Raw genomic sequence first — 144179 nt, 5'->3', positions numbered from 1 at the left:
AGGCCAGCCCACAAGCCAGGCAGTCTTGGGTGCCTAACACATTCTTAATGGTTCAATATGGTTCCTAAACCTAATTTAAGTGGTGACTCCATTAGTCCACCCTTGGTCAAACCACAAACCTCGTAGTTTGGCTATATACCTCACCTAACCCTTTACTATGATAATTCCTAAATCAAATAGTTTTACAGAGAAAACAATTATTAAATTGATTGCATAGATATATAATATGACTATAACCAAAATATTTGTATAATGATATATGTATAACTACTACTTATTGGATATTTTGGAGGGACACCAAGTAATGGATAAGAATGTGAGTTTGATAGTTGATAAGTTTAGCATCAGTGTAAATGTCATTAAAATTAAAAGTTTTGTTGGTCTCACTGAACTCTTGTTAAATCTTTACGAACTTTTCACTTGAAGGATTGGATGATGTGTGTGATAATGACAAATGATGAATGGTATTGTATAAACTTAAATAATATGTATGCTCAGAAACTTGGAGGACCTTGGCAGCTCATCATCAAAGTTGCTAGAGCTAGAGTGAAGAGATTCAATAGATCTAGGTTTGCCTATGAAGCAAAAACATGGAAGGAGATATCATAATGTAGGGAATATCAAGTTGTACAACAAAATTATTTCCAGTTACCATCCAGGAATCAATGCTTGAGGCAACTATCAAAGCTAGGGACTTGGGTTACAACCATTTTTTGTTCCTCTGTGATAGTAGGAGATCTGTTCAAGTCACCAACAGGAGATGTACTCCCAGCTGGCAGGATAGGATATTATTGGCAGATTGGTCCCATTTAGCACAAAATGTTATAACCTAACTCAATGTATGACCCAAGGATTGTAATTAGTAATGTCAATAACCTAGCTAAATTGGATACTATAATTTCAATCCAATGATGTATGGTTAACTAGACCTTTTTGTAAACTTGATCTTTCTTGAAATGGTATAAAAAAAAATTCTCCTCTTCCAAAACATAATGGCAAACCAATTCTTTGCAACGAAAGCATCAGCCAATGAGGTATAGAGAAACAGAGAAAAAAGAGATTATATTTCTTTCGAAAATATATAAGTTATTTTAATAATTAATCTGTACAACATGTCTTAAGTTAGTAAATATGTCAATTATAATTATATATTACACATACGTTCAATTAGTATTTTATTTTATATATTAAGAAAACCCTATTTTATCATATGAAACAAAAATTGTGGGGGGCCAAAGACCGATGATGAAGATCAAGGGTCGAAAGTAGATGTTAGTGGGGATGAGGGCCGAGAACCCGAGGACGAAGGTTGCATGGAAAAGTACAAAGAGTAGACTGGTGATGTATAGCTGAGAAATAAAGTATCTGGTTTGGGGGTAGGCAGCCTGTGGACTCCGCATTGAATGCTCTGCACCTAGTTTCCTGGACGCATTAAATGATGAACAACAGCTTTATCAGCTGCATTGATGTGGAGGTGACTTGAACAGTGCAAATCACAGCTAGGCAGTTTCTTTCTACCACATTCTACAAGCAATCGTACAAGTGTCAACGAAAGAAAGGGGTTAGGTGGGAGATAGATGGTTGAGATGTAAGGAGGAAGGAGTATATATATGGATGAAAGAGGCTAGTGTGGGGGGGGGGGGGGGAACACGACTCTAAGAATTGAATGAATAGGAATATTGGAGTGTAATGGATTCCTTCTCGGGAAAGCCTGTAGAATAGTGTTTCCTTCTCTTTTTATTTAGAATGGAATCCTCGGGACAAAGCTGTCCTTCGTTTTTTTGTTCCCTGTCCACAAATTCTTTGTTTTGGGCCTTGGGTGATTGGATCTACTTTATGTTCTAAGTGGGCTCTAATTCCTAATGAGATTTTTGGTCCTTACAAAAATATTATAAAAAAATTAATGTTTTTATTTTTATTTTTATAATAAACATGTAAAACATTTATATAATGTCTCCTGCATCATACTTGTACACAATTATATTGATTTAACTTCAATCCTTTTATCGAAATTATATTTGTTTATTTTATTAATGTGTTTCATTATATACAAAAATGAAATGATCAAATATTTTTAGGTTCATGTTTTACTATATATATATATATATCATACTTTTATTATAATCTTTAATTAGTCTCTTGTCTTTTAATATTTTAATATATATATATATATATATATATCGGTTCAAAACTTTGTTTAAATTCTTGACGAAGAAAATAAAATGAAATTTTGGGTTAAGTGATATATATATCATACTTTTATTATAATCTTTAATTAGTCTCTTGTCTTTTAATATTTTAATATACTTCAAATAGTACTGCCATAGGCAATATGTATGTATGTATGTATATTAATTTAAATAAACAAAAAAATATTTTTAACTTATTATAATATAAGACAATAAATACTTTTTGTTTATTTATATTTATTTATGTGACTGAAGCAATATATGAATAGTTGAAAACCTAGGCCATTATTTTTTATGCAATTTTTTTTTTTTTTTTGGTGTTAATTTTTTGAGCAAAAGTGATAGTTTTAAGTGGGACTGCCTTTATCTATCCAATCAATGCTTCTGATTACAAGGTTGAGGTTCTTGGGAGCAAGGGTATTAACAGATTGCCTCCACTTTTTCCTTTGTTTGTTAAGGGCCGTAACCTCTATAAGATGAGAATTTTCAGACAAGTAACTTGTTAATGGAATGACAATACTATTGTCCACCTTTTTAGCATTGGAGTAATGAATCAAAAAGAATGAAAGTGCTGGCTGAGAAGCATAAACGAGGTACATCAGCAAGACTTGTGAGAGAAATGAAGAAAAGGAAGAAGACATTGTCTTCTAATGGAGGTATGGGATGACGGGATTAAAGGAGGTAGAATTTCTGGAGTTTCCTACTTTTAGAATATTCGAATTCTTATTCACATTTATTTCTGATGATTATTAGGTTCAAAACATCAGAAACAATTCCATCATACAAGATCATCTCAATCAAGAAAAGGAGAAGCATTTTGATAGACATAGAAAAGCTGAATTTTATTCAACCTAAATTTTAGATTTTTTTTTCTCTTAATTTATTTAGTTTTTTATATTTTAGGAGGGAGATATAAAACGATAACAAAAATACAAATTTACTCTTACTTTTAAGGGAGGTAGGTAATAGGATAAAAACAAAGTTTGCAGGTGAGTAAAGTGTCAATTTTAAACTACAGATAAATAAAGTATTTTTTAAGCAAACCACAGGTAGACAAAGTGTAATATGTTCTAATTTTTTCAATCTTTTTGATGTTGGTTGAAGCAAAGGACCAAGTCTTGCTGTTCTCTCATCAATGAAAAGTGAAAACATTGGTTGAAGCAAAGCACCAAGTATTTTGCTCTTCTCTCATTCTCAACCTCTAGCTCTCTGTGGCGGGAAGGCTTTGACATGGCTGAAGATATCGCCTTCATCCTCTGGGACAAATTCTTGAACTCTCTTGAGGAGGCAGAGTCAGAATTATCTACTGGCTTCCCTTTCATTTCCTCCTTTAGAAAAATCAGAAAAGAAATGAAGAAGGAAATTCTGGCAAGTGTATGCTCGCTCAGTGTCAACAACACCCTGAAATGGCTTTATGAGCTCAATGACTTATTGGCCGAGTGCTGAATTTTTGCACTGAAAAAGAGCAAGTGGCGAAACAAGAAATTGTTACACTTCATCGCTCTTTTTCTGGACCTAATATTTTTCAGGAAAATGAGGAAGCGATTGAACACTGTCAATGCTGAGTTTGTAAACTTTTTACGAGAGAAACGAAATGAAGAAAAAACGGTCAGAATTGATTACAAAAATTTCATCACAGTTCAAGATACGTATCCTGAAATTAATGATACGGATCAAAACATTGGGTTTCAAGAGCAGGCGGACAAGCTTAAGAGCATGCTCCTGAATCACAGGTCAGTCATGAACGCTTTTAAGATATAGATTGGCTTAGCATATGGCTGGTGACAATATTATTAAGGTAGAGCCAACATTAACCACAGAGGTTTGCTGGTCCATATTTGTATCCAATATTAGAAGATTATGCGTGCAAATAAAATCAGATCATCTGGATCATCCTACAATATTGAACAAAGATAAAGATAATCAATGGGCCATATTGGTTGACACTACATGTCAAAATCCCACGGCCATGCGCATGATAAGGATAAAAAATCCTGAAAGTTCGGATTTGTGTTAAACACAAGAATTTGTTTAGATCCCAAATTAAAAGATTACGGTTAGATTGCTTTTACTCTAACTTATCCAAGTGCGGAAACAAGAGTAAATGAAGCGTAAACAACCGATAATACTCTAGTGCATAAACATGAACAACAAACAATAAAAATAAAGCATAAGAGTAAGGAAAGAGATATGTAAATACAAGATAACACGCCAATGTGTTATCGAAGAGGAAACCGAAGAACTCGGCGAAAAACCTCTATGCCGCCGTCCAAGCGGTAAATTGTTCCACTAGACAATAAGTCGGGATACACGAATAGCAAAAGACCCTCCAAGCATAATCTACCCAATGTACCTAAGCCCTCCAAGCTCCTACTCCAACAAGGCTTTTCAGAACCGTGTCTTGTCTAGCTTTCCGGATCCCACAATACGCCCAATTGCTTCTGCCAAGCCTCACTGGCTTTTTTTGGCAAATCTCCAAAACTTCCTAAGCTCCAAAACACTCTCTACACTCTAAAAAGGTATGGGTTGTGTTTGGGTACAAATCTCCTCTCAAGATATGGCTATAGGAGAGGGAAGGAAAAGAGGCTACAATGATTTCTCACTAAGGATAAGTAGCTCTCTCTCTAAAAGATGGGTGTCTGTGTGTTGTAGAAAACCTATTTAGGGTTTTTCTCTCTGAAATGACCTCATTTTCACATTTGTGGATAATGAGGGTATATATAGTATAGGTGAAGGGTAAGAAAGTCACACTTAAAAATCCTCCAGGCAGAGAGTTTCGCGGGTATCTCATGGGAAGGCCTTACCCGCAAAACACTCGCAAAAACCTCCAGGCTGGCACGACTCTTCAGCTTCCAGCATGTGCTTCTCATGTGCCCTTTTCGCGGGATACTCTTCTCGCGATCTACTCGTGAACCAATCGCAAAAATGCACTGATTCTTCATTTCAAACTTGATTCTTCATCAACTTAATACTAAACTCAAAACAATAAAATCCCACAAAATACAAGGAACAAAATTAAAGCAATTACATCACTTTTTGTCATGGAATAAAGCCAACATAAAACATAATTGTAAGTCACAACTTTACAAATCCAAACTTGAAGAAGCTGAGGGATGAAATCAAGGAGGACTACAGGGCCACCCTTTAGTTAAGGCGGTCGCAGAAATCATCCACCAACAATTGTGAGTACTTTTCTTCTCAGCTTTTATTTTTATTTTTTTAATCATTAGTTTATGCTCTCTCCACTTTTCCTTTCAATAATTATGGGCTCCATCTCTCATAAGAAAAAACAAAATAAGTGTGCATATATTTTTTAATTCAAAAGATTTGGATTTCTCAATGTAAAAACTATCTCCAAATATAAGAACGAAATTATTAGTACATATGTTTTATCCACATTTATATTTTCATAAAATTTAGACTTTTTTTAGGGAATCATAAAATTTAGTCCTTTTAGAGTTCATAAATCACAATATTACATGAAAATTTCTCATGTTACACCACCAAAGTATGATATTTTGAGAACTCTATAATTTCATTACATGATCTATATCTTCTTAACACACATGTCAAATTTCATGTCAATAAGATGTTATTATTCAATTCTTAAATTTATCTTATGCATAATCTTATAATACAAATGCCAGTATATGACATGAGAATAGAAGAAAACAAATGTGCGTACTTGTATGAATACAAGTATACATACTTGTTCGGGCATCCCTAGTCAAACCATAAACTGCGTAGTTTAGCCAGATACTTCAACTAACCCTTTACTATGATAATCCCTAAATCAAATAGTTTTACAGGAAAAAAAATTCTTAAATTGATTGTATAAATATATAATATGACTATAGCCAAAATATATATTTGTACAACAATATGTGTACAACTATTACTTATTGGATATTTTGGAGTGACAACAAGTAGAAGATAAGAATGTGAGTTTGATAATTGATAAGTTTAGCATTAGTGTAGATGCCATTAAAATTAAACGTTTTGTCGACCTCACTGGACTCTTGTTAAATCTTTACAAACTTTTTACTTGATGGTATTGGATGATATGTGTGTGAGAATTATGAATGATGAATGACGAATAGTATTTTATAAACTTAAATAATTTTTTTTTTATATGTTTGAAATAAATGTTTATGTTTATGTTTATGTACATGTTTATGCTTAATTTATTTTTGTTAAATTCATTAACGAATTTCAAACAACATTAATAAACTATAAATAATTAAATCTAATTTGAAAGTTTTGTAGCATGATTTACCTGTAAAAGATTTTAAATTTTTTAGAGTATAAATTGAACTTTATTTTTAATAATATTTGCAATAGTTTTTTCTAAAAACTCTAATGCATGTGAGAGAGAGAGAGAGAGAGAGAGAGAGATTTGAAGATAATATATATATATATATATATATATATATATATATATTATACTATTCTAGATTGATCTATAAGGTTGATGTCAAGGCATAAACTACAAATGCCTGCATATGGCACGAAAATAGACGAGACATTATGAAGATAACATTTCTATAAGATAAATAATAATATATCAAACCGAAATTTAATACGGCTGAAAATAAAGGTATTGTAACATTTTGTTGTGTTCCTAGACTATTTTTTGGTTTAGTCAAATTTGGTGAGCAAAAATTCACTATTTTACGCACAATTTTCTTCTATTAGTTTTTTGTTTGTTGTTGTTGTTGTTTTTTTTTTTTTAATTCATAGTTTAAAATGGTTAAACCATAGTGGTTGCCCATTCTTGAATATGAGGCAAGTATTCCAAATCTGCTGGAGCAACCGTTGTTGAACTTAACTGCGTAGTTTAGCCAATTACTTCACCTAACCCTTTATTATGGCAATCCCTAAATCAAATAGATTTATAGGGAAAAAATTATTAATTGATGTATAAATATATAATATGACTATAACCAAAATATTTGTAAAATGATATTTGTATAACAATTACTTATTGGATATTTTGGAGGGACAACAAATAGAGGATAAAAATGTAAGTTTGATAGTTGATAAGTTTAACATCAATGTAGATGAAATTAAAATTAGAAGTTTTGTTGGACTAGCTAGACTCTTGTTAAATCTTTACAAACTTTTTACTTAATGGTAATGGATGGTGTGTGCGAGAATAATAAATGATGAACGGCATTGTATAAACTTAATTAATGTTTTTTATATGTTTAAAATTAATATTTATGTTTATGTACATGTTTATGCTTATTTTTGTTTTGTTAAATTCATTAACAAATTATAAAAAACACTAATAAATTCTAAATAATTAAATCCAAGTTGATATATAGTTTTGACAGTTATGCATTCCATGTGCCAATAAGGACTAAATTGAGAATATTTTCAAAAATGTATGGACCAAAATAGAAGCTCTAAAAAAGTGGAGACTAAAATGAAAATTGGACAAAAATGTAGGGTCAAAAATGTATTTTTGCCAATTATTTTCTCTTTATTGTTATGTTGGTGATTCTCACCCTAACTGAATTTCCATCCACACCTTAGAGGCCTTCAATGGTACCAGATCCCATGACTTGTAAGAAAAAAAAGCACATCACCACCACCATCTTCACCACCACCACCACCACCCATCCTCTACCACCAATTCATCCACAATCAACCATACCATTAATTTTTTGAACATGAATTTTTAAACCATTAAAAAGACAAATTTTAAGAATGATTATTTTTGTTTCGTATTACAATTTTCATCAACAAATTGCATATCCTAAAGAACCACCATTGTGAGTGGGGTTTGGTGGAGTGCCTTTTACCATTGATATTTATCAAGGAAACAAAGATTTCATATTGCACAAGAAATTTTGGGAAAATATTGAGAACTTCAAAGTCAAACTGAAAATATGTCTGAAGATGTAGAGACTGAGATCGTAGAACAAGTACAAGAAGAAAAGAAAAAATCAAATTTTGGATTGAATTAGACCTCAAAGAGTCTGACAAAACTTCCTAGAAATTTAAGATTACATCATATTGGAGTAAGATATCAAAGTTTAAAGATTAAAATGTTGGAGAAGTTTCAAGTTTTGGTGAATATTGTTTATACTAAGAGAAGACAAACGGATTCTAAACCAATTTGTGCAAAACGGATTCTAAACCTACTTCAGATCTAAGATCCAATCCAATCTATTGTTATCCAGAATCCTCCAAACATTCTGTAAGCTTGTAAGGCCTCAACCCAAACTACATAGACCATTTAGAAAGGCCATTAAAAACCTTTACCCAACTCCAATCACAAGCCCGAAATTCAACCCAATTGGAAGTCCCATTTGAAGACCAACTCAAAATAAAACTCCTAACTCGAATCTATACCTAAAACGTGACACTAACCTAAGATCCGAAAGTGAGTTGGGCCTAACTAACGATAAAATGACTTTCTGTTATTTGAATGATTAGTCATATAGTTTGATTTATATAAGTATGATTTTATTTTAATGGTTGTTGTGTTTATATTTTCAAGACAATATTTGTAACTTTATTGTACTTGGTTTGCTTATCTATATTACTATTTAAGAGGCTTTTCTTGATTAGATTTTTTTTTTGTTCAAAAATGTCCGTAAATCCCTATGTTTTAAGTAGAGACAAAACTAAAGGACAATCCGGTAAAAATACAACTTTAACTCCCACTAAAATATTGTCTAAAAAATAAGGTCACTCTACTGTTGATTTTCAAATTATTTTATTTACTTATAAATTAGATTCTCAAAATAAAAAATTATATATATATATAAAATAAAAACACAGGTTTTTTTTTTAAATTAAAAAAAAAAAGACACATCGCACACGCTTCGTGCGCGTGTGATGAGGCTAGAATTATATTAGAGAGTTTGGTGTGTTTATAAATGGTAGCTTGTTATCAAATTGTAATACACTTCTTGGAATTTTATATTTAATTTATAATGACCATTAAAATCTGTTTGATTCTTCCAGTATTGAAATATTCAATGGCATTAATTATTGATCATGGAAGTGTCATTATATTATAGGTAAATTGCTACTTGCCATATGACATTATTTGTCTCCATTATTCTAAATAGACAAGATATTGCGTCATTTGTCATCAGTGTGTTTATCCACAAGTTGTAGGATCCAATTTTAATATTATATTATAGATAGATAGATTGATTGATTAATTGATTGATTAGGCATGGAAATCCCATTTGAGCATTGCATTGATAATAAGCAACTAATACCCAATTAATGGCGTGACAATTTTAGGCCAAAAAAAAAAAGATTTTATAACCTCTATTAGGGGTGTCAATTCGGGTTAGTGTGTCGAGTTCGTGTCGTGTCAAGGTAGGGGTATTCGACTAAATGACTCAACCCTAACCCGACCCATTTAATAATCGTGTCATAATCCTTCAACCCTAACTTGACCTGTTAATAAAGTGTGTTGACTTGACCTAACCTAACCCATTTGACACGATTAATAAATGAGTCGTGTTAGGTTGACATAAATGTAACACAACCCATTTCAATCTACATAATATTAAATATAACATCCATCTAGAAATAATTTTTTTTTTACATCCCAAAAGTAGTGCATACACTTCAAGTCTTCAACCCAGATTCAAAATAATATAGTTCAACAAAATATAATATTCATCTAGAAATAAGTTCTTTGCTCTCTAAAAGAAGTGCATACACTTCAACCCAAATTCAAAATAACATAGTTTAACAGAAATGAAATAACATAGTTCAACAAAAATATAATATCCTTAGAACTCGCCAAATGCCAAGTATCAATATTGAAAGAATTGAAGCAAACAGTAAACTAATTCTGACTATGACTATGATTATCATCCATAAATTCTTTGTTGATGTCCAAATTCATAACATCTTCCACAAGCTCATCCAATTTCATTTGTGCAAGTTCTATGCCCAAAAAAAAAAAATATATATATATATATATATATATATATATATATATATATATATATATATATATATATATATATATATATATATATATATATATATATATATAAGTATTAGTAGTTACAAAATATGATCTTGCTTCAATAGTTTTAAAAGCAATACCCATCAAATCTAGTTTATAAACTATCTCAATAAACCCACTTGCAAGATATGCAGACGATGTCCAACACTAATATAAACACCAAAAAAAAAAAAAACACACGGCACAAGACAAAAGCTACAATCATGGCCTTAATTAACAATTAATATATCTCATATATTAATAACAGCATATGGGTTCAAAGTTATAGAACAAAAATATTATGCAAAAAAAATTACTACAAAATTTTGAAACACCAAGAAAACGGTTTTCTTTAATTCTAAAACTCACTAAACACATGAGAGAGAGAGAGAGAGAGAGAGAGAGAGAGAGAGAGAGAGAGAGAGAGAGAGAGAGCAATAACCGGTTTGAGACTTTGAGTTTGAGAATTGGGCATGAGTTTATAAGATATTAGAGTAAGTAGTAAAGTTGAAATAGAAAAATAAAATTAGATATTTTTAAGATGGTTTAGAGATTTAGGGTTTGTAGGGTTTAGAGATCTAGGATTTGTAAAGTTTCAATTTCCAATTATATCCCTTATAAGTTTTTGTAATTACTCACTTTTCTTTTTAAAAAATATATGTTTTATAGGTATTTGACAAATCTAAAATAAAATGAATATTTATTTATAATACGAGTTTAATAGATTGTGTTAAGTAAATCATTTCGGGTTGACACAAATAAATTGGCGTGTCAAACGAGTCTATTGCGGGTTACGCGAGTTGACTTGCTTATGACACGTTTCTTATCGTGTCAATTTCAGGTTGACCCATTTATGACCCAAACCCATTAAGGCCCAACCCTAACCCACAAAAACCCATGTCGTATTCGCGGATTGGATTGAACATTGACACCCCTAACCTCTATGATATATATTCGTTGGCTGCATTTTTTTTAGTCCTCTCAATGTTTATACATTTCTTGGCTGCATTTTTTTTTACTAAACTTATTAGTATCACATACCCAATTTATGTGTGTATTCATGTTATCTTTGCTTTCCCTTCTCTCCCTGTTCGTCGCTTTTGTTCAAGGCACACAAGCAATTTTGGCTGAAAGATATTAGGGAACGTTTGGTAAATCGAATGAGGATTACAACAAGAATGGTAATCTTAATTACTGGGAATAAAATGTGTTATAATTTAATGAGTAAAACTATTTATATGATTGATTGTGAGTTGTAACATTAGAATAAAACTAAAGATCTGTTTTATAAAATATCTTACTTATTAAATTATATTTCCAAGAAAATAATATTCTTTAAAATTGAGAGAGAGATGAGTTCTTTTTTATGATTTTTTTTATTTTAGTAATTGTTATGTGTTGATCAAAAGTTTGTTTATTTGGAAATATATAAAATTTAGAAATTATTACACTTACTAAAGAATATAGCCATTATTATAACCCTTTAGAGAGTTACTACTCATTTTAAAGAATAACTATTCATAAAGAATTATTATTCTATATAATAAAAATATAACTAAACTACCAAGGAATAGAGAAAGAGATAGAACAATAAAATAATCATTCTAAGGAAAATTTATAATTTATTTTAATAATTAACTGGTACAACACATGTCTCGTGTTAGTAAAAGCATGTATTATATCATCTATTACACATACGACAATTTTTTTTTTTAAATCGCATTTATTGTACAAAAAAAAATAAATAGAAATACATGATTTCTATAGTAAACAAGTAAAACATTTATAATATTTCCCATTGCATACTTGTACACAATTACTTTCACTTGATTTAACCTCAACACTTTTATAGAAACTATAATTGTTTATTATTTTATTAATGTGTTTCATTATATACAACAATGAAACATTCAAAATCAATATTTTTAGTTTCATGTTATGGGGATCAATCAAGTAGAACCCATCCTTGGTTGTCATTCACATATTAATCACACCCAAGGAAAACCACAACAGAATGACAATGTATGAGCAAGACCCTTCATTAAGAATGATGGGATTCGCCAAAAAGAACTCGTCCATGGACGACGTGTTATAGACGACTAAACACATGGACAACCAAATTGTACTTGGTAAATTCTGCTAGAAATTCTCCAAAGGTTCTACATAAGCAAAACATGACACGTTGCTTGGTACATGGAAGGAATTCCATACACTTTGTTCTAAATACCCCATTTTCTTCATTAACCACCAACATCACCCACGATGGTGATAGATCTCAAACAAATAGACCCATGTCAAATTCTCTTTAAAAGGGACAAGTCCTATTTACCAAAGGTAAGTTCTAACCATTCATTATTTTGTTTCCTTGTGTCCTTGAGAGAAAATTTGGTCAAGTCACACTGGTCATCTTTGACAATCTTTTCTTTCTTTTCAAGATCAACAGCCATTACTGTAGCCCGAAGTGTTTCAGCCTATTGATTTTCGTGCTTCATCACTATATATATTTAAAATTTTCATATTCTATTATAATCTTTAATATTTTAATTTTTTTTATATACTTTGAATTATTAAATATTAAACCATTACACTTACTAAAGAATAGCTATTACAACCATTTTAGAGAGTTATTCCTCATTTTAAAGAATATTTATTCATAAGGGATTATTATTCCTTTATAATAAAAACATAACCAAACTACCAAGGAATAGAGAAAGAGATAGAACATTAAAATCATCTTTCTAAGGAAAATTTATAATTTATTTTAATAATTAATTTGTACAACACATGTCTCGTGTTAGTAAATGCGTGTATTATATCATCTATTCCACACGACAATTTAAAAAAAAAAAAAAACAATCTCATTTATTGTACAAAAACAATTATAAGAATACATGATTTCTATAATAAACATGTAAAACATTTATTTAATATTTCCAATAGCATACTTGCACACAATTACTTTCACTTTATTTAACTTTAACACTTTTATAGAAAGTATAATTGTTTATTATTTTATTAATGTGTTTCATTATATACAACAAAAATGAAACGTTCAAAAAAAATAGTTTTAGTTTCATGTTATGCTATATATATTTAAAATTTTCATATTTTTGTTATAATCTTTAATCTTTTAATTTTTTTTATATACTTTGAATGATTAGATATTGTTGCCATATACAACACGTTTGCATGTTTATTAATTTTAACAAAACAAAAAATATTTTTAACTTATAATATTAGACAATAAATACTCTTTGTTATATAAATATTAGAAGAACTTTTTATATATTTGGCCTGAAAACACAACAAAAAATTGAAAAATAATATATACTAAATATGTTAAATGCTTAATTAGTTATTTTTTATAACATCACATTAAATTATATTAATATAACATAAGTACGAAACAAAATTACAATATATAAAATGAAATTATTGAACATATATAGTCATTATTTTAGTCCTGAATTTTCATTGAAAATAGTAATATATATGTACGTATGTCTATTTACATTTTTTTTCATTCTCTTTTTCATACCATATTTTTACAGCGACTTTATTTTATTTTCTTTACTTTTTAAATTATTCTTGAATTAAATAAAACAAATTTGTATTGCATACTCATAAATATTCTATTCCATATATTACTAACACACACATATATATAGATGCTAATTATATAAGAATATTTTTAGTAGTATGTATATAAGTCAATAAAATGTGATGTCATATTGAAGGTCTGACGATTGTGGTTAATGTAATTGTCTGTTAATGTTATCTCACTCTCACTTTTCCACAAAACACAAATACAAAGAAGTGATGCTATGGATGCTATATAATTTACAAACTGATGTGTCACAAATAAAAAAGAAATAATATAAATATTTATTTACTAGTTGTTCAAGTGATACCAATCATGCATATTTATTGTACGCCACATCAGTTTGTAACTTTTTGCAATGAAGTTTTTAGTAATTTTAACATTTTTTAAACTAAAAACATATTATAGGGTCCATTATTTTAACTAGTAAAATTTCTTATTTTTGTTTAAAAAATATATGTTCGAATTATATATATATAGAGATACACACATACTAGCCTATATTGCATCAACTATTCTTTTTATGTATTTCTATATACAAAATGGTTATTTAAAATATACACTAATTCTAGTTTAGAAGAGTGTTTCAAGTTTGAACACCTAAAGAGAGCTAAAGAAAATCTTTTTAGAATATAAACTTGTGTAAAATAAGAAAAGGCATACAAGCATGTGAGCAAGAAAACATAAAAAAGAATGAATATTAAGTAAATTACCTCTTCTTATGCCTCAAAGAGAAAGAGAGGGAGAGGAAGAGAAGACATTTATTTATGTTTTGTTTTGACAACTAGTTGGCAATTCATAAAAAATAAAGATATGTTGTAGTGCCTAAATTTATGGATTAGAAGTTATAGTAACAGATTTATAGTAGTAGGGTTTTTTTTTTAATCTAAAATAAATAAACAAGAAGAGATTTGAAAATAAAACAACAAAAAAAAATATTAGGAGTAAGGAAACAAGAAACTCAAAAAAAAACAAAGAAAAAAAACGATTAAGAAGAAAAAAAACCGTCTAAAAGAAGCTGTTTTATATTTAAAATTTGAATTTTAGAGAGAAATATGGGGAGGGAGAAATGTGGACGGAGGAAACTGTTTTTTTTTTTAACTTATTTAAAATTTTGGATTTTTTAAATTAGTAATTTTATATGTTTAACTAAATTATTTAAACTTTCTAAACTGATGAATTTAAGGGTATTTTGGAACCTCAAATGATGAAACTCAAACATAAGAATCTTGTTATTAGTAGTACAGGTATATAAAATAAATAAATTGATGTCTTATTTTTGGATGTATAAAACACATTGCTGTGTCATAAAGATAAAGATCCATCACGAAGTGACTATCATGCATATTTCAAATTTAAAAACCAAGAAAAAGCAGGGAAAAATAATAGAAGAAGCGGAAAACAGTCGAACACTGCTTGAAGCAAAGAACCAAGTCTTGACTGTTCTCTCATATTTTAGGAAATATATATTTTGTGTAAAATATAAGACTCATAAATTGAAATGCTGTGGGAAAAAAAAGAAAAAGAGATAAACACTAAATCTGTGATTGGGACTAGTTGAAAACTTGGGCCACTATAGAAGCTTAAAAAGGAAAAGTTTGGTAAGTGCCGTGAAGTTTTTACCATTTGCTTTCCTAAAGGATTTTTTTTTCATGTCAAGGTAGGCTTCTAAAGCTTTTAGGTACCCATATTCTATGAGAAGCCAGGGGCAATTGCTCCTCTGGATCCCCCTTGGCTCCGCCACCCCAATAAAGATAATGAATACTATACAATTCAAACCTTGAAAGGGGTGGACAAAGGTTTAAAATTAAGCCTGAGAAATTCTATAGATTCCTTTTCTATCTCAATTTTTTTTATGGGGAACTGATTATTCTATATTGTTGGTATTGGTTGAAAAAAAGCACCAAGTCTTTCTATGCTCTCAATTCTCATCAATGAAAAGTTATGTAAAGTTGAATTTATTCAACTATATATTGGTTTTATTCCGTATCAAATTTGCTTGTAATTCAATATTTAGAAACCCTGTATTTAGGTAGGAATAATGTAAGGTTCGTGTGTGAGAAAGTGTGAGAAATTGATCAAGTGTATGCATCAAGAGGCAACTCACAACTGGATCTCGCAACTTACTTGCGAGTGGTGACTTGCTAGAATGTAGCACACATGTGGAGCATGCAGGAAGTTGAAGGGTCAGGACAGCTGAATCACTACATGAAAAAAGTACAGTTTAGGATTTCTGTTATCTGACAATTGGAACTCGCAACTCATCCCAATCGCAAGTGACTCGCCAGTGCATTATCTTTTGCTGAAAACTGATTATTCATATTCCATCTCATACGCTCCTATAAATACCTCTATACCTACAAAATGTAGTGAGTTTCCAGAGAAAATTTTGAGAGAATAACCCCAGAGAAAAACAAGATTGATTCATCCACTATCTTATACATTTGATTCTCCAAATTTCTCTACACTCACCCTCTCCATTGTCATACATATGAGAGGATCTTAAGCCAAATCCTTACCTCACCAAATTCAGAATAGTGAGAAGGTTCTTGGTGTTTGGGAAGCAATTCAAAAGAGAACTAATTCATATTGGTTGATGCAATGGGCTAGTTGCGGAATCCGGTAAGCTAAAGAAGACACAATTAGGCGTAACCTTGTTGGAGCAAGAATCTTGGAAGACTTAGGTGCATCGAGTAGATTAGGCTTGGAGGGTCTATTACTATTCATGTATCCCAACTGAATTTCTAGTGGATCATTTACTGCTTGGAGGGTGGTGGAGAGATTTTTCGCCGAGTTCTTCAATTTTCTCTTCAATAACACATGCTAGTGTTATCTTGTGTTTGCATCTCTCTTCACTTATTCTTTAACCATTAATTGCTACTGTGTTTGTGATTAATTATGTGTTAAAGTAGCTTGCCAAATTGGGTATTACTTATATTTGATATTTTGTTCATATATTGTTTGAATATAAGCTTGTATTGGAAAATTTGAATTTGGGGGTCTAAACATTCACAAGTGTTTTACACACTAAATGAGCTTTCAAGTTAAAACATTGGTTGAAGCAAAGCACCAAGTATTTGCTCTTCTCTTATTCTCAATGGCTTGCTCTCTGTGACATAAGGTTTAGACATGGTTGAAGATATCGCCTTCGTCCTCTAGAACAAATTCGTGAACTCTCTTAAGGAGGCAGAGTCAGAATTATCTATTGGCTTCCCTCTCATTTCTTACACCCTCAAATGGCTATACGACCTCAATGACTTATTGGCCAAGTACCCAATTTTCACAAGGAATAAGAGCAAGCAACACAACAAGAATTTGTTACACTTCATCGCTCTTCTTCAAGACAAAATATTTTAAAGGAAGATGAAGAAGCGGTTGAACATTGTCTGCTACAATCTTAGCAAAATTTTAATTCCAGATGTTATAATTCAAAAATTTCAATTATACGTCTCCTGACATTAATGACATGGAAGAAATCATTGGGTTTGAAGGGCAAGCGGGCAAGCTTGAGAGCATGCTCCTGAATCAAAGCCTTGGATTTACAACAATCGGGATTGTTGGAATGGGTGGCATGGGAAAATCCATGCTAGTGAAAAAGGTGTTCAACAACCCCAGAATGCAGATAGAGCTTCTGAAAAGGGTTTGAATTTGCTTATTGAATATTTTCGAGTGACAACAAGGATAAAAATGTGGATTGATAGTTGATAAGTTCAATGTAGATGCTATTAAAATTAAAAGTTTTGTCTGCATCGCTAAACTCTTGTAAAATCTTTATGACATTTTTACTTGATGGTATTGGATGATGTGAGTGAGAATGATGAATGTTGAATACTATTGTATAAACTTAATTAATTGTCTACATAAATTTAAAATACAAGTTTATATTTATGTACATGTTTATGCTTAATTTTTTTTAGTTATATTCATTAACGAATTACAAATAATTAAATCCAAGTTGATTGTTTTATAGCTTGATGTTGCCTGTAAGATATTTTAAACTCTTTAGAGTATAAATTGAACTTTATTTGTTGTAATATTTGTATTTATGAGAGAGGGATATATATATATATATATATATATATATATATATATATATATATATATATATAGATATTACTCTTCTAAATTGATTTATAGCTCCGTTTGTTTCAATGGAAAACCTTGTGTAAAGATAGTTTTCCTTATTTTCCAATGTTTGGTAGCATAAAAAAATATGAGTCAAAGGAAAACTATCTTGGGTCAATATAAAAAGTATGGCTTATTTTTAGAAATTATTTTCCATTAAATTTTTTTAGAAAACAACTCTATCTCACAGCAAGCTAAATAAGGGAAGTTAAGAGGTTGTTTTTCAACTTATTTAAAGTTACTACCAAACATTGGAAAATAAGATAGTTTTATAGAAAATGTTTTTTAGAAAATGACTCATTTTCTAGAAAACATCATTATTGAAACAAACAGAGCTAAGATTGATGTCAAGACCTACACCACAAATGCCTGCATATGCCTCAAGAATAGATGAGAACAAATGTGTGTACTTGTATGAAGACAAGGAATTCTAATATATTTGGACGTCTTTAGTTAATATATATACCAAGTTCATTAATGCTTCACCTAACCCTTAACTATGACAATCCCTACATCAAATTGTTTTACAGGGAAAAAAATATTAAATTTATTTAATAAATATATAATATGACTATAGCCAAAATATTTGTACAATAATGTGTATAACTATTCTCATACCAAAACTATTTAGAAGTCTTGTTAGTTTTGACAACTTTGTGTTGTATTCTGGTCTATAGTCTCTTCTTCAAAATTAATCATATTAGTCATATATTATTAAAGATTTTTTTAAAAAAAATTTCAATTCTAAAAAAAACATTGTTTTTATTTCATTTTCAAAGAAAAACATGTTTTTGCACATATACTAAAATTAAACATATTAATTCACTTTAGCTCTCACACGCAATATTGTTCAATCTAATTTGAATTTTCCAATGATAAATGGAACGTTTAGGTTTATGTGTATGTTTATATAGAGATTTATGTTTACGTTTATGTTTATAGGTAATTCTTCTAATTTTACAATGATAATATTGAAATGTATAGCGAAACTCCATTTATTAAAATATAAAATAACATCAAATTTGTTACTCTAAATGCATAATAGTACACAATACAAAATTGTTAACAGTATTAGATATATTCAACTGAACCACAACAAAAAGGAAAATTAGATTATTTTATATATATCAAGACTCCTCATTCATTCAGAACGTTAAATTATATTCTATGTATTGTTGTGTTCGTGATCCCAGTGGCGGCGCCACGTTACGCTCAGGGGGTTCTGGGGAACACCCTGACCTGAAAAAAAAAAATTTATATATAATAATTAAATTTTTCTTATTTTTTTACCCTTAAAAAAAATTAGGAACACCCTCAAATTAAAAAAAAAAAAAAATTTATTTTTTCTACTTTCAAGCAAAAAAAAAAAAGCCCAAAAAAATTTGAACTAAAATCTGAAAAAAAATAATAATAATAATTTGTAACAGAGCAAAACAACAGACGGTAAGCCCAATAGATTACAAAGGAAGCAAACTCACGGATTCTCAAAAAAAAAAAAAAAAAAACCCAATACAAAGCAAATCCCTAAATCAAAAACCTCAAATCAGAAATCACTAAGGCTAAAGCAAACCTAAAAGCAGAGCAACGCCTCCCCTTAGATCGGTCCAGTCGTAGTCCAGAACACATTGTCACCCCTCATCGAAGATCAGTACAGTCGCAATCCAGAGCACATCGTCACCCCTCATCAAAGATCAGGCCAGAGCACATCATTGCTCGCTCGCCCCTCATTGAAGATCGCTCGTCAGTGACGGTCACTGCCTTAGCCTCAGCCTTCAAGCCTCCCTACTCCGGTGCTCCCTCAAGGTATTTCTCTCTCTCTTTTTCTCTCTAACTCTCTCTCAGTCTCTCAGTCTCTCTCTCTTTACTAGAATCACTGAAATAAAAACTATGAAATGAAATTAATGAATGAGTCTCTCTCTCTCTCTCTCTCTCTCTCTTCATTCTTTAAGAGTCACTTTCTCTCTCTTGAACTATGAATCTGTGATTGGCTGGCCGAATCTTTACTCTTTAGCTTTATTAATATTTTGTTTTTTGCCTTTTTTTGACTTTTTGAATTTGGCTTTATCTTATCCGTTGGTGTTGGTGTGGTTGGTGTTGGTGTGGTGTTGGTGTTGGTGAGATATTAATTGTCTTTTAGTATAATGTGTATTGTGAATTGTGAATTGTGAAATTTTCTAATTGGTAGCTGGCTCTTGTGATTGGGGGCATTAGGCATGAGGCTTGTACTAAATCACTCTTTTTTAGACTTGGACTTAAGCTATAGGGCTTATATATTTTTGTGCTGCACAATTTATTAACTTTTTTTTTTTTTGGTAGTAATAGTGTGATATTCCAAGTATCAAACAACCATACCACCGCACACCCTTGGTGTGATGGTCACTCCACAAGTATAAGTGCTTGTTGGGTGTGGGGGCAAGGGCCGGGGTTCAAGTCTCCAAGAGGGAGCTTCACACACATATATACTTAGATTAAGCTAGAGTAGAATTCTATCTTGTATTAAAAAAGTAAAAAATAAAAAAGTATCAAACAACCATAGTAATTAGTTGAACTAATTAATTTTGTTTGTTTGGGATATTAATTAACCAATAATTAATTGGGAAAAGCAACTAATAAACAATAATTAATAATTTAATTAACCAATACATTATAAAAAACAAACAAATTGAATTATGTTAGACTAAACAACAATTAATAATTTTATAATTAATGAAACAATAATATAACAAATTATAGTTTATGAAAGACAAACGAATTAATGAAACAACTAAACAACAATACATTTGGGAAAAATTTCTGGAGCCGCTATTGGGAAAAATTATACTTTTTAAGGAACACTTTGGAAAAAATTCTTAGAGCCACCATTAGGTGATCATTACACGGGATTACAATCCACACTATTGGGACCTTCAATGGTGCCAGAATCTATGACTCATAATAATAATAAATAAATAAATAAATAAACACACGACCACTATCATCATCATCACCACCACCACCACCACCACCACCACCACCACCAACACCCTCCTCTACTACCAACTTATCCACAGTCAACCATTCCATTAATTTGTTGAACGTGAATTTTCAAACCATTAGAAGACAAATTTTAAGACTGCTTACATATATTTTGTATTATAATTATCATCAACAAATCAGATATCAGTCCTAAAGAACCACCATTGTTAATTATAATTACCAACTCATCCACAGTCAACCATTGCATTAATTTGTTGAACGTGATTTTTCAAACCATTAGAAGATGAATTTTAAGATTGGTTACATCTATTTCGTATTATAATTATCATCAACAAATTGCATATATTGATATTTATCGAGTACACAAAGAACAAGAAAAAAAGATTGGATTGAATTAGACCCCAAAGAATCTGACAAGATTTACTTGATAATTAAGATTACATCATATTGGAGAAAGATATCAGGGTCTAAAGGTTAAAACGATGGAGAAGTTTCAAGTCTTGATGAATATTTTCTGCAAAAATCGAAAACAGGGAAGAAAACAAGCAAAAAACATAATGAAAAAACTAACGAATCAACCCAGGAACCCACCAACACTGTCTTGCAAACCCTGGAGAAGCCAAACATGTCGTTCTGAAATGAAGTCATTTTATCTGAATCAAACAACATTGTTTTTTTATAATAAGAGAAGACAAATCGAGTTGGTTCATAATGACGATGTCAAATGGTTTCTAAACCTACCTTAGATCCGAGATTTAATCCAACCCAAGGTTGCCCAAAATCTTCCAAACAGCTTGTAAGCAAGTCTATAAGGCCTCAACCCAAACTTCCCAGTCCACTTAGAAAGGCTATTAAAAACCTTAGCCCCACTCCAATCACAAGCCCAAAATACAACCCAATTGGAAGTCCCATTTGGATCCCAGCTCAAGATAAAATTCTTAACCCGATTCTGGACCTTAAATGTGAGGCTCACCTAAGATTCAAAAACGAGTTGGGCCTAACTTGAGATAAAACGAATTTCTGCCATTTGAATGATTAGTCATATAGTTTGTTTTATATATTTTGCTCAATGTAAGCGTGTTTTTATTTTAAAGTTTGGTGTGTTTATATTTTTAGGAAAATATTTGTAACTTTATTGTGGTTGATTTGCTTATATATTATTAATGAGTTTAGTGTGTTTATAAATTGTAGTTTTTTTTTTTTTTTGAAAGAGGGTTTCAACCTATGACATCTGTTATTGATGATAGATTTTTATCATCAGACCAAGACACTAGTTGATTTATTGTGTAAACGGGAATTGAATCACAAATCTCTTATTCAACCATCAAAGACTATACCAGCTGAGCTAACTAGAACCCGTTTATAAATTGTAGTTTGTTATTGGATTGTAATACATTTCTTAGAATTTTATATTTAATTTAAGAAAAATGTTAACCAATGTCCTTAGATCATTGGCTTAGGAGCTATTTTTAGAAATATTTTATTAGGAGAATAATAAAGCAATAAATTTTGTTGACAACTTTTTATATTTCCCATGAAAATGACATCAAATCTTTCATATTATGGTAACATGACCCAAAATGCTTAAGCCCAATGAGTATAAGCTCAACTATGTTATATTAACTATTCATTATTCTCATTAGTATCCAATATGGGATCTCGCTACTTAACCAATCATTTTACTCATACTTGAGTATTCAAACACAAAAACTAGAGAACAAGTTAATTATTCTTCCATTTATATCTAATATGGGTTACATTGCTTTATTTATATAGCTCATGCCTTATTCCCAATAGCCACATATGGCACATTCCCATTGGCTCTCTAATTAAGCATGTGATATATAGAATATGATTAATGTGTTGTATATGCATTAACCCTAACTCAATCTAAATAACAACTAATTCTATGACTAACTTTAAGAATCAATCCAAACTTGAGGTCCATGTTCAATTGATCTCATGAGGCCAATCTAGGTTTTCACACTTGCGTGATAGTTAGGATGACTATCCTTTGAAATTTGGAAAGCATTGGACATCATAGTGTCGATCAGAACTTCATACTGCAACTAGATTGTCTCTAAAGTCATTCTAATTGTCAATTGGTAGTCTATTCCAATGTGATGGTTTTGCTTCTTTTTATTTATTTATTTATTTATTTTTTTTATTCTAACAAAATGAAAGCCTAAATATATGTAACATAGTAGCTTTAATATAATGTAACATAGAATCAATCAATGGGCTGCCTGACACTTCTTTGCAAAATTAATGCAGAATCTCATAGTAATCTTGCGAAGATCTGCAACTTGCTATATGAATACTCAATTGAAACAACGAGTGACTGATTATTTCCCATAAATGTTTATACATGATAAAACTCTCTATACATGTCCATATTTTTTGAACCTGGATTGGTAGGAACTAGATTATTTCCCATTTGAATGTGTGCATCAAAACATAATGTAGCTAATAATTGAACACAGTTTATGCTTCTATGTAAAAGTTTTGTACATTATCTAAATATCTGGACCATGCATGCACGTGCGCATAAATCTGGTTTGATACCAAAATTCGTTTTTCTATTCCCATGGATTCATTTCATTATGCTGAGCACCAAACTTGAAAATTGGAATATCATCTTACTTTCAAAAATTCAGATAACTAGAATACGCTGGATATAAATAATGCAGCAGAGAAGTGGCAACTTTTGGAGGGTTGATTTTTTCCAAAAAATTTGTAAGCTTGATGCCAAACTCTCATCTTCCGGAGAATCCAAAAAAATAATGGAAACTCTAGTGAGCAATAAAACTTAAACGTATTAGTTATTGCTGATTTAACTCATTTACGTGGAGAATTGATTGACTTTAATAGAGTACTGGTTCACCTTAACTATTCTTGTTCTCTAAAGATTTAGCTTTCTAGAACCACCTCTTGTTTGATCCCTTCAAGGTCTTTAATTAGTTTTGTATCAATTCTCCTCTTCCAAAACACAATGGCAAACCAATTCTTTGCAAAGAAAGTATCAGCCAAAGAGACAGAGAGAAAGAGAAAACAAAGAGCTTATACTTCTTTGGAAATTATATCAGTTATTTTAATAATTAATCGGTACAACACGTCTAGAGTTAGTAAATACATCTATTATAATTGTAAGGACTAAATTTGGACCCTCAGCCCACTAGAAATGGATGATGGCCCAACGAGCCCAAAACAATATATTTGTTAGATAGTGGATCTTACAGGTAAGACTTAGCAAATCATGTATGGGCCACAAGAGATTGGATTCGCGCTAGAAAGATAAGAAAACACAATTTGAAGGGAATAATACTCCTCGGTCAAGTCCAAGGATGAAGTGTTCTTATATTCACTTAAGTTTCTTTAAGTACAAGATGTTCTCTTTGTTTTGTCTTTTTTTCTTAGTGATTACATACCCCATTTCTCATAGGGGTCTTTTCTTTATATAGTCATATTCCTTTTCACTCCCAGCCTTCCATTTGTTGATTGTATAAGTAATCTTCTTGATACTTGTCCCACCAGAACCCTCTTGGAACCTTTGTGTGTAGTAGTAAGGCTCAATATCACTGTTCAGGCATTATTTCCACGTAAATGCAGTCAGTTGATTAGGTGCTAAACATTTAATGTAGTGGTAGTAGCTTTCTTCTCAGATATTTCTTGGTTCACTATGGACTCTTTATCTGAAGCTTATCCTTAGAAGCATGGTACCCTCTTGCACGATATTCTCTAGGCAACTAGGCTCCAATCCCACACAATGTATCCTAAGGAAGTTTGGATCCTCGAGAGACAACCTTTGTTTGTCATTACTTGTCCTTGTCCTCGTCCCTTTGCCCTACAAGCTTATCTTACTATTCAACCCTCCTCAGGCTACCCTACATTCTCGGACATGGCCAACAGCCCAATACTCCTACCTGGCTCATTTCTCCCCACAATAATCATGTATTACACATACTTACAATTTTATTTTTATTTTTTATATTTAAAAAAAAAAAACTCTTTTATCATATGAAACAAAAATTTTATAAAAAAATACATTTTTTTTAATATAATAAACATATAAAACATTTATATAATGTCTCTTGCATCAGACTTGTACACAATTACTTTCAATTGATTCAACTTGAATCCTTTTATCGAAATGATAATTTTTTATTTTATTAACGTGTTTCATTATATACAACAATGAAATGATCAAATATTTTTAGTTTCATGTTTTACTATATATATCATACTTTTATTATAATCTTTAATTAATCTCTTGTCTCTGAATATTTTAATATACTTCAAATGATTAGATAGTATTGCCATAAACAATACGTATGTATGTATATTAATTTAAATAAACAAAATAATATTTTTAACTTATTACAATATAAGACAATTGAAAGCTTGATATCCTAAATAACTAGAGCTTGTTTAGATCCCCAATTTTAATTATGGTTTGATTAATTTTAAGCATAACACACTTAATGCGAAATATACGTGATTCAAATTAATCAATTGAACCATTCAATTATTGCATGGATGAACAAATAAGTGCAATGCTAAGATTCAAAGGACAGTGGATAAAAGAATAGCAAACCTAAGATAACACGGAGATATGTTATCGAAGAGGAAACCAAAGAACTTGGCGAAAAACCTCTCTGCAACTCTCCAAGCAAAAATGATCTACTAGTGAATAAGTTGGAGTACAACGATACCAAAAAGACCCCCCCAAGCCTAATTTATCCAAAGCACTTGAGCCCTCCAAGCTCCAGCTACCAACAGACTTTTCATAGTTTTGTTTTTACTAGCTTTCCGGATCCTGCAATACCACTCGATTGCATCTGCCAAGCCTCATTGGCTTATTTTAGCAAATACCCAATGCTTTCCAAACTTAAAAATACTATCTACACTCTGAATAAGTGTGGATTGTGTTTCGGTTCAAATCTCCTCTCAAGATATAACGATGTGGGTTGTAGAAACCTTTTTAGAGTTTTCCTCTGAATAGCCTCCTTCCAATTTTGTGGCTAATGAGAGTATATATATAGTATGAGTGAAGAGTATAAGAGTCACACTTAAAATCTCAGCTGCCAGTGCATCTCACGGGTTATCTTGTGACTTGACCAACTCGCGAGATGAGCTGGGAAACACACTGGCTCTTCAACCTCCGGTATGTGCTTTTCATGTGACCTTCAACTATCTTATCAAATCTTCACCACTTAAGACTAGACTCATTACAATTTAATCCCACAAATACAAGAAAATAAATTAATGAAAATACAACACTCTTTGTCATGAAATAAAGCTAATATAAATGTCATGTAAAAAACCATTACTTAACAATAATAAATGCTTTTTGTTTATAGACATTTTTTATGTAAGTAACTAAAGGAATATATGATTAGTTGAAAACCTGGGCCACTATAAATTATAAAAGCTTAAAAAAGGAAAAGTGATAGTATAAAGTTTTTTTTTTTTTTTTTTTTTAATTATAGCAAAAGTGATAGTATTAAGTTTGGTAAGTGCCATGAAGTTTTCTCCATTTTTTTTTTTAAAGTTGTCATGGCTGTTTTTCTAAAGTGGGACTGCCTTTTTGTGTTTTTTCCTATGCCAGGGTGGGCTTCTGAAGCCTTTAGGTACCCATATACTAGAATAGTAGAATGTATATAGGACTTTTTAGGAGGAGGCTGGCTCCGCAGCCCCTGATAAAGATAATGATACATTGTCATGAAGTGAATATATAGTGGATACTATGCATTTCAAATCTTGAAAGGGGTGGAGGGGGGACAGTGATTTAAAACTAAACCAAAGAATTCTATGGATTCCTTTTCTACCTCAATTTCCTATGAGGAAATGGTAATTTATTCAATCTTTTCGGTGTTGGTTGAAGCAAAGCACTAAGTCTTGCTGATCTCTCATCAATGAAAACTGAAAACAATGGTTGAAGCAAAGCACCAAGTATTTTGCTCTTCTCTCATCCTTAACAACATGCTTTCTGTGGCGGGAATGCTTAGACATGGCTGAAGATATCGCCTTCGTTCTCTGGGACAAATTCTTGAACTCTCTACTGGCTTCCCTCTCATTTCCTACTTCAAAGAAATCAAAATACGAATGGAGAACATAAGTCTTGCAAGTTTATGTCAAAACCCCACACCCATTTTTTTTAAAAAAATAAAAAATAAACCCCACACCCATGACAAGGTATGAAAATCCAAACTTGGAGAAGCTGAGGGATGAAATCATGGGGGACTACTGTTAGGGCTTCCCTTTAATTAGCTGCTAAAGCACTCGCAGAGTTCATCCATGAACAGCTGTGAGTACTTTTCTTCTCAGTTTTGTTTTTTTTTTTTTTTTTCATCATTAGTTTCTGCTCTCTCCACTCTACTTCTCAATAATTATGGGCTCAATCTCTCATAAGGAAAAACAAAATAAGTGTGCATATATTTTCTTAATTCAAAAGATTTGGATTTCTCAATGTAAAAATTATCTCCAAATATAAGAACAAGATTATTAATACACATGTTTTATCCGCATTTGTATTTTCATAAAATTTAGTCTTTAGAGTTCATAAATAACAATATTACATGAAAAATTCTCATGTTACACCACCAAAGGATGATATTTTGAGAATTCTATTATTTCGTTATATGATCTTTATCTTTTTAACATGCATGTCAAATTTTATGCCGATAGGATATTATTTACTTTTTAATTCTTAAATTCATCTTATGCTTAATTTTATAATACAAATGCGTGCATATAGCATGGACATAGATGTGAAAAATGTGCGAACTTGTATGAGACAAGTATATTGAACTTGTTCAGGCATCCCTGGTCAAACCATAAACCGCGTAGTTTAGCTAGATACTTCACCTACCCTTTACTATGACAATCCCTAAATCAAATTGTTTTACGGGGAAAAATTATTAAATTGATTGTATAAATATATTATATGACTATAACCAAAATATTTGTACAATGATATGTGTATAATTATTACTTATTGGATATTTTAGAGGGACGGCAAGTAAAGGATAATAATGTGAGTTTGATAGTTGATAAGTTTAGCATTAGTGTCGATGCCATTAAAATTAAAAGTTTTGTCGGCCTCGCTTAACTCTTGTTAAATCTTTATAAGCTTTTTACTTGATGGTATTGGATGATGTGTGCAAGAATGATGAATGATGAATGGCATTGTATAAACCTAATTAATATATTTTTTATATGTTTAAAATAAATGTTTATGTTTATGAACATGTTTATGCTTAATTTGTTTTTGTTAAATTCTTTAACAAATTACAAAGAGCATTGATAAATTATAAATAATTAAATCCAAGTTGATAGTTTTGTAGCATGATTTGCCCATAAAATATTTTAAATTCTTTAGAGAATAAATTGAATTTAGTTTTTGTAATATTTGCATTTTTTTTTCTGAAAACTCTAATGCATGCGTGAGAGAGAGAGAGAGAGAGAGAGATATTTGAAGATAATATATATATATATATATATATTACTCTTCCAAATTGATCTATAAGGTTGATGTCAAGGCTTACACCACAAATGCCTGCATATGGCATGAGAGTAGATAATGTGTGTACTTCTTTGAAGACAAGGAAACCATACTTGCTGGGGCACTTAAGGTTAAACCATAAATAGCACAGATTGGACATTACCTCACCAACCCTTTATTATGACAATCCCTAAATGAATTAGTTTTATAGGGAAAAAAATTATCAAATTGATTGTATAAATATATAATATGACTAAAGCCAAATATTTGTACAACGATATGTGTATAACAACTACTTATTGTATATTTTGGAGAATCAACAAGTAGAGGATAAGAATGTGAATTTGATAGTTGATAAGTTTAGCATCAATGTAGCTGCCATAAAAATTAAAATTTTTGTTGGCCTCGCTGAACTCTTGTTGAAATTTTACAAGCTTTTCACTTGAAGGTATTGGATGATGTGTGTGAGAATGACAAATGATGAATGTATTGTATAAACTTAATTAATAGTTTTTTTATATGTTTGAAATAAATGTTTATGTACATGTTTATGCTTAATTTATTTTTGTCAAATTCATTAACGAATTTCAAACAACATTAATAAATTATAAATAATTAAAACCAAGTTGATAGTTTTGGAGCATCATTTACCTGTCAAAGATTTTAAATTCTTGAGTATAAATTGAACTTTATTTTTTGTAATATTTGAATTTTTTTTTTTGAAAACTCTAATGCATGCGTAAGAGAGAGAGAGAGAGAGAGAGAGAGAGAGAGAGAGAGAGTAGACGAGAATTGATCTATAAGGTTGATGTCAAGGTTTACATCACAAATGTCTGCATATGGCATGAGAATAGATGACAACAAATGTGTGTACTTGTATGTAGACAAGGACTAAACTTGTTCTGGCATCCCTGGTCAAACCATGAACCGCGTAGTTTAACTAGATACTTCACCTAACCCTTTACTATGACAATCCATACATCAAATTGTTTTATAAGGGAAAATATTATTAAATTGATTGTATAAATATATATTATGACTATAGCCAAAATATTTGTACAATGATAAGTGTATAACAATTGCTTATCGGATATTTTGGAGGGACAATGAGTAGAGGATAAGAATGTGAGTTTATAGTTGATAAGTTTAGCATCAGTGTAGATTCTATTAAAATTAAAAATTTTGTTGACCTCGTTGAACTCTTGTTAAATCTTTACAATCTTTTTACTTGATGGTATTTGATGATGTGTGCGAGAATGATGAATGATGAGATGGTCTGAAGGTGATTTCAAATATTTGCCTCTAAGTATTGTCCCTTTGTGCTTAGATATAAAACGATTCCCTTAAAACTTCAACTTTCATAATGTATCTATTTGCTATGGGCTCTAGACTGCTTGACTACATTGTACTATGTTACTGTGCCATCCCTATGCTTAATTAGAGGCATATTCTTGTTTCTAGTAGAGACTTTTATTTTTTATTTTAATTGAAGTTGTGTGCTATTGTTGCTAAACTGCCTTCTAAGAATAGAATCATCTTGCACTAACAAATTACAGATTCATGGGTTCTCGCATTTGTACAACAATGTGTACAACTCTTGCTTATTGGATATTTAGGAGGGACAACAAGTTGAGGATAAGAATGTGAGTTTGATAGTTGATAAGTTTACCATTTGTGTAGATGCCATCAAAAGTAAAATTTTTGTCGGCCTCGTTGAACTCTTGTTAAATCTTTACAACCTTTTTACTTGATGGTATTGGATGATGTGTGCGAGAATGATGAATGGTATTGTATAAACTTAAATTAATATTTTTTTATATGTTTATGTTAGGGTCATATTTTGTATGTAATTGGCTAATCCTTTAACAAAACGCACTTTACTCGTAAATTGGGTAGATCTAAATTAGGTTTGATACATATCAAGTGTTTGTATTAAAGACATGAAGATAGATCCAATAAAAATGTGAAGAAAAGTTGTTTTACTGAATCTCGACAGATAGCTCGACAGAAGGCTACTATCGAGACTTAATTGGAAGCTCGACACTAGCTCGATCTATCGAGCTTTACAAATTCAGAAATTTCAGATCTAAATTTTGGTCCATGTTGATGTATTTGTTTAGGGTTTCTTTTCTCAAAACCCTCAATATATATATAAGGCTTATTTTAAGAGTCGTCACACACTGATACAGTGACCAAGAGTTTATTTTTCTCCGTGAGAAGCTACTGTGTTTGTACACCATAGGGTTTTGTAACCAAGTGCTTCCTGATCTTCATTGTTGATGAAGTGAAGAACTTTTTTTTCAACAACAACTATTCAAGTTGCTGGAGTTAGTCACATAATAAGATCCGTGCAAAGGAGTTAGTCACAGATTGAAGATTTGTACAACAAAGGAAAGAAGGCTACTACAAGATCAAGTCGAATTGGGTATTGGAGCAAAGGTTCAACTGTAGGTTAGTATTTTGGGATAGGCCAGGGTAGTGGTAAGATTTCTCATACTTGTAACCGCTTGATTATTGATTAGTAGATTTTTGGGATCGGTGACCTTAAATTCACCCGGTAGAATTTTTGCCTTGCAAAAAGTTTTCCTCATTTGTCAACAAATCACTGTGTCAATTTAATTTCTGCTACATTTAATTTATTTGGTGATTTATTGGTGCCTCTACGATTTGCATGTAATTTGGCCTAATTAATCAACTTGGGTAATTGAATTAATTAACCGGGGTCAACTATCTTAACCCAACAAGTGGTATCAGAGGGGGGCACACTCTGATTAGGTTTTAATCTTTAATATGTGATCCATGGACCCCCGTTATCATGGATACAAATTACATGAACAAGTCTTTTTATAATGCCTCTTGTGGTACTAACAATGATGTGTTTCAGTCTCTCAGGACACGTAAGTCTGAATTTTATTTGAGATTGATATCTGTGTTAATTGAAAAGGGCTTGCATATGGATATGTTGAAGAATTCAACTTAGGTGAAAGAACTATTGATTCTCGAGAAATGCAAAAGAAGAGTAGACTGTCTCAAAGGGTGCACACATCGGGCTGCAAGCAAAAGAAAGGTGAAGGCATGATTAAATTTGTCCACCAGAGGTCATAAAGAAAGAACTCTGCCATATAACTTGATTGGTAAGCATGAGGTGTGCTTTATGATGTATATTGCTCTTAAGGTGATGAATACATGTCTATGGTATCTAGACAATGGATTTACAAGACATATGACTGGGAACCGTTCTATCTTCAAAACTTTTGAGCCAAAAAAGGGTGGCAATGTTACATTTGGGGGTGGAAGCAAATCTTAGATAAAGGGGAAAGGAATTATTTCCTTACATGGATTACCTAACATTGCAAATGTGCTATATGTTGAAGGATTGAGAGTAAATTTATTGAGCATAAGTCAAATTTGTGATCAAGACTTTATGGTGCTATTTTCCAGAGGAAGATGTCTATTACTTAATGAACTAGGTGAATAGCTTATTAGTGGAGTCCGTACTTTGGATAATTGCTACGGCTTGGTTCCAAATGTTGAGATAGTTTGCAATAGTATTCGGATGCCTAATGAAGAATTATGGCATCAAAGGATGGGACATGCAAGCTATAAACAACTATCTATCATATCTAAGAAGGAAGTAGTGTTGGGCATTCCTAAGATGGCTAAAGTCGATAATACCATGTGTGGACCATGTCAACTCGAAAAGCAGACAAGAACTCATCATCAAGCAACATTAACCACTACCACATCAAGACCTCTTAAACTCTTTCACATTCATCTCATGGGTCTTACTAGAACAGAATCTTTAGGGGGCAAGAGATATATCATGGTTGTGGTAGATGACTTTACTGGATTTACATGGGCAATTTTACTTAGGTCCAATTCTAAAGCACCTCAACAAATAGAAATCTTTTGCAAAAGATTGTAGAATGAAAAGGGAGTATGCATAAATCATCTTTGGAGTGATCATGGAAAAGAGTTTGAGAACTCTCAGTTTGAGCAATTTTGCATTGAAGTTGGGATAGCTCAAGAATTCTCAGCTCTAATTACTCCTCAAAAAAATGGAGTAGTAGAACGGAAGAATCGAGTCATCCAATAGATGGCCAAGGCTATAATGCACAACAAGGATTTTGCAAAAAACTTGTGGTGAGAAGTTGTGAACACTGTCTGTCACACTGTAAACAGGGTGTACTTCAGACTAGAAACAAAGAAAACTCCCTATGAACTATGGAAAGGGAAAAAGGCAAATGTAAATATTTCAAAATATTTAGTAGCACTTGCTTCATCTTGAAAGATAGAGAAAATGTGGGAAAGTTTGACACTCGAAGTGATGAAGGTGTCTTTCTTGGTTACTCATCCTCCAGCAAGACTTACAGGGTTTTGAACAAAAGGACAGGTAAAGTCATGGAAACTGTGAATGTCGTGATTGATGAAACCTCAATTACCCCTACACAAAAGGAGGCTGATCAACTACCAAAATCCGTTCTCCAATCAGCTCCTATAAGCGATAAAGTTGAAGACGATCCTTCTCCTCCTCGTACTCCAAATGTTGATCAATCATCTGATAGTAGTCATGTTGAGATTACTCAAGAACCAACCACTCCTCCTCCACCAGTTGGTCTCATCGAAAGGGAACCTTTATCTCGAGTTAGATTGAACCATCCTCAATAAGCAATTGTTGGAAATATGAATAAACGAAACTTGAGAAAATGTACAATTGATAAATATGTGACTAATTTTGTGTCTTATTCATGCTATATGTCTCAGGTTGAACCTACAAAGGTAGAGGAAGCACTTCAAGATGAAAGCTGGGTTGAAGTTATGCATGATAAGCTCCATCAGTTTCAGCGGAATGATGTCAGGACTCTTGTACCAAGACCAGAAGGGGTGAATGTCATTGGCACAAAATGGGTCTTTTGTAATAAGACTAATAAGGAAGGAAATGTCATCAGAAATAAAGTCAGACTTGTTGCTTAAGGATACACTCAAGTTGAAGGGGTTGATTTTGAAGAGATGTTTGCACCAGTGGCTCGTATTGAATCCATCTAGATACTTCTTGCTCTAGCTTGTCATCTAAAGTTCAAATTGTACCAAATGGATGTCAAGCATACTTTCCTAAATGGTTTTCTTAAGGAGGAAGTCTATGTGTCACAACCAAAGGGATTTGTTGATCCACATTATCCCAACCATATGCTCTATTTGAAGAAGGAATTATATGGCCTAAAGCAAGCACCAATGGCATGGTATGATAGCCTCACAGACTACTTGGTGGAAATTGGATTCTCAAGGGGACAAGCAGATTGAACCTTGTTCATCAAGAAGGTAGATGGAGAGTTGGTTGTAGCTCAAGTATATGTCGACGACATCATCTTTGGATCTACAAAAGACGATCTAGCATTTTCCTTTTCTAGTATGATGTAGACTGAATTTGAGATGAGCACAATTGGAGAGTTGAATTACTTTTTGGCCTTCAAATTCGGCAAAATGACTCAAGTATCTTCATCTCTCAATCTAAATATGCTAATAATCTTGTAAAGAAATTTGGATTAGATTCTACTAGCTTAGTTAGAACTCCCATGAGCCCAAATGTTAAACTCACTATTGACTTGTTAGGAAAAAGTGTGGATCCCACTCTTTATAGAAGCATGATAGGTAGTTTTCTTTACATTACTGCTAGTAGACTTGACATTAGCTACGGTGTGGGGGTTTGTGCTCGTTATCAAGCCACCCCAAAAGAGTCTCATGTTACTACTGTCATGCGTATCATAAAATATGTTAAATCTACCAATAACTATGGTGTCTGGTGTGAGAAACCTCGCATGAAGCGTGCCCCTCAAAAAAGAGAGAGATTTTTGGAGTGCTTTTTAGGGCACCTCTCTTTTTGGGTAAGTAGTGTGGAGTCGCCACTTATTTTTTATGTACAAAAAATAAGAAAAACTAATTAAAAATACAATACATGACTGAATTGCTCCGTTTCATCGATTGCATAAAAAAAATACAAATTTGAAAAATTTTGAACTTTACATGACTTTTGTCCTAGTTACAATCTACCCAAAATAAAAATAAAGATAAAGCTAAATCTACTTAACCAAAAATCTAAATCTAGAGGCTAGGTTACAGAATGAGAAGGTGTTAGGCACCCATTCTGCCCAGACAGAGTCTGGTTTTCTAGACTCTTGCGACCAATGTACCATTTTATGTATGTCATGAAGGATATGTTAAACATGTGAAATAAACTAAACCACACAAAACCATTTATGAATGTATCCTCTTTTATTTAAAATTCAGGTCTGTTTTAATGGTTAGGAAAAAAACCGATTTTGATTTATAAAAAATCAAATATGTTTTGTATATGTGAAAAGAATGACTTTTTTAAGAGAAAATTCAGATCTATTTTTGTATGAGTGAAAAGAATAATTTTTGAAGAGAAAATTCAGATATATTTTTGTATGTGTAAAAAGAATTATTTTTGAAGAGAAAATTTAGATTTATTTTTGTAGAGATTAAAAAAATGGTTTTGAGTTTTGTAAAAGATCAAAGATGTTTTTTAAGAGAAAAAAATGGTTTTTTATGTAACAGAAAAATCAGATCTATTTTTATAATTAAAAAATATATGTTTTTTTTTTAAATTTATGTAGAGGATCTCATTCACAAAATAATTTCATGCTACATGACTCAAACAAAACAAACAACAAAACAACAATTCATAATCTCTTTCTTTATTTCAAAAATCCGCATGCATTAAAAAATCAGATTTGTATCTAAAAAATATACAAAATCCATTTTTATTTTAAGAAAAATTCAGATCTACATCTGAGGAAGATGTAGATCCATTTTGTTTTTAAAAAAAATTCAGATCTACATCTAAGAAGATATAGATCCATTTTATTTTGAAGAAAAACTAGTTTAGTACATGCAGATTTCTAAAACTAAGAAATAGATTATAGTCACAATAAAAGCATCAAGAACATGTTTTGATAATCTAAATTAACAGATTAGAACATGAATATTTGAAACAAGAAAGCATGCATCATCATGATTAGAGAAACATAAAAACAAAAGGGTTAGAAAGCAATCTCTTACATGAGCACTTTTTGTTCTTGAGAGGATGTTTTAGGGTTCAAAGAAACTTATTTAGTTCTCTTTGAAAACTAAAAAACCTAATTCTTGTAGCAAATCTTAGAGAGGATCAAAGAATATCAGCAATCTTTAAGGCTCAAGACATATGCCTCTCAGAGCGTAAAAAAAAAAGAGGTGCTGAATTATGAGACCCAGACTCTATTTATAGAGGTCAGAAATCTCTAAAAAATAGGCACAGACGATTAGGATGTGAATCCTGATTTATCCTTTTGCGAAAAGGTCGAAAATGGTGTGTCTTATCCTCACCCGAATGCCGTTGGGCCAAAGCCCAACAAGGTGCAATTCGGCACTCCAAAAGTGCCGAATTGGCTCTTGGATGCCGAACGCACTTTCATGTTCGAGTGCCATTTGGACTCTCTTTCTAGGGTTTTTTGACCGGTCTTTGTATCTAGACGTGTTTTCATCCTCCGTCCATGATTTTTTTAAATCTTTTTTCTAGATAATTCAGGCTTTTTAAGAACAATTATCTTGAACAAATATCTTGTCTATAAATCCCTCAAAATAAATCCTGATAAAGTTCAGATTATCCACAATTTTATTATTATCCAATCATCCCTTTTATTCCTATGCATGCAGCCCTATCTTAAACACTAATTATCAACCAATCACAAAATTATTTAATTAATTTTAATTGTTTGACCAATTAGAATTAATTTAAATTAATTGTGTATGATCGACTCTTCCTAGACACAATGCATATGGACCATACAAACTTGATCATGCGATATCTTTCGATCCGATGGTTCGATTTAAAAACCGGACACATTGTTGTGACCATTAGAATCTCAAGATCATTGTTATGAAATGAAATGAATGAATTGGTTCATGCAATGCAAGAACAAATGGATGCATGTGATGCAAGAACAAAATGATGCATGTGATGCAAAAATGTTTTTTTTTTTTTTGCACGTGGATGGTCACTCCAGTCATCTTCCTTAATTAAATCATGGGTGCAAAATCGAGTGTCTACAAAATGCCCCTCATTGATAGAGCTTGGAAAGCGAATGTCAATGTAAAATAAAGACATTGATTTTAGCGACCATGATTTAATTGTGGTTGGATTTTCAAAGATTACCCAACCCTTGGACCTAAAACTTTGGAACATAGAACTAGCTAGTGGTTGATAAATTTTGAAATGATTCTTGACAATTGATATGACTGAAAGACTTTTTTTTTCATTCTAATCTTGATAATGGAGTTGCCTGCGATAAACTGACTTGATCTTGACAAAGGTAATGTCTGCGACCAACTAGCTTGGTCTTCACGAAGGAGTGTCTGCAATCAACTGGCTTGATCTTGACAAAAAGGGGCATCTGCGATCAACTGGCTTGATCTTGACGAAGGTAATGTCTATGACCAACTAGCTTGAAAGGAGCGTCTGTGACCAATTGGCTTGATCTTGACAAAAGGGATGTCTGCGATCAACTGGCTTGATCTTGACTATAAGGGGTGTCGGCGACCAACTGGCTTGGTCTTGACTAAAAGGGCGTCTGCCAACTAGCTTGATCTTGACAAAAAGGGGTGTTTGCGATCAACTGGCTTGGTCTTGACAAAAAGGAGTCTGTGATCAACTGGCTTGATCTTGACTAAAAGGGGTGTTTACAACCAACTGACTTGATCTTGACAAAAAGGGGTGTTTGTGACTACCTGGCTTGGTCTTAACTGAAGGTAATTTCTGCAATCAACTGGCTCGATCTTGACAAAAAGGGGTGTCTGCGATCAACTAGCTTGATCTTGACTAAAAGGGGTGTCTGCAACCAACTGGCTTAATCTTGGCAAAAGGGAGTATCTGTGATCAACTGGCATGATCTTGGCAAAAGGGAGTCTGTGACCAACTGACTAGATCTTGACTAAAAGGTGTGTCTATGACCAACTTGCTTGATCTTGACAAAAAGGGGTGTCAAGGGCTTCTCATCCTTGAAACCAAGTTGTTACTTGCAAAAATCAAAATTTGGAATCAGTCTCTAACTAGTAAGGGCTTTGTGTTCCCACTACTTTTTGAGATGTGATTCCTTTCTTGATTTGAACTTTATCAAAAAAAAAGCTTTGATTAAAAAAAATTTATTTTTGGAAAAGGTTTGATTTTTGAAACTTTAAAGTTTTGAAATTGCCATTTAAAATTTTTGAGACTTTGAAAGTTTGAGATTTTGATTTGAAGTTTTGAGATTTGGAATTTTGAAAATTAAGACTTGAAATTTTGATCATGAAATCTGGGGTTTGAATTTTTTTTTTTTTTATCTTTGAAATTTGGAGGTCTGGATTTAGAAAAAGATTTGGTATTGAAAAATGTGAGTTTTTTTTTTTTTTTTTTTTTCATGATTTGGAGATGAAAATTTTGAGAACTTGAACTTTAAAACATATTTGGAAAACTTTAAAAAAAAAAATTTGGGGTTGACTAAGTTGACTTAGCTTTGGCTGAGTTCAAAGTGTGGGGGCCGAATTTTGGCCCCCACTTTCCTTTGTCTCCCTCTTTTTCTTTTTTGTTTCATCCTTCTCCACCTTTCTTCCTCCATTGTCACTATTCACTCTCTTCTTCCCCTTGGATTTTCTTCTTTATCTCACCATTTCTTCTCACAAAAAATACTTTTCTAAGCTTCTCAAGCTTCCCTCATCCATCTCCATCAATATCTTTTTAGATCCTTGTATTTGGAGCATTTTCATCACATACCTATTTTGGTGAAAACCCATTTCTCAAATCCATTTTTCTTTACATCAAGATGGCTTCTTCTTCCAAAGGACCTTCTTTTCTTACTTTTCATGGCAAGAAATATGAACCAACATTTGGTTTGCATGAAGAGGATGAAATTCTTCAAGACCCTAGGACCCATGCTCCATATTGTCATGTAGACACCAATGTGAGTTTTTCTTTGGTTCCTATGCTTGGAAAAAAAATTTGTATGTTTCATTGAAAGTTTCATGGTGAGATATTGTCATTTGGTTGTTTGAAATTTGGGGCATTGCTTGATCGGTTGTGTTGGAAAATGTTGGGTTTGGAGCATTCTTGAAGTATTTTTTTTTATCATGGTTCAATTTGGACAATGTTGGTGGCTTATGGAATTTTGACAATGTAGGTAGATATTGTTGGATGAATTTTGATTTGGATTTTAGGAGTGTTGGCATTGTGAAAACTTTATGGGAAGCTTATGTGAATGTGTTCATGATAGATATGGAGAAAGTCTATTGGCATGTGTAAACTTTGTTTTATGGACATGGCAAAATCTTGTGAGTAAATTTGTGGTATGAAAAATTTTTCTTGGGCATGGAAAAATTTCATGGGTATTAAATTTTGAAGACTTTGTTGGGCATGTGATGTTGGTTCTTGAAAATTTTTTGTGATTATGATTTTGGCCATGTAGGAATTCACTTTGTGCATGAGTTTGTGGAATTTTTGCTATTTTGAAAATGTATGAACCTTTCTTTTTTTATGGCTATGAAAAAGATTTGGATATGTGAAGAATTTTGATTGTGATGTGGTTTTGGTCATGGAAATTGATGAGCTGAACTTGTGTGTTGCAGATCCTTAAAAGTATAGGCAGTCTCCAAATGTTGAAAAGTGCATGGGCAGTGTTGTCTCCTAGTATCAAAAATATTATCAATGAAGAAGGCTTTGGCACTTTCTTTGAAACCTTGTTGAATCATGAGACGCATGAATACAAAGATTTTCAATTACTTCTTACCTTGGCAGAACGCTTCTAGGATACTACTTGTACCTTCCACTTTCCTCGTATTAGGGAGGTAATGTTGACGTATTATGATTTCTTTGTTATCACTGGTCTGAGATTGGGTGGCGAAAGAATTCTTGTCAATGATTCCTTTACTCCAGCTGAACTTAAAAACTTCTAGGTATAGTGCCTTCTAGAATGAGGAGTAACAATATCCCCTTGTCTTGGCTATGTGAAAATATTCCTCATTGTGAGATTTGGACAAAAGGTGCTCATATGTTCATGTAGGGGTGGCAATTCGTGTTCGTGTGTCGGGTTCGTGTCGTGTCAAGTCATGAGTATTCGACTACATAGGTCAACACTAACCCGACCTGTTTATTAAACGGGTCAAGATTTCTCAACCCTAACACGACCCATTTATTAAACGGGTCAATCGTGTCGACCTGTTTATCAGATTTTATCAAAATGAAAAATAAAAATTAATGAAAAAACAAACAAATAAATATTTTTAATATAAAATTCAGAACTAACGAGTAACTGCATCACAAATAATCATTCAAAATTAAAGCATATCCCAATATCACAAATAATCAATCACAATATGTCAAAGAAAATAAATCACAACAACTAATAAGTTTATATACCTAGAGTTTGAAGGGTATATTGGTAAAATATCATTTAATTAAACGGGTCAGACGGGTCAAACAGGTTCTATGTGTTCAACACTAACCCAACCCATTTATTAAACGGGTTAGTCGTGTCAACCCGAATATGACACGAACCCGTTAAGCCTCAACCCATAACCTGCTAATTTCGTGTCGTGTCGTGTCGGGTTTGCGGGTCATGTCAAATTTTGCCACCCCTATGTTCATGCTTCTTTTTGTAGGAACTTTCTTGTGTCCAGATTTAGGCAGTACTATGAATTTGCGTTATTTAAAAAGTTTGAAAAGAGTTGGACAGATCTAAAATTATGTTTGGGGCGACATTGCCTATGCTACTCTGATGCACTTCATGACCCAACTCTCTAGGCGGAGTCTTTCAAGTTTTGGAAAATTATTTTGGCTTTGTGGTAATGGTGTTGTGGCAATTTTCAGGTTTGGATGTATGAGTATTTTGGAGTGGGTCATGAAACATGGGAGGAAGTTACTGGCATTTTTCCTAGATTTCTCCATTGGTTGCCTCAGTATCGGTCGTCAGCGACCTCCAGGCGTTCTTTGGAAATTTGGCATGTGGTGATTGACAATTTGATTGTTGATGACGTGAGTCCTTCTTCTTCTTCACCTCTTCATTTTTTGTTCGGGATCTTTAGTGCTTGATTATGGTTTGATTTTTTTCATTATGGGTTTCCTTGAGATTTTTCATATGTCTTTAGATCCTTGGGCCAGATGTGAGGGGTGTGTAGAGTGTGAATGGGCTTTGGAGCTGAATGGTTGTCAAGCATTGTTTGAATGTGGGCATGAAAAGTATTGGTATCTTGGTGATCAAGTGTTGCCCCAAGTTCATCATGTATATAACAATTCTAGTTCCTCTTTGTCCCTCTATTCGGTTAGCTGACTTTCTGACTGATGAAGAGATTGCTCAGGCTCGTGTGGGCTTTGTTTTTTCAAGAACAGTAGGATCTTATTCTGAATTTATTAAAAATCGTCTGCAAGGTTGCTTGGCTGGCCAAACGGTACTTCTTTTCCTTTAAAGTGAAATCTTCATTTTGCAAGTTCTTTCCATATTTCTTCTTGGTGACACAATTTGCATGTTGGATTTTCAGCCTCCACCTTCTGAAGGAGAGGAAGAGGGAGATGAAGAGGAAGAGGAAGAAATCCCTTCCCCTTATCATGCTGGTAGTTCTTCTAGTTCATTTGCGGAGACTTATCTTCATTTTCTGGCATGGCAATATGATGTGATGAATCCTGATGGAACGTATAGTTCCATGCCCTTGAATAGGCCAGAGCACATGCTGAATGTTCCTTGGCCTGATCCGATTTGTTTTTGAATTTTCTGTTCTTTGTTCTTATGTCTTCTTAGCTTATTGAATGGTTCATGATTTGGCGGATTTGTGCTTCAGGTTGATGTGGATCTAGTGGAGGAAAGCATGCAGATGATTGGAGGCTTGCAGTCATTGGCTCGTATTCAATCCTCCCAATATGTGCTCAATGATGCAAGTTGGGTATGCCATATCATTTTTTGAGTATCTCTTGCTTGAACTGTGCTTAATGGTGGAATTAACACCTAATTCTGCTGACTTTTTAGGCGCATAGAATGGAAGCTACTGATGCTACCAGAAGAACTTTGGAGGAAAGGATCAGGAGTCTTGAACTTGAAAATCATCAATACGATCCTTGCTTTTTCTTGAGTCAAGAAGGAAGTAGTGTAGGTGGTTCCTCTAGAGGTGGATTAAGGAGATCCTTAGGCAGGCGGACTCGAAGTCCCAATGATGTATGACTTTTATTTTTCCTGCAAAACAAAAGGAAGAATTCCTTAGACAATCTTGTATTAATTTCCATGTTAAGTGCTTTGTCCTTGGCATCACCTTGGATCATGTAGAAACTTCAACTAAGATAATTTTAGAATTCACCTGATGAGGTCTTGTAGTATCAGTTTAACCTTATCTTGATTAGCTCTATCGGAGTCCCAATGGATTTATGATTTTTTTTTTTTTTGAAATCTTAGTGATGAAAATTTCTCCTTTTTCTTCTTTTTTCTTTTTAGAAAAATGATGATGGCGCCCCCCCTCTTTTTTTTTTTTTTTAAGATCAATGAGCCATGGGCGAATGCCCCTAGTTTAACAAAAAAGGAATGCATGAATTTTGGAAATCTTAATGATGATTTTTTTATTTGAAAACATGATGATGATATTTTTTCTTGAAAATTGCATGAGGCGTTGGCGAATTCCCCTAATTTGGAACATAAATTCATGAGTCTTAAAAAAAAAAAAAAAAAAAAACTTGATTTGATCAATTTTTTGAAAACAACGATGCAAGTGATGATTTTTGAAAATAAGTGAGTTAAACACGTCAGAGTGTCTCGGTTTGACTTAAAAAAATCTTTTTGAGTGTCAAACGTTCTAAAAAAAAGTCCAAGAACGTGAAATTGCATGGGATTGCATGGGTGTACAATAGAGAGGCTGCGTGCCACTTAGTACGTGAGGAGTGCCATTCAACACTTTTGGAGTGCCGTTCGGACTTCTAGAGTGCCGAATGGCACTAGGCCACGTCATGATGTTCCCACCATGGTGGGCCAACTCTTTATGATTTTCCAATGCATGTTTTGCATTTTCACATTTTTTGAAAAATGTTTACTTCATTTGTATCATGAACACTCTCCTAGTCAGCTACAAACTCTATGAAACCAATTTCAAACCTGATCAAGAATTGATGTAGCTTGTATAAATGGATTTTCCTGCAACAATTCTTTGCATAAAGGTTAGCAAAACACAATAATCACAAGCAAAAGTCATCCATGGCTAACAATCAAAATTTTTCTCATCCAACAATTCATGATATCAACAGATGGGTTTGTAGCTTCGATTTCAGCACCAAAACCAATTTTACAGCCTTCAAACTAGAGGGAATTAAGGCTTTGAGGAATGTCAAGATCAAGTGGGAGTTTCTTCGTGTTGCTGTGAAATTCTGGGATTTGGAAGACCATGTGTTTCAGTTTAACACTTTTAAAATCTATCCGATAATTGAAGAGTTTTCCGCTATTCTGGGCTATGATCCAAGTAGGAAATCTGTTGTAGTTTCTTGTGATTCCCGGCATAAGGAATCTTTGTCTAATGCTCTCGGTCTTCCTACTTCCATTACTAATAGTATGATTGAAGGCCATATGGTGAATCTCATGCAATTATCTTTCGGTTGATTGACAAACGCACTTATGGGGTGGCCAACAATATGCAAAAAAACTTTGGTTTGGCCTTATGCTTTGTGGGATAATTTTTATTTTGCTCTGGGGGGCATGGTTTTGTGGATGCTCGAGCCATAAGTGTTGTAAGCCAAATTAAGGATGGTGACAACCCTGTTTCTTTAATCTTGGCAGAAACCCTTCTTGGATTGGATGATGTATTTGATGGTGGAGAACCTCAAAACTTCTTAGGGAGTCCTTTAACTTTGCATATATGGCTGATGGAGCGACTAGACCTGATTGCTAAACCTACCATCGGTAATTATGGGCCTAGCAGTTTTCTTAGTAGGGCTGTAATCAAAATTGAGTGCTAAACTGAGAGTGATTGGGTGAATTTTTTGGACAAGAAATCTAGTACTTCAATTCAAGGGGACTATTATTAGTGGAAGGGCCCACCCCTTTACTGCGGTCTCCAGGATCAGATCACATCTTCCTTGTTGGGTTGCGGGGGGCAACTTTCTACAAGACAAATAGACTCTTAAGGCAATTTAAATATGAACAAGGAATGCTTGGTGGCAAAAGAAGAAGACCTTTCTTTCCTATGGACACAAATCCTACTACTGTAAAGAACATGCTCTTGGGTTTAGAGATGGCTGACTGGATGGACCAATCTTTTGTCAAAGTTCATTTTCAGAGGATGACTATAGAATATTCTACTTGGTTGATAGATAAGATTGTTGACAAGGAAGCTGAGAGGGTTGCTATAAGAGAACAATTTCTCAGAGATAGCCGGGAAAGACTCGATGAAGACAACTATGAATTCAAAAGAAGAGACAAGGATAACAAAGCACCTAACACAAAAGAAATTAATGATCAGAAGAAAAAGAAAAGACTGAAGACAAAGTGACATTCTTATTTTTTTGGCTTTGAGCATGTTTATTTAGAAATTGATGTAAAAACTCTTATTTAGGAATTATTTAGGGTTTACAGGTTAAGGATTCTGTCTTACGATGTAGGCTTTTGGGGTTTGGCTTTTTAATGGTTTGCTTAGGGTTTAGGTTTTTGTGTAATGATATGGTTTAATGGAATGGTTGAATTTTTGGTAATTTTGGTTAATGGGCAAATGGTGGGTTTTAGGAAATTTTGACCAGACCAATGCATGGTTGCCTACGTGCCCCCTTTGATAGAAGGATCATGTCATCACGTAGTTCATTGATTTTTATTTGCCTTAATTTTTGCCTAGGTTTCTCTTTAAGGTTTTCAACCTAGTAGGCTCTCTCACTCCTTTTTTTTTTCACTCTGCTTTTGCGTAGGTCGCCCTCTCGGGTTTTCAACCTACATTTTCTTTTCTTCTCTTTTTCTTTTTCTTTTTTATTGCTCTAATTTTTTCCTAGACCGTCCTTTCAGGTTTTCAACCTAACGAGCTTTTTTCTTTTTTTTTTTTTTTTTTTTTATGGCTTGGTTTGCAACTACCACTTTAGACATGGTACTTCTTCAATTGATCCATGTTGGTTGGCTCAGTGAAAGGATTTGCATCTAAGTCCATCAACCTTATTGTTCCTCCAGAGTATATCTGCTTGATAATGTATGGGCCCGCCCAATTTTGTTTGAACTTTCCATTGGCATCTTGAACCGAGGCTCGAATTTCTTTCAACACTAAATCTCCCAACTTCGAATCCCTTGTTCTTACTTTCTTATCAAAATCTTTCCTAAGTCTCCATTGGTATCCTTGAATGTGATACAAGGCTTTGAGTCTTTTCTCATCCAGCATGCATAATTGGTCATATCTACTTTGCAACCAATTTGCCTCGGGGATTTCATTTTCAAGTACATGTCCTTAGTGATCAGACACCCATTTCAATGGGAAGGGCTACTTCCATACCATACACTAATGAATAAACAATGGCTCCCGTGGAAGATCGAATTGATGTTCTGTACCCCAAGAGTGCATAAGGTAATTATAGATGCCAATCCTTGTAATTCTTTGTGCATTCATATTTGGCCCATAACTTGATTCATGAACCTCAATTATTTTTATGCCTCCTTAGCTGTTACACAAAGGAGATGAATTCCATCGAATGATCTTCTGTAAAGCCTTTCACCACAAATAATGTAATTAGTGGATAATCTTCAGATGGTCAGTTGGTCATTTTTGTCTACAGATGACGAGTATATCCCATCTTTGAGGTACTGTAGGATGTCTAAATACCATTCACCTTCCCTATTCTTTCCCTCATCTTCTTCTATTGTCACATAGTAGGTGGGTTCTTCTTTCTGTTCCAACACTATCGATCTAGCTTCATCTTCTTTCGGCTCATCCATCATGGATGCCATCATCTCTACAATTGCCTTGATTTTGTCAGGATCAACTTCTATTCCTCTTTGGCTTACCATAAACCCTAACAGTTTTCCGGATGTAACTCTGAAAGTGCACTTCCTGGGATTCAATCGTAACTTGTAGAACCAGATTCTTTCAAAGAACTTCCTCAAAGCTGCTATATGCCCTTCATGGTCTTTGGACTTCACTACCATGTCATCAACATAAACTTCTACTTCTTTATGGATCAGATCATGCAACAAGTTGGCGGCTGCACGTTGGTAAGTAGCACCAGCATTTTTAAAACCAAATGGCATGACCTTGTAGCAGTATGTCCCCCATGGTGTAATGAAGGAGGTTTTTTCCATATCTTTTAGAGCCATCTTGATCTAGTTATACTCTGAAAATTCATCCATAAACGATAGCAGAGCATGACCCACTATGTTGTCAATGTGAGGCAAAGGGAAATCATCTTTTGGGCTAGCCTTATTCAGATCTTGAAAATCTACACACATTCTTTGGTATTGGGAGTCCACTTTGGCTTCATTCTTCTCAACTTCTACTTGACCAGCTTTATAGTTGGATCTGTTGGAATGTAGTACTGTACTCTATCTATATCAACCCCAGGCATGTCTTCATGACTAGGCAAAGACCTCCATGAACTCTGTGACTAATGCATCTTTCTCTAAAGTGGTTAGGGTATTACCCACTTGGATTATTTTGGGCTCATCCTCAGTTCTTAGGTTAATGGGTTGGGTTCTTCTTTTATAGGTTCTAGGTATCCATGTTTAATTCCTTATTATTAAAAGTTTCTTTACCAATTTCAAAAATAAAAACATTCAAAACCAGTAAATAAGCAGAATCAGAAATCATATTAAAAGGAAAAGAGTTCTCAACAGACTCAACTAAAGCAGACTCAATTGGAAAACTATCACAAACAGACTTAATAGGAATAGAAATACTAGCAGAAAGAGACTCAATAGGAATAGAAATAATGTTCATGGCCAGGGTGACTAGCTCAGCGGTCTTGAACCTCTTAGCAAAGGTGACTGACTTGATGGTCTTGATCTTCCTCATGGAGTCCTCCATGGGGTGGGCAGCTCCCTCCCATGCCCTTTAACTTGGTCGTGGCTTCCACAATGGCAGGTGGTTCCTAATAAGCTCCTTCTTCCCTTTGCATCAGTACTGCGGGATCTACATCCATATAATCTGCAGCTTCTTCTTCAATCTTCATGTCTGTAGGCTTATCGATCACAAAAGCATCCAGGCGTTCTATGCTTTCCATCCATTCATCAAATAGGTCGTGCTTGCCTCTGTTGCCCAAGTCAGTGGGTTGAGGGAGATGCTCTAGCTCGCCTCCTTCTTCCCTCTCATCACTACATTCAGCATTCCTTGTCATGATTCTAAGACTATGGACCATCAGCTTATGGTCTAGGGTGGCCATCCTAGCATCTATGTCATCTTCCTCTTCAGTATTGGGTGAACTTGGTTTTGAATCAAAATACGACCCCAATTCTGGAACTTCTCTTCCATGCTTGTCACACCTTGGGCCAGACCTTGAGGTGACATTAGTGATATCACTCCAATTTGAAAGGTGCCCATAGGGATATTCTTCATGGTACATTCGATTGGCTTGTGCATTCTCCTTTCTTGCATTCTCTAACACATTCATTAGTCTATACTAATCACTATCAGCATCGCTCCACCTGTTAGCCTTGACATCGTCTTCAATGTCTTGATCATAATAGTCCACATCACTATCATATTCCTCCTAGAATAGGTCTGCATCTTCATCTTCTCTATCACTAAGGGGTTCATCCCAATCATCACCACTGTATGGGCTATCATAACTTCGGCTGTTGTTGTCTCCATTATCGATGCTGCTGTCATCATCATCATGTCCACCATTACTGCCACTACTGTCACTACTGCTGTCACTCTTGTCGTCACATTCATCTTCATCATCATTAGGGGCTACTCCCCTTTCCTCATCTTTGTTACGAGCTCTTAGTTCATATGGACTCTTCAATGCATGCTGACTAGCCTCCCAATATTCTTCATCTTCTATGTTGCAAATATGATCTCTAAAAAGCGTAGTCATGGTGTCAGGATCCATGTAATTAGCCCAGTTAATAGGAACCCAAGTTATGTCCTCTTTCTTTAACTCTGGAGCCTTGTTACGGCAATCAAGTAGTATCTCAAATCCAGGTACCATGTTTTTTGTCATAGGATCAAATCTCGGTTCAGGGAATCCCCAATAATGTTGACTCTCTTTGATTTTTACAAACTTCCCATTCAATGTAGGAGTGTAGGGTTTCAGTAGTTCTAGAGGACAAGAGAGTCCTTTTGCTTTGGCTTTAGCTCGGGCCGTCTTACTAACTTCCACCTCTAGCAAATCATCATTAGTGGGCTTGTAGCTTAGCCCAAAAGGTGGTGTGGCAATAGGGATTGTTAAATCTTGAACAATTGGCTTCTTCACAGTTTTCCCCAAATTCATCCCCAAAAGGTAGTTTATTCTTCTCATCATTGCTACCACATTGTTGTTACTATAAGGAAAAAAGTTCATTGGAATCTTCTCAACTTCTCTCTTTCTCATTTCAGAAATTGGTCTTTCAATCTCGAAGCCATCCAAGGTCAATGGCTCTTTCTCAAAATCGATACCATAAACAGGTTTAGGCACAGCCAATGTATCCCCATAGATGATCATAATAGCTCTTTCATGAAGAAACCGAACCTTTTGATACAGGGAAGAAGGTACGGCCTCTGTCATGAATCTAGGGTCACCTGAGGAGCATGTTAAAGCATGAGGCTATGTTAAAAACCTGAAAATTCACCTTTTTAACCATTGGCCCTATGGTAAGCTCTAATGTTATGGTCCCAAGACCTCTCTTCTACTGTTGTCATATGCCCTCACATGTTGATTAGTAGGCACAAAATCTTTAATATTGAGGCCCAAGTAGCTTGTAGTCTTCAAAGGACACACATTCAAAGCGCTTCCATCATTTATCAAAACCATTGGTATCCTCTTCCCCATGAAATCTACAGTGATATGCAAAGGGTCATTGTGGTGCTTCCCCTTCTTGGTTAGATCCTTGTCAGAATAAAAGATGGTGAGTTCCCTATTTATGGACCCAATCATAGCATTCAGATCTTGGGAGGTTGTGGTTGTAGGGACTTGGATTTAGTTGAGCAGGTCTACTAGGTTTTGGTGGTGTTTGTACGAGGCCATGAGTAAACCCCATAAAAATATGTTGGCTTGTGTCTTCTGTAGTTGCTTGAGGACTTCATTTTCCTCAGTAGGTGTTTGTTGGGTAGATCTATTCAAGGCCTCCACAAGGTTTTCAGTCTCTAAATGTGGGGGTTTGAAGTCTCTCCCCCCTCCCTTGTGATATGGGCAATTTTTGTTGGATCATTGAGGTCAGTGTCTTGGTGTTTGAAGTGTCTCCCTCCATTTGTGCATGTTTGGTTGTTTATTTGGGGTTTGAAGTGTCTCCCTCCGTTTATGGGTGCTTGGTTATTTATCTGGGGTTTGAAGTGTCTCCCCCCATTTGTGGGTGTTTGGTAATCCTTGGGTTCTGATTCATCATTCCATATGTCATATCCTGTGGTGGTGGTAGATGTCCTATCTATTAATTCTTCTCATGTCATCATGAAGCATTCAGGTAGGGCATAGATCAGGCCGGATGGATCCTCCTTATTCTCCTCTTCAATCATTAAGCAAGTAATCCTTGGTCCTTTCCCAAAATTGTGATTAGGTAAAGGATTATTAGTGATGCTAAGCCTTGTAGGTGACGCAATCACTTTGTTGTCTATTAGGTCTTGAATTGCATGACGAAGGGCAAAACAACAGTTAGTGTCATGACCTGGGCCTTGGTGGTAAACACATCTTTTATTACACATCAAACTACAAAGGCAAAGGATTTGGAATTGGTCTTGGGTCTAAGGGTTTCAATAATCCTTTAGCTTTCATCTTGTCATACACTTGGCTTATGGGCATATACAACTCATAAAATTCTCTCCTAGGTCTAGGCCCTTGGGATACTTGCATAGGTGCAATTAATTGGTAAGGATCATTTTTATGGATGTTGGAAATTTCTACAGACTTAGATCCTACATTCTTTTTAAACCTTGGTGGGTCATCAGTATTTATGGTTCCATTGTTTAAGGCATCCTTAATTTAGGTTCTAGCAGCAATTAGAGCTTTAAAATTGGGAAAATATTGTGCAAACAAATATTTATGATACACAGGTAACAAATTCTTTACAACCATTACTAGTTGTTCTTCCTTACTTGACCTATTCATCATCTGTGCAGCCTTAGCTCTCCACTTGGTAATGAAAGTGGAGAAGGATTCCTTCGGCTTTGATTGGTAGTCTCGAGATCTCTTCTTGTGATGTCCACTTCCGTATTGTACTTGTATTGCTTGTGAAACTCTCAGCTAATGTCCTCCCAACTTCTTGCTCTTGCATCATCTAGATTAAGGAACCATCTAAGAGCGGCTCCGATCAGTGTGCTTTGGAACATATGAGCAAGTACTTCTTAGTCGCGCCTAAGAGCTGCATAGCCCTCATATACATCTTTAGATGGGACTTTGGTCAACTGGTCCCATCAAATTTGTCAAGGGTTGGCATCTTGAACTAGGGTGGCAATCTTGCATTAGGGAACAGTGAGAGGGAATCATAGTCCATAAGGTCCTCCATTTTACGAGCTTTTCTAATCATCTCCTTCATCTTATTCATCCTTTCATTGATCTTTTTCTTACTTTCTATGGCTGGTTAATCATGATCAGTCTTGTCCTCCTCTTGATTACTCTTCAAATTCTAAAATTGTTGCATCATACGGTTCACATCTTCCCTTGGCTGAATTTGACTAGCTACCATAGTGTTAAGTAGCTCTTGGGTGTTCATGGGTTCTTCTGGGTTTGGGTGTTCTCCTTCCCCTGCCATAATGTGGGAAGCATCAAACTTCTGGTGGCTTGAACTACCTAGGAGGTCGAAGATGGAGTTGTGATGTTGCAGCAATAGAGTTTCTTCTATGCTTGACGGCTTCAGTATGGTGATGGGAGTGACGAGCTTGGAACTAGAGCTATTGGCTTGACTGTCAGGCTTGGATTCTCTTTGTAGCCTTCATTCAGATCTTGACCAAATTCTCCCCTAATGACAGACTTGGTTGGGTTAATCAAAGCTAAGACCCCATCCACATTCATCATTCAACCAAAACGAACACACATAACATGCAATGCAATTTTAACCGAGACCAACCTAGGGATAGGTTCTAAGTTATTACGTTGTGGGGTGGGTTTGTTATTTCATTGTTTCCCATAGCTAGGAAGTTATACCTCCCAACTTGTAAGGTAATGAACATTGTGTTGGTCCAAACGGCATGGTTTGTCCTTTACAGTCAACAGGAAATGATCCAGTGACTTGGGCTATGAGTTGGTGAGTTCACCATTGGGTACCTGAATCTAATGAAGACCGATGATCCATCATTACTACTACCACAAAATTGTTGAGAAGGGGTGCATACATATTGTTTGGATGGCACACACAATGACAGTTAGGGAAATATTTTAAAAGGCCAAGAATGTATTGACCCCTTGTGATGAATTAATTGAATAATTAGACAGGTTTATTAATTAATCAAATTAACATGCAAAACAAGTGGCAGCACAAACAAATTACCAACTAAGTAAAATGCAGTGGAAATTAAAGTTGACACGGTGATTTGTTTACGAATGGGAAAAACCTCCAAGACAAAAACCCCATCTGGTGATTTTAAGGTCACCACTTCCCGAGAATTCACTATTATCATAACAAGCGGTTACAAGTAAAGGAATCCTAGTACCTTATACCAACTTACAATTGAACCCTTACCCCAATACCCAATTGGACTTATTCTGTAGTGACAATCTCTCCTTTTAATGCACAGCTCACAGTATGTGACTAACCAATAGATGCACGGATCCTAGTATGCGACTTAATCACCAACTTGAGAAGGATGTTGGTTGCAAAGTTCTTCAGTTCATCACATGATGAAGATCATGAAGCTCATTGGTCACAAAACCCTATGGTGTGCAAACACAGCAGCTTCTTCAAGAGAAAGATGAATTAGGGCATATGTCTTCGGTTCACAATATGTTTGTGAAGAACTTTTGCGTTGATGTGCATCCACTGTGACGACCCTTAAAACAATCCTTATATATGTTTAGAGTTGTGAAAAAAGAAAGCCCAAACATCTATTCACGGATTGGAATGAAAATCAGAGCTGAAAATCTATTTTTCATAAATCTCGATAGATGCCCTATCTGTCGAGTAGTTGTCAAGTATCGGGCTAAAACAGCTTTTTAAACCTCGATAGATACTAACTGTCGAGCTAGCTGTTAAGATTTAAAGACCAACATTTCTTCACTTGTTTCTTGGACAGACTTGCATGGCCTTAACACTTGAACTTGAAACCTTGTTCCCTGATGTATTAAACATATCCTAGATCTACCTAAATACAAGTAAAGTGCGTTTTGTCAAAGGATTAACCGATACATGATGACATATGTTCCTAACATGAAACACATATGTCCTAACAATCTCCCTCTTTTGCAATCCGTGAAAAAAGCACAACTAACAAATGAACATATGAGAGAAGTCATAAATCACTCAACTCATACTCACTTGTTAAATACAATAAAATCTCTCCTAACACAAACTCTTGAAAAACTTTGCAAGAAAAGAGTTCATGGCAAGAAAGACTTTGACAACCTGTATTTCTGAAACACTTTAAACAAAACTCATCACGGCATCTTAATGTGAAACAGAAATAAAATATTGCATACAATATATAAGAAGCATGTGCATAAAGAGAGAAAAGGAACAACACATGAAGAGATAGGTGAAAATGTAATAACAACCTCAATATATATATATATATATATATATCATCAATAAGTACAAGGTTTGCTATCACAAAGTGGTCAACAAGACCAAAGGTATATGAACAATGTATCTAAAAGATAAAGAAAATAAAAGATACATAAGTCCTCACTACTTCCCTCAAACTATAGACACTCCCCCTAACCAAAATCTCTTATGCTAACTCTCCCCCTAAATACATGACTACTCTCATACCCAAAACTACTCATCCTTTTTGTCACAAATGACAAAGGTAAGCCTAAATACATGACTACTCTCATACCCAAAACTACTCCCCCTTTTTGTCACATGGAAGACTCAACGACCCCACCAAGGTAAGCTTATCGTAGTGCAATACGACGGACACAAGCGTTCACCTAACACAACTCATTGCTGAAAGTGTCAAGGTGAGCATCCATGTGCTAAAGCTGCACCATAATCACCTCAAGAGTTACACCATCCGCGGAAGAAGAAGGATCAGATGTGGATGAAGCTGAAGAAGCTGGAGGTGTCATCGTCTCAGTCCATGGCTGCTTTAGTCGAAGCTGGGCCTCACTCTGTCTGTCAGTTGCCGCATCAATGACACACATGACATGGAAATGATCAGAAGGGGGAAAGGAGACAGAGAAATGGCGAAGGATCCTTGTGATAGCTGAAGGAAAGATGAGCTTATCATGGGTCGTCGTATCCTTATAGACATCTATAAGGGAGAGGATGAAATGAGAAGGGAAGTCAATAGAGAGGTTCTCTAGAAGAGATAACAAAAATTGAGCACGAGGCTCTGTGATAGAGTTATAATGAGACAAAGGATGGAGAACAAAAGTCATCACTAGGTTTAGAAATCTTGGACCTTTAGCAAAGGTCGAGCAATAGGTATTCTGATGATCACCCCAATCAGAAGGAGTCTCATAGAATAGAGACATAAGCTCGTCTTTAGACATAATCTTAAGACGCTCATAATTGGGGTTGTCAGGATGCGCCACCCTCAGGACATGGAGCACCACGGATACAATATCCGGAGTGACCACAATACACGTACCTTGAATGCGAGTAGAAAAATGAGGTACTGAATAATCGAATCCATGCATCTTGGAGTAAAACTCCTGTATGATCATGGAAGGAAAAGTGACCAAGATGCCACACAGTGACTCTCAACCCCTACTGTAGATGATAGTGGGAAGGTTAGTATAGGAGAAATTCGACAAAATGACTTGGCTTTCCGAATGAATACCTTGTTGAGAGAAATTCTTCAAGAAGTCCTTACGAGCTTTCACATTATGGAACTAAAGATGAGAAGGAGAAGGATCAGAGGAAGACGCCTCGGAACAAAGAGGGTTCCGAGATGGAGTGGATTTAAGCTTAGGTGCCATGATGCAGACTAAAAGAAAAAGAGAGAGGGAGACAAGCAGAAGAACACCAACAATTCAATATAAGAATATAAAGAAATGAAAGTACGTATGCATGAACATGTGACATGCAAACTTAAAAGCATCATGGGTTCAGCCTAATCCAAACCTACTAGCACACAAGTTTGCATCAAAATAAACACACATCTAAAATGCAAGAAACAATGTTATAATGCAAATGTGATGCAATGTATGATCATTTAGGATCAATTATACAAAACCCATTCCAAAATTTTGCAAAAACCTCATCAATTTTGAAAAACCCCAAAAATTTTCCAAAAACCTAGGTCTAATGCATGAAATGCATGAAGAATGAAGGATTAAAGACCCTTTCCAGAGAAGAAAAGCTTGTTCTAGGCAGAAACACAACTGGGAAAGAGGTTTCGAGTGAGAGAGAGGTGTTTGGGAAGATGAGAGGTCAAAAAGGATCGAGAGAGATCGAGAAAAGTGAAGCAGAAATTGCGCTGACCCTTTATATCAAAGCTCATAATTTTCGACAGATCAAGAGGTGTTGAGCTTTAAAGTTCCACAGATACAGCTATTCAGAGTTGTCCACAGCAAAAGGGGCTCGATAGATCGAGAAGCTATTGAGCATCCATCGAGGAGACGGAAACTTTCTCGATGGATCGAGAAGCTATCAAGATTGCAATAAAAAGAAGCTGAAGAGCTCGATAGATAGCCTAGCTGTCAAGAGGTATCGAGAAGCTGTCAAGATTGCTTGAAACAGTTTTTTAAGAAGAGAAAAACACAAACATGAATGCAATTAAGCATGCTACTCAACCAAAGATCCAAATAACAATTTTAGCTCTCAAAAACATCTCTCAATCAAGAAAAATGTCAAGTATTTAGATTTAAAACACACACACACACACTAAACAAGTCTAACCAATTATATATTTCAAAAACAAATCAAGATAGTTTAGTGGGTATACATTAACACATGTATTCCTTATGATGGCCAAATCACATTGCACTTGTACATGTATCAAAAGTAGCAAAGAATATTGCGTGTTATGTGTGAAAAACAACGCAAAATTGCATAAGTATCTACATGTTATGACGATTTGAGATATGAGTAAATCAATTGAACTCACACATGATCATAACTGCTCGATGGGGACTATCACCTTCGAGGTACATACTATAACTTCCACATCTCCTAGAAGACACGCTTGCAATCATATATAAAGCACTTTGGTTCTTTTTGCTTTAATTTTTCTTTGCGTATTTTCTTTTATTAATCTTATCATGCATGGGCATATAAGAGAGAGAAAAGAAATACCCAATTATGTTTAGCTTTTGACATTGCACTTTTGCTACACAGAAGCATACAGATGTCATTCCATGACTGGCGGGCAACAGTAGTGAGATGGTTATTTATGCCTTTCTCTTAGGACGTTCTAGTCCTTCCCATCTAAAAGAGTGATATAAGTGTTAAATACAAGAGATTACTCAATCTTACTCATCACAAACACGAGCCATAAAGCTCACTTGCTTAGTTGTGCATAGAGATGCTCATCAAAGCTACAAGAGATATAAAGTTTAGAAAACTTTGTTTCATTGGCCATTCAAGGTACACAGGTATCAATGTACACAAACACACACTATTTTTGTATTTTTCTGATTTTTTAATTTTTTTTATTTAAAAAAAACAAAATAAAGCAAAACTGAAAACAAACAAACAAAAACATGTTAAGCAAAACAATGCATAAAAACTAGACTGACGCTAAACAATAAAGCAAAACACACAAGTAATGCAAACACAAAAATAGAGGGAGAGAGAGAAAAGTGACTAAATCACTTAAAGCCTTTTTCCTTCCACACCTTAGAGGAACCTTTCCTTTTAGCGAACACTTAAACTGGCGTTGAGGGGGAAGAATTACAACCATTCAAGTTCGAAAGGAACATGAGGGCTTTAAGGAGATCTCCAAATGGAGCAAGAGAGGATGGAAACTAACTCAAGTTTACCGATGAGACCATGTTGTTGCTCTATTGAGTGGCTAGCCACTTATAGCAATTAGGTCGAGCATGTTTAGCTGCTCCACAATGATGACGGAGATGCTACTTCTTCTATTTAGACTTTTAAGCATTTCCCTTTTTAGCTCTAGGGTTTTTAGTTTCTTTCTTAGTAAGCTTAGAGGGTGCTCCTAAGATAGATTTACCCTTACCTATGTTCTCACTAGCTAACACAGTTTTGACATCATTATTTTCAGATTCAACATTATTAGTAGGAGAAACAAAAACAGTAGTACTAGAAGAAGCAATATTAGGAGAAGAAAAATCGTACCCTAAATTGGTTCAATCGGAAGTAGATTTTTGCATACTGAGTATCTCATCAAGCTTTGCACTTGAAGTCCTCTCCAACTGAGCTCTAACTTGAAACAGCTCCACTTCAAGCTTCTTGGTCTTCTCAGCTAAGAAATCGTTCTCAAACCTCAGTGCTCCAATAGTCTAATTGGCTTCATCAAACTTTATGGAGGTTTCTTCTCGTTCGAGCTCCACATCATTAAGCTTCTTGGTGGCCAACCTATATAACTTCTCATGCTTTTTGGAGACCTTATATAACTTTGCATAGGCTGTGTGGATGTTGTCTTGTTCATCCATCTTCTTAAACTTTGACTATCTTCTTAAACTTTGACTCCACCAAGTCTTCTTCTTCATCCACATCTTCTAAAACCCCCTCTGTAGGATTGACAGTGGCAGTGAAGGCATTTAGGATCCCATCATCCTCATTTTCAGAATTATCCTTAGGTTTAGTGTCGCTCAAAGTAGCAGCAAGTGCCTTACTCTTCCCGATGGACTTGAGATAGGTAGGGCACTCTTGTTTCATGTGACCGAAGCCTTAACACTCGAAACACTTAGGTCTTGAGGGAACAGTGTACTGATCGCCATCCCTAGCATCCTTCTTCCCTTTGTCTTGGCTCTTAGACTGAGAAGAACTAGATTGCCTATGGTCCTTGTCGAAGCCCTTCGCATTGGCATTCTTCATGAACTTCTTGAATTTCCTTGTGATGTAGGACTTCATTTTAGAATCTTCATCATCTAAAGACTCATCCGTGTCATTGTTCTTGGCTTTCAGTGTCATGCTCTTACTCTTACTTAATTTCCCAATTCTTGCCAAACCCAACTCATAGGTCTGCAGATTGCCAACCAGCTCTGTCAAAGGAATTTTGTCGATGTCCTTTGATTCTTCAATAGCAGTGATCTTGGCATGAAATCTCTCGAGTAGAGATCTGAGTACCTTTCTCACAATCTTATGTTCGGGAATGGTTTCCCCAAGATTAAAAGCTGAGTTCACTATATCCAAAAGCTGAGTTCACTATATCCTTGAGCTTGGCATAGAACTCATCAAATCACTCATCCTCCTCCATCTTGATTTCTTCATAGCTTATAGTGAGCCTCTGAAACTTTGAATCCTTCATAGCCTTTGTTCTCTTATAGGTTGTCTGGAAAATGGTCCATGCTTCCTTCGCAGTTTCAGTGGAGTTTATTTTCTTGAACTCCTCATTTGTGACCGCACTGAATAAAACATTCAATGCCCTACTGTTAAAGTTTTCCACCTTGATCTTAGCATCATCCCAATTGGTCGGCGCTTCCCTTGGCTTGGTGCAGCCTATCTCCACAATTTGCCACACTTTCTCATCTAAAGACTACAAAAAAGCTCTCATGCATGCTTTTCAGTCTGCATAGTTAGTACCATCAAATAACGAAGGTATAATGAGTGACTGTCCTCTATCCATGACAAACAAGGGTCAATGGATCACACAGCAAAGATTAAAACTTAATCAGAGTGTGTCTGCTCTGATACCACTTGATAGGCCAAGAATGTATTGACCCCTTGTGATAAATTAATTGATTAATTAGCCAAGTTTATTAATTAATCAAATTACGATGCAAAACATGTGGCAGCACAAACAAATCACCAGCTAAAGTAAAATGCGGCAAAAATTAAAGTCGACACGGTGATTTGTTTACAAATGGGGAAAATGTCCAAGGTAAAAACCCCAACGGGTGATATTAAGGTCACCACTCCTGAGAATTCACTATTATCACAACAAGCGATTACAAGTAAAAGAATCCTAGTACCTTATACCAACCTACAATTGAACCCTTACCCCAATACCCAATTGGACTTATTCTGTAGTGATAATCTCTCTTTTTAATGCACGGCTCCCAATACGTGACTAACCAATAGATGTGCATATCCCAGTACACAGCTTAATCACCAACTTGAGAAGGATGTTGGCTGCAAAGTTTTTCAATTCATCACATGATGAAGATCACAAAGCTCCTTGGTCACAAAACTCTACGGTGTACAAACACAACAGCTTCTTCAAGAGAAAGATGGACTAGGGCATATGTCTTCAGTTCACAATATGCTTGTGAAGAACTTTTGCATTGATGTGCATCCGCTGTGACGGCCCTTAAAACAATCCTTATATATGTTTAGGGTTGTGACAAAAGAAAGCCTAAACTTCTATTCACAGATTGGAATGAAAATCAAAGCTGAAAATTTGTTTTTCATAAATCTCGATAGATACCCTATCTGTCGAGCAGCAGTCAAGCATCGGGCTAAAACAGCTTTTTAAATCTCAATAGATACTAGCTGTTGAGCTAGTTGTCGAGATTTAAAGACTAGCACTTCTTCACGTGTTTCTTGGATAGACTTGCATGGCTTTAACACTTGAACTTGAAATCTTGTTCCTTGAAGTATTAAACACATCCTAGATCTACCCAAATACAAGTAAAGTACATTTTTTCAAAGGATTAGTCAATATATGATAACATATGTTCCTAACATGAAACACATATGTCCTAACAAATTTTAACAAACAATACATACAACAAAATATCATGCAACATCCCATCAAACATAAATAAACAAACAACAAATATATCATGCAAGACCATGCAAAATAATGGTACATATTTGGTCACTTAAGTTTAACACAAAGCTTAGCCCTTGATATCCCTAGCGGAGTCGCCACTGTGAGAGACCTCGCCTGAAGCGTGCCCCTCAAAAAAAAGAGATTTTTTGTAGTGTTTTTTACGGCACCTCTCTTTTTGGGTAAGTGGTGTGGAGTTACCACTTATTTTTTATTTACAAAAAAATAAGAAAAACTAATGACAAATACAATACATGACTAAATTGCTTCGTTTCATTGATTGCATAAAAAAATGCAATGGAAAAATTTTGAACTTTACATGGCTTTGGGTTCTAGTTACAATCTACCAAATATACATGACTTTGATCCTAGCTACAATCTACTCAAAATAAAAACAAAGATAAAGCTAGATCTACTTAACCAAAAAACTAAATCTGAAGGCAAGGTTATGGAATGGGAAGGTGTTAGACACTCATTCCACCTAGACAGAGTCTAGTCTTCTAGACTCATGTGACCAATGTACCATTTTATGCATGTCATGAATGATATGTTGAACATGTGAAATAAACAAAACCACACAAAACCATTTATGAATGTATCCTCTTTTGTTTAAAATTCAAGCCTGTTTTAATGATTAGGAAAAAAATTGACTTTGATTTATAAAAAATCATATATGTTTTGTATATGTAAAAAGAATGGTTTTTGAAGAGAAAATTCAGATCTGTTTTTTGTATGTGTAAAAAGAATGATTTTTAAGGAGAAAATTCAGATTTGTTTTTTGTATGTGTAAAAAGAATAATTTCTGGAGAGAAAATTCAGATTTGTTTTTTAAGAGATAAAAAAATGGTTTTTTATGTAACAGAAAAATTAGATCTGTTTTTATATTTAAAAAAGATATTTTTTTTTTTAATTTATGTAGAGGATCTCATTCACAAAATAATTTCATGCTACATGACCCAAACAAAACAAACAACAAAAGAACAATTCATGATCTCTTTCTTTATTTCAAAAATCAACATGCATTAAAAAATTAGATCTGTATCTAAAAAAGATACGAAATCCTTTTTTTTTTTTTTAAGAAAAATTCAGATCTACATCTAAGGAAGATGTAGATCCATTTTGTTTTGAAGAAAAATTCATATCTACATCTAAGAAGATGTAGATCCGTTTTATTTTCAAGAAAAACTAGTTTAGTACATGCAGATTTCTAAAACTAAGAAAAAATATTTTAGTCACAATAAAAGAATCAAGAACATGTTTTGATAATCTAAATTGACAAATCAAAACATGAATATTTGAAACAAGAAAGCATGCATCATCATGATTAGAGAAACATAAAAACAAAAGGGTTAGAAAGCAACCTCTTGCATGAGCACTCTTTGCTCTTGAAAGGATGTTTTAGGGTTCAAAGAAACTTATTCAGTTCTCTTTGAAACCTAAAAACCCTAATGCTTGTAGAAAATCTCAGAGAGGATCAAAGAATATCAACAATCTTTAAGTCTCAAAACGTATGCCTCTTAGAGCGTAGAAAAAGGTGTTGAATTATGAGACCCAGTCTCTATTTATAGAGGCTAGAAATCTCTTAAAAATAGGCATAAATGATTAGGATGTGAATCCGGACTCATCCTTTTGCGAAAAGGTCGAAAAGAGTGTGCCTTATCGTCACCTGAAGGCCATTGGGCCAAAGCCCAATAAGGTGTAATTCGGCACTTTCGAAGTGCCGTTCGGCACTCCAAAAGTGCCAAATTGGCTCTTGGATGCCAAACGCACTTTCGTGTTCAGGTGTCACTTGGACTCTCTTTCTAAGGTTTTTTAATCGGTCCTTGTATCTGGACGTGTTTTCATCCTCCGTCCATGATTTTTTTTATCTCTTTTCTAGATAATTCATGCTTTTTAAGAACAATTATCTTGTGGGTAAATCCCTCAAAATAAATCCTAATAAAGCTCAGATTATCCACAATTTTATTGTTATCCAATCATCCCTTTTATTCCTATACATGCATCCCTATCTTAAACACTAATTATCAACCAATCACAAAATTATTTAATTAATTTTAATTGTTTGACCAATCAGAATTAATTTAAATTAATCGTGTGTGGTCGACTCTTTCTAGACATAACGCATATGGACCATGTAAACTTGATCATGCAATATCTTTCAATCCGATGGTTCGATTTAGAAACCAGACACAACGTTGCAACCGTTAAAATCTCAAGATCATTGTTATGATATGGAATGAATGAATTGGTGCATGCAATGTAAGAACAAATTGATGCATGTGATGTGAGAATGGTTTTTTTTTTTTTGTACGTGAATGGTCACTCTAGTCATCTTCTTTGATTAAACCATGGGTACAAAATCGAGTGTCTACATTTGGTATGATAAGGACACTAATGATGTTCTTGCTAGGTACTCTGATGCTGACTGGGCTGGTAATGCCGATGATCGTAAGAGTACTTTTGGTGGGTGTTTTTTCTTGGGAAATAATCTTCTTTCATGGATGAGTAACAGAGTAAGAAGCAAAACTCCATATCTCTCTCCACTATTGAGGCTGAATACATTACTGTTGGTAATTGCTACACTCATTTTCTTTGGATGCAGAAACTTCTTCTTGATTATGGTATTTATCAAAAACATCTCACTATATATTGTGACAATACCAGTGCCATAAATATCTCAAAAAATCTTGTTCAACATTCTCGAACTAAACACATTGAGATCCGACATCACTTCATTCGTGAGTTAGTTGAAGATGACACTCTCACCCTTATGTTTGTCAACACTGATGATCAAAAGGCTAATCTTTTCACAAAACCTCTAGATGGTCATTAGTTTGAGTTCTTATGCCAAAACATTGGTGTTATTTCCTTGGCATGATTCCTTTCTCCCTCTCTCATGCATTGGCTTTTGCTTCCAGTTTTTATTGCTTTTCAATGTGTTTGTTTGCTTCTTTTGTTTATTGCTTTCCAAAAAAAAGGAAAAAATATGAAAAATACAAAAACATGTGTGTTTGTGTATACTGGTACTTGTGTACCTTGATGACCTTTGAAAAAAAATTCTTAACTTTGTATCTCTTGTAGCTTAGATGAGCATCTTCATGCACAACTAAGCAATGTGAGTTTTGTGCCTCAATTATATGATTTGTATAATTTGGTTAATTTTTTATCATTCATATCTTTATCACTCTTTTTGAAGGGAAGGACTAAAAAATCCTAAGAGAAAATTATAAATAACCATTTCACCACTAAAACTTGTCAATCATAAAACATATGTGTGCAATTCATAAAAGCCATGCTTGGTAAGGTGTGGCACTTGCATAGTAAATACAAGATGTTTAGCTTACATAATTAGGTAATTCTCTTCTTTCTTATATACCCATACATGTTATATAAATTTATGTTTTAAAGAAATGCAAAGAACATGAAAAACAAAAAGAATCAAAATGCTTTTAACTATGATTGCAAGTGTGTTTCTAGGAGATGTAAGAGTTATATAATGTACCTCAAAGGTGATGGTCCCCATCAAATAGTTATGATTGTGCATGGATGTATTTGATTCTCTTATATCACTACTCTTCATAAAATGAGACACTTATGCCCTCCTGCAATGGTTTCACACATAACACGCATACTTTTTCCTACTCTTGATACTATTGTATAGGTACAATGTGATTTGGCCATCATAAGGAATACATGTGATAGTATAAGTTTACTAAACTGTCTTAACTTGTTTTTGAAAATAAAATTGATTAAACTTGTTTAGTGTGTGTTTTGATCTAGGAATGCTTTGCATCTATAGTTGTTAATGTGTTTAAGTGCTTAACATGCTTCTTTGTTGCTTGGTTTAGTGTCTATCTAGGTTGCATTCATCTCATATTTTTTTTCCTCCTTGAAAAACCTTGCTTCTAGTTGCTCGATAGAAGCTCGACAGCATCTCAATAGATGCTTGATAGCAACTTGATACAAGCCTCTTCTATCAAGAATTTTTGGGTTTTTCTCGATACCTCTTGATAGATATCTTGATACATCGAGCCTTTTTCCTAAAGTCTCTGTCTACTTGATCAAAGCTCGACACCTCCTTAATTTATCAAAGATGTTTTACCGTTGATACCTCCTCAATACCTCTCAATCTATCAAGCTTTTGTTCTTGACACCTCCTCGATACCTTCTCAATCTATCGAGGTGCCTGTTTCTATATATACTTGAGGTTCAACCCGGTTCTCTTTTCTCTCAAACATTTCGATCCTTCTCTCCTCTCTCTCGATCCAAACCCTATCCTTTCACCAAAAACCTTCTTCCCTTCACAGTTTTGGACTCTTCCAAGCTTTTGTTTTTGTTGGGATATTTGGGGTTTTTGTGTTTTTGATAAAAAAAAATGTGGGATAGGTCTTGTGATTCCGTTATAATAGGCCAAAAACATATTGACCCATTGTGATGGATTAATTAATTAATTAACCAAGTTCAATTAATTAACCAATTTAACATGCAAAGCGTGGTAGCACAAACAAATCACCAATAAACTAAAGTATGCAGTGGAAAATAAATAACACGGTATTTTGTTTACGAATGGGGAAAACCTACATGGCAAAAACCCCACCGGGTGATTTTAAGGTCACCACTCCCGAAACTCCACTATTATCACAACAAGCGGTTACAAGTAAAGGAATCCCAAGTACCTTACCAACCTACAGTTGAACCCTTACCCTAATACCCAATTGAACTTATTCTGTAGTGACAGTTTCTCCTTTTGATGCACGGCTCCCAAGTACGTGACTAACCAATTACGCGGATCCCAATACGAGACTTCAATCACCAACTAGAGAAGATTTGTTGACTGCAAAGTTCTTCAATTCATCCACACGATGAAGATCAAGAAGATGCTTAGTTACAAAACCCTACGGTGCAAAGACATAGCAACTTCTTCACAAGAGAGATGAACTAGGGCAAGAACTTCGTCTCAAGTTACAATTTGCATGAACAAGGAATTCTCAATGCTTGTGCAACTTGCCACACTTTGACGGCCCTTAAAATAATCATTTTATATGTCTAGGGTTAGGAGAAAAGAAGGCCCAAAGACACATCCACGGATTAGAGTTAAAACAGAACTAGGACGGCCCTTAAAATAATCCTTTTATATGTCTAGGGTTAGGAGAAAAGAAGGCCCAAAGACACATCCACGGATTAGAGTTAAAACAGAACTAGGAATCTATTTTTCTTAAATCTCAACAGCTACAGGTGTCGAGGTGCTATCGAGCAGATGTCGAGTCTCGGGGCTAGAACAGCTTCTTAAAGCTCAATAGATGCAACTGTCGAGCCAACTGTCGAGCTTTAATAAAGAGCACTTCTCAACTTGTTTCTTGAACAGACTTGCATGGCTTTAACACTTGATCTGGAAACCTTGTTTCTTGAAGCATTAACCTCATCCTAAATCTACCCAATTACAAGTAAAGTGCGTTTTGACAAAGGATTAGCCAATTACATAAATAATGAATGACATATGTTCTAAACAAGTGAAACACATGTGTCCTAACACGTTATAATCTATGTATTGCATTTTCTATCATTATAATCATATTTCCATGAATTCTAGGATTGTATGCTTGATTAATCATTGTGAGTGTTGTAATTTGGATTGGGTTTTTGCCTATAATGCAATTTGTTTTTCACGTAACATGTTTATGCATAAACATGCATTGCTCTTCTCTTTTCCTTCTTTCTTGAGCATTTCTTCTATTGTGTTCTCTTTTCTTTTACTTCTCCTTAGACTCTCTTCTACGGCACCTAAGAAATCTATTCCTTCAAAGAACCCAATCTCTCATTGTGATTCTTCATCTTCTTCTTCTCTTCCCTCTATTTCTGATAAAGTTCGATTTCGTGATACGAACTCCTAAAAGGATTTCGTTGAGAACATCTACGACTAGGCGATTCATTTGGAACACCAAGTCATTCTGTCTGATTTTCTAGACACGCCGCTTCCTGATGCATTTAGCTCTCAGGGTTAAGAATCTCCTTGTGAGAAACCCTTGAGGTGTCCCGGTATGTTTATAAAGGAGTTCTACTCCAACATACATGCCATCAATACCTTTGTTCCTCAGTATACTACAGTATTCTGAGGCACACGTATCGTAGTAACTCCAGAGTTCCTTTTCGGTATACTACGTGCCCTTAGGGTAGCTCATCCAGACTATCCTAGTCACCCTCGTCTACGTGCTATCTTTTGTGATGACTTGGCCTCACTATTTTGTAAGAAAGACATGGAGTGGGGATATACTTTTAATTTCTTCACAACTGAGTTTGCTAAGGTCCAAGGATCCTTAATATGGTGATGACTTACGTTCTCACACCATGGTCCCACTATAATACAATCACTAAGCCTTGTGCTTGTTTTCTTCTTTCTCTCTTGGAGAATCTTTCTATAGATTTTCCTTCACATATGATAAATATCTATCGAGACACTGCCACACATGATAAGCTAATCTTTCCTTCAGTTATTACACGCATTCTCACGCAATTGCACTTCACCATTCCTTCTTCTCCTCTTTTTTCCTCCATAGGTGCCATTAGAAAGGAATCCATAAGGAGTGAGGCACAACTGGCTGCCAAGCCGCCTTATGTGGAGCCTACTCTAGCCCAGCAAGAGGAGGTTGCTTTTCGTACTGTGGAGGATGCTACCTATGCCTCTCGACCCTCTTCATTTTCTGCTCCATCTTCCTCTTCTAGAGTAAAGGCATCTCTTGTTGTCATTCTGGATCAGCTTTGGCACATGTGTGCTGATTTTGGTAGTCATTATAACCATCTTTCTTGGCAGTTTTGCTCCTTCTCCCTCTCCCGAGCCTACTGAGGACTCTTTTGATGGTAGAGATGATGATGATGATGATGATGCTGATGCTTCTGGCTCCTCTAGCAATGATGAGATGACTGTTTCTCAATGATTCACCATTTGTCATTCATGACAAAAAAAGGAGAATAGCTTTGGTTATAAGAGAGTAGTCATGTTGTTAAGGGGAGAGCTGGCATAAAGATAGACTAGTTAGGGGGAGAGTTATTTGAGAGATGTAGTGAGGTTTTGATGTATCTTTCTCATTACATGTGCCATGGTCTTGTGACCACCTTTTACATACATTGTACTTGCTTGATATATATGATGATGTATGTTTCTTCACATTTATTTTACATGTGTTATTTCTTTTCTATCTTTATACACATGGTTCTTCTTTTATATAACTTGTCTATGTTTCACACTTGATGCCTTGATGAATCTTGTTTAAGTGTCTCAGTTAAGACAGGTTGCAAGTCTATCATGCCACGATCTCTTTTCTTGCAAAGTTTTTCAAGAGTTCATAGTAGTAGTTAGATTTATGTACTTTCTGTGTAATAGTTATGGAGATTTTTGTTTTATACTTCTCTCATAATTATGCTTGTGGTTTTGTCATGGATTGCTAAAGGGGGAGATTGTTAGAGTCATATTTTCTATGTAATTGACTAATCCTTTGACAAAACTCATTTTACTTGTAAATTGGGTAGACCTAAGTTGGGTTTGATACATATCAAGTAATTGTATTAAAGACATGAAGATTGATCCAAGAAACAAGTGAAGAAAATTTATTTTACCAAAGCTCAACAGAAGGCTGCTATCGAGAATTAATGGGAAGCTCAACACAAGCTCGACACTAGCTTGATCTATTGAGCTTTACGAATTCAAAAATTTTCGATTTGAATTTTGATCCATGTTGATGTATTTGTTTAGAGTTTCTTTTCTTACAACCCTAAACATATATAAGGCTTATTTTAAGAGCCGTCACACACAAATACAGTGACCAAGAGTTTTTTTTTTTTGTACGCCATAAGGTTTTGTAACCAAGTTCTTCATAATCTTCATTGTTAACGAAGTGAAGAACTTTGCAACCAACAACAACCATTCAAGTTGCTGGAGTTAGTCAAGTGCTAGGATCCGTGCAAAGGAGTTAGTCACACATTGGAGATTTGTGCAACAAAGGGAAAAAAAATGCTACTACAAGATCAAGTCCAATTGAGTATTGAAGCAAAGGTTCAACTGTAAGTTGGTATTTTGGGATAGGTCAGGGTAGTGGTAAGATTTCTCATACTTGTAACCGCTTGGTTATTGATTTATAGATTCTTAGAAGTGGTGACCTTAAATTCACCTAATGAGATTTTTACCTTACAAAGAATTTTTCCCATTTGTCAACAAATCACTGCGTCAATTTAATTTCCACTACATTTAGTTTCTTTGATGATTTGTTGGTGCCTCCACAATTTGCATGTAATTTGACATAATTAATCAACTTGGGTAATTGAATTAATTAACTAGGATTAAGCTATCTACCCAACAGTTTAAAATAAATGTTGAAGTTTGTGTACATGTTTATACTTAATTTATCTTTGTTAAATTCATTAATGAATTACAAAAAAAATTAATAAATCATAAATAATTAAATCCAACACACTTGCTTGCTTCTCCATAGCAATATTTATGACTTGATGTTCTTCATGGGAATGCCACAGAGAAGGTCCCTGCAATCATCAATGAAAAGAGCAAATTCACCAAAAGTTTCAGCTAGTGACGGAGCAACTCTTGAACAATTTTCCCCCTAATTTAATTTTTTGAAAAAATATTTATTAGTATATATATAGGTATTAATTTTAGAAATTTTATTATATAAAATTACACTTTGTCCCTCTTAACAATATCATTAATTCTTTTGAGAGTAATGCTATAGTTACAAACTTTTCTATAATATTTTTACAAACCATTGAGGTAGCAAATTTTTATTAGTTCGCATTTGAGCCTACCATTTATATCACTTTTTTACTTAATAATAACCACTAAGCACATTAGCAATTTGTAAAAACGTTTATAATTATAGCATTTTCCTCCTTTTAAAGGATTAGAGCATTATCATCAGGTGTGTCAAATGCCAAATATTTGGCATTTGACACACCAAACACCAAAAACCAACTCTCATCAAATATTTCAAATCTCAAAACTTTTGGCATGGAGCTACAGTACACTCTCAAATATGAGACAGTACGGACAGAAATGCCAAAAAAATTTATTCTTATTTTATTTACTTTTTCTCTCCTCCCAACACATCTCTCTCTCTCTCTCTCTCTCAGCCACGCCGATCTCACCACACTGACCACCACGCCACACCACCAAGCTTCATGCCATCCACCATGCCACGCCACACTGTCGTGCCATCAAAACCTCCCACCATCGAATCTCTCTCAATTGGCCTACAGTTGTGGGTTTTGCTTTTGGATTTGTTTGATTTGAGATAGGTTTTGAAGTTTGTGAATGTGGTGGTTGTGGGTTAGTTGTGGTAGTGGTACTGTGGTTGTGGTGGCAATTTGGTGGTTGTGGTGGTGATTATTGGGTGGTTGTGGTGGTTATTTTTTGGGTTGTTGTGGATTTTTTTTTTTTTTTTTGTGGTTGTGGTTTTTTTTTTTTTAAGGTGGCGTTGGTAGATGTGGGTTTGTGCTGGTGGTGGCTGTGGATTTATTGTGGGTATGAGTTTGGTAATGGGTTTGTGCCAGTGGTGGTTGTCGATGTTGTTGCGGCATTGGTTGTTGTTGGTGGCCGTTGTTGTGACAGTGGTGGTTGTGCCGTTGTTGTTGTTGATAAGGAGTTAATATATTATTTTAATGTGTTGTAAATATTATTTTGATGTATAGAATTGAAGAATAAAACATGTAATATGAGGGATATTATAAAATGGTGTGATAAAATAATAAAGTAGGCTTTTGGTGTGTCAAAATGACATTTTTTATGGGAATGCTCTAAAACATGTATAGATCTAAAATCTAAAACAAAATATACAAGCCAAGAAAAATTAGCCCGGCACTAAAAATTACTAATAGCAAAAATATTTTAAAAAATAATTAAGTCCAACCAATCAATTTTACTCAAAACAAACAGGCAGGCCCTTTAAGAAAATTTAAACAAACTAATTTTGTCCTTACCGAGTACTACAAATCAAAGAGACTAAAAATACCCCTTCTGCGGCTAAACAGCAGATCCAGCTAAAATCACAGCACTCAGCAGCAAAGCCGCCCACTCGAATTCCAAGTCCTCGCTCCGTGCTTGGTTTCAGCAGAGCTATTAATTAGACAAACCACTGCTTGAGCATTCGGTTCTATTTCAGTGGCAGGTAACTGTAGATGTGAACAGAGAAGCAAACTATCCACTTCTTTTTCTTTTATTTTTTCTACCTTAAAAGAAGTTCTACAACAGAGGAGAGAAGAAGCATGCCTTTGACCCACTGTCAGTTCCATTGTCATCATTGTTTCTGATTTTGTTGGAAAGGAAACCCTTGGAGCAAATATAATAACATCCAGAATTATAGTTTATTTTAATTTCTTGTCTTTAGAATTCTGTTTACTTGTTTTCAGTCTTTAATTTCCTTAAAGTTTCTTTAATTTTCCACTTGAGTAGTAGGGTAATGACTTAGATTCGAGTTTCTGCCTATAGGGTGCGTACGCAGCCTTGTGGTTGCATAGCATAAGCACCTACATTGCTGCATACGAATCATGATCCCCGTATACACAGCCTTGGTTAAAAAATATAGTTCGTTTGTTTTCTTACTTGTTCTTTCGTAGGTGAATATGATGCAGACCCAAGTATATCTTCTCCTTTTTTGTTTATCTCCTTTATTTTAACACACGTGTCATGTATGTCACGTGTGTTACCCAAGTGTGTCTACTTAATACTTTTACTTAGAATATTCAGCCCAAAAATAATAATAATAATAATAATAAAACCCCTCTTACTTGAAATTGTCATGCATGCTTAGGAGGAATCCCACTTAGGAGCCCTTATTAACACGGAAAAATCTCTCACGCGCCTGACACATAAGATATTATATCTATTAGCACATGGTTAGGAGATACAAAAGAAGGCTGATGTCTTCCGGTGCTTACACCTAACCTAAACATTTATCCTAACTCTAGATTCACATTATGGTTACATTAGACCTCTGCTTAGGGGTCAAAAATTTTAAAAACACTCCAATTTCATGTCAAGTGTTTTTTTAATCATACTTTAATTATGCGTTTATTATATTTACATGCATAATTTGAATCTGATTATGCTTTTGTATATACTACTAATTAAGGGACTTCTCATTTTTGGCCTCCTACCTTTTTTATACCCTCAAATTTTCTATTTAAGGGACTTCTCCTGATTTGGACTCTTACTTTTTGATACCCAAAATATCCAAAAATTCTCCTCAAAACTCAATTAAGAATGAATGAACATACCATTTGTTTTTAAAAATTTCAATATATTACTTTTTCCTTCCCTTTGTCTATTTGTTTGTCTCTCTTTCTCTAATTACTTTACCACAAAAAAAAAAAAAAAAATCTTATTGCATGCGCGAAGCGCATGTGATAAGACTTAACTTACCTATCTATATGCTCTTAACTATATCATTCCAAAACAATAAGGACATGCATGATTGCTTTCAAGTTAATTAAAAGAATGAAAAATCTATATGTTTTATTGAAGTAACATCTTATTTAAGTTTGGGGATCAATTGAAGATTTTTGAAGATTCTATCATCAAAATTTTAAATATTCATACTCATTAAGATAGTTTTAGAAAAGTTATGATTATTTTTTTTACATAAATTCCTCTAAGTTGCATTTGGATTTTTAAATTTGGATTTTAAATTAATGGATTTGAAATGCCTTGATTCCAAATCAATAAATTTCAAAATTCCTTGTTTGGATGTGTTTTAACTTTTAGGCCTATGATGATTTGAAATTATAAAGTTTAAAATCTAGGGCCTATTTGATAGGAAGATTTTGTTTTTTTTTTCAAAAAAATATGAAAACAATTTTTAAAAACTTGAAATTGAAACTAGTTTTCGAATAATAATTTTTACATTATACATGTTTGGCTCTCATTTTTAAGAATAATTTTCAAAATACTAAAATTTAAAAAAAAAAATGCTTGGGAGATCATTTCTATTTTTTATATATATTTTTAAAATTTTACAAAAAGTAACGTGTAGAATTTGTAGATTACTTTTCTTTTTTTTTTTGGATAATGATAAGTGAATAGAGCTCATGTACCTTTTTTTTTTAATAATGATAAGTTTCAAATTTGAAGTGTGATTTTGTAATAAAGATAAGCTCTTAAATCTAAGAAATAGAAGAGTTTGGACAAATCTATGAGGTCTGTGGTTTTTAATTAGTTACAACAATACCATTAAAAATATTTTCAGTATCTTGAAAATATTCTATCAGCTGTTTTCAAAATCATGTTTAAAATAAGGAAAATATTATACAATTTTCTACAAACTATATTTAGAGAACATTAACCAAACAATAGATTCAAGTGTGGGAGCCACCATTTTATAAATTGCAAAACAAAAAATCTATATTTAAATACTCTTACCAAACAGGTCCATTGAAGTATGTCTTAAGGATTTCTAAAATTGGTTTGAAGTTATTTCAATTCTAAGGATTTCGAGATTTTAAATCGGAAAAATTACACTTTACTACCCTAAACTATACTCCAGATTACACTTTGTACTCTAAACTTTTCAAATGCACATTTTACACCCTAAACTATGGCATTTGTTACACTTATGCACCCTAAATTAAATTTTCTGTTATTTTGGATGGAAAACTCAATCACGTGACTAGTACATGACTATTACTTAAGTAACACCAAGTCAAAAGACCTAAATGCCCTCTTCCAAGTCCAAACTCAATAGTCCCTCCTCACGTCTTTTACACAGTCTGGTAGCAAGTAGTCCTTCTCACCTATGACTTGGTGTTTTGGGCCTCTTGCATGCACAGATCGGTGGAGATGGAAGGTGGTACAGTGGCTGGGTCGCGGATGGTAGTGGGTGATGGTGGTTAGGTCGGATTTAGGTTTTGTTTTGGTCACAATTCAGATCTAATTTGGTTTCTGTATGGGTCCCGATTCAGATCCGGTTTGGGTTTTGGTTGTGTATGATTTAGCTCTCTCTCTCACGGTAGATCTTGGTAATGGATTAATTGAGATTTGTGCTTGTAGATCTTTTGTAGGTCAATCTGAATAGATAAATTGAATTGATCCCAATTGTACACTAGTGACCAAGAAGTATTACTCATTAAACCATGGCAGCTTCCTAAACTATAAGTCTATACGAGACTTTTGCTCCTTCACTATTGCTTTGTTAACTTGTACAATCATTCACACTGTATCCAATGAGGCCAGTGCCACTTATTGGTGTTAGAAATGCATCATTTTCCTTAAGCATGGTAATTTATGGTTGTTCATCTGCTTCGCTTCCAAAGTGGATTAATGGCTGTACATTTTTTTTTTTTTTTTTGGAGTGTATACCACTGTAATTGGAAAAGTTGTTAATGGACTGTGGATTTGCTAATGATTTTTGTTGATATTATGCATTCTAGGTCATTTGGTGAGGACATCAACATGATAGATCCAAAGGCTAAACTTCCAGCACTTCTGATTATGGGTGAGAGGGACTACCTGAAACCAGACTGTAAAAGACGTGAGGAGGGACTTATGAGTTTGGACTTGAAAGAGGGCATTTAAGTCTTTTGACTTGTTGTTACTTAAGCAATAGTCATGTGCTTAGTCACATGATTGAGTTTTTCATCCAATATAACCGAAAATTTAATTTTGGGGTGCAAAGTGTAACAAATGTCATAGTTTATGGTGTAAAATGTGCATTCAAAAAATTTAGGGTGCAAAGTGTAATCTAGAGTATAGTTTAGGGTGGTAAAGTGTAATTTCCCCTTTTAAATCATTGGCGAATTTGTTAAGGATTTTTATTTTCAAAACAATATGAAAATTTTTATTAAAAAATTGAAATTGAAACCATAGTTATAAAAACTGTACCAAACCACCGGTTATATTGTGAAAACCATGAACCAAAGCTATTCGAAATGGTTTGATGTATAATACCGAATATGCAATGACCCATTATCAAACCATGTAAACGGACATATTGCACGGGTTAATCTTTTTAACCCGAGGATAAAAGAAAATAAATCATGTGTATTTACTAAACTACTGAAAATTGAAAAGATAATTTGAGAAAGACATATAGTGATAAATATTAAAGGCTAAAAGACTAAAGAGATAAAGTATGAGTTGTGCCATAAGATGAGATTTGAGATTAACTGCAACACCCCATAATTTTGTGCCACAACACACTACTAAACCTTGCTTTGCTTCACTATGGCTATGAGTGGAGAATGCAGGTGCAGCTCTCTTCTGCTCTAAACTTAGAAAAGTTGAAATACTCAATGGCTAGCTTTTGTTCCCACTCTTATAGCATCTGTTATTGGCGTACCTAATAGAAAAAAAATAGAGGCTACTGTTATGGATCTAAAGCTAGGATTATTATATTAGAACAAGGGTGCTTTGTGGTTTATATATAATTGTTTATAGTCTCACTATATTCACCATCAAACTGACCTACATCCACGCCCTTTTCATTGTCTAAATCCTAGTCCAGCAGCATCAAGGAATTCTAGGCAATTGGATTGATAAATTAAGGTATAAATTAGGTTGATCACATGTCCATCTTTCTGCCATATTAAAGTTTCATGCATAGCTAGGATTATGTTAATGGAAAAAGGCTACATTATGTTATTAGATACCTACCTCTGCATCTAGTGACACTAATTATCATCTCTAAGCCACTGCTATATGCAGCAACTTTTTAAGCCCGAAAATCTGATTATGCAGCAATATTTTTAAGCCATAATCTGATTAGGTAGAGCCAAAAAGATATGATTATGCAGCAGTAATTGTAAGCCCAAAATCTAACATGGTTGAAGAGTATTTCGAAGAAACTAAACACCTCCGTAGGCTTTAATGTTGATAGATTAAACTATTTAAATGTGAAAACAGATAAGTGGGAAAATTTTGTATTAATGATTTGATGGACCTATTTTTACTGTTGCTAGGTTCTAATTCTACTGATTTTATTGTGACTTAAGAGTGGTTGATTTCTTTTATTTTTGCAACTAAGAAATAAGTGGTGTTTACTAATTTTAGGGGTTTTTCCAAAATAGTGTTGCTTATTAAACTATTTTATATCAAATAAATATGTTGATGTTCTATATATAAATTAATATTTTATAAATGTTTGATGTGCATATTGACTATTCGTTTTATGAAAAACTTGTGAGACAACCTAAATTTATTTAAACTTGTATGTGTGAATATATCTTAATATTTTTGAGAATTATAAATGAATTATTTTTGTGAGCATATTGAATATGTTTTGAAAATCTATGGCAAGTCGTGATTAAAAGCTCAGTATTGTATTTAGTTCTTAGCAAGGGACAATCATATTGCAGCTAGTCCTTAGCAAGGGACAGTCCTAGAAAAGGGGACAGTACACATTTGATAGCTTCTTAGCAAGGGAGTATACTATTGAGGATCCGAAAAGGAAGCTCCTTAGAAAGGAAGTGCACCTTTAGGTTCCAAATGAGCCACCCTTAAGAAAGGGGATGAAAATAAGGTTCCAGTCCCAAAAAGGGGACAACACAACCCTGTCAACGGGGCGTAAGCGTTGACCGCGAGAAAAGCCTAAGAAATTGTTTATATAATGGTATTGATTTATATTATGATGGCTCACAATATAAAGATATTTTTTATATACGAAATATTTAATGATAAAATATTGATGAATTACAAGTTATAAATTTGTTATAAGAATTATTTATTTGAAAGGTTTGTTCTCACACCCCAATATTAGTAAATTCCACTTATTAAGTTATCTCACCCCCCATTTATTTCCCCTTACAGATATATTAGAGGAATTATTGAAGTAGAGATTCTTGGAAGACAACGGTTACGAATTATTTTGTAGAACTGAGGATTTTATTATTATTTTTATGGCATTAAACATTGTACTGGAGAAATATTTTGAGGATGTTTTGTCTTTGGTGGATTAGAGCTCTGACATTTGTGATGAGATTTTAGATTGCTGGTATCTTTTATTTAATTTTTTATGGATTATTCAGATTAAATATACTTTTATTGCTTATGACTTTGGGGCATTACATTAACAATGCTAGAGATGGAGATAACTTTATGGACTTCGGCACTAATTGGTTTGCATGGAACACAAGCAACCAATATCACAACATTAACACCTGATCGATTTTAATCATCAGCTGAATTTGGAAATTTAAATAATTTTGTTATGTTATAGGGTTTAATGATTAAGCTAAAATTTTATTTTGAATTTTTATGAGATATGTTGTTTCAAGATTTTTGAACTATATAACTTGGTTATTGGATGATTTATGTGAAAGATATGTTTATTTTTTTATTTTCTCTAACTTTATGTCATATAATGTACTTTTTTATTGTTACAATTTATTAATTTACCTAAATGGAGTATTTTATTTTATTTTTAGTTTCTTTTTATAATAATAAAATATATTATTTAATTAATTAATAAATAAACAATTCAATCAATGAACCAGTGAGCCAATTCTTCAAGGTCAAATTTGAAACAAGTTTTCAGATAATCATTTTTACATTATACATGTTTGGCTCCCAACAAAGTGACATGTAGACTACTTTTCTTCTTCTTTTTTTTTTTTTTTTGGGATAATGATTAGGGAATAGACTATGTACCTTCCTTTTTTATTTTATCTTTATAATGATAAGATTCAAATTTTAAGTGTAAGATTTTTTTTTTTTTAAGATAGACTCTTTAATTTAAGAGATGAAAGTTTGGAAAAATCTGTGAGGTCCACTATTTCAATTTTTTACAACTATGCCATTAAAATCATTTTCTATATCTTAAAAAACATCCTCTTAGTTGTTTTCAAAATCTTATTTTGAACCGAAAAAATAGGAAACAATTTTTTGAAAACATATTTAAAAAACATGACCCAAACAATATACTTAAGTATGGGACTCACCTTTTTTAGGTTTTCAAAAAAAAAAAAAAATTGTATTTAAATCCTCTTAGCAAACACGCCTCCTTTTTTAAACTATTGAAACAAGATATTAAAATTTTACTCACCCAAATTCAAATCTACATGACTAATGCCTACCATCCAAAAGCTTCTTGTTTTTTACATTGCTCTTGACTTCTTACTAATAAATCTCCTAGAAGGTTCAAAAGGTCAAGAAGATAAGTTAGACACGGAAGGGCCATTTATAGATCAATCAATATTTATCGCAATTGACAAGAGATGGCAAAAATGAAAGAGATTGTGTGCTTGGGTGTGTATGCAAACCTCCCACTTTGATCAATCTTTTGACGTGCCATGCAGTTATTGCTTAAGCCTAATGAATTCTATTTTTGGACAACCAATTAAACAAAACCAAATCCTATTTTTTTGTTTTTCCTTAGCCTTGTTGAATTCTCCAAAGACAAATACGCGTTGTTTGCCGATCGCGTAGCCTTAAATTCTCCACTATTTCATGACTTATTATTAGAGCAATGACAAATTCACCATTATAAATACCCTTTTTCAAACATATTCTCCTTTAAGGCTTTAACCTTCATCTCATTTATACTGTCCTCTCTCCCATTCTCTGATCCCTTTGGAGTTATTTTTGGAAGTCATGAGTCACTACGACCAACAACAAGCACCTCGTAAGCATCTGAATATTTTGTCAATTTATAAGTGCCTTGTGTGTTATGTTAATTTCCAAAGTATTATAGCTCTACCATTATGTTATTTTCTTCTTTTTCCTCCTTGGAAACTTAGGATTTTTCATCATATCTTTTCAAAATTCTCTGTTACATAAAATGACAAGAGATTATGTACTATCTTGTGTATCAAATGTTTAGATTTTTTTAAAAATATATATAGAGTAAATTCTAAAAATCTACCTTGAGGTTTGGCTAATGCCAACCCAATCAAGACAAGACTTTTTAAAAGTGATCAATTTGGTCCTTGAACGGTTCCTAATGCCGTTTAACTATTATTTTTCTCACCTTCTCCTTTCTCTTCTCTCTTCTCTCTTTCAGACCTCTCTAGCTCTCTCCTCTCTTTCTCTCACCCACAGCGGCTGACCATCTCGTCTTTCTTCTCTCCTCTCTCTTCTCAGACTCTTCTCTACTCTGATCTTCTCTTTTTCAAACCTCTCTGGTTCTCTCTTCTCTTTCTTTTTCTCACCCACAGTGGCTGAAAACTCTCTCTCTCAAGCTTTTGTTGTTACTTAGCCATGGAAGAGAAGGTTTGTATTTTTGTTTTTGGGTTTGGGTTTGGTTTGTGTTTGTGTACCAAACATTTAGGGTATGTTTGGCAGAGAACCATGGGCCCCCCCACCACCACAAGCGACGAATCACGCTGACAACACCACCACTGGTGGCTTTCTCTTCTACCCCTGTTCTTTTTTCTTTTATTTATTTATTTTTCTTTTGGTTTGGTTCTTTGTTGGTTCGGATCTTGGTAGATTTAGGGAGTATTTGGTAATTTTCTATTTGGGTTTGAGAGGTGGGGTTTTGGGTATAGTCATTTGCAAACCTGTGGGTATTTTCTGATTTGGGGTTTATCTCAAAATGGGCCTAATATGGTATTTTTGTTAGTGTATAGTTTGTAATCTGGGAAGTACAACTCATATTTCTCTGCTTTTTTCCTTTTTAGGAATTCTGCATTGGTTTCATTTGGTTTGGAGATTGATGGGTCTATTTGATTTTGTACAGGAGAAGAATTTGTTGTTTTGGTTGTCTTGAATATGTATATGAATAATTGGGATGAAAGAATAGAGAGGAGAGGAAAGAGAGGGCTCAAATGACTGAGAGGGTATTAGCTGTCAAGAATAAAAATCTAGTAAATCCGAGACATGTAAACAAAAAATAATTTTCATATTAACAAATGAAAGATATATATTAATGAGTAGTTATTTTTATACACATATTTCTCATTTATTAGATTTTGATATGAATGAGATAATATTATTTTATACAAAATACTTTTACCAAATAACTAACAGTGTTAAGGGACTAAGTTGTATTTAGGACAAGTTGACTAGTTTTGAAATTTTTTGGACCTACTTGGCATTAGCCCAAACTTCGGCATAGTTTATTGGAATCTACCTAAATATATAATATATAAAAAAGGATTTATAGTTTAAATAGTAAATAACATTTGAATTGGTATGCATTTTAAGAATAAAGCCATCTAGCTATAATTAGGTAATGAAATTTTCAAAAAATTGATCCACTAAAAAGTTATTAGATTGTGTAACAAAGAGAAGTTAAAACAATTGATCTTATCCTCTCTAAATATATTTATCGATCCTTTTGATATTTCATTCATCATAAATTGGAGTACTACCACTAATAAAATTTATTGGAATCACTTATTAATATGCCAAAGAAATTTAGACGTACCTGTTTGATTTGGTTCATACTTTAATTTTTTCATGCAGTGGCATATCCCTCACCAGTGACAGCATATCCAGCACAGCGTACTTATGTTGCACCACCACCACCACCAGTTGGTTATCCCACCAAGGTCGACTCTGGCTATCCCCAACACACTGCTCCAATAGAAACTACAACAAGGGGTGATGGGTTTTGGAAAGGATGGTATGTGTTTAATTACTTATCTTTCCCATTTGTCTTTTTTTCTTTTTCTTTTTTCTTTTTTTCTTTTTTTCCTCTCTTCTTCTTCTTCATCTTTTCTTTTTTGGTGAGACTTCTCTCTAATCAAATGTCTTATTTTGTTATCTTTTTTTGTTTACTTTTTGTTTTCAGTGTTGCTACCCTGTGCTGCTGCTGGATCTGTGAATCGTGCTGTTTCTGAGACTATATATTCAATATTTTTTCTCCTTAGAACAGAAAAATAATTGTAGCAATTTGAAGGCAAAGGTGATACCAGTACAGGATTTGAGAATATGTAATTGTTACCATTTTCGGGTGTAATTATTTGGAATAATATGGTGATTATGTCTATATTTATTATCGGATGATAAAGTGCAAGTTTTTGCGTTAATGTGTTTTTAGAATGAGCTTAAATTTTTAGGGATTGTATATTTATGATGAAACAATTTGAGGACTTACCAAGAGTAGTCCTTATAGCTGAGCTGACATTTCTTTACAATCAGTTTGTTTCAATAGAAAGCCTTGAGTAATTAAGTGTAACAAAGTGACAACTGCGCATCTTTGGTGCGATGGTCATTCCACAAGTATAAGTACTTGTGGGGTGTAGAAGGCAAGGGACAGGATTCAAGTTTCTAGGAAGGAGCTTCACACACATATACACTTAGATTAAGTTAGAGTAGAAATTTTATCTTGTATAAAAAAAAATTTTAAAAAAAAAGTGTAACAAAGTTTTCCAATGTTTGGTAGAATAAGAAAAAATGAGTAAAAAAAAAACTATATTTGGTCAACATAAAAAGTACGACTTAATTTTAGAGATTATTTTCCACTAAATTTTTTTGAAAAACAACTCTATCTCACAGCAAGCTAAATAAGGAAAGTTAGGAGATTATTTTTCAACTTATTTAAGGTTGCTACCAAATATAGGAAAATATGATAGTTTTATAGAAAATACTATTTTGGAAAATAACGCATTTTCTAGAAAACATCATCTCTAAAACAAAGCGCTAGAGTTTGTTTGGTTGGGAAGATAAAAAAAATTTTACTTTCCTTCTTTCGTGTTTGGTTGGGAGTGAAAAAGTATAGGGATGAAAAAAATGAATTTGTATAAATTTATTCACATGTCCTTGTTAAAAAATGATGTTCAATTAAAAAAATAAAAAAAAAAAGGCAAACAACAACAAAAAAGGCAATCATCCAAATTTATTATTAAAAAAATCATGCCAAGAAAAAAATATTTTAAAAAAGTTATGTCTAGTTAAACCCAAAAAACAGAAAAGAAAAGAAGAAGAGCAAAAAATAAAAATAAAAATAAAAAAGCACTGTCACGCCTGAAGATAATAAAAAAAAAAAAATCAAAAATCAACATCCAGCACATGAGAGGAGACTATTCAATTCCCTTTATTTTCTTCTCCAATTGGGAAAATAGAATTTTGGTGGACCTGAAGCAAAAACATCCATAAAATTAGTTTTTTTTCCTATATTTTTTATATTTTCTGTTTCACCCAACCAAAGAGACCTTTAATATTTCCAACAAAGAAATTCTGAATTCAAAACTCTTATCCTCAATTTTCATATTATCAAATAAAAAAATAACAATGTGAGGACCTTTTTCTTTATTTATTGGAAAAACAACAATGTGTGGACTTAGTTATTAAAAGATAAGGATGATAGTGCTAGTATGCTACCCTTCAAATAGTGATGTATATATTTCATTATCATTGGCATAAAATGTCATATAAATTGACCACTACAATGTGTGGACTTAGTTATTAAAAGATAAGGGTGCTGGTGCTAGTATGCTACCCTTCAAATAGTGATGTATATATTTCATATCATTGGCATAAAATGTCATATAAATTGACCATTAGTTTGACTAAAAGTTTCCGTCTATTTTACAATAAGAACTTACTTAATTTATTTTAAACACCAATTTTTTCAAAACACCTACAACAGATTATTTATTATCCACTTTAATTTATTTAAATAATACTTTCTATTATTATTTTATTAATATCCCTATCTTTTGTTAATACTTTTTTTTTTATTATTAATATCTCTATTATATCTCAACCGTTTCTCTCTCTCTCTCTCAATTCTTCTGCCTCTGGTTCGTTGTACCAGATTTCTTCCTCTCTCAAAGCAACGCATCTGCTACAACGATACTCCCACGAATTCTCTTCCTCTCTCATATCTCAAACCCAACACTCACACACGGAAAAGGATCTGGCGGTGGCAGCAAGGGAAATTCGGCGGCGGCAGCAAGGGAGAACCGGCGGCAGATCTAGGGGGTTTGTGGGTTTGTGTTGATTTTGGTTTGGGTTTGTGCGGCAGATCATGTGGGTTTGTGTTGACTTTTGTTTGGCTTGATTTTGGTTTGGGTTTGGGATGATTTTTGTTTGGTTTGATTGTTGGGTGGTGCTGAGTTGATGGTTGGAGGTTTGTCTTCTTATTCTTTGCTGGGTCCTTTGCTGTCTCTGTTGGGAAAGAGTAGAACCTGAACGGTGAGAGAAAAAAAAAAAAAAAAATTATTGTTATGCACACCTATAGTAAACGCGCATATTTGTATAGTTAATATAGCGAGTGTGCAAATATACACATTTTTACATCCACTTTGACAGTTTTGGAGAAAAATTGAGCAAAATTTGACTCTTCTTGTATTTTGCAAACTTTTGCAAGCGGTTGCACTAGTGCAATAATGAAAGAATCATACATTCAACACACAATGCATGTATTTCACGGCAATCAGCATCATAAAATGTCAAATGGTGGCATTCACAATCTTGTTATTTAACTTTTCAATTTTTTGAAAATGTCAATACTTTTTATTCATCCCAATTTGGGATTAAAATGTATGTTAACAAGTAACTATCATCGCCGTTAAGGAAAATTTTTTTGAGTTGTTGCATAGGTTAATAAGTAATCTTCATAGACATTTTGGTAAAAAAAAATTATCCAAATCATAGTTGGTAAAAACTAAAAACGTGTTACTTACACGTACCATACGTGTACATGGTTCTTTTTTTTTTTTTTTTTGGAATAGAGAGTTTCATTGTGTTAGTTAAGAAAAAGTTACAGGCAAGAGTTAAAAATCGGCAAGTAAATACGATGCCTAGAAACTAGAAGTGATAAAACTTTAAAGAGATTATGTTGCTATCAGGCAGTAAAGGATTAAACAATTCCTAAAAAACAAAAACTTTCAATCAAAGAAACACTTATCACTTAAACATTGAGAAACGCGTAAGAGAAAGTTAATGAATGTCCTTAGACTTTTAGTTTAAGAAGTATTTTTAGAAATTTTTTATGAGAAAATAAAAAATGTACTAATCGATATTGAAATTTTTTTAAAATGGTACATTAACAAGTGTCTTAGAGACGCCTATTAACAGAAACCAACCCAAAATACTAGCAACATCCTAAATGTTAAAATTCAATATACATCTGCACCCTACTAGTTACTACCCTACTCTTTTTTTCTTTTTTATAATCAATTTTTCATTGTTCTTGAAGGCTAAGGTTGTGCTCACAGTTTTCAACGTCAAATTATTCCCCGTAAGTGCTGAATCAGCTATTATATTTGCTCTTTGTTACTTATTTTTTTCTCTAAATCTCATTTATCTCTAGTATTATATAATATAATATTAATTGCTTATACAATATCTATTGATTCTATTCTAGTAGTAGTATTTACTATTTATTTACATTATAAATTATGGGAATAATTTTTTCTATTAAGTGTGTACGGGCATCAGGTATAGGCCCCATCCATTAACCTCTATATATTTAATAATTTAGGGCCCAGTGCCAAGTCAGGGCCCATATCTATTCAGGGGACCAGTGTCTGGTCGAGGTCCAATACTAGGTCGAGGCCTATATCAGATAGGAACCAAAATGCCTTGGGAGAATCGCCTGCTCCATTTGACGACGAGTGCAAGTTTCAAGAGAGTCGCATCAGTCATGAGAAGTGGGTCCCATCTAGTCAGGAATATATCCATAGAGACCCACCAACATGAAAAACCACCCTCTCATCATGACAACCCTACTAAGGAAAGTCTATAAATAGAGGCAAATAGTTAGAGGGAGAGGGTTAGCAATTTTTGGGCGAGAGATAAATAAGAGAAAAGAGAGGAAGCACCAAGGGCTAAGCTCAGACCTACTAAGCTTAAGCCTTCTTGAGAAGCACACACAGAGGGTAGCAGAATACAAATTGGGCCTGAAGCACCTTCTCTTGGGCTTTTAGGTTGCTTTAAGAGATTTTCGGAAATTCCACACCCATCTTAAACAAGTTAATTGGAAGCTTGACTCAAAAATTCTTCTAGTAATTTGGGCTAGGCACCACAAAGTGGATTATTTCAAGTTAAATCGTTGAGAAAGTTTGATATGATTGTAATTTGTTGAATCATTGTATTTATCTCCAAATAGCATATGAAAAATATTTTCGTAATTTTGTGGTAAAATTGTAAAATATAAACGAATTCATGTGCCGCTATTTACTCATTTTCATATTTTCTATCAATTTTTAAAATGTACTTTTGTTAAAGATGTCAAATTATATTCATCTATATATTTATCATATTATATATACACATACCGTATTTTACTAATTATGACCAAATAGCCATTTTCTAAGAAATAATTATTCTCGGTTTTCAAAATGTAGCTAACAATAAATAGAGATCCATTAGATTACATATTACATTCTTAAAACTAGTTTCGCGTGCTAAATGTGCCCTTGGTATTGATTCTATTCAAATGAGTGCTTATAGCTTAGTGGAGAGGACTTAGTGTGTGTATATATATATATATATATATATATATATATTAAAAAAAGGAGAGGACTTACTTGTTCCTAGTTTATCACGTGTGAATATTACAAATCACTCTCACAATAACTTTTTATATTTGGTTAATATTTTGAAAATATCATAGTTGGATTATAAGTTTTTTATAACACGCATGTTAATTATTTAGTTAATTAGATTTGATCCTCGGATCATGTTCCACTATGGATCGTTCCGAATGGTTTTGATCCTGCACCTATATCAAGACCTTTTAGATTTGAAGAGATGTGGCTTACGGACAGAGGTTGTGACCGAACAGTGGAAGCAGTGTGGAGAAATCATACTCCTTGTGATGCCGAGATACAGGTGATGAGAAAGGTAGAACGATGTGGAAAGGAGCTAACACAGTGGAGTCGGAAAAATTTTGGGAGTGTGAGGCGAGAGTAACTGGAGAAGAAAATTTTTTTGGTAAGGGCAGAGCAGATAGCGGTACAATCAGGGAGCAATTTTCGAGTTAGGGAGCTAAGTAAAGAAGTGAATGATTTGATGATCAAGGAAAACAAAATGTGGAGGCAACGGGCAAAAAAATTTTGGCTAGTTGGAGGTGACAAAAATACCAAATACTTCCATAGTAGGGCTACCCAAAGGCATAGAAAAATAGAATATCAGGTATCTACAATCCAGACAAAGAGTGGATTTCTCAACAAGAAATGATAGCATATACTTTTACTAATTTCTATCAAAGGCTTTTCACATCCACAAATCCAATTTTGAATGAGGAAGCATTGCAGCCAGTTTTAAAGCTTCTTACAAGGGAGATGAATGCAATGTTGGCGCAGGATTTTATGGAATGGGAGGTGTAGGCAGCTTTGAAACTAATGGCTCCCCTCAAAGCCCCAGGCCCTATGGTATGCCTTCTCTTTTTTATCAAAATTATTGGAACTTGGTTGGATGTGATGTCACAAAAACAATTTTGTCATATCTAAATACAACCACTCTCCCATATCCCATTAACCATACTTTTGTCACCCTAATCCCAAAAACAAAAAACCCAATGTTTGTTAATGATTTCCAAGGCTACCATGGATGGCTCTATTAAGGGTTTCTCCTTTTGTAGAAGAAGTCCACGACTAACCCATTTACTCTTTGTAGATGATAGTTTGTTGTTTTGTAGGGAAAATAGAAATGATTGCCAAAAGGTGCTAGAAATTTTGTGAACTTATGAAGGTGTTTCCAGATAACAAATAAACCAGAGAAAAAAGCCCTATTTTTTAGCACATCAACCGCTGAGGCAACAAAAATTGAAATATATGAGGCGCTTGGTGTTCTTGAAATAGTACACTATGAAAAATATTTGGGGCTGCCATCTCTAATCAGAAGAAATGAGAAAGCTAGCTTTGATTATATCAAAGAAAGAATTTGGAGGAAATTACAGGGTTGGGAGGAAAAATTGCTATCACAAGCTGGTAGGGAAATTTTGATCAAAGTAGTGGTTCAAGCCATCCTAACTTATACAATGAGTTGCTTCTTGCTTCCTCTTGGTTTATGCCAAGAAATCGAAGGTCTAATCTGTAAGTTTTGGTGGGGACATAGGGGGGAGCGAAGGAAAATTCATTGGGTTAAATAGGGGGATATGTGTGATCCAAAATCAGAGGGAGGAATGGGTTTTAAGGAGTTGTCACTCTTCAAAGAAGCACTCTTACCAAAACAAACTTGGAGATTATTGTACAATAAAAATTCTCTATTCTATAGAGTGTTTAAATTAGAGTTTTTAAATCAAGGTTCTTCCCAAATGGCTCTAGCATGGATGCTAATGAAGGAAGGAGTGGTTCTTATGCTTGGAAAAGTATTTTGAAGGGGCGGGAGATCATCAAAAGAGATGCAAAATGGAGAGTTGGAAGTGGGGAAACTATCAAAATTTGGGGCGATAATTGGCTGCCCTCAATTTCATCTCCACGAGCACAAGGCCCTCTAAGTTTACTATTCCAAAAAGCCACTGTAAGTACACTCATAAACCCCATCACACACAGCTGGGATATAAATTTGCTAACCTCTGCTCTTAGCCCCACGAATGCATACTAAGTCCAAAGAATTCCCTTAAGCCATGAAGAAGCAAATGATGTCCTATTCTAGCCTTTTGTGTAATCTGGAGAGTACACGGTCAAGTCTAAATACTTTTTCCTTAAGACTGAATCAAGAAACAGCTCTACTGAAATCGGGTCTGCTTCAAAACACAGAAAGCCTGTGTGGAAGCAAATATGGAAGCTAGTTGTGCCGAGCAAAATAAAGAATTTCTTATGGAGAGCTTGCAGAAATGCACTGCCAACAAATTCAAATCTGGTCCGGCGTTGTGTAATGACTGATTTGAGATGCTGCGTCTACAATAACCATAAGGAGAACGTACTTTGAAAGTTCAATTAGTGTGTAAAACACCAATGAACGTTTAGACCCCCAATTCCAAAATCATCAACACAAGCTTATACCCAAACAATATATGTGCAGAATGATGAATATAAGCTAAACCCAAGTTGGTAACACACTCTAAACCATAATTAATTACAAACAAAGCAGTAATTAAAAGGTAAAGATAAAGGGAAGAGAGATGCAAATACAAGGATAACATGCCGATGTGTTATCGAAGAGAAAACGAAAGAACTTGGCGAAAAACCTCTCCACCGCCCTCCAAGCGGTTAATAATCCACTAGAGAATGAAGTTGGGATACATGAATAGCAGAAGAACCTTCAAGCCTAATCTATGTAGTGCACCTAAGCCCTCCAAGCTTCTTGCTCCAACAGGGTTACGCCGAACCTTGTCTTCTCTAGCTTACCGGATCCCGCAATCACCCATTACATCAACCAAAATGAATTGGTCCCTTCTGAACTGCTTCCTAAGTATCAAAATACCTCCTCACTGATATGGGTATGGTGAGATGAGGATTTGGCTAAATGTACTACTCAAGGATATATCAATGGAGAGGGTAAGAGTAAAGGAATTTGGAGAATCAAAGGATGAAGATTGTGAATGAGTCAATCTTGTTTTTTTCTAGGGTTTCTCTCTCGAAATTCTCTCTGGAAGCTCTCTACATTTTGTGGGTGTAATGGTATTTATAGTAGGATGTATAAGGAATGTGAAACGTCAGGTTTTATCCAAACAGGGCATTTTGGCAACTCGACCTCGCGACTGGAACGAGTTGCAAGTTTGAGTTGCGAGTTAACTACCTGGCTAGACTGGAAGTTTTGTCCTGTAGTGCTCCAGTTGTCACAACCTTTCAGCTCTCCTACATGCTCCACATGTGTGCCACCTTTGGCGACTCGCCATTCACGAGCCAGTCACAAGGCTTTTCTTGAGTGCACACATTTGAGATTTCTTCACACTCTTTCACACACTACTCTTACATAACACGTGATTGAATAAATTCAATCTTACATACTCCATTGCCTCTGGTCTTGTCCGAGTTTGTCAACAGTATGGGAAGAAGATCCACAATGGAATTTCAGGACTATTTCAATACTCAAAGGTTTTGTACAGCTGCTGGAGTATGTTTTGGCTTCGGATTGTTCATCAGAATTATTTGCCATGATCACATGGACAGTATGGTTAAGGCAAAACAAGGTACACTTCTCCCCACCAGGTTTCCCAAATGACCAAGTGATGCAACGAGCTGTTGCAGCCTTAATGGAGTATCGAACTGCTACTCCTCCAGTTCAATTAGTAGAAGTCAGAACAAGAATGAGGTGGAAAGTTCCTCCAAGTGAGTTCTCAAAAGTAAACTTCGATGGGGCAATATTTAAAGAAGAAGACAAGGCAAGAATTGGAGTGATTATTCGAGATTGTCAAGGGATGGTCTTGGCATCAATGTCTCAAATTATTCCTCTACCTCTAACTACTGTGGAGCTTGAAACATTGGCAGCAATGAAGGCATTATAGTTTTCTATTGATTTAGGGTTGAGTAAAGTCATCCTAGAAGGAGATTTAGAGATCATTATAAATGCTTTGAATGAAAGCTCGCAATCTTTGGCGTCATTTGGTTTACTTATTCAAGATGTCAAGAATATTGCAAACTATTTTCATTGTATTAGTTTTTCACATGTTCGTAGAGATGAAAATTGGGTAGCTCACAACCTAGCTAGACATACACGACATGTCATTGGTTTTTCAATGTGGATGGAGGATGTTCCATCATACACCTTTCCTACTTATCAAGCAGATTTGCCTATTTCATAATAAAGCTTTTAGTCCAGTTTCTCAACAAAAAAAAAAATAGTTAAAAAGATTTTATTTATCATTTTATCCATTAAATCATATTTTGTGTATAATTTTGAAATATAAAAATAAATAAATATCTCAAAAAAAGAAGAAGAAATTATACCATGTACCACAGAAATTGTAACGTATTAATTGAAGTCTATGAGTTGCAAAACAAAAGGCACTTTTGTTCTAGGGGGAAAAAAAACACATTTCTATAACATGTCATTTTAAAAAATGGCTAGTATTCAAACTCAGATGTGCATTATTTTTCAAGATTGACATAAAATTCTCCGTTCTTTGTAATTGCCTAGATATGAGGATAACAAAAAATAAGGTTCAGATAAAAGACTATTTATAATGGGTTTGATTTTCTGTCCTCATGAATTTTTCCATTTTAGACTTTATAATATCACGTACAACTCAGGTTCCTTAAAAAAAGCTTTGCCACCTCATTTGCTTCCCCTTAGCCCACTTTTCCTACGATATGCATTTGGAAGAAGTGATTTTGGCCTTGAAGTTCAAGGTACTGCTTGAAATTGAAATCATATTTCAAATTGTACACCAAATTTTTCAGAGAATTACTATGTTCATAACATTTTTACGATACTTTCACAACAAATAGTAAATTATTACTAATTTTAATTTGAACTCATTACTGAAATTACTTTTTTGTCCACCAGTAACAGACATTTCAATTGGCCACTTGGAATTTATTGTGAAAGTATTGCAAATATAGTCTTTCTCAATTTTCCACATTTCACACCACTTCCACTAGTTTGGGATTTCTTCATCTTTCCTACCTTATACGCATTTTACCTTGCAAGTTTTGCTTGGACAAAGTTTCAGTCGTAGTGCTTCTTCTTCTATACTATGCTACTAACTCACTCCACCCTTTGCTTATAATTCCTGCTTTTTTTGTTAAGTGCTATTTGAGGATAGAGGCACTTGCACAGTTGCACAAATTAACCGTGCAATATAGTCCTCTTGTTTGATTTCAAAGCACAATAAGCCTAAGCATGAGATTATCACGAAATGTAGCATTGTTCTAAGCATGAGATTACCATGAAATGCTTGAGGTAGTTGAGGGACAGGTATTGGGGCATTTTGTCAAATTCTTTCCGCTTAATCCCTTAAACCTCCTTATAGTTCAATTCAAAGGATTTATGTTCAATTGCTTGAAAATTCAAGAGAGATTGATACATTTCACCTAAAATTAGAATTTAGAAGGCAACAATATGACACCAGGCAGACTTGGTTGCTTTCTAACTGACAAATTAACACTCCTTAAACCTCATTTCATCCAGCCACTAATTAAAATGCAAGCACAACCTGCAGGGATTAAAAATAAAAGAGAGAAATGTGAACATTATATATATACAAGAAATAGCAACTCCATGTCAAATTCTTAAGAATCAATTTGAACAAACTCCAATTCAATAGGTTATTGCATACGTGTGTCAGAAAAACACAATTCATTTTAAGTAATTATATTTATTTATATAACACTACAAGTCTTACAAAGCTCTGGTCCTCTGGAACATGAACTCATACGCATATAACCTTCAACTTCAACTACCAGTCTACCATTTGGTGAGTAGCGTTAAGTTTTTCAGCAAATATAGTTAATAATAATGGGGCTGCCTAAGCCTAACCAAATTTCACTTAATGAAGAATGCAGTTGGTCAACAAACCCACCAAAAAAACTTATCTTCAAAACTTCCAGAATATTTCAACTTTACCGAACATCTCTCCATTCCTCTGTTCTCCTCTTCTAGATCCAAGAATAACTGGGGACAGTTCCACCTTGGAGGCAGGACCACCTGACCTAGAAAAAAAAATTACATATAATTTTTTTTTAAAATTATGATTTTTTTGCGCTTTAAAAAATTTGTAACCACCCTAAATTTTTTTAGACCCAACATAATTACATTTTGGACAAAATTTGGCACCAAAGTTGGTGTAAACAAAAGCTACAAGCGTACAACTCCACTCAAATTATTATTGAATGTGAATTTTGACAAATCTACTTTGAATTACATTTTCTTCTTATGTCCTCCATACTTGCAAAATTTGAAGAAAATCAAATATTAATAGCTATGTTATCAATCAAATGTTTAAATCTTAAATTTTTGTAGTCCAAAATTATACATAAAAAATACGTTTATGAATTGAATAGTAAATGACATCCACAATTGGCATAAATTTTGATATGTGTTTTAAAAATATAGAAAACATGCAATTCAACGTTTAGATTTTCAAAATATGTAACCATGTCAATTGTTTTAGTAAGAGTTGCAGTCTTAAGTTACAATTAAGTTTGTAGTCAAACTTTAATTCCCTAAACAATATGTTAGACCCTCACAAACAATCAAAATTAAAAATTAAAAAAAAATTATTAAACTAAAATTTTGAAAGAAATGTAGTTTGCAACATTAATAATAAAACTATTATGCAACGATTTCAAAATAAAAAAACTCATAGGAGGAAATTATAAAATTTTAGGTACTTGGTATATGTTTTTTGTTGTTGTTATCATCATCAACAATATAAAGTTATCATTTGATTAGATTTTGTATAATTTAAATTTCTTAATCACCACCTTCAACATAAATTTCTGAACCCCCACCGAAAATAATCTTCACATCCCATACAAACCAGTTAAGAAAGCTTATCCTATTTTTGTTTTTCCTTAGCTTTGTTGAATTCTCTAATTACCAATTATACGCGTTGTTTGCCGACCGCGTAGCCTTAAATTCTCCTCCCTTTCATGTTCATGACTTCTTATTGGAGCAATGACAAATTGACAATTGACAAGTATAAATACCCTTTTTCATACTTCTTCCCCTTAAACCTTCATTTCATATATACTTTTCTCTCTCCCACTCTCTCATCCCTTAAAATTTCCAAGTACTTATCTTTTTGGAAGTCATGAGTCACTACGACCAACAACAAGCTCCTGGTAAGAATCTGAATATTTTGTTAATTTATAAGTGCCTGTGTAGTATATGTTAATTTCCAAAGTTTTATTGCTCTACTTTTATGTTATCTTCTTCTTTTTCCTCCTTGGAAACTTAGGATTTTTTTTAACTATATCTTTTGAAAAATTCTCTTTTGCAACTTTTATATATATATACTATCTTGTGTAAGAAATTTTTAGTTTTTTTTTTTAATATAAAAAGAGAGAGTTTGTAGTTCAAATAATAAACAACATAATTGGTGTACCCTTTAAGAATAAAGTCAACCTAGGTATAATCAGGTAATGAAATTTTTAAAAAGATTGATCCACTAAGTAGTTATTAAATTGTGTAATAATGGAAAGTTTAAAGTTTAACCTATGAGTAATTTGATCTTAACCTCTATAAATATATTTATATCCGTCGTTTCGATATTTCATTCATCATCACTTGAAGTACCACTACTAAGGTAATTTATTGGAATAACTTATTAAGTCAACGAATTTTTAGAAGTAAGGTTGTTTGATTTGGTTCATATCTTTAATTTGCAGTGGCATATCCCTCACCAGTGACTGCCTATCCAGCACAGCCTCAGGGCCCTTATGTAGCACCACCACCACCAATGGGTTATCCCACCAAGGTTGACTCTGGCTATCCCCAACACACTGCTCCAATAGAAACTACAACTAGGGGTGATGATGGGTTTTGGAAAGGATGGTATGTGTTTACTTTTTACCTTTCCCATCTATCTTTTTATTTCTTAGAAAATGTTAAGAGTTACAAACTACTTTACAGTATTTTTTACTAAATACTAATGCGATGAGTGGTTATTGATATGTATAAAAGTGATGTTAGTGATTGCCCCAGATGAGAACCAGTAAAAATTATCCACATTAACAATTTATAAAAATGTTGTAAAATAATTTATGGTCGTAATATTACTCTTTATTACTTTGGTAAGATTTCTCTCTAAGTAAATGTCTTTATTTTGTTACCTTTTTTGTAATTTATTTGTTTGCTTTTTTATTTTCAGTGTTGCTGCCCTGTGCTGCTGCTGGGTCTTTGATGTGTGCTGTTGCTGAGAGCCTGAAACTATATATTTGATTTATTTGCCTAATAGTAGTAGATCATCATATGTAAGACAATATTTTCTCTCCTTTGAAAAGAGAGATAATATTAGCAATTTGAAGGCAAAGGTGATATCATTACAGGATTTGAGAATGTGTAATTGTTAAGTACTGTTTTCGGGTATAATATTTGGAATAATATGGTGATTATGTCTAGATTTATTGCAGAAGAATAAAGCATATGCCTTTGTGCTAATGAGTATTATAATGTATTTAAATCCTTTGTGCGAAGAACTTTCGTAACTCAACAGATATTTTAATATTTTCAATAAAGCCGTTCATGATTCAAAACCTCTCTTCCTAACTATTAAAATAAATAAATAAAAATGAAGAATTAGTTATTTAAAAAAAAAAGTTCTTCCCATCAAATAATGATATGTATATATTATCTATTCATTTCGCATAAAATATCATATAAATTGCCTACTTGTGGGTTATGAGCACGCACCAAAACAATCATACATTCAACACACAATCGTATATATTTCATGTTAAACGGCGTCATAAAATGTCAATTGGTAATTATTGATATTTTATCACCATATAGTCCTATTATTTAGTAACCCATGATATCTAGTTAAAAAAATTATTTTGATAGAAACTTGTAAAAATTTTATTTTAAAATAAAAATAACAATAATAGAAGTTGCAAAAGTTTGATCAAGCCTTGCAAACATTGTTAGGGCTGTTAAAAAAAATGGTAAACTGGACTAACCGATCGTGATTATTAGTTTTGGTTGGTTTTCCAACACGTGGGTGACTGGTTTTTATTAAGGTTGCATTTGGAACTGACTAAAAAAAGGAGGTTTGACTTACTTTCTGTACTTTTTTAATTGGAATCTCTTTTTGTTTTAATGATAAACTGTCACGTCATACACTAATTAAATAAAAGGTGGACATTAAAACCCACTACCACTTGTCATTATATATTTAAAATAATATGTCCAGTTAAAAAAGTATTGGAGGTAAGTCAAACCCAAAAAATGACAACTTTTTTTACTATTTGACTTATTTCGCTACTATTTATGGGTCCCATTACACTTTTTGGTACTATTCATGGGTTTAGTACTATTCATTGGTTTTATTTTACTATTTCAGCTAAATTTTAGTTTTATCTACAGTAACTTTAGCAAAAAGTTTTCAATTAAAATAAACTGTTTCAAAACGGACACTAAATGAATTTTTCTGTTTTCAGTTTGGTCTTCGCGGGCAGGTGTGTGTATACATATTAGTTAAGGCATGTTTGAGTGTTATGGAGTTTTTTTTTTTTTGAGAAGAAAGTGGATTACCTATTCCTATTAATTTGTTGATAATAAAGAATTCGAATCTAAAATCATAGTTAATAGAATGTGTGGTAGAGCTTTAAGTGTAATACGTTAGGTTCTATAATTAAATTCAAACACATAAATACAATGAAATTAATTATACTTAGAAAATATAAACATTATTTATATGGTATTAGTCAAATAGCACATTTTTTAAAAAATTTCAATAGTTACAATGTGAGAGGGGAATATGAATTCTAGGAGCCTCAAGGAGGTGGCAGATCAGTTAGGCTTAGTGGAATATCAGCATGTACCAAGAGAAGCAAATGTATCAGCTCATAACATTGCTAGACATGCAAGATATGTTAGCGAGTTTACGGTGTGGATGGAGGATGTTCCTCCACACTTTGTTACTGTAATCCAAGCCGAGTCAGCTATTCATTAATAAAATTATAGTGTTCTTTCTCAAAAAAAAGAAAAAAGAAACATCAGAATGTACCAACCGATTGAGTTAGCATTGTAGAGTCAGCAAAAAATCATTTTTTTTAAAAAAAAAAAACCACTTTTGTCAACATATTTATTTTATAAAATAGCTAGTATTCAACATTAGAAATGCATTATATTTCAAGATTGACAGCGAGCAGCCTATAGCAGTGTATTTGCATAAAATTCTCTGTTCTTTGTAATAGCGTAGATATGCAAAAAAGAAGAAATAATTTATGAAAAATGCTTCGTTCATAATATTTTCATACCACTTCTGCTAGTTTAGGATCTCTTTCATATTTTTTACCTTGTATGCATTTTACCTTTGCAAGTATTGCTAGCACAAATTTTCATTCTTGCACGCTATTTTACACAATTTTCAATCCCCATCTCCACTATGTTGGGAATTTTCTACTTTTGCTCGTTTTTCCTTCCTTTCTAATTGCAGGCTGAGGTATAGGCACTTGCACAGACCATGAAATATTAAGTTCTCTAGTTTGATTTCAAAGCACAATAAGTCTAAGCACGAGATTATCATGAAATGTAGCATTGTTCTAAGTATGAGATTACCATGAAATGCTTGGGGTTGTTGAGGTGGCAGGTATAGAGGCAATTAGTCAAAGTCTTTTCGCTTAATCCCTTGAACCTCCTTATAGATAGTCAATTCAAAGGATGCATGTCCAATTGCCTCAAATTTAAGAGAGATTGATACATTTTACCTAAAATTAGAATTTAGAAGGCGACAATGACACTGGGCAGACTTTAGTTGCTCTCTCTCCAACAAACCCTCCCTGTTTTTTTCTCATCATACAGTCAATGCAAGAACAACCAGATAACATCCACTCAAATGCCTGTAAGCTTGAGTATTCTTTTGGAAAACAAAAGTCATGGTAAAGATGATCAATAGGGATTAAAATGAGAGAGAAATGTGAACAATATTAAAGAAATAGAAAACACTATTCAATCCTCTGTGATGAAGGTTAAAAACAAATTTTTTGGCTTTCTGAATCCTTTATGAAGAATCAATTTGAACAAACTCCAATTCAATAGTCCGCTGCATGAAAACTGTAATTCATTTCAGCAATTATATACAATTCTTACAAAGCTTAATCACTTCTTATAGTGATGAGGTATACTAATAAAAATTAGCTGCAATTTATCAGATCCTTTGTATAAGTTTCAGCTACAGAACCAATAACTGAATGTGGATGCTCTTAACAAAACTTATAGCTTCATTCAAAAGCACTGCAACATGAACTCATACCTATATTACCTTCTACTAACATTTAGTGCGTGGAAAAATCACACATGAATTGGTGATTAGCATTAGGTTTTTCAGCAAATATAGTTTATAATGGGGCTGCCTAACCAAATTTCACATACAATGTCAAAGAATATGCAATTGGTCATCTAATCCATATGCACTTGGTCACATACAATGTCAAAGTCAGAAACGGCTAAAATCTAAAAGCAGTGTGAAAGAGGAGAGAGAGAATCTTTGATTTGTTGGATATCTAATGCTTTCTTTCTACTTACAACCACTATCTAATTAAATGTTGTTCTAGATCTATACCCAATTAAAAGATCTTGCAACTGTAACTACACCATTAGCAACTACAATATCTAATTTAATGTTGTTCTAGATCTATACCCAATTAAAAGATTTTGCAACTGCCACTACACTATTAGCAACTATAAAATCTAATTTAATGTTGTTCTAGATCTATAGCCAATTAAAAGATCTTGCGACTGTAGTTACATTGATTCAACATTTGTTTAGATCTATTCCTTTTGTGACACACATTGAAGTTTTAATCTGTTTTCCTTTACTGTAGCTAACAAGATCAAATCTTTCATTTGTACACAATGGGCTGCATATTTTTTGTTCATTTGGGGTGTTGATTTTCTTGTTTGTTTTGGTTAGTTTCCGTTTCAATTGGATCCAAGTAGGATCACTGTAGCTAATTAGATATTAGATTTGGTCAAACACTTTTTTGCATAGCAATATACCGAGAAGTCCACTCAACAGCGCTAAAAGCATTGGCTGCAAAAAGACACATGAGCTTGAGTTCAAGGTTGACCTACTAGTAGGAAGCAAAAACCATAGTTTTCTCATATTAACTTGATGCAAGACAACTAAAACAAAATTGAAACAACAATAAAATAAATAGATATGACCTAAGAGTCAACACCTATGCCTTGCTTGCAGTCAGTACCAAGCGGGGAAACCACTAGGAGTCAGCACTTAGAGTTGACCTGGAGTCAGCACCTAGGGTTGACCTGGAATCAGCACCTAGGGTTGACCTGGAGTCAGCATTAGACCAAAAGAGACCAAACGGTCATTTTTTCATTCATCAAAATATCATCTATCTCCTCAAGAAGTACAATAGGTTGCTTATAAAGAATTGCTAAACTCTAGTTCTAATTGGCTAGGAAACCCGAATTGCCTTATTACAAAAATAACCTTGCTTCCAAATTAAAATACTAATAACTTAATAAACTACTAGGACCTAAAATATAAAAATACAATTGACTTGCAAACATAAATAATACTAAATAATAATTTTCTTGCGTCTCCCGCATCATAACCCTTCTATTGTAACAAAGTATATAGGATTACAAGGAACATGAATACCCATATACCAGTCATAATTCTATATTAAACAAAATTGGGGTTAATGCCATAAATGTTTTTGAAATGTGTGACTTGTGAATATTGCTAAGAATCCTGTTGCATTATATAAAGTATCAGCCAGATTGCACAACTGATCACAATCCTTAAGCTCCTATAAGTGAAGGTTCCACTAGGCCTGTAATTCTGGATAAACAGAACAATAATAAACCAAAGGAAGCTCCTCATGAAGCTGTTTCTTGTACCTCAAAATTTCAAGTCTGTTGTCCATGTACCCTGAACGATAGGGTGTTTGGCAACATGTCTTGTCTTCAATTTCACTATCTTTCTTCCCAAAGAATTCTTTAGCCTGGTTGCATGTAGAAGTACGTCTTCTGGATCCATATTCTTCACACATATCACCCTTTCGTTTTTGTTCCCTGTGCATTTGGTAAAAGAAATCCTTATTTAAACTTCACATAAGAGAGGAAGAGAGAGAGAGAGAGAGAAAGATACTTACGGTAAAGTCCTTTCAAATGCGGATCTGACCACGAATTAGCTGAGTAACAACATCAAGCTGAGGATTTTTCTCTCCAAATGCTGGCAGATGTGACTCCATAAATGCCCTGCCATATGGATTGCTTACTTGTTAATCATTAAATAAGTAAAAGGAGGGAGCATCCGCTTTTGTTTTGTTAATGAATTTTGTAGCATCCACTTTATTCTGACAAAATGAGCCTTGCTAAATGTCCGGTTTTATCTTCAAGGATCTTAACCAATTACTCATCTCAGAACCTGCATATTACTATTATTCTCAGTGGTGCTTGAAGCAGCATTGACCAAAAAGTAGTCAGCAAAAATAGATAAGCCTACTACAAAGAATGGACAGAGTAGAAAGCAAGTATACAACATAGTAATTGTGCTTCCATCAATTGTTTATAAAACTTGGTTAAAAAGACCAGCCCACAAAAACAGACCCCAAAGAAAGAAAATCAAATCAAATCACATTATGCACTAAATCATCGATCTCCTGTCAGGAAAGAGACGGATGTTAAATAGTAGGGACACTCCTATATAGCACCTTTGTCAAGATTGATGGAAGTAACAAAGAGTGGACACCATTTTTTACACCAAATTCTGGATAGTTTCTTTCTCTACCACAGTACATGTAGTTTCAATGAATTCTCACCACCATGATACTAAAAAATTAACTATAGTAGAAGCAAGGAAAATGGCTGGGATTTCTAACTCCATAGAAGAAAGTTAACTTACTACTCTCCCTTTTTTCAGTCCTCTCAACTTAACTCCATGGAAATAGTATACTAGAAACTAAAGCAACTTCATATTCTACCTAAGAACCCTCATCAGGAAGTTAATACCTCTGAAGTCCTCATGGCTCTAGGGGGAAGAAAAAAAAGACAACTGTGAGCAACCCTGCCTGTAGCCCAATGGGTTCTGAAATAGCATAAAGTGGGACTATCTAAGAATTTGCTATTGGCAACATATAATACTCAGCTCAGTACCCTGAGAAATGCAAATTTAATCTGCTGGAACATATCCCACTCAACCCAGCACCCTGAGAAATGCAAATTCAACCTGCTAGAAAGTATAACAGAAAGACCTGGAGTCACATTCCCTTCGCCAATTTGCGAACTACCTTAGATCATTGTCCTTTGCAAAAATAGAACACACTGACATTACATACGTTTTAAAGTAATTATCTTTCCAAGACACGAGAGAGAGAGAGAGAGAGAACAAAATATAGAGCAAATTTTCTAATCATCTACCCTACCAAAGAAGAACAGTTCTACAATCTGGCATAACTCATAAATATGTTTGATTAGTACACATTACTGTCACCAAAAAGAATTTGTTTTTGACAAGTAACAAATTTTGTTAACACACCCAAAAAAATAAAATTCTACAATTCAGATCAAACCAAGAAGAATTCCCACACAAATTAATTTGGTTTTTAGCCTAAATGATTGTGGCCATTTACAATCATCCATTTCAACTTAAGATGCTACATCTTGTTCAATAAATCATCAGAAATGGCAATATATTAATCCACAAACAAAATTTCAAAGAATCTATTATAATAGAGAAAATTACTACATCCAAGCAAAAGCCAAGGCATTCTCACTTCAATCAATTTCATCTTAAGATATAAATCTACAATAAATAACATATATATATATATATATATTAATATATAAAGCATACCTGATGCCCCTACTACTTCCCCCCAAATCAGAAAAGCTCAGAACCAGCTTTTGAAGTTGCGATGCACCTCTCAAAGCCATCTCACTTCAAAACCAATACAACAACATAAAACAATAATATTATTAACATTGAAACCAAAATAATAAGGATAATAAATTAGTTTTGAGGATTTAAACTTTAATATAACTTTTCCTATCATCGTAATCATAATATTTATTTTCTATGCTTAATTCTAATACAAAGGTAGGGAATTTAAGTGCTTCATATGAAAACCTCATAGTTGAAATTGACTTTTTTAATTATAATTATATTTAGAACAAATTTTCTTTTAGATTACTTTCAAAATCAAATCTTGTAGAGGATTTTTACTCCTTTTTGTTAGATTACTGCTTTTATTTGGTTGCCAAAAAAGCAAAACAAAATTATCCCTTTTCCTTTGGTTTTTTTTTTTTTTTTTTGGGGGGGTTTGGATAATTTGAATAGGTCAAATGTTTGCTCTCTTCTCATGTTGTTTTACACCACTTAATAACAACATAATTGGGTTGACATGACACAACTCACATAATTCGTTTAATAAATGGGTCGTGTTGGGTTAACACGACCTGTTAGCTAATACCATTTTTCATAACACTAAGTGGAAGAGTGTAACACAATGAGTCAAGGTTATTGATGATGCCGAAAATATCACCAGTGAGTTGCAAGCGCTACTCAAACGAAAGCAATACCTGCAAAAAGAAAACAAAGGACCTAGGAGAGAGCACCGGTGTGGGGTCGGTCGAATACCCTCCGAAGGTCAAGTTAGAATTTTGTTCCTTTAACCCTAGAGTGCCAGAGTTAAGAATATTGTGCGTACCTTCATATTTAGGGTTTCTGAGGTATTTATATTGAGCGGAATTACCTTTCTTTTAGGATACAACTTCCTTCTCAAGCTTATTTCCATATAGGAGTCTTCTCAAACGTGTGTCGCAAGAAGTCCAAGTGTGCACGTTTGCGTGGGGATAAAGCAAAAGTTCATCTGGAGCATATCAAATTACATGCCACCTGGAACCTACAATCAATTCACCTATGACGGATACTCAGCAAAAGTTAACCGTCATAGTCGCGTCACTTACGGTGTCCATCCGTCCTCATTATCTCCATCCACTTACTATTTTTATCCCCTTCAGTTGCCCCCTTCAGTCCTTGGATCCGTCCTTATAATCTGAAGGATCCATGGAATGACTAAAAGCAATGTATTAAATGGGAACGGGCTTGGTATACCACGACGGATGACACGTGGCCTGTATTTCTGACGAAGAGCACGTGGCCCTTGTGGATTGGCTATTTCCCCAAAACGAGGCGTCGCTTCGTATTCCGTGCCCTTTGTTCTATAAAAGGCCGGATATTTCTCCCTTCATTTCTTCTTCTTATCAAAAATTTGTGAGCAGAGCGCAACCGTCACAGCTATAGTGCCTTCCTGTCGTTCAGCAGATCCGTCCGTCGTTCCTCGTCAGAAACCATCTCGATCCGGTATGTATTCCAAACCTTTCTCCGTCTTTCTTTGAATTTCATTGTTTTAAGTATATGCACTTTCTTTAGAACCGTCGGTGTCTTAGGTAATACCGTCATAAATGTAGGTAATGTCTAGTGCGTCAAGTAACTAGTCGTTTGTCCGCGAGGGGGCGGGCTACGATGAAAAGTTTCCCTCAGGTCCAAGAGATCCTGACACTTCAAGTGAAGAGAGGAATCCGTCAAGTACCTCTTCTTCCCTTGACGGTGGATCCCCCGTCCCGCCGCAATTGGCCCAGATGGCCTTGTGGAGTTCGCTGTGCCTCTCCGGACAAGAATGATTTTAGGTCGTCCATGACCGAATCTCAACTCAACACACTTAGGACCAAGTACCAAATACGATAACATCCGTCTACGTCTTCCCAAAAATTCGAGAAATGCTACTACAAGGAGTAGACGGTGTTGGGATCTACGAGCAAGCTTTAAAGGCGGGGCTCGCATTTCCATTAAGTTCTCTTCACCGTCGACTTCTTCAATACCTTGGTCCGTCCGTCACCTGAAATCTCCCCAATGCCTGGAGAGTGTTCATCGGGGTTGAGGTTTTGTATGTGGGCAATGTCCGATGGTTCCCGAAGGTTGCCGCGGTGGAAGAATTTTTCCATTGTTACCGTCCAACGAGATTGTCAAGTCCAAGGGGATGTATAGCTTTGCAGCTAGAAGTCCTTTATTGAGGCTCTTCGCTGACACTCCGTCACCGAACGGAGACTCGGAAGAGTCGTTCTTTTTGGAAGGGGACGAATGGATGTGTCGTCCAGAGATGTAACTAACGTGCCCGTCGACACAACATGGGGCATAATGCCTCCGTCGGGTATGTGTAATCCTTGCTTCCGTCCCGCCTAGTTAATAATAAATTTTTTTTTAAAGGTCTAACCGTCCTTTATTGCTCGGGACCGTCCTCGTTGATTTCGAACAAGGAATTTTCTTCGGAGAAAATTTTTACAAAACAAAAACCGCAAGAGAGGACTTGGGCTCAACTCGTCACACTCGATACGCTTCATCGTCGACCCGAACCTTCATCCGCTGCCCGTCAATACGATTTTTACCCAAAACGTAAGTTCATCAAAACTATACCCGTCTTTCATTTTTCTCTTGTTTTACTTTTACCTTCCTTTCTCATCCGTCTTGGATTTGCAAGAGATGGATGCCGCTAGGAGAGAGCATTCATTAAGCAATGTGCGGCGAAGAAAAACGCAAGAGTAGGTCAAAACAAAGTGGACGGTCCCACCCGTACCGTCAAATACCTCAAGCTTCGAGAAAACGACCGTCCTCCCAAGAAGCAAAAGACCTCCACCGAACCCGTCGTGGCCTTGGAGCGCAGAAGACGGCGTCAAGCATGGAAAGGGCAAAGGCTTGATGAAAGGCAAGCAGCCTCCGGAGAAACCACCCGTTCTCTTCCTCCGTGAGGATTCAAGCTACGCACACTCGAGAAGATGTCGTCTATGTTGACAAACCGACGACTACGTTGCACTTCGCAATCATTCAATGGAGGCGATGGGTGAGACGGGTCTTTTCACCCTTGCATAATTTTGAATCCGTCTTGTATTGTTGCTAAGTTCCTTCACATCCGTCATAATGTTGTATTTCGCTTAAAGCCATGGTGATGATGAAAGGGCTCCATGGCCGTTGTCTCAATCATGAGACATCCATGGACCGTCTCGAGAAAGAAAAGCCAGACGATGGGGGAGGAGCGGCACGAGCCGAAGACCTACAAGATCAACATGGAAAAGCTCAAATGCTCTCCAGAGGAGGTGGAAAAGGAGAACGGCATCTTCGTGAGATCCTGAATGACAAGGAGAAGCAGCTGACGGAGACAACGTCCAAGCTTCACAACACAAAGGAGATAGCCATTCAAGAATATCGTGATTCTGAACTCCTTTTGATGGAGCTGGGGAGCTCCTTTGCTGACGGGTTCGATGACGCCATCCGTCAGGTGAAGTCATCGTACCCTGACCTGGACGTATCCCATATATCCATTAACGCTCAAGGGCAAACACTTGCATAATCCGTCCGTTCAGAAAGTACAGACGAAGTGTTTGCCGTCACTGCTCCAGCTGACGAAGGCGAAGTTCCTCCTCCTAGTCAGCCAAATGACGGTCCATTGGTCGAGAACTCTCCAAAGAATGAATAGGATACTTGCTTTTTTGTAAAAAATTTTACCGTTGTAAGAGAACTTTATTTAAACCGTCATTTTTAATTATTAAACTTGTCTTATCAAATCTTTTATTGCATGTTGCTTGCTCATTATCCGTCGTATATTCAGTTAACCCGTCCACTTTGTGAATGGACTTTCAAATGTATTTTTGCTAACCGTCCACCATGTAGACATTCATTCATGGGATGATCCGTCCACTTTGTGGACTGGTAGGTTTTTTACCCTTCGTGCGATCCGTCCACTTTGTGGACTTGTAGGTTTTTACCCTTTGGGCGATCCGTCCACTTTGTGGACTTGTAGGTTTTTCACCCTTTGGGTGATCCGTCCACTTTATGGACTTGTAGGTTTTTCTCACCCTTTGGGTGATCCGTCCACTTTGTGGATTTGTAGGTTCCTCACCCTTTGGGTGATCCGTCCACTGTGTGGACTTGTAGGTTTTTCACCCTTTGGGTGATCTGTCCACTTTATGGACTTTAAAGTTTTTCTCACCCTTTGGGTGATCCGTCCACTTTGTGGATTCGTAGGTTCCTCACCCTTTGGGTGATCCGTCCACTTTGTGGACTTGTAGGTTTTTCACCCTTTGGGTGATCCGTCCACTTGTGAATGGACTTTCAAATGTATTTTTGCTAATCCGTCCACCATGTAGACAGGTTCATTCACCTTGGGATGATCCGTCCACTTTGTGGACTTGGTAGATTTCATTGTTTTTTATTTCATTGTAGATTTTCATCAGCATGCATTTAAAAATTCCTCCCATAAGTCAACAAACCAAATTTGTGGAGCTTGTAGGTTTCTAAAATTAAACCGAAAAGTAAGGCAAAGAGGTATCCGTGACTTATGTACTATTGGTAGTACTTCGTAGTGCTCCGTGTTCCGTGGATGGCCCAACTTCTTTCCGTCTAATGTCTCCAAGTAGTATGTTCTTTACATCGCGCTACGAGATGATCACGGCCTTCCTGGCTGACCGTCCACTTTGTGGATGCATCTTTCGTAGCGCCAAGCACTTTTCGTAACACTAGATCTCCAACTTTGAAGTCCCGTGCCGAACCTTAGGACTTGTAATGTTTTGCCATCATGTCCCGGTGCGGTGATCCGTTCGACTTCATCAACAAGGTCACTTTAGACGTAGTTTTTCGCACCCTTCTTACTCCGTCCATAACTTTCCACGCGGTAGCTCGTCAACCCCACTTCGCCTAGATGATCCACCCGCACCAAACTCGAAACTAGTGTCTCTCACCCTTGGCGTCCTTGTCGTTCACTCCGTACGCCCACAGGACACTTGGTAGTTCGTCCGGCCATATGCCCTTTGCCCTCGAGCCAGATTCGATGATCTTTAACAAGGACCGGTTCGTGACTTCAACTTGTCCGTTGGTTTCCGTGGATGAGCGGGCGACGAGTAGTGATTCTTGAAAATTCCCAGCCGAGAACAAAAGTCTCTGAACGCATCGTTGTCGACCGCTCCCGTTGTCCGACACGAGCACTCTCGGATCCCATATCGGCAAATAATATCTCCATACAAAGTTGCGAATATTTTTCTCCGTGATTAGTAGCAAGAGCTTCGCTTCCACCCACTTCTGGTGAAGCAGTCGATACCAACCACCAAGAACTCGCTTGTCTTCGCCGCTATTGGAAATGGACCCATGATGTCTAACCCCCATGTGCGAACGGCCATGGGGCCGTCATGGGTGTGAGTTCCTCCGTGGTCAGCTTCGATAAGATTGCCGAACCGTTGACACTTATCGTGTGCTCTCACGTACACGCGGGCATCCTTCTCGCATTGTCGCGCCGCAATACTTCCACTGAGTAGCTCATCAGGTCGCAGACCTTGATCGCTATTTCAGCATCCCTTCATTAACTTCCCTCACTACGTATGCTTGCCATGGCCCGTGCATCTTAGATATGGTCGGGAGAATCCCCACTTTGTAGAGGATGCCTTTGATCGCATGAACGCCAATCGAACCTTCAATCTCCTTGCTTGGCTTCCTTCCCGTTCCGGAAGCTTGCCGTCCCCGAGGTACGCCACAATTGGAACCGTCCAATCATGCCCTTTAGTGGTTAATTCCCCGGACTCGAACGTTATCTAGTAACGACGAATATTGACGAAGGACAATACCGCTTCCGGGACTCTACCAACTTGTCCGGGGGCGGTGCCGCGAGTCGATCCGCTTCTCGATTCTCTCTCTCAGAACAAAAGTCTCGAACGCATCGGAATCGGGAGGTCACGTTGTCGACACGAGCACTTCTAGGTGTCCCGTTCGTTCACTCCTACAATCATAACTCCCATTAACTTGGCTAAGCACGATCGGAACCTGAGTAGACCATTGCCTTTCCACCCCACTGCTATTGCAAGCTCCAATCCCACCATCGCTTGTCATACTCCGCTTCATTATTCGTAGAAATGGCATCCATACATGTCAATCTTATCTCCTTCCGCGTATGGAGCACAACTCCGACTCCTCCCGCATGCATTGGAGGATCCGTCTATGTGAATTCTCCATGTAGGCGTCTCTTCGCCCGCTCGCTCTCACGCGTAGTGTCCCGCAATGAAGTCTGCCAATATTTGTCCTTTCACAATGCTCGTGGCTGGTATTGGATATCGTACTCACTTAACTCGATAGCCCGAGTGCCATTCGTCCCTGGCTTTCAGATTGTTCATCGCTCTCCGCAATGGCTACGATCCGTCGCATTCATAGTGCATCTTGAAAATACGGCGAGAATCCTCTTGAGGATGCCTTACAAGTGCGAAGGCGAGTTTCTCTATCCTCGCTGTCTTCCTTCCGTTCGTAGCTTGCCGTCCTTGAGGTACGCCACAAGGCTTCGTAACCTTCCCTTCCTCTCTAAAAGCCGCACTTACCGCCGCCGATTTGGACAAAGAAGGTAGGACAATAATTCCTCCCGCGTAGACGGCTAAGTAATGGCGGCGTAGAGATATGCCTTCAACTCTTCAAATGCCGCTTCTTGATTCGTCCGTCCACTCAAAAGATCTCCTTAGCGTTCTAAAGGAAAGGGAGGTCACTCGTTCGACCCTTCACTATTTAAGGTACTCTTCTCGTTCGCTTTGCACTTCCTTCACAATCCTGAGGGATAACTCCATAATTGATTTCACTTTCGAATCGGGTTGACCTCAATGCCTTCCCCGGGACACCATGAACCCTATTGCAAGCTTTCCAATTACCCGAATGCGCATCGTGCTTGGGTACTCCGCTTCATTATTCGTAGTAGGAACTCGAAGAGTGTCGAATCTTAGTCTCCTTCCGGAGGAGTACATGATCCGACACCTTTACGTCACCAAGATGTGAATTCTACGTAGACTGGACGTCTCCGCCAATCTGTGCGAGAACATTTTGTTCATTAACCGCTGAATATGTGGCTCCTCGCATTCCGAGCCCGAATGGCATTACCTTGTAAATAAAAAAGCCATTGGCTCGTCACAAATGGATGTTTTCATTGCTCTCCGCCAAATTAATCCGGTTATACCCCGATAGTGTGTGTCCATGAAGCTCAACAACTCATGTCTTGCGTGGAGTCCGCACTAAGGCATCAATGCGGAAGGCGGTAATCGTCTTATCCGTGGCATCGCTATTTAGATCCGTGTAGTCACACGGCTTCTCCACCTTCCCATTTGACTTTTGACCGCATTACCGCCGCCATTTGAGACAGGCAGTACACCTCTCGTATGAAGTTCCTCTCCAGAGTTTCCTGCGCACTTCAACTTTCAATCCCTTTCGGGCGAATACGTCTTTTGCTCCGACCGAGAGAACGAAGGTGACACGTTCAATTTATGGACTATGACCGTCGATTTATTCCCGGCATGTCGTCATGGCTCCATGCGAACACGTCTTGGTTTTCCTTAAGGAACAATAGGAGGGCACGTCGAACCGATTTGGTCAACCGAGGTTCCTATCCTCGGTCTTGGCCGGGCTCCTCGAATCGTCTAGTTGTATTTCTTCCAATGTCTCCACGCGCATCTCGCTGGGTCGTTCGCTTTTGTACGTTCGAAGAGTGTCGAAAGTCTCCCGATATGATCCGACACCTTACGCTTTTCACGTACATGGTCATCTACTCCCGGACGTTCCGGCCATCCGGTGCCGAGAACATTTTGTTCATTAACCGTCACTCGATATGTGGCCGCGCAATTCTCCAACTCCATTGTTCAACAAAAAAGCCCTTGATGGCATCGTCACAATGATGATGGCCTTCCATCCTCGGTCTCCGACGTCACAAGTGGCGTCCTATACATCAAGGAGCAAAGCTCAACCACTAGAAAGGTGATGTCATTTACCCCATCTGTTGAACGCGGTAGTCTCCCATTTGCACGCGTCCGGTAGTGGCGACCTGTATGAAGGATCTACTTCCGGTTCCCCAAAGCCAACGTGGGCGACATGCCGGATCGCGCTCTTCTTTGCAATCCCGTCCCGGAGAGAAGGTGACACGTTCAATTTAAGTACCGTTCGTCTGATCCTCGCATGTCGTCATGGCTCCATGCGAACACGTGGACTTGAAGTTTTCCTTAAGGAACCACAGGAGGGCACGTCGAACCGTGGTCAACCGAGGTTCCTATCCCGGTGGTAGGCCCCGGGCCTCGAATCGTCTAGTTGTATTTCTTCCAATGTCTCCACGGTTCCCCGCCACGTCCTCTCGCTCGTCGATATCCGTCGTACATGGTCATCCATCTCCATCATGGCCCGGCAATATTCGCGTGCACTCACCTCGATTTCCGCGAATTCTCCAAGCTTCCATCGATTCATCTTGATCATCGATGGTAGGTTGAAGTGATGGCCTTCCTGCGTTGAGAGTAGGACGTCCGGAGTACGGCGTTATATGCCGATCAACCACTAGAAAGGTGATGTTTTAGTTATCTCGGGAGTTTCCCTACTTCCCGTACGATCCTAAAGGACGGACCCGGTTCCTCCCATAAGCTCGTACATGCCGGATCACGAACCTTTGCAATCCCCATCCGCCGCGCAGATAAGGGCTTCAATAGTCTCCCGTTGTCCACTAGAACTCGGGGACATTGAAGTCTCCTACTAACCCGTGGTCACTGTGAACCACAAGCGCGTCGTCATGAGTCGTTCGATCTCCCTTCTTTAAATTTTTCGAATGTCAAGCTTCCTTCATCCTTTGATTTGCATAAGCACTTGGTCAATTAGTTCCGTGAGGTGTGAACCGAAACGCTCTTTCCTCGAACCTTTGTAACCTTCCGTCTTCTCGTTGTTTCAAGCCCCTCCGTCGTATCTAGCCACTTTTCGTCCGGCCTTATCTGGTTCGGATCTCCCTTCAATCTTTCCTGTCGCTTTCCTTCATCTTTGATTTGCATAAGCACTTGGTCAGAAAGGCATCCTCCGTGTTCATATAACTTGTAAACCTGTGAAGGTGAATCCGTCTTCTCGGATCATTCAGTCCTTACACTTTTCGTCCGGAAAATCTCCGGTTTCATATCTTCCCGTCTTTCTTCTGGTTTCATAATCGTCTTCCGCGCCGCCAAGGCAAGTCCTCCGTGTTCATATTCATTTCATCGCCTCTAATAGAGGGATTGGTTTCTTGTCATTCATGAAAATAAGACTTTAATGTCTCACCTTCTCGTTGTTTAATTCCTAAGATACATGCAATAGACCTCTCAGAGGGACTTCCAATGAAGTGTGCCATATGAATTGTGCACCTAGTTCCTTCCAAAAGTTCTTAAAAAGTGCCGATGAAATTAGGCGTCAACCTGCGTACCAATACCCTCGCAAAGCCCCTTCAAGGTGGTGAGAAAAGCCCCCGCACATAATTTCATCCTCTACACCCCGAAGATGCATTAAGGTTCTCGAAAGACTCCAAGTGATCCAAATGGGTCTTTAGATCCGTCGTAGTTTTCCATATGCGATCTTTGAGGAAAGGGACATGAATTTACCAACGCCGTGAATGGTGAATCCGTCCTATGGACGAGGTCGTCCAAGTCCGGATACCCGTCCTTTAAGGGCGCTCATCATCATATCCATGCGTTCCCTCATCTCCCGCAAGCTCGGCGGCTAGCGCGGGAGCTCGCGTCTAATGCCAATGGTTGATTGGTTTCTGTCGTCGCTCGGAGCGTTGTCGCCCGCCCTCTCTCTCCTCTCGCCTTCCGGACTAGCGCCCTCCCCGGTCTTCCCGTGGTGCACTCGTGTGTGCGGTCCTTTGCCGCAACCGTTCTTCCAAATCATGGTTCATGCTTAGTGAGGCGCTCAACCGCCGCCGTGAGCGTTTGGACCTGCCTCTCAAGAACGGTGGCGCGCGGTTCGTCGCCTTGATTGTTGTTCGTTGCCATCGATCGGGTGAGTGCCATGCAACTCTTTGTCTCAGGAATAGAGCGAGGCTAAGATAATCAGAAGATTTTCTTCTTCTGTTCACGGTATTCCCACAGACGGCGCCAACTGATGATGCCGAAAATATCACTAGTGAGTTGCAAGCGCTACTCAAACGAAAGCAATACCTGCAAAAAGAAAACAAAGGACCTAGGAGAGAGCACCGGTGTGGGGTCGGCCGAATACCCTCCGAAGGTCAAGTTAGAATTTTGTTCCTTTAACCCTAGAGTGCCAGAGTTAAGAATATTGTGCGTACCTTCATATTTAAGGATTCTGAGGTATTTATATTGAGCGGAATTACCTTTCTTTTAGGATACAACTTCCTTCTCAAGCTTATTTCCATATAGCAGTCTTCTCAAACGTGTGTCGCAAGAAGTCCAAGTGTGCACGTTTGCGTGGGGATAAAGCAAAAGTTCATCTGGAGCATATCAAATTACATGCCACCTGGAACCTACAATCAATTCACCTATGACGGATACTCAGCAAAAGTTAACCGTCATAGTCGCGTCACTTACGGTGTCCATCCGTCCTCATTATCTCCGTCCACTTACTATTTTTATCCCCTTCAGTTATATTTATAAATGTGGTTAAACCAAGGACCAATTACCGACACCAAGCAAGGACATGAGAACATATTAGTAAGTTATTGATATCAGACAACACAATATTAATAATGGCATAGTATTGACACCAAGTTACAATAGGTTAACAATGGCACCATTCTGTAATAAAATATTGGTCAGAGATAATGCGAGCAATAATTTTGCTGACTTAATTTTAATTAAATGATTTCAACGAAAAAAAAAAAAAAAAACCATGCCCCATTGCTACCAAATACCACACCACAGCCATTCATTATTGACATGTTTTTCTATTTCACTTAAAAAATGGAGTTAGAACCATAAAACAAAGCAAAATGTGGCAAGAACTAAAATTTTCAAAGCACAACTCTTTCTCATCACCCCTTTATTCAAACCAAAACTGGGAAACTACAAAACATTAATAAATAAAAGAAAGAAAGAAAAAATGGCATTGTTAAAGAAACAGAGAGAGGGAACCTTGGCGTTGGCAGAGTTAGAGGTGACGGTGGTTGGTGGCGCGATGCTGACTGGTAGCTGCAAAGCAGTGGCTTGTTTCTATGACGGTGGCTGGTGGCAGAGATAGTTGGCTGTGACCGCTGGTGGTTAGTGGTGGCGAGGGAGGGCGTGAGATATGAAAAGAAAAGCGAGGGGAGTGTATCTGTGTATGTAGCATGTACTAATACTAATAGAAAATTTCACTGTCAAAAAAAAAAAAAAACACCCAACCCACCAACTATTTTGGTTACTAAATTTTACCAAAAAAAAAATTTTATCTTTAAATTTTAAAATTTTTATTTTTCATCTATTATAAATATTTTACAAAGTAACATTAACATTGAATTCCGATGTAAACCAGTTAAAGCTTGCTAATTTAACTGATGTGAAAAGATGTTAATTTTTTTTTTTTTTTTGCGTGCGTAAAATTACTCCTTCAGAAGATCCGTGGAGATATATTTTGTTTCACAACTTTTGTTACAATCCTGATGTGATTAGTTACGAATAGTAGGAAAAAAAATGAGTTTATATGAAAGTGATAGATAACCGCTCACAGTTTATCACGTCAAAATTGTGGCAAAAGTTGTGATAAAACTCCACACACAATTCATTTCACTTACAAAAGTTGAGAGAGATTTGATATTTTGTGTCACAACTCAGAACTTTTGCTACAATCTCTATATCAAATGTGATTGAGTACAAGTGGTAGAGAAAAAATGATGAGTCAATGTAAAAGGGATAAACAACTACTCAACCTATTCAAAATATATTATGTTATAATTATGACAAAAGTTGAGGCAGAACTCCTCACACAATTCATTTCACTTACAAAAGTTGAGAGAGGCTGAGTTTTTATGTGTAAATTTTGCGATTTTAGACTTTTGGATGTACTAATACTAGGGTTTTGGTAAATTGGTCAAATTAACATTTAGTAATTTGTGTTGACGGGTTATTGCAAATTATGCATATTGCGATCATGTTAAGTTCAATGATTTAAAATTTTTTTTTTTTTTTTAAATCCTTTCAATAAAACTCTAATAGTCTACTAGCATATTAATTCCATAAAAGAAGAAAAGAAAGAGCGTATATGTGTTATACATGAAACAATAAATAAAGTTGAATCACTGATTCACTTATAAGCTTTTTTTGCTGATAGGTTATTTATTTATTAGCTAAAAGTTGGCAACATTAGAATACTACTTAAATTGAGGGTTTTATTTTTATTAAAAAAAAATCTACATAAGCAAATAAGCTAAATAACTAAAAGGAAGGAAAAAAGAAAACCAGTAATCCAAACTCATACAACACACACACGTGTGTCTATATATATATATATATATATATATATATATATATATAGAGAGAGAGAGAGAGAGAGAGAGAGAGAGAGAGAGAGAGAGAATATGTTAGGCAAAAAGAAGAATATAATTAAGAAAAAAAAACCCTATAATGAACTTACTGTAAAATTAAAAACATTTTATATTTAAGAAGTGATTATCAAGTTGATGAGTAAAGTTATTAGTATTTTTATTTACAATATAGAAAATTTATTATATAACTTTAGTGTACAAAAATACATTTGAAAATTACCCACGCCTTACCTTTTTCATTCAGGTTCATAAAAGTTAACAGGCCGAAGTCAAATTTTGTCAAGTAATCCTATATAGGCTATACTTTCTCTGTTAATCTCTTCCATGTGATAATCAAAATTTGCACTTATTTTCACACTAATAAGATGTGAGAAATTTTATAATAATCAAAATTCGGACTTATTGTCACACTAATAAGATGTGACCAATTTTATAATAATTGTCGGGCAAGATTACCCCTCTCTAGCTACCAAATATGCACTTTAATAATAAAAAAACCACAAATCCTGAGGACATAAATGAAAAAGATTAGGCATTTTATGGCAGTCTTGCATTTTTGTAGCATTGAGGCCTGTTTGGATTGAGGCAGCCGGAGGGAAGTAGAGTAAATTTTTTCATGGATTTGTGTTGTGGGTAATTGACTTCGTCAATTGTGGGGGGTGGGGGGTGTTTTGGTGGTGCTTGGCAACGACTTGAATTTTGGCTGACGACTAGAGGAGCTGGGTTTGTTGTTGGTGGCAAGTAGCTCCTTTCCAAACACATCACCTGCGAAGCCTGATTGCAGGTTGCAGCAAACCTATCCTTGATTTATAAATCCTTTTTAATTGTATGCCAAACAATAGATCTGTGTTTTGGAATGGCTTTTGAGGAACAAACCAACTTCCATCAGGCAACTATGTGCAAGTTGCCTCTAATAGCATGCCATATTACAGTGTACCAAAAATCCCCAGAATGAGAAATAGTCCAAGTCCCCCAGAGAAATTAATTCAATTCCAACCCAATTTAGCACATACACTTTCGAGGACTAAAAAGAGATAAGCGTGAACAACTGAACATTATAAAAGAAATAGCGAACTCCATGTCACTTGCTGTGACGTGTACATGCAGCTTCTGCCATGATGAAGGCTGAAAACAACTTTTTAGGGTTTTCAAATCCTTTCTAAAGTATCAATTAAACCAAGACATGCCCCAATTCAATTGAGCACTGTATATGTATGCCAGAGAAAAGTAATTCATTGTGATTCAATTGAGCAATGTATATGTACGCCAGAGAAAAGTAATTCATTGCAGTAATTATACGGCACAAACAAGTCTTACAAAGCTTAATACTTTTATGACTATGTTTGCTGAAAAAAATAGATTCTTTGTATAAGTTTCAAAAACAGAACAAATAACTAAATGTTACTTACTAGAAGTAAAAACCGAAAAACGTAGGCACATCCAGTGAAGGAAAATTTTGTGGGGTTGAACAGCAACTAAGTTTTTCAGTTAATATATTTAATTATAGGGCTGCCTAATCAAATTTCACATACAATGTCAGAGAATATACACTTGGTCATCCAACCCATCAAAACTTATCTTCAAAAGATCATGAAGATGGCATAAATCCATCCCTCTATTCTCCTCTTCTTGCCCAAAAATAACCAATTAGCTAAGTAACCTATTATGTATTAACTCCAGCAGATGCCCAGTTCTTTTTGGCTAATACAGTTGAATGATTACTTTCACAGATTTGTAATACAAAAGTTCATGAGAACAAAACCCCAAACCTAACGCACAGAAATTGCAGCAAGAAATCCCTAGTTACACATTTTAAGCAACAAAAAACAAATAGGACCTTTATTTTCCATCCAGTTTTTCAATCAACCTACAAACAAAAGTATTAATTTCTGAGACAAAGCAGATTACAATTGCTCCACAAAGGCAGAACCACAGGACCCTAGAGCTAAAGAAATTGTAAAGTTCAGATGAGAGTCCTAATGTTCATTGTTCATAGCCATCTTCAACAAAAAATGACCAATTCAAAAACCCAACCTAAACCTATCATAGGGTTGACGGTTCCCCACAACCAAACCCAAATCTTAAAAACACCACAAGAAGATCAGGATAAATGAAACCAAAACTGCATAACCTTTTAACTCAATACTCAATTTTCCACTAACAATAACCAAAACCCACATTATCCAATGACACCCGTTTTATGTTGCAATCCCATTTTAAATTATAAAGGGTAAAACTTAGGTGCAATTAACATTACATTCTGCAATTAGATTCAAACACATATCTAGCAACAATTAAGTGTACTTGAAAAAGATGCCACAATTCATGCTTCATCTAACGTACTCCATTGTACCAACTACATAATGATTAGCCCAATACTCAAATTTCTAGCCACAGACAGCAAAATGCTACATTTTCCAATAATCTTGTCTCGATAAAGAGAAAACAAAACACACATTCAAATTATAGCTATTAGCCCAATACTCAATATGTAGCTACAAATTGCAAAATCCCATTTTATACAATCATACCCATTTCAGAAATCTCAATAATGAGAAACCAAAATAAACCCATTTAAAATTATAACAAAAACTGCATATCTGTTAACCCAATACTCAATTTTCTAGCAACAAACAGCAAAATTCCTCATTTTCCAATAATACCCACTTCAGATATCTTCATAAACAGAAACCGAAATAAACCCATCAAAACTATAACAAAATAACATTTATCTCATTTCTTAATTCTCAATTCTGTAGCAACCAAAAAAGAAAATGCCACATTATCCAATATAACTCAAACAAAACCATCTCTAGTAAAAAAAGAAATAACCCCAGAAAACAAAACTCAAAACCTGAGCTTAGAAAAGAACCACCTATTCTTCCCAGACTTAAACCTGTCCTCGAACCTAGCCTTGGTCTCCTTAGCAGCAGTGACTTTCTTGTCCCTAGACTGAAGAGCATCGACAGAGACAATGTCTTTGAGATCGACATCGAGAGTGTAGCGAGTGGGCATGATGTGAGAGTAGTTCACGACCTTGAGGAAGGCCTTGACGCGAGACTTCTTTGCCGTCTTCTTGGCCGAGTCCTTGCGGATCACCTTCTTTGGGTACTTGGCTAGACCAGCAACCAAACAGTGACCGTAGGGTCTGTCTCGGTTGCCATCGTCGAAGTTGCGCACGATCACTGCCTTGTGACCTGCGAATCGGCCCTGAAGAAGGACCACTGCCTTGTTTGGTTTCAAGAACTTCACCATCGAGATGGGTTTGTTTGTTTCTCTTTTCAGCTGCTGCTGCTGCTGCTGCTGCTGCAGGGAGAAGCCAGGAACTACAGTTTTGGGAGTTAAATGGTTTATATATGGCGTCTTTAATTTTTTTTTTTTTAAATCCAAAGTTAATGTAATTTTTAATTTTGGTTTTTTTCTTTTTTTTGCTAAAATGTTATTTTCAATTTCATGCCTATAATTATGTAAATTTTGATTTTCAATCACAAGTATTAAAAAATTTGCTTTTTGTCCCAAAACTACAATAAAAGTTTAGGCATTTTTTTTTTTTTGATACAAAGTTTAGGCATTGAAAATGGTAACATATCAATAATTTAGAGGCCAAAAAATGGACTCTTTTAAAATTTAAAGACAAAAAATAAACTTAATGCAAACTTAAGGACGTAAATCATATATTAGTCTCTCTTTTTCCCCTCCTAACTTTCTTTTTTGTATATATGATTTATAGATATATGGTTTTTTTTTTATATATATAAATTTATAGATTTTAGGTAAAAACTTAGTTACACTCTAGCTATCTATTATTAAATCCAAATACATAATTATATTGAATTTAATTGTCCTCATAAAACATAATATTGTGTGTGTTTCATTGATTCATGCTATCATGTATTTAAGTTTAATTGCAAAACCTAATTTACATTACTTAAACGATTGAATTTAATTTTGCTTTAGTTTTGCTTGGGGATAGAGTAAAGAGATACGGATTTAGTTATTTTAGTATGTTTGTTTGCTCAAAAAAATTCTGATTTGAGAAAATGAGAAGGTTGTTGGTTGTGCATCTAGAAAAAGACAAAGAAAAGGAAAACGAAAAAATTAAAGAAGAAAAACATATAGAAAATAGCATATAAAACGAAAATTTCGGATATATATAAAGTTTTTTAAGGTTTGGCATCATTTATTTGACATGACAAGGAATTTAATTGGTCAATCTAGCATCCCCCAATCTTTAGGAGTCTATTTGCATTTTAACCTTTTGACAACTAAAGGGAGGAGAGGAGAGAGAAGTGATCATATAAAATTGATATCTTATGAGCTAATTTGCCTAAGTGAAGCCCTTCTCCCTCCACCCAAATTCCAATTTGAGGGAATCAAAAAAGAAAGATTAGGAGGGCTCCCCTCCCCCAAAAACATCTAAACAAGTTTAGCTGAGCAAACATTTTTATGGACTATTGAAATTCACTCGTCACATGATCCTATCTGTCCATTATTTGAATACACAAAGGACGATTCCTGACTTCATGACATGATAGAGATGATCACTGCTCTCAATAACTCCTCCACAATGAATGCATAATAATATGAGTATCCTCATAATTTCATTGTAGCAACCTATCCTTGATATATAATTCCTTTTTGATTGTATGTCAAACAATAAAGCTGTTGTTTGGAATGCCTTTTGAAGACCAATTTCCACCCAATCAACTATGGGCAAAGAGCCTCTAATATTATTCCATATGTGCACTGAAATTTCCCAGATAGAGAAATTGGCCAAGTTACTTGAACCTCTTTGCCTCTAAGAAACTTAATTTACGTCCAACCCAATTCAGCACAACCCAATTCAGCACACGGTAATTTTCAGGGATTAAGAAGTGAGAAATATAGAGCTTTAGCTTGATGAAGGCTAAAACCAATTTTATTGGGTTTTCAAATCCTCTCTTATGTATCAATATGGACCAAGACAGACTTGAATTCATATGTATGTCAGAAAAACGCAATTCATTGCAAAAATTACAAACAAAGCTGAATCAATTCATATGGTGACTAGGTTTGGTGATAAAAATTAGCTGATCCTTTGTATAAGTATCAGCAATAGAACAAATATTTGAACGTTGCTTATTCAAAATAATAACTGAAAACTAGGCACATCCAACAAAGGAAAATTTTGTGGAGTTGAAAGTCAATCATTATGGATTGATAGCCCTCAATCAAAAGCATTGCAACATGAACTAAAACCTAGTTTACCTTCAACTACATTTAGTGCATGGAAATATGACACATATATTGGTGAATGCTGAATAATAAGTTTTTCAGCTAATATATTTAATAATTTAATAATAGGGCAGCCTAACCAAATTTCACATACAATGTCAAGAAAAAATGCACTTGGTCATACAACCCATCAAAATTTAATCTTCAAAACATCATATAAAGATGGCGTGGACAAGAATATTTGAACTTCTATGGAACATCTCTTGATTTGTCTATCTTCTTTTCTTGAACCAAAATAATCAATCAGCCTGATAGTTTTAGTCACTTACATATTATGAAGTAACTCCAGAAGAATTCCCAACTTTTTAAGGCTAACAAGTCAAATGATTAATTTCACTGAAATGCAAACAGAATTTCATGAGAAGTGAGAACACAAACCCCATTTCTAAAACACCCCAAAAATGCAGCAAGAAATCCCTAGTTGAACATTTAAGCAATAAAAGCAAATCGAGCCTTGTTCTTTCCATCTAGTTTATTGATCAATTAACAAACAATAGCTTTAATTTTCGAGACAACATAAATGCTCCAAGCGTCAAATACATTATGCACAAACACATGGTTCAACACAACCAAACTCAAGTCTCAAACACCATGAAAAGAATCTAGATAAACAGAAAACAAAACAAACCCAATCAAACCTATATCCAAAACTGCAGAACCCTTTTACCTCAATACTCAATTCTCCACTAGCAAAAACTAAAATCCACATTATCATATTAAAACCATTTCAGATTTTTCATAAAGAGAATCCAAATCAAACCCCATTTCAATATATCCAAAACAGCATAACTATAAGCACAAAACTCAATTTTCTAGCAATAAATAGCAAAGTGCCACATTTTCTAGTAATTATCCATTTAGAGACACCAAAACAAACCCAACAAAACTTTTATAAAAAAGACAAAATCTTTACCTCAAATTCTCAATACAAATTTCCGAAAATTAACAAAAACATCTCTAATTAACTAAAAAATGAGGGTAAAGCTTACAAAATCCAAAAAGGTAAAACCCCAAAAAATACAAAATTCAAAACCTGAGCTTAGAAAAGAACCACCTATTCTTTCCAAACTTAAACGTCCCCTCGAACCTAGCCTTGTTCTCCTTAGCTGCATTGACTTTCTTATACCTAGACTGTAGAGCATCGACAAAGACAATGTCTTTGAGGAAAAACTTCTACATGCATCTGCTGCATGTAATAACTTCTCGTCTTTGAGATCGACATCAAGAGTGTAGCGAGTGGGCATGATGTGAGAATAGTTCAAGACCTTGAGGAAGGCCTTGACGCGAGACTTCTTGGCGGTCTTTTTGGCTGAGTCCTTGCGGATCACCTTCTTTGGGTACTTGGCTAAACCAGCTACCAAATAGTGACCATAGGGTCTGTCTCGGTTGCCATCGTCGAAGTTGCGAACGATCACAGCCTTGTGACCAGCAAATCAGCCCTGAAGAAGGACCACTGCCTTTCTGGGCTTCAAGAGCTTCACCATTTTCTTCTTGTTCTTGAAGGAAAATTGGTTAGCTGCCGCCGCTTAAGAGCCAAGCAAGTAGGATTTTGGGAAATGGTGTATATATATGGCGAAGTTGACCGTAGAGTTTTATTTTGGTTTTTGGGTTAATACTCATTAGCATAGTTTTAACTTTTAAAGGGGGAAATTAAACTTAACTCACCTCTAGTTAGGGTTACGGTGTAACCAAACCGCATCGACCGCACTCAAATCGATCAAAACTACTTGTAAAGTGAAATAACTGCACTACATTATATTCTGCAGTGCAAAGTATTGTAAAATGCACAATACAACACTGCACCCATATATAAATTTGTTTATTTTATATTAGATATATTAATAATTTAATATTATATGAAGTAATTGGTCAGCAAAGTGTTAGTGCATTCCAGTTCCACGTTAAAAATGATTTCATTTTGGTTAAATACAAAACTAGAAGTTCAAAACTCCATTCACCTCTTCATCTTACACTCTCCATCTTACACTCACTCTCACAAAATCAAAAATTCAAAATTATAATATATATATATATATATATATATATATTGTTTCATATATACTATATATTCGTGATACTTTTAGTTTACTATCAATCTATCTTATGAAATTTATTTTTCTTGTACATATTTGTGTTACTTTTTTTGCTACATAAGTTATATTATTTGAAAAAAATTACTATCATATTATCATGATTATTAATAGTAAATTAGAAATTGGACATGACATCTTGAAAAATATACCAACCAAAAATCGATCAAACCGCATTTTGTACACCGCACTACGCACGTGACTGCAAAATTGAGATGCGATGCAGTTATGATTTTGACCAAACCGCAGTGCAAAGTGCAGTACTTAAAATGACCCAAAACTACACCGCAAACACCCTTAGCTAGGATGATGGTCGATTCTCACCTCTACCATGAGTACCCACCTGAAGGAGTAATTCTCGGTTCTCAAGTTTGATTGGGAATTAGATGGATGATCAAACCAATAATGTCATAAATAATTTAATTAATAATTTTAAAATTATAAAAATAATTTATAATATATTTATAATTAAACGTCAAATTAACAAATTGTAACTAAATGTATTAACATTATAAAATAAAATAATCCTTCAATCAAACCAAAAATGTTGTAAATTTTATTTCCCAAAAACAGTTTAAATATAGAAATTTGAATATTCATTTGGAAATATTGTAGAGAAGCACCACCTAGAGTGGTGGCAATGAGCAGTGTTGGCAATGAAGAATGATCTTGATTTTGGGCTTCGGCTTAGAGAGGGAATGATGGTTCAAGTCGAAGACTATTGCCTAGTAAAGGGAGTGGTGGGCGGCGGAGATTTGGACTTCCAGGGAAGCCGCGAGAGAGTTGATGAGAGAGCTATTTGTTGCCTTTTCTTTTTTGGGGTGGGCAATTTGTTGACTTCAACGTCATTGGTGTGAGCTGTTAAGCTAGGCAAGTGGCTGGAATTTAATCTTGTTTCTTCTCCTCTTCCTTGAAGTAGATTGACAACCCACGTAAAGGAGTTGAGTTGTATAGTTCTTATTTCCCATATATTTCCGTTGTTTGGTTATGCAGAAGCTGTAGGTCTGATCTGTCCCGCATCACCTTCGGTCTTAAATTCGTAATCTTATATCTCAATTTGGTCTGTGTGCGACGCAATAATCATGTCTTGTTCATCCTTACACACTCCACGTTGTACATACGACGTCTTTGTTTGTTTTCGCGACAAAGATATTCGCTCGAAGTTTATTGCCTTTCTCTTTGCTGCTTTAACGTCGAAAGGGATTCGAGTGTACAGAGATGGCAAAGATCTCAGGAGAGGTGCAACAATTTGGACACAGCTAGTAATGGCAATCGAGACATCAAGGATTGCAATTGTGGTGTTCTCGAAAAACTTTGCGGCTTCCGAGTGGTGCCTCGAAGAGCTCGAGAAGATCATGGATTGCAGAAACAACTCTGTTATAACGGTGCTGCCGGTTTTCTAAGACGTGTCTCTATCCAAGGTGAAATTGATTAATTAAATTTTTGTATTCAAGTTTTTCTAATATTTCATTTTCAATTAATAATATAACTAAAAGAGATAGGAAGTTTTTACAACATTTTCATAATAAACCACAGGTGATTAGTTGTTATTAGTTCAAATTTGAACCTAACAATAAAATTACTTTTTTAGTCCAACAATAACAACTAGTAACAACTTGTCACTTAGGATTTATTATAAAAATGTTGTGAAAATATTATAGACATATCCTTTCTCTAAAAGTAATCCACTAAATCTTTCTTGGAATATTATTGATCTTAGATATGATTTTATTAATTTTAAGTTTTTCATATCCAAATGCATATTTTCTATTAGACATTTCTAATTAAACAATATATTTATAAAGATTAGAATAAAAAAATAACTTTCAAGTGAGAGCAACAGAACCTAATTTATATAAAAAGTATTGTTGCAATTTTACAGAATAATAACAAGTTTTTAGCCATCTTAACTTACATAAATAAAGACTTATTCATTATATTACCTATAACTATATATATATATATATATATATATATATATATATATATATATATATATATATATATGCAAGATTAAAATTTTAAAAAAAAAAAAATCCAAGCCCAGCAAGAAGCCCAGCCAGACAAGAAGATGGCCACACACACATCTTATTAGATTAGACCACCCACTAAAAACAAAACAGATCATATTACACCTATAACTAAAATAAAAAAAAAGAAAAAAAAAAAAAAGAAACTACTTCAAGGCCCAATGGCCAGCAACTCAAGTAGATTAAAAACAGGCCCAGCACCCAGCGGCCCCAGACAGTCTCATACAAATAAGAAGTATACCTAAAAACAAACGCATCTACATAATCAAATAAGAAAGAGAAACGACAATAATTTTAGGGATTTGAAGTTTCTTATTTGTTTTAATTTGTGATTGTTTTATGGTTAATTTCTTAGACCAGATTTGTAGTTTATCTTATTGGATTTTGGTTTGTCTAAAAGATAATGATGTTATTTTTGGGACAATTGATTTTGTTTAGACTAAAGAATTTTTCGTTGTACCAATGTTTAACCGGATTTATCATAAATTTTGTTCTTTGGTCATAAGGACGTGCCAGATTTTTTTGGATTCATCTGAAACTATTTTTTTTCCTACCTCTTCTTTTTCAAAATTTTTGGGCTCTCCTTCCACTTGGGGTCTTAGGCAATGGCCTAATTGGCCTAAGGGAAGGTCTAGCAAGGTACTATTTCAGCTAAATTTTTACTTTTATCAATTGTACTTTTAGTAAAAAGTTTTTAATTTCAACAAAATAAGCGGATCCCAAAACAAAGTTTAATTCACCTTAACTTAATTGGTAGTGGTAGTTTGTCAATAACGATCAATCAGATTTTTTCACAACCATAGATGGACTTCTAAAGAAGCATCACTTGCTCTAGCTGGCTGGCATGCAGTATCCCACACAGTTCTTAGTCCATAAACGATTGATGGTAGTAATCTATCAATGACGACTAATAACATATTTCACTGCTTCCAGATGAACTCTGGGAGACTCCGAAAGTGCTCTAGACTACCCAAAAGGAAGCTAGATGACCTTGGAAGCTCGTTTTCTGAACTTCTTTCACTCTTGCTTCTTCCAACTTGGTTTTGCAAATGGGGGTGAGGGGCTATTTATAGAAGGAAAAAAAAAGTCAATCAGCACTCGGTGGAAACATGGCAATAGTAATTGGCGCATGATCATCACATGCCAATGCCTTTCTTGGTGTGTTTCCATCATGTACTGCCAAGCGCATATGCCTTATAAGCCAAGTTTCGGTGACTTTTCAACCTTATTGTCTCTGAATCCATGGTGTAATTTTTGCACCCAAAGTATCAATTTGATTGTCAGGATTTTTTGATGATTATAGAATTAAGTTCTTGTTCATCTAACAGTTATACCTTTGTTTTATGAAAATATCCTTTTACCGTTAGTTTTAAGTTAAATGGCAGATTATCAAAAAGTTAAATGGTAGTTGTTTTGATTTAATGCAACAAAAGAAAAGCATGATGGAAGGATCATGAAAACACATTTTATATGTTTTATATATGGAGTGTATCCGCCACTTGTAGACTGTAGCCTTTTTTTCTTTTCTTTTTTCTTTTTTTATTTACTACTATTATAAGTAAAGAAGACGGTATATCATGTATCGGATATATACATTATCTCTATTATATAGTGTAAATTTCTTGTAGTTGTGGAACCCAAACATCATGAGAAGGAAAATACATAGGATAATTATTAAAAGTAAAAGGAGATTAAACCCTCCAAAGAAAAAAGTATATCATGTATTAGATATATGCATCATCTCTATTACATAGTATATAATGTAGATTTCATATAGTCATGAAAGCCAAACATTCTGAGAAGGAAAATGTATATATTTGATGCATGAGATAATTATTGATAGTTAAAGGAGATTAAGCCCCAATAATCCAACTCATCAATCCCTCCCAAATGGGACATTACAGAGCTATAACATGAGCCAAAAACTCCGTTGGGCTATTACCATATCTAAGAGAAAATGAGATACTAAAAATGGAAGTTAAAACTAGAAAATTTTTACAAAATTTTGTTACGTAAGAATGTAATTTTACCTCAAGTGTTCTTTTCAAACCCTATGTTTCGTAATTAAATTTCTTTTGCAATCATGGTTGCTATCTTTTATTGTTTTTAACTATTGTGGCTAAACTTCCAATTGCAGCCCAGAGACAAGCTTTATAGAAGACAATGTTGTTGAAAACGTTTTGAAAATACTCAAGGAGACTCTTTATCAGAGTGATGTTAAAAAAGAAAACTCTTCAATAATCATCCCCAATGTAGATGCTTCACTAAATTGGGGGTCCTCTATTACAGCATCCTTCCGTTATCAGAGTGATGTTCCTAATGAAGACTCTTCAGAAATCATCCTCAATGTAGATAGTGCACTAACTGAGAGTGAGGTTTCTAAAGAAGAATCTTCAACAATCATGCCCAATGCAGATGCTTCACCAAATCATCAAGCAACCACTTAAGTTACAACCATCGCCTTTAGACATTGTACTTGCTATATTTTCATATTTCTTATGATATTCCTGTCACCTGTTTTCCAAGTAAGTCATTTCATGGGTGAGAAATTCTTCGATTTATGTTATTTAATGGCTGAGAGACTCTTCCATCTACGTTAAAGTTCTTCAAGTGTATATTATATGGCCAAGCATTCTTGAATATTCGTCAAGAATTTTGATTATCACTTTAAAGAAAAAGAAATTCTGGTTGAACAGTGATGCCATATGACTGCTATTTTGGTTTGAAAATTTGAGTATTCCTATTGGGTTATGCATAACCCTTCAACAATGCAAAATAGATATTACTGTTCACAAAAGGCACTAAAAACCCATTTCATCCTGTGATGCATTTAGATTTTACAACTTGCTACGATATCATGCATATTTGCATAATACTTTAGAATAGTGTAAAAGTTTTTTTTTTTTTTCTCCCTCTATGCCATGAACCAAACATCATCTCTATCGTTTCCAGACCGATGGAACCAACCACCATCAGCAGTGCAGACCTGTGGTTGTTGTTGGCATGGGTTGTTGCTGGGTCGGGTGGATTTGGTTTTGGGTTTTGGATTTGCTGGCAACGGCAGTGGCACATTTGGCCGTGAGTGGTGATGTTTTGGATTCTAATTTTGTTGGTGTGGGTAAAAAAAATTATTTTAATGTGATGTAATGCAAAATAAAGAATGAAATGTAGATTGTGTCATAAGAGTGGTTATATAAAATAGATAAAACAGTTTTTGGAAATATAAAATGCATTTTTTTAAGAACCAGATAGGAATGCTCTAAGAACCTTATGAAGTATAGCTCGTCATTAATTCTAGGCAGTCCCAACAAGTTGGAAGCAAGATCACTAATTTTAGGTCGCTATTTTAGTCAAATTTAGCTAAAAATCCCTCTTGGCTAATTTACTACTCACAACTTGCTATATTAGACTCAATGCTCAATCATTACTTTATTTAAATATTATTTTCCTTCCCCATTTCAACATTCTCTCAGTTTTTTCAGATCATACAAACACAACCACATCTAACCTAAAATGAAATAAATTGGTTTAATGAGCTATAGTGTCTCGGTTAATGTATCTAGCCACTGTTCAAAAACTAGTTTGACTGTCAATTTTGTTGAGGATGATGCAGGAGTGTTTTGAGTAAAATTTGCTAAAATTTGGTTAAGCAGATTATTTGCTGAGCCTGCTGTGAATGCTTTACAGGTTGCAACTCTAGGATGACCACTACACCCAATGGTTATCCCAATGAGATAATGCATAACACTAGGTCTAAGTTGTGGCAAAGTAAGTGCTCCTAGACTATTGTAGCACCATGGACGCTAGGGAGCCATCTACAAGGTAGATAATGCAGAGCAGATAGCAAATATTCCTGTACCTAAAATTTTGGTTGATTTCAAGGAATACCAGCAAATGATGCAACATGCAAGTTCAGTTCTGTAGTGAAAGAACAGGAAAGTAGGAAAACTCCAAAACTCTGTACCTCTTTGAAATCAACACCCATTTCCTAATCCATTCATGACCACAAAAACCCATTAGAACCAAAGACCACCTTATTTTTAATACCGATGCTCTCATTTAAGTGCCAAGATTTGGACCAATTAGGCATAAGCCCACAAAAAGAAGGAAAACAAACAGCACAACAAATTGAAAACATGGTGACTTAGGAAATGAAAATATTGGAAGTTAAGAATTAGAAATACCAAGGACCACAATTCTGTCTTGTAAACTAAATTATGAAAGTACAAAAATCAATTAAAGGATGTTTTGAGAACTACTGAGTTTCCAGAAAAATCTCTTAAATTTTACAACTCCATTATGCAACTCACTAAGGCTAAGCCATACGAAAACACAGTTTAAAACAATTACAACACTCATAAAATGACCAATTTTTAGTAGTATTTGGGGAGCAATTCTAACACCATTACAAGGTATATGCCATCCTAGCTAGTAGACAAAACACTCTTTTTAGCTACAAGATGCTAAACATGAACAAGGGTCAAACTCACAATTGTGAAGTGGTTGAATTTAATAAGCAATTCCCCAGTTGCAAACTTATTATTGTAATCTTCATTTTGATGTCCTAGACTAGCAACAACAATTTAAGACCTATATATGCCATACCATAAGGTGCACTACTTTGTAATCATGGGAGAATCCCAAAGTCATTATAAATGTTCACTTTAAGAACCTTGTATACAATAAGTTAAAATCTTTGGTTCGTAGATCACTCCACAATCCAACGATCTTTCTCCTCAATTCATTTGAAAGACATATGAGTTGGTTCCAATATAATTAGTGGCCCAAGCATGGAAGGAAATGATACTGGATTGGATACACCTATAGCTAAAGGAAGGTATAGGTACAGTAATCTGTAGAGAGAGGGAGGTCAATACCTCATCAGCTACCACAGCCTACCGACTAATACAATGATAAGAAGGTTTCTTTCCAAACAAAAACAAAAACCAAAACAGAGAGTAAAAGAGAAGGAAACCTTCTAACTGATATTCTCCTTTTGATAAGCATTTGGATATTTGAAGTAGATGTTGCATCAAGCCTGCATTCTGTCATGGAAAAGCAGTCATAAAAATGGAATGCTCCTGAGAGACCTCAAGTCTGGTGGAACCCTATTGTTCCTCCATAACAATGCCAAGCTCTCCTCAAAATTGCATGTTTACAGACAACTATAACAGGCTTAAGGATGATTACTTTTATGTTTTCACTGACTCTCTAGTGAAAATTGCAAATGGAAGCAGCCAGACATACCAGGACAGAAAGGTACAGGCATCCAAAAGAATTGGGAAACTAGAGACCAGTACCTCAAAACCATTTAGTCACAAGCTGATCAGGGGTGGCCACACATCTGAAACTATGGAGATTGATTCCTGCACACACAAGAATTAATACACATTTTGTTAATTGCAACCAAACAGGGGGGAACGAAAGAAATCAACAACAATACAAAAACAAAAACAAAAGGGTTAAGAACAGCTAGGTGCAGGAGTGTAAGATATGAAGTTAGTTTGGTGGCAGTTGCAAAAATTTTGTATTGAAAAGTTAAGGAAGATTAAGTTCTTAGAAAAATATGGATGAAAAGCATGTCTGTCCCTTTGACAGACTCTCATAGGCACAAAGTCCATGTCTTGACAGATTAAAACTAAAGATATGTCATTCAAAGTATTTCACATTTATGATGAACATGATGTTATTCTCCTGAGTCTAGAAAAGAAACATATGACCACTTCAACTATTCAATTAGTGTTATAAACTTCACAAAGATAACTGTAATGTTAAATCTACACACATCAGACTCAATAAAAGAAAAATAATTAGCACTGTTCCAGTAAAAGGTGTATTCATATACATGTACATGTGCATCAACAGATTTAGGGTCTATCAAATAAAAGTTCATATACCAAGTATACTCTACAGCAATAACTTTCTAATAACACTTGCTCATCCACAATATATGCTATATATTAATGATTTAATTTTACTTATCAAAAAAAAATATATGCTATATATCTAGAGATGAATGGGCATATGCAAGCATATGAGGGCACACATGATCATGCATAACATGATAACCATAGCTTATCATGTTTATATAGTTCTAGGATTTAATATTTCTTAACTACTATATGAATGTCAAATGCTTTAGTTACTTGCTTTTATTACCAGCTTAGAAATGAAAATTGGCCAAGAGTTTGGTGGCTTAATTGACGCCTCTTGGTATTTCCAATATAGACGTCCAAGGTTTAAATCCCCCTCTTTTCCAACTATCCCAAAACAAAAATGGCACAAGACGCTTGAGGACACAACACTTAAATCCACCCATGTCTCACACTAGTTTAGCCATTTGTAAAAAAAAGCTTGCCTACAGTCACCTAAAAGAAGTGGAGATTTGTATGAACATTATGTTTCTTTGACCTGAAAATCATACACAGTCATCCATCCCATACTTGGTATACTGTCTGTGGTTCTAATGCACAAATATGCATACTCAAATAAATATACATGTTCAATATTATAAATTTAAAACGACAGGGTAAAAACCCTCACATCTAGATTTTTGGAAGTTGCCATGTCCGTGAAAACATTACACTCGTTGCTATTCGTAAATCTATGGATACGGTGCTTTCTACTTCAGGCATAACAATTTCCATCAACCAATATGGTTCCTGTATGAGAACTTCATTTTAAACATATCCTTTGTGTGTATCATGAACTGAAGGATTTGTCAAACTAAAAGAAGAATACTGCAGCAGCTTGTTACTTCCACATGCACTTAATTTAAACTAGGTGGATGGACCAATGGACATGTCACCAAAAAAACCAAATAATGGCATAAATAGTACTACTAGAGCACAACAAACAGAACCCTAAAATTGTAAAGAGAAAAAACAAAATCAATATTGTATTTGTACAAATATTCATATTTATTTTCTATCTATACTATAGTACAAATATATATATACACACGTGCATGCAAAGATACAAAGAAATATATGCATGCATATATGTGTGTGAGTAGAAATAGAGAAATTTGCAGTTTGAAACACAATTTCTTGGCAATTACTTTAATTGCATTAGTGATATCACACCTTCACAATATTCAAGAGGTAGTCAGTTCTTTTCCTTTTTTAGTTTGCATGTGTAAAGCAAAGAACCCAAGAGACATCTAAGACATAAGATGAATTGCAATGTAGATATGAAACTTGAATAGGAGAGTTACAGTTACAATTAGCTGATTGTTGACTGGCCTGTCCAGGTTCAGTTAGACTTAACTCCATATCATGAGTTGCTGTCCAACCAGGTTCATATGCTTCAAGGAAACCAATCTTTGCCTTGTTAGGAAGATCGTGGGGATGAACAAATGGTACCCCAGCTGGCCACCCAATCTCCAATCTTATATTGGCACATGGGCTATCTAGCGTGTGAACGTGACTCTCACATTCCTTCAAATTGCAAAACCTCAGCTTGATGCCCTTCTTATCAGCAATGTCCTGAACCCTCTCCTTCAGAACTCTCTGAGCTTCAAGTCGTAACCTCTTAGAAGGTGGCAAAGGTTTGCTTCTTGAATCATGCTTCCTCCTCCTCACCAAGGGCTTCATAGATCCTGTACCAGCATTTCATCGATCCAACGACCTGCTGTTAAAAACTTCTCACTAAGGGCTACTTGCACAGAAAATAAATAACATAATTTATTATCAAGATGGTGAGACCAAACACAGACTGAAATGCTTTCATTAGGAAAATATCCTCTCTTTTAAAAAGAAAAAAGATGACTTTAATGTTTAACACAGCTGTAGTTATGATCATATTCCTTTCTCTTTTCATGAAAAATTTTCTGACATAGCATTCACCTCTCATTGATGATTGATTCCTGTCTGTTGTATTTAGTTTTTGTTTCTTTTCTTATGAGTATGATGCAGTAAGTTTTTTTTAATTACTAGCCTACTATATTGCATTTGTTTCAATCCACAAAAACCTTGGAAGCAACACATTAAAGATTTCAAGAACTTTCAACTAGTAGATATGTAATCTTTTAAAATTGACGTCATTGATATCAAGCATGTGTCTAGATATGGTTTAGTTCCCTGCTTCTAAATCATTTGAGAATAAAACCAACATCGAAGATAACTCTACCTGCACCCTGCCCGATCCCACCTCACACTTTTTTTAAATCACACCTAAACCCCACATTTTTTAATATTAAAAAATAATCATCACATTTTTTTTAATTACATTTACAAAGAATTTTCATCTTTCAGTTTGTTTCTTTTCTATGCTACATTGTGTGACAGTTTTACCACAAAAGACACATGTACACACACATTTCTATTATTCAATACAAAAGTAAATTTCCAAAGGTCATTAAAATTAAATATAGAAGAATTGAGAATGGGGAAAATTAAGCCTGGCAGAGATGCGGACTGGGTCCCCAATCCCATCCCAACCTGCTGACATCCTTAGGAGGCAAGCCATACACCATAATGCTTAAGGCATCATTAGTGCAAAAGCATTTTAAGCCCTAAAGTCCTTGGCTCAAGGAGGTAAGACTTGAGTAGAAGAGCTCAAGTTGATTATCAGATGCTCAATTTTGGTATCCAAACAAATATGTCACTACCTTAATAATTAATTTATATTATTGAGTTTCAGCTCAAACAATGGTATCTAGTCTAAGACCATGACTCCCTGTTAATTCCTTCATCAAGAAAGAAAGGTTTAACTTTTAAGAGATGCAGAGATATAGCATAGTAAGCAACTGGGAATATTAACACTATGCTATCTATTAGGAAGTCCATGCTAAATAAATTTGAAATATTGAGGAAGCACAAGGAGAAAGAGTCCCAGCCCAAGAGTGAAATAGAGAGTAGGAATCAAAGCCAGGTAAAAAGGTGAAATTTAAAAAAGCAAAACGAATCCTTAAAATGACCAGAACAATTTAGTATTAGAAGATCAAAGAGATTGAGTGTTGGGTTAGTACCAAACATATATAAAAGGTGGCTTAAGCCAAATCTGGAGCTTAAATTCATCACTTGTTGTTCCCCATCCCCAATTCCTTTTTCTTTTTCTTTTTTTGTGTGTGGGGAAGAGAGGCAGGAGGGTAACAAACAAGTTGTATTTGTTAGCAAAGAAAGTTATGCCATGTGATATGACAACCCTAACCTGAGTCATAATGAAAATCAGGGGTAGTAAATGTCTCTAGCAGAAAGAGGCTCAAAGAATTGGTTTATGAAAAGAAAAAAAAATTGGAAACATAAAATCCAGTAACAACAGAAAGCTAAATTATTATTAGAATTATGCCTACCATCTTGGACTGTAGGAAAATTGAAACACTGGATATTCTGCCTGTTAAAGAGTTGATCAGTTGGGGGGGATTTCTGCATGAAGTCATCTACCAGTACTGGAAGCTGGAACTGAGCTTCAACTCCATGACCAGCCGCTCTCATCTCTGAACAACTAAGACTGGACATGGATTTTGGCATCAGTTTGAAAGCCAAAGAACATCGTCCATGCATGTTACCCTGCATAGTATTGATCTCTGTTCTGTACAATGCGGGGTTGACATAGCCTGCCGTTGCCTGATAAAGTGCAAGTCCAGGGTAAACAATGGCTTCTTGAGGGCCAAGATCACCATCCACTAAAAGCCACCGACCATGAAGATCTCTTATATGTAAACCTGCCTTATCTGACTTAACAAGAGATATGAGGCTTTTATCTGCTTGGTGCTCATGGTCTGTAAACATAATCAACTGGCCATCCTCTTGAGTGGCTAAATTATGGTGTTGTGCTCCCTGAAATGATGGCCTTGCGTAACAGCAAACAGACAATACTGAAGATGAAATTTCCCGATTTCTCAGTGGAACATTATCAAGTATCTCAGTAAATGGAGAACTGCGTAAGTTCAAATAGAAGCTGATGGCATCCAGTATATCCCGAGTAGCCTTTCCAAGTAGAGCAAATATGTCGGGCAAACCTGCTGGAGGGAAATCCATTGTATTGTTTGGCTCGTTAGGTGTAAGGCCCGGCCGATAATCATATGTTTCTTGCCACATCTGAGGATCTGCATAGTATCCAGATGTCTTGCACCACTCACGAGAATCATTGTTATGAATCATTTCTGCAGATGGGTATGATGCTCTTTGGTGAAAGTACAGGCGAGCAGACTCCAACCCAGATCTTAAAAGAGCCCCATCACTTGCCGGGAACTGAATGATGGCGGCAGAATATTGAGCAAGAGACTGTGACAAAGTTGAGACTGATAGTTTATAAGAATCAGAAGGAAGGCCTTCACAGGGTACTAGATCAGTGAGCTTCACACGACCCAAAGATGGCAGGCCACTGCCTGCCATGAAATTCTTTCAATATGCTGCTGCCCGAGTCTGAAAAGATGCTGTGCACAATATTGCAGAACAGGTAAAAAAAAAAAAAATTTGACATCAGTCAGACAAAAAGTGCAATCATCATCTACAATGTCAAAAATAAAAAAATCACTCACTTGACCTGACACAGAATCTCATAAAAGCAAGAAAATTATTGTCTCATAACCACCACCACCCCCCCCCCCTCAGCAGGCAAAAAAAAAATTGTAGATTAGAGGACAAAAAATTAAATGAGGATTGTCAGGAAAAGGGGAAATTAGAATGCCAAAATTCACTTTAATTAGTTATCTACCCTCAACGAAAAAGGGCCAAGAGAACTATGTTGTTGACATGGATTACTCCATAACCAGAGCTGATGCAATAATAATCAACATCATGAAACAGGGGCCAAAAAAAAAACACCCAGTAATAATTTAAAGATAAAGATGATATTGCTATTGACATAGGAAAAATATTTGGGATAGATGTCTGTTGATCCAGTGAGCATATTCAGATACTCTAATCCAAATAAGTCAAAAATATATGAAATAGGTATATCAACACTAAGGGTGACAAAGATTATCAGAGTTGTTGTGAATCCAACCAAAATTGTAGAAAGAATTGAATATTTATTAGAGAAATTATTTAGCCCATCACAGTCAGATAGATTTTTATGAAAACTAATTAAATGAAAAATAATAAAGATAGTCTATGTGGCACTTACCACCAGAATACAACAGAGTGAACTTATAATTTTTCACATTTATTTTCAATTCAGAAAGCACTAACCTAGTCTATGTAAACACATGGGTACAGTAACAACAACAACAAAAACATCTAAAAAATACCATCTCTAAAGTGTATTTAGCAATATTAACTTCAGGAAAACTTTAAATTATTTAACCCTGTTCGCTTCTTTGTTGATCCATTACAACATGTCACATAATGATCCATATTCTAATTTCTGATAGTTCTTTTACTTATTTAATTATCATTAGAAAAACGTTATTAAGAAAAAAAAAACTATTAAATTTACTATAATTTAAGATAGCAAAGAGAAGAAACTTAAGAAAAGAACATTTTAAAGATATGCTGGGTTGATGATTGGATAATGTAATTAATCAAGTAAGAAACTACCTCACAAATTAAAATAGTATGAACAGAAACATATCAAATTTCAATTGATGATTCTCATTTTTAAGTTGTGGATGGGCAACATCTTTTGCTAGAATCAGAAAGTTAACATTCATGTGTTTCATTCATGCCCTTTTTTTGAAAACCAAAACAAATTACTTCTTTGATAAATAATAACTAATTATTTTGAAAGAAGGATAACTCCAATGATAGAGTCTCCCAGAGAATTACAATGACATTTAAGAGATTCATGAAATCTACTAAAGAACTACAAGATACCCCATCAATCATTATAGTACAGCCTTCAAACAAAGAGTGCCCCAAAAAAATTTTTTAATCTCAATAACAGATTTCTCAACCCCTTCAAAAGTCTGATTGTTCCTCGCCAAATTGTTCACAAAATGCAAGTTACACAATGGAGTAGAGATTCAATCAGTGTGGAGAACTGAGGTGACCAACAAAAATAAATATAGAAACATAACTTTCTGTAATAAGTTCCTCCCTAAGAAGCACAGACAAAAACATTAATATGGATGCAAGCAATTCTTGGAAAAATACGACACAACCAGTGGGGATATGAAAATTAATAGATTAATACAAATTTTAGGTATATCTTATTTATTTGTAGGCATATACTATCAAAATCTTTAGAAACATATCTAAAATCAAAGGAATTCTTTTCAAATAAAGGAAAAAAGTTTTTCTCCTAACACAATGAGGACATACATACAGGAGTGTCCCCGACATGTCCAGACATGGAGATGTCGGGGGTTTTAGAAGTGTCCATCTCATATGAACAAAAGATGTCAAGCTAGAGAAGAACATATTAGAAGCAACATCATCTTTGGACTGTTAATAGTTATATGGTAATGAAATGCTTATCCAACTACAACAACAAAGCCTTTAATGTCCCAAAAATTTTGGGATCAGTTATGGATCCTCAATAGACTAGTTACTAGTTAGTATCGGCCACATATATGGTAAAAGAAAGGCACATGTTTTCCCAAATCAAATCCAAAGAAGAAATTACACTCTGGGTCACCAATTCCAAATTTCAATATCTATCAACACAAGCAATTGAACCTCCAAGACTACACAACACATCCCAACCAAGCTCAACTCAAGAAACAAGCCAACCCATCCAAGCCAAGACCAATACCCCTTCAGCATCAGAATAACAGATGATTCAACTGAACTAGCAACAAATACAAAGCTAACACTCGACTCTTCATAGTAAGTATGCACAGCTAATTATTAGCAACTAATTTTTTTTAATGTCAGCAAAAACCCATGTTACAAATGGAAAATCAAGAATAATGTGCCTAGAATTAGCTTATTTCCCTCTTACATAACTAAAAAATCAGCAATTAACCCAAAAAAAAAAAAAAAATAATCTTGCACCATTGTCAATAAATCTCTAAAAAAATTCAAACCCATTAAATATTTGAGCTAAAAATAAAGAAATTAATTAAAAAAGATCCCATTTTTCAAAAATTACATTCACCAATCAATCATTGTTAATCACAACAAAATAAGTAAATATATATGTATATGAACAGAGAGAGAAGTAGAGAACTGACCTTCAACGAAACCAAACCATATGAGTTGGATATACTGAGGACTTGAATATAATTTTGACAAAGAAATAAGCAAAAATTGAGGACCTGAATTGGGATTTGGCAGAGAGAGACAGAGAAGAAGAAGAAGAAGAAGAAGTGAAATAGGTTGGATGGATGATGCTTTAACGGCAGACGCCATTGGCCGTACAGGGAGAATTCGGGATTCTCATCCTCTCCGTCAGTTTTCTCTCCGTTACGTCCATTGCCACATGCTCTGCCACGTGAGTGTGATTCACTAGAACCGCAACTTGAAACTTTTTTTCTTTTTTAGACAGTTCGACTTTCAAGTTTCAACTGATGGTTTTTATTATTAGACGAGTACTTCAATTGGTTTTTTTTTTTTTTTAGACAGAAATTTAACTTCAGGATTTATTATTCAACATCAAAAAATTTTGACAGTAAAACTATCTAAAACCCACAACTTAAACCTTGTTTGACAAAAAAAGCCAACGTTGTGAAAAACACTATTAAATAGTTCCAATTACAAAAACTCGATTGGTTGCTACTTCTTGATCTTTTTAAGCAAATGATCCTAGGTTTTAATCTCCCCTCTATCGTATATTGAATTAAAAAAATTAATTATAATGTCTCTTATATTAAAATAAGAGATTTGGATTTCATCTTAAGTTGATATTTACTTTAATTATGAGGAAATTGTCATATAACTTGATTCTTGAATCATATTTGTTAGTAAACAAGTTTTCAAAACTTATTAGCAAATTAGCATCTCAAGCCTTAGAGACTTAAGTTCAGTGTTATAACTCAAATCTTAAACACTCGAGTTTCATAAAGCAAAACCAAGAGAGCAGAACAGAACCTCAGTTCTGAAGAAAAAAGACAATGGACCTTTGTTCTAGAGAAGAAGAAGAAGACGATGCTGGAGAAAGAAGAAGACATTGAGAGTTCTCTGAATTCAATTTGAGTAGGAGTATTAAAGATCTGGAGAAGAAGAAGACGCTAGAGGAGAAGATCCAATCAGGTATTTGTTCTTGTGTGGTATTTTCTAATTTTTGGGTTTGGGTGTAGGTGTTTGAGAAATTTGATTTTAGGGTATAGAGAAAGAAGGAGAGAAGGAAGAACATAGGTATGAAGAACAACTTCGGCCAAAGAACAAGAAAGTAACTCTAGTCTCTTAAGCCCAAATTGTTACAATGAACTCGAGTCTAAAAGACTCAAAATGCTAGTTTACTAATATGTTTTGAAAACCTGCTAACTAACGAAATTGATTTTAAAATGGTGTTAAATGACAAATTTCCTCTAATGAAATTATAATCATTGTGAAAAGTTTGTAAAAATTTTATATTCATGATGTTATATTATTGCTAATAAACTAGTTTCATGCTTGCGCTTAACTCTTTTTTTTATTTTTTATTCCATTGTGAAATAGTTTTTAGAGAAAATTGTTATGTCTATAATATTTTTACAACAATTTTATAACAAATTTTAATTGGTAAGTTGTTATTGGTTCTAATATAGTTCAACCATTGACATTTCTCCTTTACCCATGAGTAAAAACTTATCATTCTCTTTTTTTAAAACAAAATAAATAATTGTGTGAATGAAAAGAGTTTGTAAATTTAGTATGTATTGCTAAGTAAAATGTGGGCCATACAATTTGAAATATTTAAGATTTGTTTTTAATTTCACTATTTCATCCTTTCTTATTATATTTCTTATTGTCTTTTACCATTTGCCAAAATAATTTTTATCCCAAATTTGTGAGGGGTGGAAATCAATATTATTATCATTATTATTTTGGAGAAACATGGTGGAAATCAACTTGAACTAACAAATAAAGGGATAAAATATTATTTTAGTCTCTAAACTTTACCAAAAGTTTTTTTTTTCGTTCCTAAACTTAAAAAAATAAAATAAAAATAAACTTTTTTCACCTTTAAAATGGTAATTCCCTAAGGGCATCTAAATTCCAAACACATAACTCAATGTAGCACAATCTTTGAATTGAAGTAACTCACTCTAGATTGAAAAGAAGATGTTCCAAAATATAACCCTTTATGATTAAAACCAATATGATCCCTCTAACATAGTAGATGAATATATTTATAGTTTAGTACAGCTAGATGATTTGAACATCGAATATTTATGAAGTCAATAGGTGTTTTAAGGGGAACTTATTGTGGTAATTTTGTGATTTGGATGTGGGCATAGAGGCAAAGATTTGGTACAAGCAACAATGGTGGTGGTATTTTAGGATTTTTTAAATAAAAAAAAAGGTTTAGTTACAAAATTAGTTGTAGCTTAAAGTTACAACCTTACTTAATATCTTTTATTGGAGGTGAATTTTCACAAATCCACCATTGAAGTACATCTTCTTCTTATATCCTCAATGCTTGCGAAATTTCTAGAAAATTAAAGATCAATAACTATGTTATCAATAAATTATTTTAATTACAAGTTTTTGTAGTTTAAAATTACGCGTAAAAGATAAGTTTATAGATCATATAGTGAATAATATCTTATTGAAAAAAAATTTGACATTTGTATTAAGAGCATAAAGAACATGTAATTCAACAGTTAAAATTTAAAAATATGCAGTTAAAAGCTCGGATTTGTGTTAAAAAATACAAGAGCTGTTTAGATCCCAAATTAAGAAAAAAATTACGACTCGGTTGATTTTACTCTAACTTAAACTAAGTGCGAAATAAAGTAAATGCGAGCGAACAAACAATACAACTACTCTAAGCCATATTCAACAAATCACAACAGTAAAATGAAAGCTAAAAGAGTAGGGAAGAGAGATGCAAACACAAGATAACACGGCGATGTGTTATCGAAGAGAAAACTGAAGAACTCGGCGAAAAACCTCTCCGCCTCGCTCCAAGCGGTAAATCGATCCACTAGATAATAAGTTGGGATACATGAATAGCAAGAGACCCTCCAAGCCTAATCTACCCAATGTACCTAAGCCCTCCAAACTCCTACTCCAACAAGGCTTCTTGGAACTGTGTCTTATCTACCTTTTCGGATCCCGCAATGCGCCCGATTGCATCCGCCAAGCCTCACCGGCTTCTTTTAGCAAATCTCCAAAGCTTCCTAATTTCCAAAACACTCTCTATACTTTGAAAAGGTGTGGGTTGTGTTTGGGTACAAATCTCCTCTTAAGGTATGGCAATAGGAGAGGGAAGGAGAAGATGTTACAATAATTTCTCACTAAGGATAGGTACTCTCTCTCTAAAAGATGAGTGTGCGTGTTGTTGAAAACCAATCTAGGATTTTTCTCTTTGAATGGTCTTCTTACACATTTGTGGGTAATGAGGGTATATATAGTATGGGTGAAGGGTAAGAAAATTACATTTAAAAATCCTCCAAGCAAAGAGTTTCGCGGATATCTCGCGGGAAGGTCTTACCCACAAGACACTCGCGAAATCGACAGCCTAGCACGACTCTTCAGCTTCCAGTCATGTGCTTCTCACATGCTCTGTTCGCGGGAACCCTTCTCGCGAACTTCTCATGAGCTAGTCGCGAAATGCACTGATTTTCAATTAAGCTTGAGTCTTCACCAACTTAATACTAAACCCAATACAATAAAATCCCACAAAAATACAAGGAAACAAATTAAAGCAAATACAACACTTTTTGTCATGGAATAAAGCCAACATAAAACATTGACCATTCAATTGGGCTCAAATTTCACCAACACCAATATGTCACCATACACTTCAATCCTAATGATCCAGATTTGAATATGAATGTCACCAAGTCCAGTGATCTTTGGACAATTTATTAAGTTTGACTAAGTTTGACCAACTCTAACTAAACTTTGACCGCGTCTTTCTCTAAATCTAACCGTTTTATTGTAACCATAATTTACGAGAATTAAACTTTCATTGCACTCTTCAAATCCAACGGTTATATTTCAAATTTAAGTATGGTGTGTTATGGACATGTGTTGTGTGCTTATATGGCTATGTTCTTTCAATCTGATTATCTAATTGGTCTCAAATTTCATCAACACCAATATGTCGCCATACTCTTCAATCCCAATAACCAAGATTTGAATATGAATTTCACCAAGTCCAATGGTCTTGGGACCATCTATTAAGTTTGACCGGGTTTGACCAACTTTAATTAAACTTTGACCACACATTTCTCTAGATCCAACCGTTTGATTGTAGCCATAATTCACCAGAATTAACCTTTCATTTCACTCTTCAAATCCAAAGGTTAGATTCCAAATCTAAGTATGGTGCGTGATGGAAATGTGTTGTGTACATATATTATGTATTGTAAGATACACAAATACTTAATAAAATAATGGATATACATATATGAATGGTATATTCATTATAAAATCATAATATATTCAACTAATAACCAATTTAATCATCAACTATGTAATAATATTTATAAAAATTAACTAAATAAATCAAATTAACATATATTTATAACATACATATTCAAATTGATTAAACCCAGAAGTGATAACACATCATATATGAGCCAAAATAATAAAATTTGTCAATTCACAAATTATTCAAATTGAATTCATATTTTGAAAATTCAACCGTTATATTACATTTTCTATATGATCCTAACATGCATGCCAATTTTCATGCCAATCAGATGTAATTTACCACTTGATCTATAAACTCATATTTTATGCATTATTTTAAACTACTAAAACTTGAATTTAAACAATTGATTGATGACATGGCTATTAATCTTTGATCACATTGAAATTTTGTAAGCATGAAAAATATATGTAGATAATGTAATCTAACAGTAAATTTGTCAAAATTCACATCGAATTAAGAAATATAGGACTGGTTCAAGTTACTCCTAATGTAACTTTAAAAAATGTTACACCACCCAATAGCTTATTATTGAATTTGACCGTTAGATTTTATATTATATATGCTCTTAACATGCATACCAATTTTCATACCAATCAGATGTAATTTACTATTTGATCTTTAAACTCATATTTAATGCAATATTTTAAATTACAAAAATTTGAATTTAGACAATTGATTGATGACATGACTATTAATCTTTGATCACATTGAAATTTTGTAAGCATGAAAAATATATGGAGATAATGTAATCTAACGATAGATTTTTCAAAATTCACATCGAATTAAGAAATATAGGGTTGGGTTCAAGTTACATCTAATGTAACTCAAAAAAATATTACACCACCCAATAACTTATTATCAAATACTTATTTTGAAAATTCAACCGTTGGATTACATTTTCTCTATGGTCTTAACATGTATGCCAATTTTTATACCAATCGGATGTAATTTACCATTTGATTTATAAACTCATATTTTATGCATTATTTTAAACCACTAAAACTTGAATATAGACAATTTGTTGATGACATGACTATTAATATTTGATCATCTTGAAATTTTGTAAACATGAAAAATATATAAAGATAATGTAATCTAACGGTTGATTTGTCAAAATTCACATCGAATTAAGAATATAGAGCTGGGTTCAAGTTACACCTAATGTAACTCTAAAAAATGTTACACTACCCAATAACTTATCATTTAATTCATATTTTGAAAATTTAACCGTTGGATTTCATATTCTATATGTTCTTAACATGCATGCCAATTTTCATGCCAATCGGATGTAATTTGTCATTTGATCTGTAAACTCATATTTAATGCAATATTTTAAATTACAAAAATTTGAATTTAGACAATTGATTGATGACATGGCTATTAATCTTTGATCACATTGAAATTTTGTAAGCATGAAAAATATATGAAGATAATGTAATCTAATGGTAGATTTGTCAAAATTCACATCGAATTAAGAAATATAAGGTTGGATTCGAGTTACACTTGACGTAACTCTAAAAAAGTTACACCACCCAATAACTTATTATTGATTTCATATTTTGAAAATTCAACCGTTGGATTACATGTTCTATATGGTCTTAACATGCATGCCAAATTTCATGCTAATCGGATGTAATTTACCATTTAATCTATAAACTCATATTTTATGCATTATTTTAAACCACTAAAACTTGAATATAGACAATTTGTTGATGATATGGCTATTAATATTTGATCACCTTCAAATTTTCTAAGCATGAAAAATATATGAAGATAATGTAATATAACAGTAGATTTGTCAAAATTCACATCGAATTAAGAAAAATATGGCTGTGTTCAAGTTACACCTAATGTAACTCTAAAAAATGTTATACCACCTAATAACTTATTATTGGATTCATATTTTGAAAATCCAACCTTAGATTTCATATTCTATATATTTTTAACATGCATGCCAATTTTATGCCAATCGGATGTAATTTGTTATTTGATCTTTAAACTCATATTTAACACAAGATTTTAAATTACAAAAACTTGAATTTAGACAATTGATTGATGACGTGGCTATTAATTTTTGATCACCTTTAAATTTTGTATGCATGAAAAATAATCTAACGGTATATTTGTCAAAATTCACATCGAATTAAGAAATATAGAATTGGGTTCAAGTTACACGTGATGTAACTCTAAAAAATATTACATCACCCAACAACTTATTATTGGTTTTCATCTAGACCTACCATTAATATCACTTTTTCATTTACCAATAATCACTTACCACATCAGCAGTTTGTAAATTTTTTTGTAAAATAATTTGTATTACTAACATTATTATATAGTTTCTGTCAAAATAATTCATGAGATGTAGTTAAAAAAAAGAAAAAGAAAAAAGATAATAAAGAGCACTACCTAATGTAACGGATCTGAAGTGCATCATCCCCATATTTTTCTCAGTCACTCAGTTGTTTTTTCAGCCACTCTTATCTCTTTTGTTTCAATTTTCCTTTCCTCTTTAACTCTTCTTCACGTTTATCAAGTTTTGCTTTTCAAATTTTCACCAATTTGGCATTTTCACCAATTTGCTGGAAGTTCTATTAGCAGGCCCTAGCCCCTAGGTATGACATCTTTTCTTTATTTTTGTCATTAAATTAATAGATATATAATATGTAAATTCTTTCTTTCTTCTTTACTTCTTCATGTCTATTAAGTTGGTTTGTTTGTTTTCTTTCTTTGCTTCTTCTTCGTATTTATTAGTTCATCAAGTTGATTTGTTTTTCAATTTGTTACAGATTTGATATTAAGGTCTGCTCCAAGTTCTACAAGTGGGCCCTAGGTATGACTTTTCTTCTCTGTTTTTGCCATTAAATTAATAAATATATAATATGATAAATTAATAAATATGTAATATGATAAATTGTAGCTACAGGTACTACATTTCTTTATACTAAGATTCAGAACCCCTTAAAAGTTAAAACACAGTTGCAACATAATATGTTTTTATTGATTCTTTTAAGTAAGGTTAAACATCTAATGGAAATTGAATAGTTTTTTTATGTTTGATTTTTTAAATATTATTTTTGATATTAGGATATATTGAAATAGATTCTCAATACTTAAGAAATGCTTATGCCATACTGAAAAAAATGTTTTGCACCAAATGCCATACTGAAACAAATAATTGATTGTTTTTGATGATGCCGAAAATATCACCAGTGAGTTCCAAACACTCCTCAAACGAAAGCAACACCTGCAAAAGTAAAACGAAGAACCTAGAAGAGAGCACCGGTGTGGTGTCGGCCGAATACCCTCCGAAGGTCAAGTTAGAATCTTGTTCCTTTAACCCTAGAGTGCTAGAGTTAAGAATATTATGCGTACCTTCATACCTAGGGTTTCTGGGGTATTTATATTGAGTAGAATTACCTTTCTTTAAGGATACAACTTCCTTCTCAAGTTCCTTTCCATATAGGAGTCTTCCCAAACGTGCGTCGCAAGAAGTCCAAATATACACGTTTGCGTGGGGATAAAGCAAAGGCTTATCCGAAATGTATCAAACGACATGCCACGTGGCAGCCATAATTAATTTATACAGGACGGATATTCCGCAACACCCAACCGTCATAGCCGGGTCACTCATGGTGTCGACCCGTCATCTCTCGTCCATCCATTTACTATTTTTATCCCCTTCGCTTGCCCCCTTCAGAGTCCTTGGATCCGTCCTTATATTCCCCGACGGATCCATGGAATGACTAAAAGCAATGTATTAAATGGGACGGCCTTGGCATACCATGACGGACGACACGTGGCTCGTATTTCGACGAAGAGCACGTGGCCCTCGTGGATTGGCTATTTCCCCAAAACGAGGCGTCGCTTCGTATTCCGTGCCTCCGTTCTATAAAAAGCCGATTTTTCTCTCCTCATTTTATCCTCATATCAAAAACTTGCGAGCAAGAGCACAACCGTCATAACAATCGTGTCTTCCCGCCATTTCGAGCGAATCCGTCCGTCGCTACTCGTCCGAAACCGTCTCAATCCGGTATGTGTTACAAACCTTTCTCCGTCTTTCTCGAATTTCACTATTTTAAGTATATGTACTTTCTTTAGAACCGTCGGTATCTTAGGTTATACCGTCATAAATGTAGGTAATGTCTAGTGCGTCCCATAATCGGTCGTTTGCCCGCGAGGGGCGGCTACGATGAAAGTTTCCGTCGAGTCCAAGAGATCCCGACACTTCTAGTGAAGAGAGGAATTCGTCAAGTACCTCTTCTTCCCTTGACGGTGGTATAGAGACGGAGAGTTCGAGTCGTCCGGTAGTAGCTTGGACGGCGTTGATCCCCCGTCCAGCCAATAATTGGCCTGGATGGCCTTAGGGAATTCGTCATGCTTTGCCTCCGGACGCGTAAATGATTTTAGGTCGTCCATGACTGAATCCCAACTCAACTCACTTAGGACCAAGTATCAAATACCGGATAACATCCGTCCGCGTCTTCCCAAAAATCCGAGAAATGCTACTACAAGGGAGTAGACGGTGTTGGGATCTACGAGCAAGCTTTAAAGGCGGGGCTCGTGTTTCCATTAAGTTCTCTTCACCGTCGACTTCTTCAATACCTTGGTACGTCCGTCACCCAAATCTCCCCAATGCCCGGAGAGTGTTCATCGGGGTTGAGGTTTTGTACGGGGCAATGTCCGACGGTTTCCCGAAGGTTGACGGTGGAAGAATTTTTCCATTGTTACCGTCCGACAGAGATTGTTAAGTCCAAGGGGATGTATAGCTTCGCGGCTAGAAGTCCTTTATCGAGGCTCGTCGGTGACACTCCGGACTCGAACAGATCGGAAGAGCCGTTACTTCTTTTTAGAAGGGGACGAATGGATGTGTCATCCAGAGATGTAACTAATATGCCCGTCGACACAACATTGGGGCATAATGCCTCCGTCGGCATGTGTATCCCTTTTGCTTCCGTCCTTTTGAAGTTTGTTTTCATTTTTCTTTTAGGCCTAACCGTCCTTTATTGCGGCGCGGGACCGTCCACAAGTTGATTTGGAGCGATTGGAATTTTACGGAGAAAATCTTCAACAAAACAAAATTGCAAGAGAGGACTTGGGCTCAACTCGTCACACTCGACACGCTTCACCGGTATTGTGACGGACTAGTAACCTTCATCCGCCGCCCGTCAATACGATAACGTAATTCGAAAACGTAAGTCCATCAACATTATACCCGTCTTTAATTTTTCTCTTATTTTACTTTTATTTTTCCCTTCTCATCCGTCTTTGATTTACAGAGATGGACGCCGCTGTGAGGAAAGCATTCATTAAGCAACGGGCGGCGAAGAAAAACAAGAGGGAGGTCACAAAGGGGACGGTCCCTCCTGTACCGTCAAAACGGATTCAAGTTGAAAAAACGGACCGTCCTCCCAAGAAGCAAAAGACCTCCGAACCCGTCGTGGCCTTGGAGGCAGAAGATAATGTCAAGCATGGAAAAGGAAAGGGCTTTATGAAAGGCCCGGAAGGAGAGAAACCACCCGTCCTCTTCCGGAGGATTCGGCTACGCCCTGGAGAAGATGTCATCTATGCCGACCGACGACTATGCAGACCTTGGCAACCATTCAACGGAGGCGATGGGTGAGACGGGTCTTTTCACCCTTGCACAGGTAATCTTGAATCTGCCTAGTATTGTTGCTAAGTTTCATCACATCCGTCATGACATTGTACTTTGCTTTCAGGCCATGGTGATGATGAAAGGGCTTCTTGGCCGTTGTCTTAATCACGAGACATCTATGGACCGTCTGAGAAAGAAAGGCAAGACGATGGAGGATGAACTGCACGAGTTGAAGACCTACAAGATCAATATGGACGTAAAGCTCAAATGCTCTGAGCAGTCGGAGAGGAGGTGGAAAAGGAGAACGGGCATCTTCGTGAGATATTAAAGGACAAGGAGAAGCAGCTGACGGAGACAACATCCAAGCTTCACAACGCGAAGGAGATAGCCATTCTAGAATACCGGGATTCTGAACTCCTTCTGACGGAGCTGGGGAGCTCCTTTTTGGCCGACGGGTTCGATGACGCCATCCGTCGGTGAAGTCATCGTACCACGACGGACGTATCCCATATATCCATCGACGCCCAAGGGCAAACGCTTGCACAATCCGTCCGTTCCGAAAGTACGGAAGAAGTATTTGCCGTCGGCCTGCTCCCGACGAAGGCGAAGTTCCACCTCCTAGCCAGCCAAATGATGGTCCAATGGTCGAGAACTCTCCTCCTAAGAATGAATAGGACACTTGCTTTTTGTAAAAGTTTTTACCGTTGTAAGAGAACTTTATTTAATCCGTCATTTGTAATTTTAACTTTGATTTATCGAATCTTTTATTGCATGTTGCTTGCTCATTATCCGTCGTACTTTCAGTTAACCCGTCCACTTGATGAATGGCCTTTCAAATGTATTTTTGCTAACCGTTCATTTTTCGAACTAGATTTCTTTCTCTTTGGGTGATCCGTCCACTTTGTGGACGTGTAGGTTTCTCACCCTGTGGGTGATCCGTCCACTTTGTGAACTTTAGGTTTTTCACCCTTTTGGTGATCCGTCCAGTTTGTGGACTCGTAAATTTCTCACCCTGTGGGTGATCCGTCCATTTTGTGGACTTGTAGGTTTCTCACCCTTTGGGTGATTCGTCCACTTTGTGGACTTGTAGGTTTCTCACCCTTTGGGTGATCCGTCCACTTTTTGGACTTGTAGGCTCTTCACCCTTTGGGTGATCCGTCCACTATGTGGACTTGTAGGTTCTCATCAGCATGCATTTATTTAAAAAATTCCTCCCATAAGTTCAATAAACCAAATTGTTCATGAAAAAGAAAAGCTGTCTAAAGAGTAAAAACTACAACTGTCTAAAACTAAACTGAAAAGTAAGGCAGCCTAGGTATTGTGACTGCTGCACTATTGGTAGTACTTCTTCGAGGTGCTCGTGTTCCCGAGGATGGCTCAACTTCTTTCCGTCTAATGTCTCCAAGTAGTACGTTCCTTCCCGTGCCATGAAATGATTCGGTACGGGCCTTCCCAACTGGGACCCAGCTTTCCTGGGATGCATCTTTCGTAGCGCCAAGCACTTTTCGTAACACTA

At 34.9% G+C, this 144179-nt stretch overlaps 5 protein-coding genes and 1 pseudogene across 10 annotated transcripts; 3 read left to right on the top strand and 3 right to left on the bottom strand.

Moving 5' to 3' along the window:
- The first annotated feature begins 75726 nt into the window (after window positions 1-75726).
- LOC142617970 (protein CYSTEINE-RICH TRANSMEMBRANE MODULE 4-like) lies at window positions 75727-78488 on the top strand. The gene is made up of 3 exons (XM_075790947.1): window positions 75727-76138; window positions 77923-78082; window positions 78251-78488. The coding sequence occupies exons 1-3, from the start codon at window positions 76108-76110 to the stop codon at window positions 78297-78299; spliced, it is 240 nt and encodes a 79-aa protein (XP_075647062.1). The 5' UTR covers window positions 75727-76107; the 3' UTR covers window positions 78300-78488.
- Window positions 78489-89698: 11210 nt separating this feature from the next.
- Window positions 89699-91401, top strand: LOC142617969 (uncharacterized). Its single transcript, XM_075790946.1, has 3 exons — window positions 89699-90083; window positions 90630-90795; window positions 91112-91401. Exons 1-3 carry the CDS (start codon window positions 90053-90055, stop codon window positions 91158-91160), a joined length of 246 nt encoding a protein of 81 aa, XP_075647061.1. The 5' UTR covers window positions 89699-90052; the 3' UTR covers window positions 91161-91401.
- A 4065-nt stretch (window positions 91402-95466) lies between these two features.
- Window positions 95467-109033, bottom strand: LOC142614624 (large ribosomal subunit protein mL43-like; annotated as a pseudogene).
- Window positions 109034-112874: 3841 nt separating this feature from the next.
- LOC142614623 (large ribosomal subunit protein eL27x-like) lies at window positions 112875-113603 on the bottom strand. The gene has a single exon (XM_075787178.1). It carries the CDS (start codon window positions 113508-113510, stop codon window positions 113103-113105), a length of 408 nt encoding a protein of 135 aa, XP_075643293.1. The 5' UTR covers window positions 113511-113603; the 3' UTR covers window positions 112875-113102.
- A 5098-nt stretch (window positions 113604-118701) lies between these two features.
- LOC142616146 (protein VARIATION IN COMPOUND TRIGGERED ROOT growth response-like) lies at window positions 118702-122096 on the top strand. The gene is made up of 3 exons (XM_075789023.1): window positions 118702-119013; window positions 120583-120704; window positions 121787-122096. Exons 1-3 carry the CDS (start codon window positions 118702-118704, stop codon window positions 122094-122096), a joined length of 744 nt encoding a protein of 247 aa, XP_075645138.1.
- Window positions 122097-124266: 2170 nt separating this feature from the next.
- Window positions 124267-133007, bottom strand: LOC142617535 (uncharacterized). Of its 6 annotated transcripts, none has more exons than XM_075790428.1 (4): window positions 132713-133007; window positions 128945-130030; window positions 126894-127249; window positions 124267-125015 (listed from the first exon to the last, which is right to left on the bottom strand). In XM_075790428.1, exons 2-4 carry the CDS (start codon window positions 129987-129989, stop codon window positions 124965-124967), a joined length of 1452 nt encoding a protein of 483 aa, XP_075646543.1. In that variant the 5' UTR covers window positions 129990-130030; window positions 132713-133007; the 3' UTR covers window positions 124267-124964. The 6 variants fall into 6 exon arrangements, with proteins under 6 accessions (XP_075646543.1, XP_075646542.1, XP_075646544.1 ...); XM_075790427.1 differs by having other exon boundaries at window positions 128945-130019; XM_075790429.1 differs by having other exon boundaries at window positions 126866-127249; window positions 128945-130019; window positions 132713-133006.
- Window positions 133008-144179: the final 11172 nt, after the last annotated feature.

The sequence above is a fragment of the Castanea sativa genome, chromosome 11, assembly GCF_040712315.1.
Source record: "Castanea sativa cultivar Marrone di Chiusa Pesio chromosome 11, ASM4071231v1".
In the NCBI taxonomy this organism is placed as follows: domain Eukaryota; kingdom Viridiplantae; phylum Streptophyta; class Magnoliopsida; order Fagales; family Fagaceae; genus Castanea; species Castanea sativa.
This window is presented reverse-complemented; position numbering and strand designations above follow the sequence as displayed.

Coding starts and splice junctions, on each gene's coding strand:
- LOC142614623 (XM_075787178.1), bottom strand. CDS start 113,510: ATGGTGAAGTTCTTGAAACCAAACAAGGCAGTGGTCCTTCTTCAGGGC.
- LOC142616146 (XM_075789023.1), top strand. CDS start 118,702: ATGTCTTGTTCATCCTTACACACTCCACGTTGTACATACGACGTCTTT. Junction 119,014..120,582: donor CTGTTATAACGGTGCTGCCG/GTTTTCTAAGAC, acceptor CACTGCTTCCAG/ATGAACTCTGGGAGACTCCG. Junction 120,705..121,786: donor ACTTGGTTTTGCAAATGGGG/GTGAGGGGCTAT, acceptor TTCCAATTGCAG/CCCAGAGACAAGCTTTATAG.
- LOC142617969 (XM_075790946.1), top strand. CDS start 90,053: ATGAGTCACTACGACCAACAACAAGCTCCTG. Junction 90,084..90,629: donor CGACCAACAACAAGCTCCTG/GTAAGAATCTGA, acceptor TTTAATTTGCAG/TGGCATATCCCTCACCAGTG. Junction 90,796..91,111: donor GATGGGTTTTGGAAAGGATG/GTATGTGTTTAC, acceptor TTTTATTTTCAG/TGTTGCTGCCCTGTGCTGCT.
- LOC142617535 (XM_075790428.1), bottom strand. CDS start 129,989: ATGGCAGGCAGTGGCCTGCCATCTTTGGGTCGTGTGAAGCTCACTGAT. Junction 127,250..128,944: donor TTTTCCTACAGTCCAAGATG/GTAGGCATAATT, acceptor ATGCTGGTACAG/GATCTATGAAGCCCTTGGTG. Junction 125,016..126,893: donor GTCTAACTGAACCTGGACAG/GCCAGTCAACAA, acceptor TTGTGTGTGCAG/GAATCAATCTCCATAGTTTC.
- LOC142617970 (XM_075790947.1), top strand. CDS start 76,108: ATGAGTCACTACGACCAACAACAAGCACCTC. Junction 76,139..77,922: donor CGACCAACAACAAGCACCTC/GTAAGCATCTGA, acceptor TTTTTCATGCAG/TGGCATATCCCTCACCAGTG. Junction 78,083..78,250: donor GATGGGTTTTGGAAAGGATG/GTATGTGTTTAA, acceptor TTTTGTTTTCAG/TGTTGCTACCCTGTGCTGCT.